This window comes from Mytilus edulis, chromosome 4 (genome assembly GCF_963676685.1).
Source record: "Mytilus edulis chromosome 4, xbMytEdul2.2, whole genome shotgun sequence".
In the NCBI taxonomy this organism is placed as follows: Eukaryota; Metazoa; Mollusca; class Bivalvia; order Mytilida; family Mytilidae; genus Mytilus; species Mytilus edulis.
The window spans coordinates 5,203,975-5,324,929 of record NC_092347.1 but is presented as its reverse complement, the minus strand read 5'-3'; the positions used below and the strand labels follow the sequence as shown (position 1 = coordinate 5,324,929).

Genomic DNA, 120,955 nt, shown 5'->3' with positions numbered 1-120,955 from the left:
TTACTTTTATAAGAAGTACCCGGCCACGTCCATTTGTATTTTTGTCTATCTGATGAGTTAAGCCTTTTTCAACTGATTTTTATAGTTCGTTCTTATGTTGTACTGTTATACCACTGTCACAGGTTATGGGGAGGATTGGGATCCCGCTAACATGTTGAACCCCGCCACATTATTTATGTATGTGCCTTTCCCAAGCCAGGAGCCTGTAAATTCAGTGGTTGTCGTTTGTTTATGTGTTACATATTTGTTTATCGTTCTTTTTTTTTTTTTTTTTTTTTTTTTTTTTACATAGATAAGGCCGTTAGTTTTCTCGTTTGAATTGTTTTACATTGTCTTATCGGGGCCTTTTATAGCTGACTATGCGGTATGGGCTTTGCTCATTATTGAAGGCCGTACGGTGACCTATAGTTGTTAATGTCTGTGTCATTTTGGTCTTTTCTGGATAGTTGTCTCATTGGCAATCATACCACATCTTCTTTTTTATATAACCTCTTATGATGTAAGTGGGAGCTTTGATGATAATTACAAAAGTGGTTTATGATTCAGAAAAAAAGTGAGAAACAATGTTCATTGAAGGCTCAAACTTGTGTGTATTACAAGACGTATAACTTTTCTGACGTTTCTTTTGATATAACTCGACTAATATAACTCCAAGATCTTATATTATACATTTATAACACGTAATATAGAAGCTATTTTTCAAAGCATAATCGCCAGCTTAGTTAGTAAGATGTTGCTGCCAATATGAAACTAATAATAAAAAGCTAATAAAAAGAAGATGGAAGCGCGCTGCATCGGTAAAGAGTAATTAGTCAAAACATAAAACAGTACAATTTTCATAGTTTTTATATCTCGAAATAGTTCTTTCATGCAAACCGTTTTGTTTTTAATATATTGAACAAAATATTCAATGTTAATTCCCTGTGGAATTATTGTACATGCATATCATTCACTAATTTTTTTTCTTTTTTCTTAAAATAATTGATTTAAGATTTTCTTGTAATCAACATTATGAAGCTGAAGTATATCGGCTTTAATAAAATCATGATTTGAACAGTGAGATTTCTGACAGCTTAAGACAAGGAAAGAATGCAAAAGATGACTTAAGTAAATGATAATAAAGTCTTAATTTCAATTAAATATTAGACGCTTTTTCACTAATTTTTTTTATGGATAAAGAGATTGCACAAGCAAACAATGCTTTATAGATTACAGGAAATTGAATACCGTCATAATCAAATGCTTACATCCATTATCACATATAGATAAATGGAATGCCTTTCACAGGGTTTGGTTATACAATTGGAACGGCAATGGGGAATGTGTCAAAGAGACAACAACCCGACCAAGGAACAGAAAACAGTCGAAGGCCAACAATGGGTCTTAAACACAGTAAGAAAATCTCCTTACAAATGACATTATCTACGACCGATCTATTCATTGCATTACCAATGATGGCGATACAGGTTGAACACGCATATTACATTCATTATTGAGGGTCTGGATGGGGGAGTCTGTTATTCTGTAAACATTTAATTTTCACCCCTTTTTTCTCTAATCTTCAAAAAATTAACCCCTTTTTTCTCTAATCTTTAAAAAATTTACCCCTTTTTTCTCTAATCTTCATTTTTTTTGCCCATTATTCTCTAATCTTCATTTTTTAAGGGCATTATTCTTTAATCATTTAACCCCATCCAAACCCTCATTATTACTTTAAATAGGCTCTAGACCACTAGGACACCTAAACTGAATTAAAAATTCAGCTTTTGGCGGCCTTGTGTCACCTTTCCACGTCAGTAGAATTTTTCGAAATTAGTTAAATTGTTATGTATTATACACGTTGAATGAATTCCCCTGCATTATAAGGATTGTGACGAAATAATATGTTTGAAATGGGAGATTTGGGTCAAAATTAGGGGGGGGGGACATTAATGATAATACAACAGATTTTGTCAATTGGGCAACTTTAAAATTCATGTGAATCAATGAATGCTTTACATCAAGCCAATTTCATATTACTCATAAAAGATAAATATGTAAACCCTTCAATGATTGTATCTTTTATATGTAGTAAATGCAGGCGACAGTAGTATACCGCGCTTCAAAAGTCATCAATCGATTGATAAAGAACAGTTCCAGGTTACTAAAACTGAGGAAAACACATCAAATATAAGAGGAAAACAACGGAACAACAGAAACTCTGAAGTGCGACAAAATCAAAAGCCAACATTTATAGAAAAGAAATATTTGATAACAACTGCCATATTCTTGGTACTTGGTACAGGACATTTAAGGAAACAATGTTTTGTTTTAAATTTTGACTTTTCTACTTAATAACATATAACCATCAAACAACCCCAAAATAGATCAAGTGCAGGTAACCCGTGTAATTATGATATATGCTCTTGTAATTTAAGTATTAGTTGATTTTTCATTCGTAATTATTGAGAAATTAATCTACTCATGAAAATTACGATAATTATGTAAATTAACGAAACAAAAATCGTGGTCAATTCTTAATGTTCATAAACACAAAGAGTTGACAGGGGTAGACAATTAGAGTCACACGAATTTGGCTCCTGTGTCAATGCATTCCTAATAAAAAGAAATGTCCGTTTGACTAAGTTTTTGTACACAGCCAAGTCCACTTAGTACGCGACCGTGAAGGACTAGCGCCACGATCTATGCACATTTAAGAACTAACCAAACACTTTTTTAATGGGTGCCTCTATCCAACATTACCTTTGTTTCAAGTGGCTGTTAATTTTTCCTACCTTCATCCGAATCGATGCATTGACCAGATTACTTGAAGAACAGAACCTACGTTAAAGATTACCTGTTGAACAGAACCTACCTTTGAGATTACTTGTTGAACAGAACCTACCTTTAAGATTACTTGTTGAATAGAAACTACCTTTAAGATTACTTGTTGAACAGAACCTACCTTTAAGATTACTTGTTGATTTGTTAGTTGCTGTCCTTAATAAGCATGCAATATTTTCACATTGACGTTAAGCAAACATGATTCTATTCATAAAAAAAATATTTTTAACGAACCATAAAAACTAGGGTAATATTTGTTTACCGTTACACAGATTTTCTGAATCAATATTGGACATTGATTTCTAGCCTAGATTTAACAATTCATTGAGAAATGTTTAGTTTATTGATATAGTATATGTCATAATTATAAAAGCTAACCAAAGATACTAGGATTCTAATTTTGTACGCCAGAATCGCATGTCGTATACGTAAGACCCATGTTGAGTGAAGTGTAAAAACCTCAAACTTATCACGGTACTTGTCTATCCCAAGTTCATGTATTTGGTTTTGATGTTGTGTTTGTTGTTCTCGTGGGATTTTGTCTTGTGCTTGGTCCGTTTCTGTGTGTGTTACATTGTAGTGTTGTGTTGTTGTTCTCCTCTTATATTTAATGCGTTTCCCTCGGTTTTAGTTTGTTACCCCGATTTCGTTTTTTGTCCATGGATTTATGAGTTTGAACAGCGGTATACTACTGTTGCCTTTATTTATGTACAACATAAATAGCGTTTAGTACAGACTACATCACATTCGTTGCAATTTCAAAAAGGAAGAAATACTTTTTAGAGGGAATCATGCATAAATTGAAAAAAAACCAAACAAATTGACACTTTTGGGTATGGTTTGTGGTATCTGATAAAAGAACAGAGTTCAGCGATGAATTGCATTATAAGTTGGTTTCCAGTTGCTTATTGCAATTGAAACGATATTAGTTTTAGAAGCGTCGATCCTATATGGGGAATTAAGATAATGACCTAAACAGAATAAAACAGATGTGAATAGACTGATATAACACATCTTGTGCAGACTTAACATTGCTGTCATAAATTGTAAATATAGCAATACATTTGGCGAGACAATTCAAAGTGAGTGGTTGTCTGATATAATATCTTACATAGAATGTACGACTTTCTTTTTAACAAAATATAAGAAAAGGTTGGGCAATAATGTATTATTCACCCGATTAAATACAATCAAAATCAAAACACAATTTAACCGTAATATATCAGAAAAAATGTATTCTTATAGGTAATTTTTATTTAAACTATTTCTGAATGACTTCAATTATACTATATTCTTGTCGTTACGAAATATCCTTATAAACAAATATTTACATCTTTAAGAGAAAATTTAAACATCTGACATGTTATGCCAACTGGTGAAGAATTCAATATTGAATTTTATTGTTACGTACACTAGAATTAATTAGAAGGCATTCAAATTAAATTGATTGTGTATTTATGGCTAGTTGGGGGACTATTGCGTCATATCATTTTACAATAATTAGTGTAACCTGATCTTAGGTGTGAGAGATAAACATCAGAATATAACCACTGAAATAACGTCATTTAAATCACATACGATTATATGCCATATATATTCACAATCAAAATTGTACCATCTTTAGCTAAATTATCGCTAATACTATGGTACATGCAGTACTATCAACCATAAGTCACCTTAATATACTAATAGAATAAATCATTAGGAGCATTCAACATACGAGAATAAAGATTAAATACCTAATCACTGTAAATTAATCAATTTTGCATTGTGTTAATCAAATTGTCGTAAATTGAATGTCTTAAACTTGTTTCAAATATAAATATCAGAGTAAAAGGAGTTAGCACAATTATAAAGTGAAAGGGAACTGAAAATCGTTATAATAAGGAACGAGAGGTTCATATAGCCGGATTATTTATTCTTGCAAAATTGATCTTATTTTTTAATTTTTTCGCATTTTCTTTTAGAGACAACCATCACATATGTTTTTAATTTGCAATTTGAGCTTATTAAATTATTATTACTGTGTATGGATCAAGTTATTGATTCACATTCAGGATACAAAAATATTTTGTCTTCAAAATATCCCCTCCCTAAATCCAATGTCCTTTATAATTTTTTGACCACTGAATTAATGAAATTGCTTGTTTTTCGAATTTTGATTGTGACATTTGCCCTCTCATAATAATTGTTTTTAAATATTGATAGTATACGTTATGGATTTGTAATACATATATTAGTGCATATCAGCCTTAGTTAAGTACAAATGCATGCTTTGATTAAATAATTTTCTTGACGCAATAATCATTGCTGTAACCATGTTCTTACTTTTTATAGCAGATTATGTGATAATAGACTGCACAATAACGTGACCAAATTGTGATTTAGTACAGCAAAACAGAAAAAAAGGAATCGTTTGAATTTTTTTAAGGTAATCATATGTAAATAGAAATTAACATTTTCAATTTTTAAGGTTTTCTTTATTTATGTTGTTTCCTTATGTTCCAATTTTTGCTTCGTTGTCCATGTTGTTTGGTTGTCAGAAAAAAACTTTCGCTTTTACTGGACACATAAATAATTATTCAGAATAAGTTCGATTATAATTTTTGTTACCATCTGCTTCTTTTTGCGTTGAAATTTGTAAGGGGGTTTCAGATATTAATTTGTTTTAAAAGTCTACGACAGTGTAATACGATGGACGCCGAGTTATGGTAAAGGTAAATCCAATTTTGTTCTCACTTTCTACGTTTAAAGAAAATCATACAATTAGAAATTTGGGGTGTTCAAGACGTTTACATGCTGATCCACTGATGTATGTCAAACGCGCGATTCCACATCAAAGTTAATGTTAACCTACACACATGCTTAATAAAAAAAGCAATTAAATTGGTTGTAAAATTTTTTATATGCCTTTTTGTGCTTCTTTGTTACATGTTTGTTTGTTTTGATAGTGGTTAACAAAATGTTGACTGCTGTAATCCTATTTTTGACATTTTTACCTATGATGTCTTATTTGTTTGTTCACGCATCGTTGCCAATATAATGGAATTTGATGCGACTGTCATACAGGTGAGAGGTCTAGCAATTCATGAAAACAGATATCACATTAAAAAACCCAGCAAAACTGGTAAGATTGCAGCTCTCTAATTGTGAAATTTCGCTTTCTTTGTATAATCATTCCAGTAGCGCCTGCATATGGGGGTATATATCTACCAGTTTATACAATATTCCTTAGCTTCGATTTCTTATTCATTGAAAGACAGTTGCCGCATAACAGCCGCTACTGAACCAAGGCTTTCAAGTTGTTAAGTTAAAGTCATCTTTTTGAATGTTTTACTAAATAATATTGAGTGTGTGCAAGTTCCCCTGACAACCAAACAAATATTATTATGTTTAATGACATTAGCGGTACTTATTTTAATGCATCAAAAGATCCAAAAGTAATTAGATGATACTCTATTGCTAGTAGATATATTTGTCTTTTAAATTACAATGATCAAGGGGATAAATTTATCGGCTTTCTAGAGCTAATCGACAGCGCGTCATCCATGCAGCGACTTCCATTTTCAAGATTTTGAAACAAACAGGTAGAGTTATGGGGATATAATTTTGACGAAGTATAATCCTGACTGGAAACATCAGTAAACTTTTGTAGCCTCAGGGTTTTCATAATGATGGGTAATCACATTGATAACAAAATTGAATTAAAAAGTGGGTCGGCTTAAACGACAGCTAGTAAAAAGTAAAATCACAAAAATACTGAACTCCGAGGAAAATTCAGTACGCAAAGCCCCTAATCAAAAGACAAAATCTAATGATAAAACACATCAAACGAATGGACAACAACTGTCATAATCCTGACTTGGTACAGGTATTTTCAAATGTAGAAATTGTTGAATTGCACCTGGTTTTATAGCGCTAAACCTGTCAACCTTGCTTATTATTGTATTTAATCAAACCATTAGTAATCGTTGTAATGTTACATATTGTTGTTTTTTTTTTGTAATTCCGGAAATGTTGTCTTTTCCCGTAATCGGACTCATACTTACTGTTATCATAACACATGTTTACGTTTGGCAAGGAGCTTAGTGCTATATTATTTCGTATTTGGAAATTTTGGAACACAATGGAGTAAGTTAATTTCATCATTGCATGTTAGAAAGTAAGGGAATAATCTTTTGAATTGTTTTCTTGATGATTATTATGCGTATTTTTGATACTACACATATTCTTGTCGTCCGATAACGGAACCATGTTTTTTTTTTGTGTCGGCAAACTTATTTTTGACATTTTGATGTATGAATATTTACTAAACAATTATTGCCTCATTGCATAAAGTCCTAGAGTCGCGATAAACCCTCTTTGTTTATTTTTGGTATTTTGGTAGACTACACACGCTTGTTAATTTTGAAACTACAGTCCTGCATTAATACAACATGTCAAAATAAGTGAGCACTCGCTGGTTCATAAACTACAGTACAACTAACGTGTAACTTCTTGTTTGAACTTTGTTCGTGTAACTATTAGAAACTTTTATTATACTGAATTGCTATACTGGTACAATACTATATTATGGTTGTTTTTCATACTACAGTGCTGAACAGTGAAACATGTACTTGCACACACTATGACTTCATGCATTGGTATTGTTTTTTTGGTATTGTAAACACATTATACAACACACTTTTAAGGTGATAATTTCAATAGGAACATTATTGTTATACTAAATTTTGTAGTTTTCATTCCTATACTCTTTTTGAAAATGAACACGTAAGATAATCTTAATAGTTATCAAAGGTACCAGGATTATAATTTAGTACGCCAGACGCGCGTTTCGTCTACATAAGACTTATCAGTGACGCTCATATCAAAATATTTATAAAGCCAAACAAGTACAAAGTTGAAGAGCATTGAGGATCCAAAATTACAAAAAGTTGTGCAAATGCGGTTAAGGTAATCTATGCCTGGGATAAGATCATAAGAATACCCTTAGTTTTTCGAAAATTCAAAGTGTTGTAAACAGGAAATTTATAAAAATTACCACAATATTGATATTCATGTCAACACCTAAATTTTGACTACTGGGCTGGTGATACCCTCGGGGACGAAACGTCCACCAGCAGTATGGTTTTGATTGCTATTATTGTAAAACTTATGATTGTCATTTGTACTTTCACATCTAACCACATTCACACACATTTTACTTCATGAATAAACGGTTATACTGCTGCATCGCTTTTTCCTTATAAAGCTAGGGCAATACAATTGTCAAGGTCACATACCTTTTCCTTTATCCCTTATCAAAATGTATTGAATGACAAAATATCATATTCTGAATCGTAGATGCTTAGGTCTATACTTGACTCTGAAAAAAGATATCAATAAGTAATATAAAGAACAAAGAGACACACTACCAACTTGATGCAATAGTTATAACTAAACGAATTTTAGGACAAACTATACACAAAGGAGAGAAAAGATATGTCTCCCCTTAAACCTATTTATTATATATGTATTTTAAAGCCAATAGCAAATTAAAAAAAAAGACTTCTGATTGCTATTACTGACAATTTAGTTTCTGTTAGGATGCAGAAACCACCAATGATTAACATACAAATTATGACCAGTACATGACGGCTTTGTTACATCAAGTAGAATTATATGAAAACAAAGGTCAGCATAGTATAATATCCCCTTACTACATGTAGTAGTGGATCGGTGAGACACATATAGTTAAGTATAAACATTCTAGATGTACATTAATTAAGGTGCATTATAAACACTCTAAATTTAAACAAATATTTGTAATCTGTAATCGGCAAAGCTGTATGTATAGCCTATATATCCGTTAAGATGCATTTTGGGACACTTTATATCCTGATGCTCGGTGAGAGCCAATGCTCCATGTTAAAGGCCGTATTTTGACCTATATATATATATATATATATAAGTATTGACTTATTACACATTATGACTTGAATTGAGAGTTTTCTCATTGGTACTCATACAAGATCTTCTTATTTCTATAAACATAATGTGCACCTCTGAAAATTTTTACCTACAGTAAATATTTTTATAAACAGTTTTAATATGTAATACTTTAAATGTACAGTTTTTCATTATTAGTTACATGGTGTGTTATTGACCTAATACGATATATATGAGGTCAGTAAAATCTATATGAGGTGAGAGCGAAGGCCGTATCCCAATATGGAATTTACTGACCCATATATATCCTATTAGGTCACTAGCACACCGTGTAACGAATTTATCTTTCCGACTGTCTTCACATGTGGTATTTAGACTATCGGCCTATGAAAGTTATTTTAAGTCTTCAATACTTTGTTTTGACATGTTAAAGAACATATTTCCATTTGTCTCTACAAATACAACAGTGTCCAAAGTACACGGATGCTCCACTCTCACTATCATTTTCCATGTTCAGTGGACCGTGAATTTGGGTAAAAAATCTAATTTGGCATTAAAATTAGAAATATCATATCATAGGGAACATGTGTACTAAGTTTCAAGTTGATTGGACTTCAACTTCATCAAAAACTACCTTGACCAAAAACTTTAACCTGAAACTCCTACTTTCATTTTTATGTTCAGTGAACCGTGTAATTGGGGTCAGAAGTCTAATTTGGCTTTAAAATTAGAAAGATCATATCATAAGCAACAAGTGTACTAAGTTTCAAGTTCATTGGACTCCAGCTTCATCAAATACTACCTTGACCAAAAACTTTAACTAGAAGCGGGACAGACGGACGCACGGAAGGACGCACGGACGGACGCACAGACGAACGGAAGGACTCACAGACCAGACAACATAATGTTCCTCTACTATCAAAGATGAGGCATAAACAATGCCATCAATAACAACGTGTTAGCTTTAAATTTGTTTTATGAATGCATTTTTACGTCTGTTTAAACCTTTCAGATTTCAATTTTGTTTTGAAAGGGCAGTAACTCCGTATACTAACCCCGTATGGTTGCTAATCCTTTACGATAACTTACCATGTATTGTTTAGGGCACCCTATACCAAATATATATAGTCACTACGTGAAGTTAACCTACCATATCCCCATAAATCTATAAGAGAAGATAATAATCCTTACATTTGTACTGTTTATAGTCATCTTTACATATGTATAGTTAATATTAATCTTTTCATATGTACATTTTATATTAATCTTTACTTATGTACAGTTTACTTATGCAGATGTTATTTACATCTTAGCATATGCACAGTCAGATTATGTATCTCAACAGATTATTCAGTTTTTATGTCTTTCACCTAATAATCAGAATTATTTAGACCACATGCAAAAATCCTAGAGGAGATCTTTTATTCATGCACTTTTGTTCATTTCATCTCCTTTCAAAAATCTCTCTATATTTTATATGTCGTACTATCCAGCACCCATCAACTGTATATGATTTTAATTGTATTTAATTCTGATTTTATCTTTATCCTGGAAATCCTTATTGTCTGTTTACTGACAACTACCACGTAACCTGCTTTGTTAAAGTACATATATCTCTCGAAACTATTTTACGTCGCATTCTCTATAAAATGTAATTGAATCTGACTTTATCTCTAACTTGAAAGCAAAAAAGATTCTAATTTTTCCCTCTGCTTTCATCACACTTTGTTTTACCCATGTCAAGATAGTTTCTTTAATTTAAGATACTCTATTCGGAGTCATTTCGCTCTATTGTAGCGGTCTGCAAATTTATGCAAATCGTCTTAGTAGGTGGATGACATTTTGATTGGGAAATATCTATAAATCTTGATTTTGATGGTCTTCATCACTCTATCAACGTAATTGACATTGACTTCGGTATTATGTGCAAAGAGATGGTCAATTCATGATTATTAAACGGATCAAACACAAATATAGATCCGTTATTATCCTATTCGGCCATGGTATTCTAACAAACCGTTTTGAAGTGTCGATGTAACAGAATCACCTTTCTGTTCTCTGTAATGTCGATAGGAATTATAAGATGTGTTTGTCACAACCAAAGATCTATACAGATTATCAAATCAACAATAATATTTAGCAGACGTAGTAACAACAATTAAATCTGCGTTTTAAGATCGTCCATACTATGAAATACCATTTTAGTTAATCGTCTATTAAAAGCCATTATTAACTGTATGGATCTGGTTTAACAGTTGTCATATTTTGTATTTTGTATTTACTGACAATAATCCTCCATTTTTTTTTTAAATCATTATAAATTATCGGATCTCAAAAAACAAGCTGAATTCGACAGATTGCAATGAATTGTGTTTAGATATTGCTGTAAAATCCGCATCTGCACTATATGGATAATCGCTGAACATTTAATGACACATCGATATGCAGTTTTGTCCGGTTTACAAATACGTCTCTTTCTTCGTGATATTCATTTTCACTGTTTGTATCACTGTCCTGTTCTGTGTTTATATACTATCATATAAAATAAGTAGAATGATTGACAATGATACAACTATCAATAAAGGTACTAACGACATATTTCAAGCGATCAAAGATCACTGTATGGTAACGTTAACAATCAATAAGAATCCAAATTTCTTGATAAAAATAGAAAACGATCGTGATAAAATGTTAAATGATTTAGACGATTAATCAAAACAGTCTTATTTTAATGATCAAACAAATATGATAGAAAGCAACCAACTACAACTACTGAATTACATACCTATTATTTAAGACAGATAAATGTAGAAAGTGGAAGTATTAAGCATGTATGTAGACACTCAAGGCACGCCTTACTTGAGACAATAATGTCACAGTTAAAAAAAACCCTCTTAAAGTCGATTTGAACTTATACGGCCTCACTCATTTGTTTGGCAGGAAGAATTAAAAACATCATTAAAACAAAAGACACAAAGTGCCGATCTAAGAGCTCTTTCTGTTACTCAATGAATTTGACCAGATAGATTTTCCAATAAGTGCTCGTCTTTTCTTATAGCCAGTTTGATGAATGTTTACAACCAGTTCAATTATCGACCAGTTAACTACTCAGTTTTAATACATAAAAGTGAAATTTACTACGTATGAATGTAGTATATATGTAACCAAGCTACCATATTTAGATTTCGATTGAAGCATTTCTACTTTTACATTTTAGATAACATATAGCCTTGTGCTTCTCCTATTTCTGTCTGAGTAGTTTATCTTTGTGTTTAAGATTCCCGTTATTCTTAATTGACATATCTTGCCAGTTGGTCTATTTTTGTGAAGGCTATTTCTTATCCTTCTTATCTATTATTTTGTTCTCGGAAACATGATTGTTATGGTATATCATCATTTGTGGCATTTGTCTTGATAAGTTAAATCGTTTTCTTGCACAATCTATAGTAACTTATCTTTCCATATGTCTAGCCTAGTCGATCTAGTAGATCAAGTGAATAAGTACCAAGTATCGCCCATTTAAGGACGAAATTATAGATTTTTTCAAAACTATTCCCTGGTAATTTTTTGTTAAAAGCAAACGCTTACGTTTGCGTCTGGCGTATAAAATTATAATCCTGGTACTTTTGATAACTATTTACACCACTGGGTCAATGCCACTGCTGGTGGACGTTTCGTCCCCGAGGGTATCACCAGCCCAGTAGTCAGCATTTCGGTGTTGACATGAATATCAATTATATGGTAATTTTTATAAATTTTCTGTTTACAAAACTTTGAATTTTTCGAAAAACTAATGATTTTCTTACCCCAGGAGTAGATTACCTTAGCCATATTTGGCACAACTTTTAGGAATTTTTGAGCCTCAATGCTCTTCAACTTTGTATTTATTTGGCTTTTTAACTATTTTGGTCTGAGCGTCACTGATGAGTCTTATGTAGACGAAATGCGCGTCTGGCGTATAAAGTTATAATCTTGGTACTTTTGATAACTATTTACACCACTGGGTCAATGCCACTGCTGGTGGACGTTTCGTCCCCGAGGGTATCACCAGCCCAGTAGTCAGCATTTGAGTGTTGACATGAATATCAATTATATGGTAATTTTTATAAATTTTCTGTTTACAAAACTTTGAATTTTTCGAAAAACTAAGGATTTTCTTACCCCAGGAGTAGATTACCTTAGCCATATTTGGCACAACTTTTAGGAATTTTTGATCCTCAATGCTCTTCAACTTTGTATTTATTTGGCTTTTTAACTATTTTGGTCTGAGCGTCACTGATGAGTCTTATGTAGACGAAACGCGCGTCTGGCGTATAAACTTATAATCCTGGTACTTTTAATAACTATTTACGTGTCTATTTTTTTAAAAACTGATTTAGTTGTGGCTTCTTTCCACTGATATACTATTTCATTTCATTTCATCGATTCCATGCTCTTGAAATGATTTATTTCACGCAATAGTATGCTGGACATTTATCTTCAGCTAACATAGAAGGTAACAGGTTTTGTAAAATGATGTCTGGCATCGAAAGTGGTGGTGGTAAAAATGTTAATGGTAAATACACATGACTGTTATGTGAATATGTCTTTTGGTTCCATTTCTTTTCACATATATGTATGTATATGTTTGACAAATGCATCAATTCTAAAAATTATCTCGACCATATTATTCAAACATCGCCAACAATTTAAATGGATTATAGACAGTATTAAAGGGAGTTCGCTTCTCAGTTTCAAAATAATTAACCTTTCAAAACACTAGTTTATATTGATGAGGGATAAATAAAGGAATCAAAAGAGAAAAAAAAAAATTATATAGGCCAATGTGCTTGTTTTCGAGATATTAGCCATTGAAATTTTGGCGGGAAAACATTCTCTCTTGACTTTTCAAAAACTATAAAAAAAAAAATTTAAAAAATAGCTAAAATTTTACAGGACTTTTACAGATGGCTTATCATTTTACATATAAAAGATTTATAAAAAGAATGGGGTCAATGGGCAATTATTTTAGATTCATTCAAATTGGATAAAACCAGAGGAGTCCAAAAATCTGACAAAAATCACAAAACATGACAAGCGAACGTCCTTAATGCATGATATTAACCATCTCATGTAGATGGATCAATAGTGTTGTGTCATAAACACCGTTTGTAATTAACCTGTTTGGTATGTTTTATGATGATTATCCTGATATTGTTCGCTTTTTTTCTTACAAATTTGTTCGAATTCTTGAAAAATGTTTTAGGTGTTTTTTTAAATTTTTAACTGAGATTCTTAAGGCATTTGTCCTTCATCTCTCTAATACCTTCTCGCTTTTTAAACTCCGAAACTTGATGTGTTTCCAAATTTTTCGATATGAAACATTTAGGGTCTCCAATTGGAAGACTGGAAATCTAGATTCTGCTTAAAGTTTGGTAAATGACTTTTAAAAAGTTATTGAAGTTTTATATGAAAAGAAACATGGTTGCTATGGGACAAAGTATTTTACCCTGTATCGTAGAAATAAAAACATCTGACAAAAATTCCAAAAACCTTACCCGAGTACATTCTTAATTACGCTTCTCTGTAAAACCGAATTAATGTTCAGGAGAAGTTTTAATGTTACAAGAGTCTTTCAAATGGGATTGCAGGTAAACCTAGTAAGGTCAATAAATGAGGGACACACAGGTCATGCTATTGAACAAGGTTTATAAAGCAAACTCTTGCTTTACTTTCTTGCAAGCACTTTATCATCTGCTGTTAACTCATTATAATTGCAGACTAAGACATTTTATATATTTGAATATGTACTCATATAAATACACACAGTCGTATCTTATTCTAATATGACGTGCTTCTTTTGCTTTGTGAATAAATCCATGCTCTAAATCCAATAAAATTTATTTGCAAATGCGTATATTGACCACTGCAGAATAATGGTTTTTTTTTCAAATTAATATGCATTCAATATATTTCATTAACTCACAACACTTCCAAACTCTTAAATGATGCACATAATGTTACTAATTCATTTATTTTGACTGTAATGTGTTGCATTTCGAAAATGACATATTTGACTTAGATTCGACAACAGTTCATACAGGCTGTTCAAAACTCCCCCCTCTGAAAAATCGCAGTGCCAGCCGTTTGCTTCTTTACAAACAAAAAAATGGAAGTTCATGGAAGAGTCTACACAAATGCTCTACACTTATACAGATCAGACATAGAAAAAAACCTTAATTGTTCTTATCAGAATCGAAATAATTGATGCAAGCTATTTTTTATTGTAGTTTTAACTTGGCTAGGCATTATATTCGTGTTATTTTAGCCCTCACTTCAGTCGGGCAAAAATAATCACGAATATAATGCCTATTCATGTAAAACCTACAATAAAGTATGTTCTTCGAAGTATTGATACAGTGATGATTTACTAGATCTACTAGATTCCTCTTACAACTGATTTTTCGTCGTTTGCACAATCGGAATAGCAAGAATTGGGACTGAAGTTTTATTCCTCATTTTAACTTAGGTGAAGTGAGCTTTTGTCATCACGTTATCTTAAACAAAAAACTTCTCTAAAACTAATCAGACAATTAAATCCAAAGTTAGCAATAATATCATTTAGATTTTTAGTTTAAAAATTAGTTCAGTTATTCCGTCAGCAAACTAATATGCTCAACATGGCTTGAAATCGAATATAAGCTTTTATCATTATCTAGAAAACATTCATCGTGGAGATAGAGAAAATCTGATAGCAGCTGTATTGTTTAAAAGGTTGATATCTACTTCATGACCAATTACCCAGTAGTCAGCACTTCTGTGTTAACACATATTATCAATGATATGTTCATATTTATAAATTGACTGTTTACAAAAATTAGATTTTTTTTGAATTACTAAAGTTTTTTTCCGCAAGAATAGATAACCTTATTTGTATTTGGCAAACCTTTACAGAACCTTTGGTCCTAAATGCTGTTCAACTTCGTACTCTGACCTTTTTAACTTTTGTTTTATTCGAGCTTCACTTTGTGTGTTTTGTAAACAAAACGCGCGTATGGTGCAAGTACAAAATTTCAGTCCTGGTATCTATGAGTTTATCTACACCAAAACTGTTTTAAAGGATTCCCTTAAACAATTATTGTCTTTTTGGGGTGTTTTGCTTATTTTCGTTGATACAATATAAAGATAAACTTTAAAACAAAAATAACCAGCTGTAGAAGATCTACTTGTCAATCTGTACACTTTTATATTATATTAAAGACGGTTCCAGCCCTAGAGTCTGAATAATGTGTCGTTCTATGAGGCACTTCTTTCTACAAACTGTTAACCTGGAACTTGCACTCCAAAATATGTCTTACACTGTCGGTCTAGTTTAAAGCAGGGTTCATAATTTATATTGCATTAACATGTTCTTGCCTGGATATGCATTTAATTTGTCTCCGTGCGTTATAAAGCCGTTCATCAAAATCATCATCATCTTTTACTAATCGTCTACAATGATTTAGCTGACAAAAGCCCTTCGAAAATTGAGAATGCTATTACAAGATGTCTTTTTACCTTTAAAGATTGTATTGGAATTTATTGCAAAAAGCAATATAATATGCCTAAAACATCATGTTTAAGTGATTAAAATTGTTATTATTGATTTCGGTTCAATCGACAGCGGTAGTAATTTCTTTCATGGTACATTTTACAAGATAAATCAATTAAAGCTGAGACATTAAAAGAACTATAGAAGACGTAATACCTCAATAATAAATCTCAATAAAGACGGATTAATTCTTGTACAAATATCGTAAATGATTTCCAAAAGTGTTTAGAGTGTCTTCTTCTGTTTATCATTGATGTTGTAAACTGTACTATAGTATGATATTCCGGTTTTTGCCTGATAACACTATATTAACATTAAAAAAGACGAAATTGACTTCAAATGCTCTACAGATGGACAAAAAATAGTCCATTTAATCGAAAGCAATATTGGAATTTTGAAAAGTGGTCATAGAGTTTAATCAGGATTTCAATTTAAGAATAGGATCCACTGAAAGTTTAAAGTACAATCGAATATATGGTATCCGTACAAAATATGATATCAGTCGATCAGTTGTGAAACGTTGATCATCAGAATAAATGTTTGAAGAAATGTACTGTCAAAAGTTTTTGCAACAACCTTGCATGATTGTATGTCATTTTAATAGTAAGTACAACACTGCATTTCTACAAACATACAAAAACGCACATGTGTAAAGATAGCTTCATTGACAACTCTTAATTCCTGTACTCCATTAAAATAGAGAGATAATTTCAAACCCATCAATAAACAGTATGATTATATAAAAAAACAATAATAAAAAAAAGATTGTCCCGGAATCACTATCACATTAAATGATAATATATTTGATATTTTGATGTATTATCAACCCTATGAAATATGCTTTGGTTAATCAATTCAGATTTTTGATTTTGAAGCTTAAAACATAAATGTAGGAACAGCACCAAGGCCATCTGTCTATGACTTAGTTTAGTTGTAATTATTCTGTAGTTTTTGCCGTCAAGTCTTGTAATCTTTCTTTACTCAATTTTGCACAATGCCTCGTCAAAAAGGTAGCTTCAATCCTCCTTAATTTCAAAGTCACGACAAAAAGATTTTTTAATATTAATTCAAATAACAAAGGTATATCTCAAACAATATTTTGAAGTTTTTCAGTTTATATCTTATTATTACAAGGTTTTCAATGGTTCACTCTGCTTTCCAGTTAAAATGACTATGTAACAGTTGAAAAGTGGAAACCATCAAAATAAAATTATGACATGTTTCAGATCCAATGAAGTTTTTTAAGTTCTGTGGATTCTTTGGCATAAACAAAATAAAATATGTTTTGCATCATGCATTATTAAAAAAAGGTTCTTTTGACGTGATTAGATCAACGTGGGAAAACTAAGGTTAAATTAGATAAATTAAATGGTTTGTATTCATTCTAAATCGTATGCGTCAAAGGATATTCCAGAAACTTGGATCGTCCGAATGGAGATCGGTACCATTGGTTTTCCTTTTAGAAACTAATAAGTACTTTCCAAGCATTTGCTTTATATTTTCAAATTGCTTTGCATATGATGTCTCGTTGTATGTTTTGTATTTCCTTTGCATTTTATATCAACTATGGCGGGGGACATATAATGTTAAGAAAAGTTAAGAAATAATGTACATACATTAATATAATTACGCTATTTGTCCTTCTTAAAAAGATAAAATCACGCTAAAGTCGGCATTTGCGTTGCGTGTTAAAATAAATTTAATTAAAAAACTGTGTGTAAAGTTTAGAAAATATCCGCTTTCAACGATAAAGTAATAGCTGAAAAGGTCTATAGAGCCAGTGACTTAAAAAGGTTGACCGATATTCTGTGTTTTAATTGATGCCTAACACAAAACCGGTTCACAGAGACTACTGAACATAAAAGCATTTTACGTATACGTCCGGATAAATTATTTTCGCTTCGAGCCAACACTTTCTACTTTACATATTAGATGGAGAACGGTCGCTCAAAAAGAAAAGAGATAAAAAAAAAAGAAATGAGAAGAAAACCCACACAATACGCTATTATCAATATAGTTTAATTGATTGACTTTGAACAGTATCCAACCATCTTAATTTTGATTGATAGAAACGAATTTCAATAATTATTGTATCTGACAATTTCTGATTTTTGTCTGACCCGTCCCTAACAAAATCATAAACTTTGACCTATTATGATCAGTCTTTGTCAAAAAAAGTTCAAAATACAATATCTATAACAAGGTAGGATTTTTGGGTACTTTTAACGTCATTTCAGCTGAAGCCCGCCTCTGAGTGCGGATTTTTTTCACCGAAAAGACCCCAGTGGTAGCAAAAAGATGTAACGAGAGTACCAGAACACGCAAAACGGTGGCACTCTCACATGGGGAGGAACGTCCCAATGCAGAACGCATATACTTATTCTCTAAACGTCTCACTCAGCGAAACTAGCAACTCATCTGCATAAGTCTGATCGCCCGAAAAGAATGGCCCAGGAGACCACATATATATCCCCCTGAAAAATTTGGTGGTTAGGTAAGAAATGATTGATAAAAAAAATGAAACATTTTGAAGTTTAATACAAAATTTTCATTATGTCTGTGTAAAATCAAGTACAAAATTTTCAAAAAATTGACAGATTAAGACTCTTCTGGTTGAAGTGTAATCTGCAATTACATTAACAGTACCAGTTTTACTGCACCAACAGCGTTTTAGCACACTTTTTCTACATCAGACGATCATTTCAGACAATAACGTGAAATGTTTTACTGCAAACGATTGATAAAAAAGCTTTTATGATTGACCTCATCAAAGTTTCTTATTTTATTATCAAAATTCAGCAGCAAATAAAATTGATTGATTTTCAATATTACTTCATAATCTGAAGTTAATATGCACCCTTTTTCATGAGTTTTGACATTAACGCAGAAAAGTACGCGTGTACTTAGTTATCGAAATAGACGTAAGTGGAACGTTTGTTAGTTAATATTTTGTGATATGAGAGGCTCCTATTGCTTTTGAGAATCAATCAGATTTTTAAATTATATTTATTCTAAATATCACAATATTTGTTTTTGTTTCATTTGCACTAAATTCTGTTATGTTCATTTACAGCTACATATGAATACGAACAACTCATTTGGCTGATACATCAAATCTAGTTCTAAACCATGTTATTAATAAACTAAAAAATAATCTCAATTATCGCAAAAAACTATAGAAATGTTAAAATCATTCTACAGCAGAGCGTTACGTCACTTTTTGTAATCTTCTTAATGGCAAAGTAAAGACATCATACCATCACAAATGTTAATATATGTCTTCAAAGCATTTACAACAATAAATCATCTTCTTAAACATGAAATACTTAGTTGTGTTAAGAGCAGAGATCACACATGTATTCTCCACTTTTAATGATAATGCTCATCGTCTTGCTGAAAACACATTTCCCTGGATGATATATAGTAAGACGAGCAGGTGAAGGCGGAGGAGGAGGTTCTATATATACAAAAAGAAACTATCACAAATGACTTTTTATTTAACGTAAATAATTTGCACAATCAGGAAACATTGATAATTCAACGGTCTCAATGAAAACAAGAAAAAACCATGCCACGTAAAGTTAAGGAAAGGCTTACATTATCCCATACGGATACACAGATGCCAGTTGACATTATTCTGTCTTTGATCATTGTTCAATCGATCTAAAATAGAAGCAGCAGTAGTTTGCCGAGGTTTAGATCTTATTAATTCATGCAGAAATACAATTAAGGTAATAAAAAAGAAGAGAGAATTGACTTGACTCAAAGAAAGTGAGACCGTTTGCGTGGACAGGATGAGCGTCACACTAAATACCGTCCCAATCAGGAATAGGATATGCATGGATCAATACTTAATCAAAATGGCATATATAGATATAGGAAGATGTGGTGTGAGTGCCAGTGAGACAACGCTCCATCCAAATAACAATTTAAAAAAAGTAAACCATTATAGGTCAATGTACGGCCTTCAACACGGAGTCTTGGCTCACACCGAACAACAAGTTATAAAGGGTCTCAAAATTACTAGTGTAAAACCATTCAAACGGGAAATCCAACGGTCTAATCTATATAAAATAAAAAAATTCGTAAGGGTTCCACGGAACCCAGTGGCTCGCCTACTTTTGCTGTTAATCGCAGACTCAACAAAAATGAGGAAAAACATCAATAAAAATTTCCCTCTCGATACTGTTTTTTGATTGAAAGAAGCTTCCAAGTTTGGTAAAAAAAATCCAGGATAGTTTATGAATCTAATAAATGTTTTATAAACTTTAACTGCAGACTGTATGTAATGTTAACTGGAAGAAAAGTCCATTTATAAGTAAAATATGGAAAAAGCGATTTTTTTTTTACAATATTTACTTCTGAATAATATCTTATGATCAGAAACAAGCTTTTGTTTAAGTTTGGTAGAAATCCAGGATAGTTTAAGAACATTATAAAAATTTTAAAAACTTAAACAAGAGTGAATGTTTTGTTTCTGGCAAAAAAACTAAGTCCATTTATAAGTAAAATACGTAAAAGTGGAAATTCATTTTTACAAAATTTTCTTCTTGTTACTATCTTATGATCATAAACAAGCTTCTGGCCAAGTTTGGTACAAATCAAGGATAGTTTATGAAAGTTATTAAAATTTTAAAAACTTTAACCACAGAGTGAATGTAATGTTTCCTCGCAGAAAAACTAAGTCCATTTATAAGTAAAATACGGAAAAAATGCAATTTTATTTTTACAAAATTTACTGCTGGATACTTTCTTATGATCATAAACAAGCTTCTGTCCAAGTTTGGTAGAAATTCAGTATAGTTTAAGAAAGTTATTAAAATTTCAAAAACTTTAACCACAGAGTGAATATTTGTGGACGCCGCCGATGACGACGGAATGTAGGATCGCTTAGTTTCGCTTTTTCGACTAAAAAAACGAGACAAAAAACGAGAAACGAGAAACACGTATAAATTACATAAACAAACGACAACTACTGTACATCAGATTCCTGACTTAGGACAGGTGCAAAAATTTGCAGCGGGATTAAACTTTTTAATCGGGAAAATGACACAATCGTTTAAATTACAGATTAAACGACCAACCTGGTATATAAAGACCAAATACGGTAAAAAGGATCCATAGTGAGTTAAGAAACAGACACATCGTATCGTTGCCACCACATCTTAAGTTGGCAGTAAAAAACGTTCGATGTTTGGATTGTTTTGTACCTTCAAGTTAAGGGTTGTTCATCTGTGTAAATATCGAGAAACAAATCAAGATATGAACCAGACCTAACAGTATCGGAATTATAATTAATTTAAGGTTCACTAAAATATGTGATACGCAAAAATTAGAAAATAACGTGCTCCATTGTAAATTCAAAAAGGGGGTGGGGGTTAACAAACACGGACAAGATCAAGAACTCTTGGAAACACGTGTTATTGAGTGGTCAGAGATCATCAATCTTTCTACAAATGCAGAAAAAGCACATGGGAACATGTTTGATTTTTGTCATGAATTTCATTTCATTTCAGTACAACACAATTCGGTAAATAGAGCTGCAGAATTATAACCTATTTAAATATCGATGGTTTTTTAAAAGGGACTGATTATGCTAACTATGGCTGTTAAACAGAATGTTCATTAAGGAAACAAAATTACCCATTTTATTGTGTAAGTAACATGCATTTTTCAAAAGATTATAAATTAACTCGCCCATGAATAGAGCTTGAGTTAATTTTCTACGAAACATATAATCCTAAAAATATACCAATATGTAACAACATATTTCAATGGTCAAAAACCTGTCCTCTACCATCTCATTTCGCTATTGCAAACTGTATTTAAATTCTCTGGAACACGGAACTTCGATTATATGAACATTGAACTTCCATTCTCTGAAACGATGCTGATTATCACTTCTCTGAGATCATTTATGTCTCAATTGTGAATTTTTTCCATTCACTACATTTCCTCTAACTCATGTAAGATATGGAGGTTAACTGCATCAACATCATCATCCACTTCTTGCTTTAAATCTGCGTCATCTTCATCTGGGAGTTGGTCTAGTTCATTTACCTGAAAAATTCGTTTTGTTCAATCTTAAAAGTTTTTTTTAATGTTTTTTAGATTGTTATTGATAACATAATCATGTCACATAAATCTCCAATGCCACGATGTCATAAGCTTACAGGTCTGTTTGACGTTTTGGAGTTTAAAATGTCGGTGCAAGCAAGATTTATACCCACCCCATCTTTTTATTCTGTTAAATTCATATATCTAGCATTTAAAATGAATGTCCCTCCGCAACACAAAACTTGGCAGTCTCTAGAGGTACATGTAACATTTTTATCTTACCTTTAAAAGATTGCTGTCATCCAACTGTTTTTCGGTTAGAATTACAGGATCTGCTTGAGTGGTATCAACTTCCACTGTAACTTTACCGTTAGGCAATACAATAAGAATTACTTTCGAAAATGCATTTTCTAGTGATCTCTGATATGCTAGCTTCTTACTTTTACAAATAGCCTTGGCTTTGCTTGTGGGGTCTGAAATTATGCGTATTACAACTGTAGATAACATAAGTCATATTAATAATATATAATTATTCGTTCATCTCAAATCTAAATACTTGGCTAAGTAAAAAAAAATATAGACGTATGGAAGTACTTGATCAAATACTTAATCATTAATCTATCGAACAATGCATGCTATCAAGAATTTGATTATTACAAAGTACACTACTCGAATGAATATCTTTTAAGTAAATCGTTGTACTAATTGTTACTATTTCACCAGCAGGTGCGGGTAATCTGCAAGCTTATGTATAAAAGAAAGAAAACACCATGAATCAGTCAGAAAAACCTAGAAATGTTAGATAACACTATGGCAACAATAATAATAAAACACAAGAAACTGTCCACAAAACACTACTAGTAAGAACAAACACGTGAAAAACTTTAGGTTATTTTAAACATAGGCTCTTAAAGTGTTCGCAGTTTTGCTCCATCATTGAAGTGACGCCAATCAAACTTCAATATTTGTAGTCGATGATATGGCTTCACATAATAGCAAATTGGTAAATGATTCCAATATTATAACTATAAATAATTATAAAATTCATAAACCATCGCTACATGTTAATTATCTAACCTTAAAAAGGCTTCATGTGAAATTTAGAAGAGGAAGTACGAATTGTTTCATGACAATGAAAAATAAAGGCCATCACCGATATAAACAACCGGTACATTGAACAAGAGTGCACACGCTGAAATTTCTCGCCTTTTTTACTAACCATTGATTTTATGTTGATAGTCCTGTATATAAAGCTTTACCACAACTATCACATTAACATAAAATGATCCAAGAAAATATTTTTAAGGTCAGATAACCCAAATGAAAAATACATGTACACCTTATAATCCTTCAATACAATAAATAAAGTTATCCTATTGCTTATAGTTTCTAACACACTTAACCAAGAAAACATTGACCAATGACCCATGAAAATGAGGTCAAGGTCAGGTGAATCATGCCAGGTAGATATTCACAATTAACAATCATTCTATATATTAAATAAAGTTGACCTTTTGCTTATAGTATCTCAGAAACAATTGTAACAATGAAAACTTAACATTGACCAACGAACCACCAAAATGGGGTCAAGGTGAGATTATATCTGTCAGACAGACATAAAGAGCTAAAAATCCTTCCTTACAACATATACAGTTGACCTAATGCTTATAGTTTAAGAAAAACAGATCAAATCACAAAAATTTAACACTGAGTAAGGAACCGTGGAGTGTCAAGGGCAAATAAAACCTGGAAGACTGACATGTACTTGATAAAATATTTCCATACACCAAATATAGTTGGCCTATTGCATATATAGTATTAAAAAAAAGACCAAAACTCAAAATCTTAGCTTTGACCTACACTGAACCATTAAGTGAGATCAAAGTCAGAAGATACCTGCCAGTTGGACATGTATACCTTACAATCATTCCATACACCAAATATAGTAGACCTATTGCATACAGTAAAAGAAAAACAGATCAAAACACGAAAAATAACTATAACCACTGAACCACAATAAAGAGGTCAATGTCAGAAGACACCTGTCAGTTTAACATGTATACCTTACAATGATCCCTTATACCAAATATGCTAGACCTATTGCTTATAGTAATTGAGATATGTACTTGACAACTAACGTAACCCTTGTTCACTGATTCGTGTAATGAGGTTAAGGTCAACAGAAAAATGTCTGACAGGCATGAGGACCTTGCAAGGTACGCACATACCAAATATAGTTAACCTTTTACTCATAATTAGAGAGAATTCAACATTACAAAAAATCTCAACTTTTTTTACAAGTTATCACTGAATCATTAAAATGAGGTCTAGGACAATGGACATGTGACAGATGAAACCTTCGTAGCATAAGGCATCTATATACAAAGTATGAAGCATCCAGGTCGCCCACCTTCTTGAATATAAAGCTTTTAAGAAGTTAGTGAACGCCACCGCCGCCGAATCACTATCCCCATGTCGTGCTTTCTTCGACAAACGTCGCAAGCTCGACACAAATCAATTATTCCCTCCCCCCTCTTCCCACACACACACAATAAAAAATTCACAAAGAAAAAATATCTTGTTCCAATAACTTCATTGTTATCAGAAAACCCTATAAAAGAAATTGCGATAAATATTGTGCACGTTTAATAATTTCATGCGTTCGACGCGCTTTTCTTGATTTACCTTCATCAGGAACGTTCAAAGCCAAACATTTGAAATCCGAAGTATAATATTCATAGATAATTAATTTTGTTGACGTACTGGTTTCCAGTTATGATCTCTATGTTTCATCTCGTAGAGACATAACTTGGGAATTGTTACAAGTAAATATCCATATGCATATCAGTCATATGTGGAACTCTTACAGTTGGGGTATTATTGAATTTTGGTGTAGGTTTAAACTCTTAGAGGTTCGTGGCATATAAACGTGGAAAATATGCCGCCCAACCCTATATTTTGACCTTTGAAAAAAATAGTAGTGCCTATAAACTTTACATTCTAGGATATAATTTTTTCAAAACTTCATAGTAAAAGTGGTACAGTTTTAGCCGTAAAAGGAGTTCCTATGGGAAATTGCATTTAGATATTTACAGAAATGCAACCCTATAAGAAATGATTGGTTCTAAAAACAAAACATGATTTGACTCTTTTTCGTCGTAAAATATTATATTTTAACTGCCTTCTTTTACCCTTTGTCAAGGGGTTTCTCATAAGCAAAACAACATTATGATTTGTGCATGCACATTTTAAAATATTATTATGCATAACATACTGGAATATTAAAACAAATAATCACAAGGCTAGTATTGTGAACATGCTATTAGATCATAGCTTAACAAGAAGGTCAGTGAACATAGTTGTTTGGATTTATCATGTTTATCAATCAAACTTGCATAGTGATGAGCATTAACGTTTATGTATCCATATTTCGACAGAAGACTAATTAACCATTATTTTAAAAATGTTTCAGTCGGTTAAGCAATGCCCCGGATAAGACTTTATAGTTATTGTATACCTTGTACTATATATGTTTCTTCCCATGCTCCCATTCCTTCAGAATTAAGTTGGTGACCAGTGATGTCAATTCTTGTCACACACACATATCGAACTTTACGAAGATCACTACCGCTACTGTCTTCCTCGTTGTCTTCTGTTAACTGTATTATATATAAGTTAATATAAAATTCTATATTATTAGCCAAGAGTACGTTTACAATTTTTACATTATAAGTCTGAAAGAGGCACTGAATGTGTTAACATAATACTTATTTGGAAAGGCTTCTACTTTGGGCTTATTAATGTAAAACTTGACGAGACCACCAAGTATCAAATGTAGATATAATAAGTAGGATGAATGGGTTAGATAATTGGGGACCAACTCAAGTAGAAAGAATTCCAAATGACGTCTAGAGATCAACATACACACTTTACAAAATAATACATGTGTATACAATATGCCAGCCTCTTAATCTCCCTCATTCTAGAAAAGCTTTAACTACATTTAACAGACTATTACTTTTCTGCATTGACCATTAAGTTTCCTTAATGACAAAACACTTTAACTAAAAACAGTCATATATAGAAATATAAGCAGGTGGTCAAGGGGAGGGAATGTTATGGTTCCCACTTTCGATGTCTATAATATGTCAATAATATGAAGACAAATGTGAAATAGATTTAAAATTAGCAAAAACACAAATATTAGACAGAAAGAGACTTGAATGTTGTTGACATATTTGTTTGATTTCATAGTGATAAAGATTATAACCCAACGTTGAATGCTGTGCCACTATTTTTTACATTTTTACCTATTATATCTGTTTGGTTTGTTCATACATCGTTGTCAATATAATAAAATTTTATGAGACCGTCATACAAATGAGAGGTTTAGCTAGCTATAATACCAGTAAAAACCACCCTTTTCTACATGAGAAAATGCATGTACCAATTCAGGAATGTGATAGTTGTTATCCCTTCGTTTGATGTTTTTGATCTTTTGATTTTGCCATTTGATTCCGTTTTCGTGTTGAATTTTCTACGGAGTTCGGTGTTTTGTTATCTAACTTTTTTTTCAACATTCGTTCAACAAAGATTTGCGAAAGTGGACTAAAATGATGAACAAAATAGTAATTTGTTGTACTACTAATATGTAAAACCATGTGTGAAAACTCAAAAACATCTTATCAGTTTAAATGTTGCCGTCCTAGACTCCTATAATATAGTAGAATCTTTCGTTTGAATATCACGTATTAATGGTAAAGTTTTCACAAGTACCAAATTAGCCAAATATGGCTTATTCAATTTACAATGCTTTGATTTATAATCCTTAGCTTCCAATAATAGGTTTAAATCAAGGAAAAACTGAGGTAAAATTTACTAGAAATGCTATTCATCATTAATGACATTTGACAAACACATCAATAAACGAATAATCTCTCAATAGTCTGCCGTAGATATGACCTACAAGCATTCTAAGAAGCATTATTACAGGGAAACCAATAAAAAGCTATAAGCAAACCAATAATAAGCTATAAGCAAACCAATAATAAGCTATAAGCAAACTAATAATAAGCTATAAGCAAACTAATAATAAGCTACAAGTATACTAAGAATAAGATATAATCATAATTAGGATGAGCATACAACCATCAAAAGAATAATCTTCAAGCGTACTAAGAATGAGCTACAATGATGCTATAAATTATCTACAATGATACTATAAAATAGCTACAGTCCTACTAAAAATAAGCTACAATTATACTAATGATAAACTACAACCAAACTAAGAATGAGTTACAATTGTACCAAGAATAAGATTCAATCGCTCTTGGAATAAGCTACAACGGTGGTACTAATGATCTTAGATCAAACTAAAATTGAGCTATAATGATACCAAGGGTACTGAATATAAGCTTCAAACATACTAAGAATGAACTTCAATCATTCTAAGAAAGATATACAGTCATAAAACAACTAAGAATTAGCTATAATCATACTAAAAATGATCAGCAATCGTATTTAGCAATAGCTATATTTATCTACAATTACACTAAGAACAGTTCTACTAAGAATGAATTCTATCCTAAGAATGAAATGAGGTACAATCATACTGAGCATGAGCTACAGTCATACTTATAACTATCTACAGTCATTACAAGAATAAGCTACACACATACTAAGAAAGGGCTATAGTCATACTAAGAAAGGGCTATACTCATACTAAGAAAGGACAATAGTCGTACCAAGAAAGGGCTATAGTCATACTAAGAAAGGGCTATAGTCATACTAAGGATCATCTACAGTCATACTAAGAACAATCAAAAATCATACCAAGAATGAGCTAGTCAAACTAAGAATGAGTGACAGTCCTACTAAGAATAATCTACAAGGATAATAAGAATGAGCTTCAATAATAATCATAATCGCAGTAAGCTACCATTATATTATAATGGAATCCAAAGCGACTGTTATACAAGAGAGAGAGGTTAAGCTACCTATAAAATCGGGTTAAATTCACCATTTTCTACACAGGGAAATACCAGTGTCAAGTCAAGACTAAGACATTTGTTTTACATTTGTTAGCGCTTTTTGCTTTGCCATTGATGAAGGCCTTTGTTTTGAATTTTGGTATTATACTATTTTACCTCATACTAAGAACGAACTGCTTTTATACTAAGAATGAGCTCAGATCACGGATTCATATCGTTTTAACTTAAATGTTTATTTACGTTATCATGTATCATAGTTATCATCAGTGTTATTTTTATCATAAGAATTATTTTTTATCTTTGCTGTCGTGTTCTTCTTAATTTAAAAAAATAAAAATCTAAGAAAGATGAGATTAACTTTGTTTTTGAAATCACTATCTGATTGAAATGTTATATAATGTAAATTAAGTTCTATATTTACACGACTACTTTATCATATATAAATTCACACAGTGGACATGTGGTGATGAAGAATACGATTTCATAAGATGTTTGGATATATTTATATGCAAGATTATGAATCAAGAAAATGCCCTATGCATCGATCATGATCCATTTATTGCCCATGCTTACGATGTTTGAATCCTTCAGTCTAAATATATTCTTAAATTCAAAATAGTTTGAACTGAACAGTTAATTCTATACTTAAAGTTAAAATATCAATTCATTTCAGGAATAATGTTAAAATCATGCTGTAAATGAAGCTATGTACTATGAATGCGAAGACTTTTTTTACATCTACAGACAAAGAGTGTCTGTTTAATGTGGTTTGATCGTTTCATACCTCTATGTTGAAGTTGTTAATATAGACAAGTTAATAATGCAATTCTCTATAGGATTTCCTTTTACGTTTAAAACTATGCCACTTTTACTATATGAAGTTTCGCAAAAAGAGGCGTTGTTTATGAATCCGCTGTTATATCACATTGTTACCTCTAGCATATCTTCTTTATATTTTCTTATGTGCGTTTTTTTCTTCTTTCTTTGATACAATTTTAATCCAAAAACAAATTCGCATACGCTTTATAAAAAGGAGTGTGGAGGTCACAGGCGATTGTTTTTTAAAAGTTATCAGTTTTACTGCCATTTTCTACGAGAGAGAACATTATGGTCTGTTATTCTCCTATCTAAGTGACTCGTAAATGATCTAGTTAGAGTGTTACATTTCTTAATCTAGAAGGACAAGTCTTACACAGTATCATTGAGACGTTGTATTTGACTTCAGCTAGATTATTGGATCGTTCAGTACAACATAAATAATCACTCGTGAAACTAATAAATATGATTCTTATCAGCGGGAGGGTCTGTGTATATTAAAACCGAACCCTAAAAAGTAAAAAAAAGGAAAATGCAGCAAAATGTGCACATATACGGAAAAATTACCGCATTGAGAACTACATATTTACAAATGCTGTAATTTCGTACTTTATTCGGCCTTTTTAACTTTTTGGATTCGAGCATCACTGATGAGCGTATATACAAAATTTAGTCCTGGTATCTATGATGCGTTTATTTATACAGAGGAATTAAGGATATTAAGTAAATAACTGACTAATTTAACGCGGCTATAAGTGTTTTTATAATTGTATCTTTTACTTTCAAATTGATGACTCGGATATGAATGATGCAAATTGAAGAAATACAAGCGCCCCGAACACAGCAGATTCATATTCGCACTAGAAGTTGGATTTTTTTGTTAAAAAAATGTTAAATATTGGTATTCGGATATTATATCTGTGTTTTTTGTTTTTCTTGTAAACGAAATTTATTTCCTTTATATAAAAAGAAAAATTTCAATTGTTTTCAAATAACTGACCACTCAACCAAAAGACGATTAAAAAATAAGTAACTGCTATAGATCTACAAAACATGTACCTATACACTAATGGCAGACAAAAAATTGAAATTTAAAACCTAACGGCTTACATTCAAGTCATTAAAATTACAAAATGTATTCGAGCTTATAAATCAATTAGTTGTTTTCAGATGTTTCAAAACAACAAATTAATAGGACTGATATGCTATTTCATCTTCACTGAAATCTAAAATGGTGTAGTTCTCAATTAATTTTCTGCTTATCATCCTTCAAAATTGCATTAATAGCGCATAAAACATAGATAATTTAATAATCTATAAACCAATGTTTATAAAATTCAATTATCAGCAAAACTGTATCAGTTCCAACAAATTTGTAATATGTTTTTAGTCTTATCTTATATATGCGTAAGCTAATGATAAATTCAATACAGTCAACCAAATGTACTTGTACAAAGCATCGACTTTCGTCTTAAAATGAAATTAAACGCGGCTATAAGTGTTTTTATAATTGTAACTTTTACTTTCAAATTGATGACTCGGAGTATGTTTGATGCAAATTAACGAAAGGCAAGCATTCCGAACACAGCAGATTCATTTTGTCATAAGATATTGGAGTATGCTTGTGTACAAGTAATGTTAAATATTGGTATTCAGATATTATATCTGTTCTTTTATTGTAAATATATGTTTTTTCTTTTGTCAGATGCTTAACGTATCAGTAGTTTAAATTTGGATGAAGAACTCTTTTATCATAATGACAAAGATTATGTCCGAAAACGTTTGGTATTGATAATTAATTATTCTGTTTCATTACCCCGGTATATTTTTGATGCAGTATTAGTGTAATACCAAACGTGGTGTAATGGTTAGTGCATCAGACTACTAACACAAAGGTTCCTGGTTTGATTCCCGTTCCGGGATGAAAATTTCAGGAACTGCATTTTCGGCTCTCCCTTGACACCATTTGCGAGTATGGTCTTGGGGAACCGATGATAGTCCGTCGGAAGGGGACGATAAATGGCTGACCTGTGTTAAGAGAGAGCCATATCTCTTGCACGTTAAAGACACCCTTGTAGATTTCAATAAAGAGCAGGCTAATGCCGCTGCAAGGCAGCACTCGCACCTACAAAGTGGGAAGGGATTAATATAAGTTGCAAAACTTATTTCCCAATCCACTATAAATAAATATGTTTAAACTAATACCAAACTAGTATATTGGTACGATATTCAGTTTCCACGCAGTGTCATCGCACATGTTTCAGTGTTCCTTTATTTTTGTTCAAGCAATCGCATTTATAACTGTCTGATTGTTCCGGTTTTCTTATCGATGCAATCATTATTGTATACGTCAGATAAATCAGTTCTTACCGTCAATGTTAAAAATCATAACAAAAATAATTAACTAAAATGCAAATTTAAAAAAAGGGAAGTGCATAAAAACTGAATATTTGAAACGTTATCAACCAATAGAACGAAGAAAACAAAAGTGATATTCATGAACTGGTACAGGCTTGTAGAAATGTATTGTTTGAGTTGCTCCTGTATCTCAGGTCCATTTAGTATAACTTATATTTATGCCCGCGTTACACTGCCCCGATTTTTACGCCGATGGCAACACGATAATGGAAATTTTCAAAATCGGGACTGATCGTATCTAGATCGGGCTATTCGTAGTGCCATCTTTAACCATCGTAGAACCATCGAGCACTTTTTCTAGCCTTCGGGGACAACTTCGGGAAGGGTTCTAAATTTTTTAACATGTTAAAAAATCCCCGAAGGTGCGTCCGATGTTGAGGGTTCGTATTGAGTTCGTATCACCATCCTCACCATCGTAATGTCACCGGGAATGCATCTTTGCACATCGTATTGCATTCGTGTTTCCATCGTTTCCATCGGGCAGTTTTGACATTACGATGTCTACACGAATGAATCACGAAGATACCCGAAGGTCTTACGATGGCAGCACGACTTCGTGAAGACCTCGTAATCCCGTCGTGTTGCCATCGAATAAAAGTACGAAGGCGACAAGATGGAACTACGACGGCAATAAATCCAGCTTAATGTAAGTTAATTTTCGCGCTAAAATACATTTAAAGTGCCATGCGCGATATGCACTGGTCAGTCTAATACGACAGTTAAGAAAGACGTTCACAAAACATTGAGCTCATATCATAGGATTCTATGAGAACAAGAAAGGCGACAGCGTTGTTTCTATCAAGTCAAATGGAACAAGAAGAGCAGCTATTACAGGCTCAGGATTTACTTTTACAAGTAAAATATTATTTTTTGTCAATCTTTCATATCAAGTAACATAATGAAAATCATAAACGCGCCTCGTACACCAACACTGCAGGTCCACGTATATAGGGAAACCAACTTTTTCTTCATTATTCTGATTTTTTATGTATCGTCTGAGTTGTTGTCACAAGAATGTTTATACTCCATAACCATTTTGTTTTCTATATGTCATATTTTGCCGCATTTGTTGCTTTCCCCACATCCTTCCTTTTGTTTATGTTATTATGATATTCTTTTGGAAAGGGCTCTTTTTGAATAAAAGGGATCAACGAACCCCTTACCTTACCTTTAAGATAGATCAGTAAACATGGGCGTAATTATGGGTGATTATTCAGACTAGTGCACACATTTTACAGTTCAAACAAGGCAATGCCGAGCGTGGCATCCCCTCGTATGTAACATATTGGGGACAAATATGGACACTATATTTGTATATGACACATGCAGAAAATGATAAATTGAATATGCATATTTGTTACATAAACTATTTTTTTTAGAAATCAACCAAAACATTCAGTAACTGGAAATACCTTTAATATTGTCTTTAGAACCAGCAGGTAAAAAAATGAGCAACCAATTTCCTGTGTATTATGCTAATTCAAGGAGAAAAAACACGTCCACCTGCATGACCTTGACCTTTGGCCTTGAACGTAAAAAATGTCAGTTCATTACAAGGAAGAACAATATACCAAATGTGGTTAAAATCTTTTGAAGCATATTGGTTTTAGAGTGTCCACAAGGGTGATGTTGCCTTGTATTACAACTGCCACTGTGACCTTGACCTTTGAACTTTAAAGTCAATAGCGCTTAAGATATTCTTAACGAGTAACGCCATACCAAGTTTTGAGCATTTTGGTTCTAGAGTGTCCATAACAATTTTATCTACACGCAACTTACATGTAGTAGGCGATGGGATAATAAACTAAGTTTTATAAGAATTAGATAAAAAGATCGATTTCCCGCCATGCATGGCAGACTTGTACAGAAACGATATGTTGTCGAAATTCTGTTCGTATCTTTTAGACATCGTATGGCCATCGCGCCATCATCGTAATCCATCGCGCCATCATCGTAATCCATCGTGTAACCTTCGTGATCCATCGTGTAGGCTTCGGTTGAGATATGAAGCTTAAATACCCGTCTTCGGTTAACCTTCGTATGTCCATCTTTTGCTATCGTATATAATTTCGGCACCATCTTATAGACTTCGTTATTCATCGTACTTGCTTCGGTCACTTTTTTGGTATTTTAACGAGATCGGGACCAACTTCGTACGAACTTACAATTTTCGCATTCGGGTGTCCATCGTATATAAAAATCGGGACAGTGTGACGTGCATTAAAGATTGTTTAATATATAGTTTCGTAATCATTTGTCCATGTTGTGTTACAATTAAAATTAATGCTGTAATTTAATCCTCTATCCATGCCGTCCCACGATCAACTATAACATTGATTAGTATCATTGACTATTCAAATTCACTCTTCGATGCTCCTATTGTTCATGATCTCTCCGTCTATGCCTTGACATCTATACCCATTCAGTGGCATCTATACCGATTCAGTGCCATCATTTTAACTGATATTTTAGTCGTCATTTCGTTTACAAACATTAGTTTTAATAAAATAAAGGACAAGTATGTCCTAATTTAAAACCCGAACATTTCTTGTCAAAATGTTTTGAATAATCTTCGGAAAGGTGTGCCCCTTTTCGTTCAGGCAGAATAAGCGAAAATGGTATTTCCTTTATGCATACAATATCATACATAATTTCAACGGTGCTCTTGAATCCCCACTTAAAAAGTGCCATTACTAACTTAAATAATTTTCAACATTATTTGGTGTTTTCACAGACCATCGTATCAGATATTTCGTCATTGGTTTGCTTATGAAGAGCTTTCAATTTGAATTTTAGTCAGTTGATATTTTAGTGGCATTAACCTTTTATTTCTGTTGTGGTCCTTATGTAGATTCATATTCGGGGTTAGCTGAATTGCCCTTCGGATTCGAAGGCGAGATAATTATCCTCGAGGGATTCTCAATATTAGTTTAAACATATTTATTTTTAAACATATTTATTTATAGTGGATTTGGAAACCAGTTGTTGCAACTTATATTAATTCCTTTTCACTTTTCAGGTGCGAATGCCGACTTGTAGCAGCATTAGCATGCTCTTTTCAATATCTACAGGGGTGTCTTGTAGGTGCAAAAGATATGGCTCTCTCTTAACACGGGTCTGCTAATTACCGTCCCCTTCCTATGGACTATCATCGTTTCTCAATACCGTTTTCGTAAATGGCGTCAAGGGAGAGCCGAAAATTCAGTCCATGAAATGTTTACCCAAGAACGGGGATCGAACCAGGAACCTTTGTGTTAGTAGTCCGGTGCGCTAACCTCTACACCACGGCTCTTCTTATCAATATTGCAATCAATACCATCGTTCCAAGGACAGTATATTTGCCACGACTATACCTTCTTCAAAAGTTAAAACTGAGCAATTTCTTTGTCCATTCTGAGATAAAATGTTGAAAATAAGTTTGATAGAAAAAAAGTGGGAAGAAATAGGTATCACATATTGATTAATATATCTACGACAGACGACAGCAAATTATGATAAATATTTTCAAGGAAGACATCAATGGATGCACCCAGTGATTTACCGTTGTGCTTGTAGTATATGATGATATGACACAGTAATTGTTTGATGAGGTATGATATATAATGGAATTCAGCGTAATTTGGATAGTTGCATTGTCTCTATTTATTCTTCAATTTTACATTTTATATTATTTTTAATTGTTAGATACGTTCCTTATCAACTGTCAGTGAAGTTTCATTGTGAACAGTATCAGTATAGTTCCTGTATTCCGCGTCCATGCTACATGGATATTAAGATATGTACGATATCTACTTTCAGCAAGATTCGTTGTGGACAGTTCCATTGATCTTGTCTTCCCCGTCCCTGGCTTCTGTAATGATACCATCACTAATGCTCTACTATAGCATAGATCATCTGACCTTTACCTTATTCGTATTTATCCCAATGAGACATCAGCATATATCTACTATCAGTAGAACTTCATTGTGAACAGTCGCATTGCTTCTGTATTCCATGTACATGATATGCCTTTACTAATTGTTAGATATGTATGATAACAGCTGGCAGTAAAGTTGCATGGTGACCAGTCAGATTTACCATTATTTTTACTCGTCCATATTATGCCTTTATTGAATATATACTACATTTACTGTCATTGTTGAAAGTCGTATTGCTTCATTATCCCAGCTTTCAGACTGTGTCTTCCTAATCGTTGTTATCCGCTATCCGTTAACTGCTATTAACATTGATCCAGTATTCCAGCGTTCAGACTGTGTCTTCCTAATCGTTGTAATCCGCTATCCGTTAACTGCTCTTAACACTGATCCAGTATTCCAGCGTTCAGACTGTGTCTTCCTAATCGTTGTAATCCGCTATCCCATAACTGCTATTAACATTGATCCAGTATTCCAGCGTTCAGACTGTGTCTTCCTAATCGTTGTAATCCGCTATCTGTTAACTGCTATTAACATTGATCTAGTATTCCAGCGTTCAGACTGTGTCTTCCTAATCGTTGTAATCCGCTATCCGTTAACTGCTATTAACATTGATCCAGTATTCCAGCGTTCAGACTGTGTCTTCCTAATCGTTGTAATCCGCTATCCGTTAACTGCTCTTAACACTGATCCAGTATTCCAGCGTTCAGACTGTGTCTTCCTAATCGTTGTAATCCGCTATCCCATAACTGCTATTAACATTGATCCAGTATTCCAGCGTTCAGACTGTGTCTTCCTAATCGTTGTAATCCGCTATCCGTTAACTGCTATTAACATTGATCTAGTTTTCCAGCGTTCAGACTGTGTCTTCCTAATCGTTGTAATCCGCTATCCGTTAACTGCTATTAACATTGATCCAGTATTCCAGCGTTCAGACTGTGTCTTCCTAATCGTTGTAATCCGCTATCCGTTAACTGCTCTTAACACTGATCCAGTATTCCAGCGTTCAGACTGTGTCTTCCTAATCGTTGTAATCCGCTATCCGTTAACTGCTCTTAACACTGATCCAGTATTCCAGCGTTCAGACTGTGTCTTCCTAATCGTTGTAATCCGCTATCCGTTAACTGCTATTAACATTGATTCAGTATTCCAGCGTTCAGACTGTGTCTTCCTAATCGTTGTAATCCGCTATCCGTTAACTGCTATTAACATTGATCCAGTATTCCAGCGTTCAGACTGTGTCTTCCTAATCGTTGTAATCCGCTATCCGTTAACTGCTATTAACATTGATCCAGTATTCCAGCGTTCAGACTGTGTCATACTAATCGTTGTAATCAGCTATCCCATAACTGCTTTTAACATTGATCCAGTATTCCAGCGTTCAGACTGTGTCTTCCTAATCGTTGTAATCCGCTATCCCATAACTGCTCTTAACACTGATCCAGTATTCCAGCGTTCAGACTGTGTCTTCCTAATCGTTGTAATCCGCTATCCCATAACTGCTTTTAACATTGATCTAGTATTCCAGCGTTCAGACTGTGTCTTCCTAATCGTTGTAATCCGCTATCCGTTAACTACTATTAACATTGATCCAGTATTTTCAGAACTACCACGAGATTACGATACAAGTTTATTACTAGTATTCAAAGGTACATTCTACGTCACTGAGACGACCCACGTTCTGTCTACAAAAGACGCATAGGTGACGCTTAAATAAAACAAATTGAAATGACCAAATAAAGCATGAAGTAGCAGAACATTCAGGAACAAACAAAAAGTATAAAGCCATCGCCGAAGCCGGATAAGAATATCTAAACAGGCTAAATTTGCAATCTGCGACACGACAAAATAATCGATTCATCTGTCCACAAATATTAATTGTATTTTACGTTATAATTTGTTATGAAACATCTCACTCTACCCAGTTTTTTTTTTCATTTGTATCCTTTATGTTGTCGACACTGCATCTTTTCTTTGCACAAGGTTATATGTTTTTCTCTGCTGTTAATGATGTTGTTTGCCATAATGTTTTTAAAAGTTGCTGATTGGTATTATAGTTTTTAAGCTAAACATGGACACTAAAATAGTTTTCAATAAATGTGAGTGCTTTTGTGTTGATACTTTTTGTATCTTGTTATTTCTGAAGATGTTGTTGTCTTGCGTGAGGATTCCATATCAATTATTGTTTAGTCATTGTATTAGTTGAACTGTTTTGCTGTTACACCATACTCCCGAGTCTTGTAGATTGGTTCAGCTCTTATCAAAATGGCTGTTACACCATACTCCCCGAGTCTTGTAGATTGGTTCAGCTCTTATCAAAATGGCTGTTACACCATACTCCCGAGTCTTGTAGATTGGTTCAGCTCTTATCAAAATGGCTGTTACACCATACTCCCCCCGAGTCTTGTAGATTGGTTCAGCTCTTATCAAAATGTTTTCAGCACGACATTTATAACACATGACAAACGAAAAACCTTATCTTACATGCATTCGTAGATTTCGCTGAGAAATGATATATGCCTTAATTCAATACTCAACGATATAGAAACTAATATGGTCGATCATATGTTTTTAATTGTTAACTTTACCATTCATCTTAATTTTGATATGTTTTGCATCCCACTTTCTTGGATAGATCTTATATTAATATTCAATAAGCGAAAACCGAAAAGTTGAAAAACTATGTTTTAAAAGTTTCAATGACTGCAATACACGCATACAATCAGATATGGAATACAAATTATTTGTCTGCAAAATTCAGAAGGGTAGATATTTGGCAATTAAACAACATGTTACGTGTGGGCAAAATTAAACGAACAGATTTTGCCTGAAGTGGTTAAGAGTAGAAGATATTATGTTATCAGCTAACAATGCATTGTACACATTGTTTGTACTTTAACTATTATAGAGTGTCTAACACAATTGTAAATTATCATTCTGTCGTTTCCTGTTCAGACTATTTCCTTAAGTCTATAACGAAGCCGTTTGCTACAAAAGTTTCTGTACATGCAAGTGATGTAACTTAAGGCTTCAATGGATTACTCTGGCAGCATTTTTTTTCTTTGTGAACAAACCATCATGGTAGTTGAGTTTTGGAAAAAAGATTAATTATCAATATTAATTCGCTGACCAACACACAAACAGCAATCCACAATTCGCTACGTGAAAAACTTATGATTGAGCTACAATAATGAATGATTATTTGCTGTCTCTTAACGGACAACGGATGAGCACCATGAAAACCGCGATTGAGCTTGAAAAAGTAAGCCGATGATATGTTTTTTACATATTTTTTTTCAAATCATCGAGAAACTTGTTGTGTGTGGACTTTAAGGGGCATTAACTGTCAAATTTCTCTTAAAGATTGGACTAAAATTCTCAAATTTGGTTTATTACATCCGTACATGTATATCCAAATTGTAAAAGTCATAAAGAACCAATTAACAATATGAACTCGTCATAGTGAATCAACAGTTCTATAAACTCAAAAGTTCAACAGATGAAGTGATAAAGCAAAGCTTATATATTTTTGGTTCACTTGTATCTGTATGTATAAAACGAATATCATATGTTGATAGCTACCACATTGATTTAAGTAAAATTTCACTTTTGCAGAAATTGTTAGTATATCGGACTTTCCTGTTCCAACGAGTTGCACTTAAATGTCACTTATTGAACATTCAAGAACTTATGTGCTTTACATGTAAATGTATGATCACTACTCTGAAAGAATTTAGTCAGCAGTATTTCAGAAAATAAAAGAAATAAATGCATTAACTTGTCTATTTCAAGTTAAAGTTTAAGGATCCAAAGTCTGTCTCTTTGACACATTCCCCATTTCCATTCTCAATTTTGAAGTTGAATGCCAAAATCTGTGATCTAACCCATTTACTGTAATTTGACCTTACAACAGTTGTGAATGCATTATAAATTATATCAATAAGTTTAGGGTTGTCTATATATGTTTCTTAACATTCTATGAATTTTCAATATTTGATTTCTTAGAAAGTAAAACAGTCGTTATGCTACCCTTATGGAATACAAAAACTATATGATATTTTTTATTTTTTTTATTTACGTGACTGTTCTAATACAAGTTGAAGAGGAATAACTCTGTATATTATACTTGCCAGTTTTATAGTCGTGGACCAGCCATTGAAGCCTAAGTAGTAATTTGCCAACTCTTGGCACTTAGCAAAGTGCAGTGTAGTTACAGTTTGTGTGTCTTTCTTCCTTTTGGCATAAGCTATCTACAATATATATAAAGCAGCTTAATTTCTTTATATTTTGTGTTTTTATTAGATAATCTTCTATGTTTATTTCCGTCTATAACATTCATTTATTACCTGAGACTATTTTGATGTAATTCTAAACCGCTGATTATCATGAGATTTGAAACTCAGTGAGAAATTAATATTGATAAATATATCTAAATCTGTTAATGAATATGTTTTATAAATAAATCGTCTTTTAATATTGATTCCTCTAACACGGTGGGGATGAGAACCTTGCCGAATGTTATTTTGTGTCGTACATTTAGTGCGGTGACTGAAGGTAGATTTTTTGGAATTTAATCTCCCCACCGAACACACACCTACATAATATATCATTGGAAAGAGGAAATCGTGTACTATAATAATATGCCTGTCGTCAGGACTTGATATGGTCACATTTTTTTAAAATTGAGGTCAAAGGTCATATGTAAAAATTTGTGAAAATTTGGGTGGGTATCAATTTTGACATTTTTTTCTATTTCTAAACTCTACCTAAATACAAATGATCCTGTTTTGGCTTTAGTAATGTTTGTTATTATACATAAACCTTAATCATTGAGATTTTTTTTATCAAAAAAAATCCTAAAACGACGTTATATAAACAAAACTTCAAAAATCAAGTTTTCAACCTATAAAATATTAAGAGCACCTAAACCTTAGAAAAATATCAATTTCAGGTAAAAATCAAGTGTCATGCAGGACAATACTTTAAAATTATTTTTTAAACTATCATATTGGGTGAGGTATCAAACCAAAGCCATAGAACACTACAGTCAAATATGAACTCAAATTGAATTTGCGGATACTTCAGGTTTTTTATAGACTACTCGTTGCTTTTGGTTTTTTTTTCACAATCATTACTGCTACCATAGTATTATCTTTTGTTGTGTATTTAACTCTGGTTTAAAATATCTATTACATTATAGGTTTTGTAACTATATCCCCCCTTTTTTCCCTTGCAACGTACCACAGACTTCAAAAGTATTCCATATAAAAAAAGAAGATGCGATATGATTGCAACTGAGACAACTCTCCAAATGAGACATAAAACAATTATAGGTCACGGGTTTCAACAATGAGTAAAAGTCATACTGCAAAGTCTTCAATTCCCGAAACGAATAATGTAAAACAAACAAAAAATCTAACGGCCTGATTAATGTACAAAATAAATAATAAAGAAACCAATATAGTATATAGAAACAAACGACAAACACTGCATTACCGTCTCGTAACTTAATACTGACACATACAGATAGTGGCGGGATTGAACTTTTTTAAGGGCACGCCAACAATCCCCTAACCTCGGGACTGGATTCGTGTGTACCAATGCAACAAGTTTAATACCAAATCAACCCTTATCTCCATCATGTTCATTTTCATCAACTGTCACAATAACAATAACGGTACCATTTTTTCTGCACCAGATGCGCATTCCGACAATACATGTCTCTTCAGTGATGCTCGTGGCCAAAATATGTGAAATCCAAAGCTTATATTAAAGATGAAAAGCTATAATCCAAAAGTTCCAAAAAGTATAGCCAAATCCGTGAAATGAATCAGCTTTCTTTGCACGAGGGAGATACATTCCTTAATTTATAATAATTTCTAACATTTTGACATGTTTTAATATTTCTACACATTTCATTCATGGCCACAGGTCTGCACATGAAAGGTTCTGCTCAAAGCAAACACGTTATTTTGAGTTTTTCTTAACAAGTACAGACAAGGTATTGTAGGAAGTCCGAAGACATTTGTTCCTAAAAATTACCAGCTTCAAACCATCCCTATCAATTCATCCAAGATTTAACAGAGATCTATAAGGGGGTTTAGGAAGGTGTGATGCCATCCATATGCTTGTCTGCAAAGATGCGGGGGAAACATCATACGAGAAGTACACACTATCTTGAATTCACTCAATTTCATGGTTGGCAACACATTAGATAGCGTCGCACTTTATTTTAAGAAGCATAAAATCCATTGGCATTCAATGTTTCAACAAGGTGTTTTGAACCAAACTCACGGTACATTTGTAAAGCCAATCCTAAATGAAAAGGAGTAAAATAAAAAAAGATTGCCTCAACAATTGCTTAGCATTTTCACAATTTCTCTGGTGCCATTTCCTGAGAATAGTCTTGGCTGTATGCAGTTACATTGAGTAACCATAGAATGAATTGCAATAAATACGAAGGCATTGACTGAATTAAGAAGGAAGAAACAATTCATCCAAAGTTGGGTAGTCTTCTTTAGAGTTTCGATGTCTTTTCTAAGTAAACTTGCAGCGGAATTAAATATCTGTCCGTTATTTGTGTCTATTACAGTTGACATTGAGATTTTGAGGTCAGTTTTCAATTGACTAGAAGCTTATATGGCATCTAAAATAGTTAGTTTGCTACTAAATAATATGTTATATTTGCCTTGAACTTGTTGAAGTTGTTTGACAACTGAATTTCTATAGAAATCAATGAGTTTAGACTGCATTTTTCATGTAGAATATTTTAAATTAGAATCAGCCTGAAGAAATGATCTATATTTATCAAGTAACGGTGCCATGAGGAATGACCATTAAATCGTTGTCAATAGCCAAAATAGAATTAGTAAAAGCAGTATCGTGTTCTGAAATATCTGCATCCAAGGGTTTGGATTTTATTTTTTTTCGTTTTTAGCAAATATTTTGTAATGCAACCAAAATGACAGAGTGCTTGAAGTTTAAAAGATGGACGGGAAACTATTTCAACTTTAACTTTATCTGACACGGATAAAACATTTTTAATGCGCTCATCTGATTCAAACTTGAGTAATTTTTTATCTTTCTAAAATGTTTTGTTGCAACAAAATATACAAGCGCTCCAGATGAACGACTGCATTCTAGAACGTGTACACTGAATACCCAAAACTGAGGGACAACAGTCAGATAATTGCATGTCGTCAAACATCCTGCATGGAGTTCTTCAAATTAACAGCTATCGCATGAAACATCTTGATGTTCCCCTCATCCAATCTTTTATGCAATGCAGATACAAACGTCGACTTCCCTAAATTGGTAAATTGACTTAAAATTTCAATCAAGTTTTTTTTATCATATTTTTTATTCACTGCATAAAATTTAACGACTTATGTCTGTTCTTTAGACTAAATCGAGCAAGTTGCAAAGGACTTGACATATCATGGAATATTTACTGAAAGAGGGACGAAAGATACCAAAGGGACAGTCAAACTCATAAATCTAAAACAAACTGACAACGCCATGGCTAAAAATGAAAAAGACAAACAGAAAAACAATAGTACACATGACATAACATAGAAAACTAAAGAATAAACAACACGAACCCCACCAAAAACTAGGGGTGATCTCAGGTGCTCCGGAAGGGTAAGCAGATCCTGCTCCACATGTGGCACCCGTCGTGTTGCTTATGTGATTACAAATCCGGTAAATAGTCTAATTCGGTAACTATCCGTCATTGTTTTGATTTTACAATAAGACTTTTCTGACAAAGTATATTTGATGTTTTATGGCATATATCAGAGCACTTTAATTGAAAATATGTGCATATAATAGCGAAAAAGGTAGTAATTTCATATATCATTTGAGAGCAAATTATTGACTAATTCACAAAATGGGACGGAAGGCAAGTGATTGAGTTCCGTGTTGAAATTGAAGATTTTTACTCCATTCTTTTTCCATTGATTTCTTAAGTTTTTTTTTCATATTTTGGTTCCGAAATTTTTATCACTTATTAGTTTTATTAAATACTATATGCTTAAAATATTATGGGATAATTTTTATTACTACTATGAAGAAGAAACTAAAGTTTGAGTTTGAATTTGTAATTAAAATTACCTCAATTTTAAATAGTCTGAACTTCACAAATTTTATAGATTAGAAGAAAATAAAATACTGAATAGCATATTTTGACATGTAAAAATAGCTTCAGGAAAAACTATTTCAATTAAATACAAGCAAACATACCCATTTTTTTCATTTTGAAAAAGGGGGGTTGAAACTCTCCAAAATACTACCAGCCATTAAAACGACTTTTTAGAAAAAAGTGACCGTACGAAATTCTGACGACAGGGCAAAACTAAAGAAGACATATATGTCTTTAAATTAAGACCATTTTTAGCCGTGTGTTATTTGGGGAGATTAAGCTCGCGATCTAGACGACTTTTTACACTTCTGTCACCCCACTAATTGTTTCCTCTTTTTCGAACAGCGGTATACCACTGTTGCCTTTATTTTTCGACTACGTTCCATATAAAATCTTTCTAAGTGAATGATTCGAATACATGAAAAATCGCCCCACACCTAATCGCCCCACTTTTTCACAAACTCGCCCCACTTTCTAAAAAAATCGCCCCACTCTTGTTAACCAACTCGACCCACTTATGAAAAAGGATAAAAAGGTTTCCTTTTAAGTGTCATACAAATAACTAAGCTTACAAGTATAAAGTTATTCTCCAATAATGATACGAACACATTTTTGCAATTATATTATAAGAATGTGAAACATCCTTTAATTTAAAAAATAATGGTTAAATAAATTTCATTTTTTTTGGTGTTCTGTGTAGATAAGTTTCCATTTAAGTGGGGCTAATTGATCCTAGTTGATAGACCTGAAAATTATACATTGAAGTAGATTTTACCTTTTTTCAATAAGTGGGGCGAGTTTACAGGGGGTGGGGGGATTAACGGGATTTAACCCTTTTCACAAATTTGTTTAAAAAGTGGGGCGAGTTGGTAAACCTGTTTGGGGCGATTTTTTTTTTAAAGTGGGGCGACTTGGTGAAAAAGTGGGGCGATTTGTCCTGCTTCCAATGATTCAATCATCCTCTCATTAAAGCCAATGTTTTCTTGGTACTGTGATGATTAAAATACAACCTTATGTGTGTAGAACTCAGTTCGCCAAATTAACATATTGTGCTAGTTCTAAGTTCGCAGTACCATTGACTGTTCACTGTAGGTCTTTTCGAACGTTTCATATTGTTGGCTTTTTCAAAATAATGGTCAAGAGCTTTCCTTGTGAAAGAACAAATGATACAACATCCGTGTGCATATGTCATAAACCACTTGTTTCTGGAATAAGCTTGCTAACTTCTATGTCATGTGGTTTCTGGTAGAGATTTGTCGCATTGGCAGTCAAACAACTTCTTATTTTTATATTCAAATACAAGTCGTGCAAGTGATAAATATACGTAAGAGCAAACGGGATAAAAAAGTATGACTGTCGTAGAACGTGGCTTTCCTGTAACATATGAGCAGTCGACATGTTAAATGACTTTCGGTGTTATAGTGTTAATAAACAGCAACTAGTACGAAAACTCCCGTCTCGATACTAGCGTGGAAAACTATTTTTTATTCATTGATTTTCTAAAATCAGATTTATTTTCCTTTCGTTACACATGTTACAGCAAGAGTTAATAAAACGGTTTCGTCTCAAAATTTTGAAGACAATTCCGAACAAAGGGTAAAAATAAATTCCTGCTGACCATTTAATCCGTCAAAGCTAGAAGGTCCGGTAAAATAACATATATATGTGACTGTTTATAAAAATAAGAATCTGTAGCATGATTGTATATGAGCGAACTCTCCACCAGAGACCAACTACAAAGTAAAAACACAAAAATACTGAACTCGGAGGAAAATTCATAAAGGAAAGTCCCAAATCAAATGGCAAAAGCAAAAGTTCAAACATATCAAACGAATGGATAACAACTGTCATATTCCTGACTTGGTACAGGCATGGATAACAACTGTCGTATTCCTGGCTTGGTACAGGATGGATAACAACTGTCGTATTCCTGACTTGGTACAGGATGGATAACAACTGTCGTATTCCTGACTTGGTACAGGATGGATAACAACTGTCGTATTCCTGACTTGGTACAGGATGGATAACAACTGTCGTATTCCTGAATTGGTACAGGATGGTTAACAACTGTCGCATTCCTGACTTGGCACAGGCTGGCTAACAACTGTCGTATTCCTGACTTGGTACAGGATGGATAACAACTGTCATATTCCTGACTTGGTACAGGTAACAACTGTCATATTCCTGACTTGGTACAGGATGGATAACAACTGTCGTATTCCTGACTTGGTACAGGATGGATAACAACTGTCGTATTCCTGACTTGGTACAGGCACTTTCTTATGTAGACGTTAACAACTATAGGTCACCATACGGCCTTCAACTATGAGTAAACTCCATACCGCATAATCAGCTATAAAAGGCTGCGAAATGACAAATGTAAACAATACATACGAGAACTAACGATCGAAATAATGAACAAAACAATGAACGAAAAACAAATAGTAAATGCAGCAACAACGACAACCACTAAATTACAGGCTCCTGGCTTGGGACATGTATATGTAAACATACAGAAAGTGTATTAAAGTTCAAACTAGTTTGTTGGAGCCAAACCCTGAGGATCTTCCCCTGGCCTATACTAATAATCGTGCTGTGACAGTACAACATAAGAACAAACTATCAAAATCAGTTAAAAAGGGTTAACCTCGTCGGATCGATACAAAGCAGAAAGACATCTAACAACAACACAGACCTGACGTGGCAGAGTATCAACACATCCCCACAAAAAAAAAGACACAATGTACAGATCTGATAATGTTGATGATGGTGGCTGCCAGCGATAAACTGATAAGCATATTTAGGACGAGACAAGTTAATGTAATTATGAAAATTAACCCTGCTTATTACTAAACCGAAACGCTGAGCCAGATTTTAACGTGCTACGTTGTATTTCACCAAGCAACAGTCCGTAAGAAATATAGATTCCTACACTGCAACAAGTGTATTACGATATTGCTCCACTCGAGACAGTTAAATTTTATCATTTAAAGCGCGAGGCTTGTCGAGCTTTTTAAATAATTAAAATTTGACTGTCGAGAGTGAAGAAATATCGTAATACACGAGTTATAGTGTTGGAATCTGTTTCTCTGATGATTTTTATACTTCGTTTTCAAAGATTTTCAGAAACTTGTATTCTTTATATGCGACGTCATCAGGCATGGTCGCCTTTTTTCATGACGTCACAATAGGAAAATTCAGAAGAAAACAAAACATATTGACGACGTCATAATCATATTTCGACTAATAATTTGCCGAGAACAGATTTTTCACTAGAAGGGAGAAATATTTTTCTCACACCGGTCAGGAAATGTGAAAATAGCACAAAAATTAAAGAAGACAAGTTACCTTACTCGGCCAAATTATTCTGAGTACGAGTCGACCAGTCTTTGCTCTTATATACTTCTTTAAGCCGCGTGTTAAGCAGAAAAGCAGAAAATACCAATTTTAAAGTCTTTGGTTTTACCCGGCTGGAGTTTGAACCCACGACCTCCCGCATTCGAGGCGAACACGCTACAAAGAAACCTCCGAGGCGGTAGCACAGATCTGAGAGCACTCGCAGTTACTGGTTCAAAGCCAATAACTTATTAAAAAAAAACATGCATCTAAGACGAAAATATAAAATAGTACACATCCAACTTCCAATGGATTTAGTTAAAAGTTAACATTAACAGTCAGCGAAAATCACATTCTTGTACAAGAGCAATGAATGTACAAAGGCGTGTAAAAGCTAGCATGTATATTAAAATAATATTAAGTTTGATATTGTTGTAGTTGATAACAAAATCAATATTTAAACCAATAAATAATCATGATAGTTGTTTAAACAAGATATCAGAAATACTTCCAACATAATATACCTACATTCTAAATATAACGCAATTTACTACATCATTTACATGGTCGGCATATGTATAAATCATGCACTTATATATATATATATATATCTAGCAGTTAAGGAATTGTACCGTGTACCGAATGGTATGTTTTGTAAATACCCCCTCCTAAACTGTGATGTATCTGTTCATACATGTCTCTGGTCTACATTAATCCAGCATTAGGAATACGGGAAAATACCTTGCATTCTGTGCCTGCAATCGTTATCTTGTTGGATAGACTTTCCTTAGCAGAATGTGCTGCTATAACAGAATAAAATGTCACAAAACCATAGTACCCCGCTACTTTTTCAGACTGGTTGGACGTAGAGTACGGATATATTTGTATTCCATGAATCAGTCCGTACAAAGAAAACACTGAGTACAGATATTCCTGAAAAAAAAATAATCAATGTTTCTATTTTTTTTTGTGAGTTGATTTCTATAGTTACCGTTGTTGAAAATGGGTTCCTACACTTGACTTTTAGAAATTTAATAACACTTCTGCAGTTATACTGAAAAAACGAAATTGAAGGAGTGTTGAATTGATTTGTTTATTGTTTAAGTTTGGTAGAATCCCCGCAAAACAACAGAATGGCATGGTTTTTTTTTTAATCATAATGCCGGCCTTGTCGGTTAATTGTATTGAAATTCTGATAAGTTCTAAAAGACGGTCATTCTTTTGTGTGATTTGGTGAACAATCTGAACAGCATTAAATAAGGCCGTTAGTTTTCTCGTTTGAATTGTCTTATCAGGGCCTATTATAGCTGACTATGCGGTATGGGCTTTGCTCATTGTTGAAGGCCGTACGGTGTGCTGTGTCATTTTGGTCTTTTGTGGATAGTTGTCTCATTGGCAATTATACCACATCTTCTTTTTTATACTACATGTTATTGAAAAAAAACTCATTGTTCGCTGGATTTTTTTTAAAGATCAGCACAAGTATACAAGTCCTTTCTATCCGATTGCTTAAAAGCCCTCGGACACATTAATTTTTGTTTGCCTAAAAAAAATTATGTCTACCTACCTACAATGACCTACCCACTTGCCTCTACCTTTGGGTAGGGTTTGGGCAAACCAAAACAATTTGTGTGACCTTATGCATAATAGTGTGACCTTAAGCATAATGGTTTTTTTAAGATAAAAGGAAAAGTATTAACAAAAGTAGTATCAATTGTCATTCAAAGACAATAAACTCATAAGACAAATGTAAGCTGTTGAAATCAGACATGAGGTTGTAGAACTTGCCTTGCTGATCTGTTTGGCTGTAAAAAAAACATCTATCTGTATATATCTATTATGATTTTCAAGTTGTCATGAAAAAACGGACATATATAAACAATGATAAACGAAACATACATTGACATATATTCAGTATGTAAGAAGGGATTGAGTTATCTCTCTTACAGTGTAATGTATAGGGCATCAGTGCAGTCACGTAAATGATAAAAACAAAATATGAGTAATATGCAAATATTTGTTTAAATTTACGATAACTCTTACTCTAAAAATCATACAGATTATACAAAAATGTGAAATAGAAAAAGAATAAAAAGAAAATAAATTATATCAGATTCTGGTTATGACCGAGCTTTATAGGAAAGTAGACAGTATTCTTACACTCTGATTTTATATTTATACTCATTGTGTTGAAGTGCTCAGCTATATGCCGACATTCAATACTGGGACAATATTAACTCACAACAAGGAATTGTATATTTAAATATACAATTCCTTGCCCACAAACACAAATCGAAAATTTACTAACTTTTACCTCTATCATGTCTGACTATCTCTAATTAATAAATGGTTGTATATTTAATATTAAAACATTTCAATTTATACATGTCAACAAAATGCATGTTAAATATATTATAATAATTATAATATATTTAACATGCATTTTGTTAAATATATTATAATAATTATAATATATTTAACATGCATTTTGTTAACATGTATAAATTGTAATGTTTTTACATGATTAACATGATTATAAATGGTCTTGATTATAGTGATAATTTTAGAATTAAATAACATAAACATTTGGCAAATTGACATGAATTACACAGTCAATAAATAATAATAATTCGATATTAAAACAGTTAATAACTTAAATAACATTAGAATTTAAAAAAAAAATAAACAGTAATTTCAATTGCTCTAGAAAGTAATACTCATGACTCGTGATTTTACATACAATTGTCTATTCAAGAAGGTTAGTCTAGCATGTTTAATGTTCTTCTCGTGAAAATAGTAAGTAGGGTAATAGTTTAAGTATTACACATGCATGTGACACTACGGCAGCAGAGGATACAAATTTCAACTTACAAGTGTATATGATAGATCAATTGTAACATTGATATATAGATTCATATTCGGTAAAATGCTCTGAAGAGCTTATGTTTGTATTGTTATATGTGAACCGAATCAAAATAAAACTTTCGTATTCGTATTCGAATCAGGTCATGTACAAGTCGTTGTCTCACACTGCATAATAATTTTAGCTGGTATTAATTACCTGAACATCTTCTGCTGAACTGCCAGGTATGCTGTTTACATAAAGATTCTTTCTGTTGCCTTCTGGTCTCTTGAAATCAATTATCTCAACACTACATGACATAGTAAACAAAGTTCTGTCTATTTTTAAATCTCCCACTTTTACGGCGATAGTAAAATTAAGGTCGATTAGGGAATAGGAACAGTAATTTTCTGTTCATGTCATTCTAACTCAAAATATTTGGTGAAACTTGTTTATGTTGTATATTTTTTTTATCAGTTAGATAATTTTATTTTTATCATCTTATGTATCGAAATTTATTGTATTTTTGTTTTGTTTTTGAAAATAAAATATGCCTTTGTCCTTTTTAAATGCACGTATTTTGATTCTCCGTACCCGATTTGTAGTTTAATGTGAAAACAAAGATGTCAGCGCCCATTGCAGACACTTTTGTAAGGGAAATTGAGAAAAATAACGAGGAAGTAATTAAAATTCATCAACTTGAGATTGGAGATGTTGGTTGTGTCGTGTGGGATGCTGCACTAGTACTATCTAAATACTTTGAAACTGAAGATTTTCTCAAAGGACAACTTCTCAAAGAAAAGAATATTGTAGAACTGGGAGCCGGTACCGGTGTAGTCGGGATAATAGCTTCTACATTCGGGTAACTTTATCCTTTAACTTTCTATTTGCATTACACATGATTTGGTAACAATAATGTGATTGATTTTTTTTTATCTTACTAACTATTTGAAGATATACTGACTCTTTTAATCTGAGACTACTGTTTATAAAAATGTAGATTCGATTGACTAGACCATTTAGTAGACTGATCGGAAAATTCGGTGATTTGGAGGGGATATAGTTAAGTGGGGCATATATCGCATTTGTTATGACTGTTTTGACTCGCACAGCATTTGTTATGACTGTTTTGACTCTCACAGTGTTTTTTTATCAGTGGCGGATCCAGAACTTTTCCTAAGGGGGGTCCCGCTGACTGACCTAAGAGGGGGCCCGCTCCAGTCATGATTCCCTATATAATCAACCAAATTTTTCCCACAAAAGGGGGGGGGGGGCGGGCCGCCCAGGCCCCCCTGGATCCGCCCATGTTTATGATTGCATCATGTATTAATATTTTTTATTTTACTCTTACTTGACTGACCGAGATTAAACTGGACCACTGCTGTTGGGCGCTGTGATTAGCACGAAAAACTATTCTTATTCTCATTCTTGGTTGTACATAAATCTTTCAACATTCCATTTAAAATTTTTTTTTATTTAGCATTGGACTTATTTACTTGGAAATTTGTTATCATTCACAGACTTATGATTTTTATTCCTTATAGTTTTTGTTTCTTTATTTTACTATTTTTAAGTGAAAATTAAGCAATAATTTTGAAATTTGAATTAATATTAAGAAATGTAATAAGAATTGAAATTTTAAGACTTTTTTTTCGAGAAAAAATTACAACACCAGCCAGCATGGCCAGAGAAGTATTATTTTAACAGCTGTGGTCTTATTGTCCGAAGAAATTTATTCCCGGACTTATTTTTCAAGTAAAATTTTGGACATGGACCTCATTACCTACATGTAGGAAACAAAGTCTGGGGTCAAATTTATTACCAGACCGAATATAGATCAATATATTGTTGCACATGTTACCATGGTTACAGGGAGTCGAGATTGATTGCTTGATTGTTGTTGGTGTTTAATCCACTTTCAGTACTTTTGGCTAAATCGTGACGGTCAGTATTTATAGGCTGAATATACATGAGAGCCCAGACAGAATCACCCACCTTCGGAAAGAAAACTGGCAATCCTCACGATCCTACTCAATTAAGACGGGAGTCGAACACACTTTCTAAGAGCTGGGTTCGAACTTACAACTCGGTGTCGACAGGCTAGTGACTGCTGTGAGATGAGCTACTTCTAGTACTTGTAAATCGAATACGAAAGTCTTACATGTATGCTCATTCAGTTCACATATAACATATTATTTTTGTTTTTAATGAAGCAAAGATTTAAAAAGGATCTTAAAGGAGAATATTTATTATAACTGCGTTGCATTTTGTATAACTGATTTCACAATATAGGTTTTGATGTGTCAGAATTATTTTATAACAAGACATCAAATCATGCTTTAGATCATGCACGGAAATTGACAGTTTCTTTTTAAAATTAAAATGAATTAACATTGGTTACCGATCGACTTTGAAAACTTACTGTAAACTATGAGCACCCTTATAGCCTCAGTGTTTATTTTCTGTTTGACTGTAACGAAGCAAAGATTCAAATTGGCTCTTAACAGTTAACAGAGAATAGGTAAATTAGATTTCCATATTTTATAATTACATTTAAACTAGACGCTTGAAATTTTACAAATATCAGAAATTACTCACTTGATTTGTCAGATATGTTTGTAATTATAGGAATATTTAAAATCTTATTTTAGGGCAAATGTGACTATAACAGACTTGCCAGAGTTTATTCCGTTGATTAACATGAACATTGCAGCAAACAAACATCTTATAACGGGAAATGCTACAGCAAAAACATTAGTCTGGGGAACAGATACAATCACAAATCAAACTTTTGATTATGTTTGTCTCGCTGATTGTATTTATTATGAACAGGTAATTTACATGTTTTATGTTTTCTTGCCTTATCGTTCTAATGATACACTATAACATCCAAGTATAACATTGAAGAATAATGTTTACAAGCTGTAGTTCCACCTTCATGCAAGCACGACAACCAAACATTTAAACTATAAGCATTATGAAAATAGCTCTAACATGTCGTATATATATGTATATATAATATTGATTTAAATTCGCCAATTTCCCAATAATATATTTGACACGGAGACCCTGATTAAAAGTTCATAGTCACGTATGTGTGTGTATTTCTTGGTTCTAAAAAATATTTGCACATTTTTGAACATGTGTTTATATTACTAATGCGTAAATGGTTTAAACTGCGATGTTGATACATTTCAGCAGAGACATATAATACAATTAATTGTATTATATGTCTCTGATTTCAGTAAATTTATAAAGCTTTTAAAAACTAAATAAAAATTTGACACAGCTTACGAAAAATAAAATTCTTTCGAGCTACATGTATAGTTATATTAACTTGCGTTTCAAATAATAATTAATTAGGTTTGATAACGGAGGTAAGTCTTGATATAGACATCCTTGATGATTCAAACAAGACCAGCTGAAGACGCAGGTGAAACACGAACATTTATTGAATAATCACTTTTGATGTCTGTTGGTTGTCATATATAAACATAGCCACATATGTATGTTACAGTATATATCATCTAAATATTATGTCAGCTTGTTTTTTTATATTGTAACTCGGAAGCAGAAATGATTAATAAATCATTCGAAAGCGTTATAAATATTACGTAACGAGCAGAGATATATAAGAAGACCTAGAATAAGTGATATATTGGACAATCAGCAGCTGAACATGCACAGCAATGTAATATATCTGTTTTTGAACTTGATAACGCATCCATCAAAGCAACTTATAATAAAATATTTAATGTTGTGCGACTTTTAAGCTTACCTGGCCCAAAGCGTCAAAATAAGCTTTCCTCTCCTCTTGGAGTCCGTCGTCGTCAACTTCTCAACATTATGGAAACTATGCCTAATTAGCTGTAGGTTGGTCCCCTCCGTAAAACATTCAGTATGCCTTCGGAATATACAAATTGTCAAGAATTTCAATAACGGCCGGGAAACAGACTAAATTAGCTGTGACCAAGATGGCGGACTCTTAACTCGTTGATATTTATTTCATACTTTCATAATCTTGCTTTAAATGGACAACAAATTATAGAAAGTACATGTGAAAAAGTTCTAGGTGTTTTTATTGATGCATCTCTATCTTGGTCTTCTCATATCGATTATATAATCAAAAAAGTTAACTCTTCTTTAGCTTTACTAAAACGGATAAAGAAATATTTAAATCATAAAGCTAGACAAATGTACTATAACGCTTACGTTTTACCTCACTTAGATTATTGTTGTTCAATATGGGGAAACTGTAATAACTTTCTATTAGATAGTTTACTAAAACTGCAAAAAAGGGCAGCAAGAATAATTTTAGACGAACATGATTACACCAAACCTTCAAGAGAATTATTTCACGAATGTAACATTGTGCCAATCACACAAAGAATACTTTATCACAAATCATTACTAATGTATAAGGCAAAACATGGCTTAGCTCCAGAATATATGTCCAGTCTTATTGTATCAGCCTCTGCAAACCAAAAATATAATACGAGATTTTCATCCTCAGATAATTTTATTATTCCAAAACCAAATACAGAGTTGTATAAGTCTAGTTTCTCGTACAATGGACCAAAAGTGTGGAATGCTCTTCCTAATTCAATAAAAAAATCAAATACAGTATCCGAATTTAAACATAGATACAAATCTATGTACTTTTAACATTACCATCATATTTTTACTGTAATGCCATATCATAATTGTTTATTGTATTTTAAATTGTACATAATCTTTATTTACCATTATTATTGATGCATTGTTTATTTGTTATGTAATTATTTTTGTATTAAGAGAGCCTTATTGAAAATTGGTGTAATCCAAATGAGTTACTCTCTCTAAATAAAGATATTATTATTATTATTATTATTATTATTATTATTATTATTATTATACAAAATCTACCTTTTGCGACGTTTTTCGTGCAGAATGTAAATATTTATAGGATTCTTTAATAAAGAAATAATAACACTTGCGTCACACTGTCCCGACTTTTACGCCGATGGCAACACGATTATGGAAATTTTCAAAATCGGGACTGATCGTATCCAGATCGGGCTATTCCTAGTGCCATCTTTAACCATCGTAGAACCATCGGCCACTTTTTCTAGCCTTCGGGGACAACTTCGGGAAGGGTTCTAAATTTTTTAACATGTTAAAAAATCCCCGAAGGTGCGTCCGATGTCGAGGGTTAGTATTGAGTTCGTATCACCATCCTCACCATCGTAATGTCACCGGGAATGCAACTTTGAACATTGTATTGCATTCGTACGTGTTTCCATCGTTTTCATCGGGTAGTTTTGACATTACGATGTCTACACGAATGAATCACGAAGCTACCCGAAGGCCTTACGATGGCAACACGACTTCATGAAGACCTCGTAATTCCGTCGTGTTGCCATCGAATAAAAGTACGAAGGCGACAAGATGGAACTTCGACGGCAATAAATCCAGCTAAATGTAAGTTAATTTTCGCGCTAAAATAAATTTAAAGTGTCATGCGCGATATGCACTGGTCAGTCTAATACGACAGCTAAGAAAGACGTTCACAAAACATGGAGCTCATATAATTCAAATGGAACAAGAAGAGCAGCTATTACAGGCTCAGGATTTACTTTTACAAGTAAAATATTATTTTTTGTCATTTTTTCATATCGAGTAACATAATGAAAATCATAAACGCGCCTCGTACACCAACACTGCAGGTACACGTATATAGGGAAACCAACTTTTTCTTCATTATTCTGATTTTTTATGTATCGTCTGAGTTGTTGTCAGAGGCATCGTAAGCTGTACACGACGTCTTTTAGACATCGTATGACCATCGTGCCATCATCGTAATCCATCGTGTAGCCTTCGTGCCATCATCGTAATCCATCGTGTAGCCTTCGTAATCCATCGTGTACCCTTCGTGATCCATCGTGTAGGCTTCGGGTGTAGGCTTCGGCTGAGATATGAGGCGTAAATACCGTTAACCTTCGTATGTCCATCTTTTGCTATCGTATATAATTTCGGCACCATCGTATAGACTTCGTTATTCATCGTACTTGCTTCGGTCACTTTTTGGTATTTTAACGAGATCGGGACCAACTTCGTAGGAACTTACAATTTTCGCATTCGGGTGTCCATCGTATATAAAAATCGGGACAGTGTGACGCGGGCACTAGCAATTACCATAAGTTTGTTAATTTAGAGTTCACTAAAGCGCAAGGCCAACTTTAAAAAAAAGCATAAGACGTCCGCAACTTTTTTATCGAAACTAAGCAGACTGTCCGTAACTTTATTTTTGGATGTGGGTAATTTTTTATTTAAAATTTTAAGAGTTTTAATTTCAACAATTAAAGGACATCATAAAACCCCTTATTTGTAACCTACACAGCCGTTTATATTGCTCATTCACCACCAAATGGGATTTCTGGTACTCGATCCTGGTTATGGTTTGAACTTTTATAAACTAATGTGTCTTATCGACGTTTTTCGCTTCGGACCATGGCTTTGTCGTACTCTTTGAATCTTTTAGTTAAATTATCTGTTTGCGGTTTACTTTCACCTCTGTTTCTTTTGTATGTGTATTTTGATGAATACTCTTTGACGTTATTCGGTATTTATACATCCCACCAGTTAGTTATATAGTTATAATTTAATTTTGGATGTAACGTTACGCGTCTTCTGATTGGCTGACCTTATTTTGTTATGAGCCCATAGACATAATTTAGTCATGTGACCGTGACGTCATCAGCGTTTTTTTCATGGTTTTCTACGGTTAAAATGGAATTTAGAATTTAATTATAAGAAATGACTGTAATAATTTTTCTGTCTATTCGAAATAACATAAAAAATGTGGTGCACATTGTTAAAAAAAACCCGCTACGCGCGTTATTCAGTGTGCACCCAATTTTTTATGTTATTTCTTCATAGTCAGAAAAAATATTACAGTCATTCCTTAAATGTTTTTTTCAATATGTTTCCTAGTATGTTTTATTTTTAATGTCTTTGTATGTTATCAGGCATTCGTTGTTATACTATTAAAACCCTGTTGTCTTAGTTATTTATATTTCCATATTACTATTTCTAATTGTTACACTGTGTTGACTGCTCTATTCCTTTTATTGTCACTGACTTTTACCTATTGTGTCTTTTAGTTTTGTTCAATTTAATGAAATTTAATGCAGCTTGCATACTAGTGAAATATACAGCTAGCTGTAAGACTAGATTTATCAATTTTTACAAAATGTCCTTTCTTCAAGTTTTCTCATTTACTGCAAATCTTTAAAGTTCGAGCATCGAATGCAACAGGCCACTAATTTCTAATCAAATCGTTATGACTTTGTCATTGGAATTTTAAAAAAATAAGTGATTTTTTTTTTAATTAATGGCAGTGCATGTCTTTTGAATATACTGGTTTTTTTTTGGCTGAACCTTTGATAATTGTCATGTGATTTTTTATACAATGGAACAATATGCGTCAAAATAACCAAGGGAAAAGAGACTCAGAACATATACAGCAGCTTACGTTTGGTACCCAAATCACCGAGATGTAGCAGCGTGTGGCAATATCGTGCGCAACTTCCCAGTTTGCCCAGATTGCCTAACTACAACTTGTTCCCCTGATCTGATTGGTCAAATTCATCTGGTTACCTGTTTATTTATACTAGTTACCAGAAACCAGAAAAATGAGACCAATGGGATTGCACAGTTTTATTAACTTCCTAAGTTAACCGGAAGTTTTGGAACTCCAAATTCAATGGTCTGGAAAAAGGTTAATAATTCTCATCTTAAGTGTGTCATTCTGTTTGAGGGGTATTCTCAAGATACGTGAAAGTTGTTTTAGTGTAAAGATAAATCAATTACCGACAGACTTGTGTATGTTATTCGTGAAAAACGGAAAGTAATAAAATATTGGTTGAAGCGAACACATTGAAAATTTCCGTTAGCTACCTTGTGATTTTTTTTACGGGTATGGATAGTAAACCCCATATTTACAGAAACAAGTGCCTGTGACCAATTGGTTTAATGAAAAAAGTTACGGACAAGTTGTTTTGAAGTTACGGACAGACATTAGTGTTTTTTTCAAATCGTGCTGTGACCCAAACAGAAATTAGATTCAAAGCAAAAAAAATCTAAAATAAAAATTTCTGTCGGACAGTTTTTAGGTCGGACAGATTTTGCGATACATTGCTATATTAAATAAATGCAATATTGTAGAGAGTCTATTGTTGAAAATAGTCAAAGAGTGAGACCTAGTTTTTTTTAACTTTAAGTCGAATTCGAGAAACAAAGAGTGTTGTCCCAACTGTATTGTTATCTTTAATACAATAAACAAACAAGTTGCTTTCTTTAAAAAAAGAAATGCAATCGTAAACCCAAATGCTTGTTTGGCATTATATATATATTAGATAATTGTTTAATAAAGATGTATTGTTTTATATTACTTTTGTTGTGCATAAGAATTAGAAACTGACATTGCCTGTTTACCTAATGTAATACCGGCTTCACACATCAACGTATAGATCCGACGTACGTCGGCCGTGGTAAAAAAAATCATGCACGCTACCAATACGCTAGTAAATTTGATGCATTCAACCTGTCAATCATATCTGTATCGTGTGCACAACGACCTAAAACGTGTATTGGGTGTGCGTAAAGCGTACCTATGCGTTTCTCCTAGTCTTTCTACATTCCCGACTGCAGGTCTGTCTATATGTGAATGTTTGTCAATAAGTCTGTCACATTCGCCCGTCTGTTTACATGTTTACCAGTCCGTCTATGCCCACTGGTTCGTCTACATGTTCTTATTTAGCTTGATTCTGACCAATGCTTATATTCCAAATATATATGTATATGCCTCTATTGTTGTTGTTACCAATTATGTAAATCAATTGTATCTGATTTTATGCCCTTTATGGGCCCTGTAATTTGGGAAATAAAAATATTCTATTCTATTCTATTCTGTTCACTAGCTTTGAAATAGCTTTCGGTAAGTGCGATTATTTCAGTGATTTGTGTCTATTGTTTTTATGTAAGTGATTATTGTGCACCTTACCCATATTTTTAGGGACGCGAATTGCAACTGATATTTTACAGTTTTTTTCTTGCGATGTGTTGTCCTTATGGTTTGGTTCATTAGGGAGGGTTGGGTTTATGGCCACCACATTGTTTATGTACCAATGTCCATTCTAAAGCCAGGAACATGTAGTACAGTGGTTGTTGTTCATAATTCATGTCGGTCAAGTTTTTTTCGTAAATTATTTTGTTATCAATAAAGCTATTTAGTTTTGTTTGATTTTTGTTTTTAAATCTTAATGGTCGGGGCATTTAATAGCCGACTAAATAGAGGTTTTTTTTCATTTTTGGAGGCCGCTCGGTGGCCTTTAAAGACTTACTACCACGTCATTGTAACTCTGGTTGATACTTGTATCATTAGTGCTGGACCATGGTCAATCCTATGCACCTTTGAGGCAGGCGGGATATTTTTGTAGATCTTGTACAGCTCAAACTAATGGGAGTAGTTCCTGTACTTCTATGTCTTGTCCCATGTTGCATGGTTGAAGAGGGTGTAATATCTTCTGTAGGTTTGATGAAGTTTCACCCGTATCGGACTTCTTCTCCTAAATGAAAGCTTTAAGGCGACGAGTATTTTTGTATGCAATGTGCCCTTCACGTGTCTCAAACTTATCTGTAGTGTTTTCAACGCTCGTGCAGAGTGTATATTATGTACGTGCAGTTTACAGGTATACCCTTGACAAACGCTTGAGCTGAATGAAATTTTTTATGTTCCATTAAAATTTTCCTGAAGAAAAAGCGTTCACCAAGCGTATACCTTTGCTTTTCGACGTACTTCAGACTTATGGAACGCGGGTTTAAATGCTTGCGTAGCGTTCCTTTGGTGAGCAACTAAGTTACGCATACGATGATACGGACTTTGTTAATTTTCTTTTTTGACTGATTATTTTACATTATCTTTTCGGGGCCTTTTATAGCCGACTATGCGGTACGTGCTTTGTCTGTTGTTGAAGGCCGTACGGCGACCCATAGTTTGTACTTCTGTGTTATTTTGGTTTCTTGTAGATAGTTGTCTCATTGACACCAAACCATATCTTCTTTTTTATATTCGATATCTTATCGCCGACCTGGTTAAGTCTGCTAAAAATGCATGCATGATTCATTTTTAGGTTATCAGTCGTAATGAAAGTGGCACATTTAATTCGTAGTTTCATTGCTTGAAGTATCATTTCTTACATCTGCATGGTCAAATGTTTATTTTTTTAAAACAAATTTTAGATTTAGATTTCAGTCACGGTTATTTCCCCCCTTTTCATATTGAATATCTATACTTATCATATACTTAGCATTGATATGATAGCTTTTGCATATGTGTAATGAGCGGAAGTGCACAAGCCATATCTTCCCACCCGGGCTGATAACCCATATCAGGTGCATCTCGTGCACAAAACCCATATCAGTGCCTCTCGTGCAAGTTACTTCCGGTGTTTCCGGTATCGGTTGTTTACTTTTCCATTGTGACGTCAGATATTTTTTATGACGACGTCAAAATTTACGGGAACTTTTGTGGGTAGTTTAGTACTTGCTAAAAAATGCCAATGACAATTATGAATCATTTTATAGTACAACAAACATGGAGACTCCGAGTAGTAATGATCATAAAACTCTTCCAAAATTTCAATGTTTCAAAATGCCTCTATAGGAAATGTTACTATTACTATATAAGGAGGTAGTGCTGCTGTTGTTGAACAATTATAGTATATTTCATTCATAATTTAACTTCTTTATAAAGTTTTTGACTGTTTTAGTTATTGCATTTATTCATTTGCCTTACATAAAACTATTGTCGGAAGTATATGATAAAGCGATTAATACATGGCCTTTTCCATATCAGCCTGGGTATCATCCCTCGACCCATATCAGCACCTCGACTCCGTCTCGGGCTGATATGGGGGTCTCGGGATGATACCCAGGCTGATATGGAAAAGACCATGTATTAATCTCTATTTATCAGTCGCATTTTAATGACGAAAAGGATTCAGAGGTTATTATGTGACCTCCTTGTTTAAAAAAAAAAAGTAAATAATGTTGCAATATTTAAACAAAGAAAATAACTTTAAATTTGCAATATTAATGAAATAGATACGGACATAACTTTCATAATTAATTTTAACGTTATTTTCAATAAACGAATTTTTTTTTGAAAAATCCTCGTTTTTACACCTATTTGAGGCACGTATTTATGATTCCCATGTCTTTGGTCTATCCTAGACGTAAAATTTCAAAAAGTGCTAATACTTTTTTTAAAGATTTTATTTTTAATTGTTCTCGTTCAAAATATTTTATTTTTTCATTTTTAATATCTATTTAATTTTATTTTTAATAACCATTTTTTTTTTATAAAATTTGCAACATTTAACAACAAAAAAACAAACTGTAATTTAATCATATGCAAGAAAGACTTCCCTTTAATTTCAGTATAAACAACATGTACATCTTCACTTAACGTAAAGAAAATGCTACTAAAACTCTTTCTAAAGATTTTATTTTTAATTATTCTCGTTCAGAATATAAAGCGCATTGTTTACATGAAATCTTATCTCATATCTAGCACAGCTTGTTACATCGTTTGACTAATTAAAATACTACGCATGTAGGTTAATATTAGCAGCTTGTAATCGTGTGCAAGAAAGTATTATATAAATTTCAGATCATACGTAAAATATCTCTATAGCAACTTAAGATGCTAATGCATATTCAACAGATTAGTAAGCTATTGCGCATGCATTTGAAAAGTGGTCATAGCTATTGCGCATGTATTTGAAAGGTGGTCATTGAAAGAACAGAAGTGTTCCGAATAACATCCGGTGTTCCGAAAGACTACATCACTCGTCCAATATATACTGCGTAAACCCCTGAGGCAATAACGCAACTCAAAAGTTAGACTGAAGAGTTAGTTTGGAGTCAAGCTTGAAGTAATTCTAAAAATTTCTTAACTATTATAACTTGAAAAATTAGCCAGAGTTCATTGTGTAAATAATTAAGTGTTTTTTTTTTAGTCTTTGCAGCCATTAGTTAAAACAATTGCAGATCACTGTAATGGGAACACGACGGTATTATGCTGTTACGAAAATAGAATAACGGAACACAAACTTGAACTGAAAAGTAAATTTTTTGAGGTCAGTGAAATATTAACGATACTAGTATCACAACTTATTTCAAATATTAGCTTTTTTGGCTTCCTTTGAACATTTGGCAAAGTTCTGCTTCATTTAATAGTATTCACGACAGTTAAATGTATATTCAGTTGAAAGAATAAGGACATCGGGTACATATTCAGGGAAAATACCAGATAAAGTATCGACAAAAACTTTTTTTTTTTAAAGAGTCCATAGGAGCAAAAACTGTGCCACCTCATACATTCACACAGAAGAAAGAACATGTAGTTTATAAATATGCATCAGGGTATGAAATTATGATATGACGTATTCTAGCATACGTAGACGCTCAGGTTCATCTCAACATGCTCAAGATAAACCTAAATAAACTTCGGCATTGTGCTGCTTAAAATCTGTCGCTTTTACAAAGGAAAAAAAACCTTAAAATTTAAAGGTTTTAAATTTTATTAGCTTTCACAGTCAAATGTAGTTTTTAGTGAAGCTGACCTATTTCTGACGATGAGTTAAACCTGTGATTTATACGTTAATTAGCTATTGTTTGATTTATATAGGTTATCACTGCATTGTAATTAAATGTTGGCGAACATGTCTCTGATTTTTCATTTCTAACTGGATTGGACTTTAAGCAAGCAACTGTTACAATCTACCAATTGATAAATTCTGCTGTATAAGAAGTTGTCGAGACGAGAGGCATATACGTTTTGAGTTACATAAACATCCAGTTATAGATTTGTCTTGTCCTCAAGCACAGGCACCGCCACGTGTCTCAGAAAAAAAATCATTAAGGTATATTTAGGAATTTTTTTCTGAAACAAGTGTCTGTGTCCTTAAGGGAGAACAAGAACCGCATATTTTTAAAAATAGTATTATAATGAATGGAAAATATGATGCATTATAATATAACATCCATATTTTGTACTTTTTAATTCATTTCTCCAAAATTTAATTTTCAGTTAATAGATGAAAAGTTCAACGTTGAAGAAATTCCTTTACACAGACAGGATCCTCAGTTTAGGAGTGAAGATATACACATAATGAAGTTTAAATTAAAGAATCCTTGAAATGTGTATTCAGTAAATGTTGAAATAGTCAAAAGCAATATGATGAGGGTAGTTTTAACGACCTTGACTGGCTATTCAGCCCTCGCACAGTCGGGATACATCATTTACCATCTAATTTATACGGAATTTAAACATGGAAAAAAATGCTGTTAATTAACCGATTTGTTGTGCATTTTCTCTGTTAAATTCATTTTTCAATTTCCCTATAAATTATATTACTGTGTCAACTGATAAACATCAAGAGACGCTGGGTGTCCTATTCCTTTTGAACAATCTTGAATCTAATAGGCGTATATCCCCTGTCAAAGTAGAAATACTGTTGTTAATTAATGCTTAAAAGAACAGCAGATTATTAGTGCAATGTAATGTACTGTTTATCCAAGTGCTGCATCATCCTGTCAGCAAATAATAAAGATGCTTCTGTATTGTTGGTGCATCTAGGACATTAATCAACTTGATGAAAACTTGGTAGAAATTGTATCATTGTTATGAGTAGTGAAGTAGATGAAAATTACATTTCTTACAAATAAAACAGGCTGTGTTGTTTAGGGAATAGTTCAATCTACTCAGTGATTATATAAAAAACATTCGTAAGTCTAATTCTCTAGAAGAAAGTCTGTGTTCTCTTTAATTTTTATAAATTTTCATTTTTATTTTCCGCTTTTACTACCACTCTTCCGCCAGTGGTTTCTTTGTGTACTGTATTACATACACAATTTGTCATTTATATATATAAACACTTTTAAAATAACTTGATATGTTTTCGATTTATGTTTGTGACAATTATATATATGTTTGTTATTAATTCATTGTTGACTGTGTTCTCAGGTCTAGTAGAAAGAACGTCTACTATACACCGAGACCATTAACAATGAACGGATGGTGTATTAACCGAAAGTCAGCTCATTCGCCGTAAATAAGCTCTTTTGTATGGCCCGTCGCCGAATAAAGGACAAATTCGTAAGTCTTTCGATTTACTGACTTTGTAATAAATATTTTATGTTGTTTGAATGAAATCAATCATTGTGTCATCGAACAGTAAATATATTGAACGTAAGATTTGAATGTGAACATATAGATTAGTTTATTTTATTAAACATGTTTAAAACATTTTTTGAGGAACAGTAACTGTTATCAACTGAGATAAATAGAATGCATCGAATGATTTAATGTTTTGTGGTATTCTTATGATCTCTTATGTGTTATTACTTATACATCTATTATCTATGAATAAATATATGTAAAACAATTGGACTTCGTTTAATTTATGTGCTGGGTTTATGATTTCACAGGGATAAGAAAGGTTTGCATTATGTATAATCTATATATACATGTACTAACAAAAAAATCTCACTTGTTTAACGAAAAATCAGTAAAAAAACTATTCTGTTTTCAATATTCTATGGATCGTTCAAACTTTAGATGATATATTAATATGGTCAACACGGCTGGGTTAAATCTAATAAATTCATTACTTCACAATTAAACACTTAAATATGCGGCATTAAAAATATTAGTAGATCAATACAAAATCAAAATCAAATTTTCATCACAACCTCAAACAAAACAAAAAACAAATATCGAGTACGAGTTGATGAAGGTACGAGTTGCCGTGTACCCGTATTGAATGAACTTGGAATTAAAAGTGAGGTCGCATGCCCGGGAACCTGGATGGGACACAATGGGAACGATTTCGATTACTTTATACACTTTAACTTCAGGTAGAAATATAAGAAGGTACTGAGACTACTTTAAGGTGTTATGGTCTCGGGTTTGAATGTTTATCGTTATTTTATTTTTGAACACATTCTTAGAATTTGTTTAAGTATCTAATCGCAATTTTTTAACAATATTTATTTTTGAAAAATAACCTCGAAGAAAACACTGACATCAAGCTAAGATATACTGAGAAAAGCCAGGCTAAATAACGTTTTCCTAACTTAATATTTGTTTGTTATTTTGAAAACACTACATATATATGTAACACTCAGAAACGTGTCCTCCCCCCCCCCCCCCCCCCCCCCCCAAACGTGTCCGATACTCCCAAACGTGTCCACATCGACGTCACTGAACTGCAAAACATGTCTAGTTGTAAAAAGGGCGTCAAAGCGTGTCATTTGTATTATGCAAACGCCTAAACGTGTCCATTTTTTAATAACCACCCAAACGTGCCCAATCCTTCAAACGTGCTCAATTCCCCCAAACTTGTCCTATAATATAAAGGGAAATAAAAGATTGTTATACTGATATTCCGTAAAAATAAAACTGTCCTTTTCCGCTCCAAAAAATATAATTTAATTCCGAGTTACGATTAGTGTAAATTCCTAATAAACGTAAAGTGTAAATTCTAATAACTGTACACATTTAGGCCTAATCTCAAATTCCCGGAATAATTAAGGTACAATCCAAGAGTTCCGGCAAATATTCTTCCGCATCTCATTATATAACTTATCCAAAGCATGTTGTCATCCTGTCCATGCATGAAATATTTGCCACTGGACGTAATGTCTCATGTTTGTGTGTATTTAATAGATGCTCGAAACCAAAAGTTCATAATATAAAACCTTACTACCAGTTTATAATTTTAAGAGGTTTTTTTCTATTTTTTGAGAGAATCAAATAGTTTCTTAGTGAAGTTATAAAAAAATCGGTCTTTACTGGCTTTTAAGATTTTTAAGTTTAACTAATGTTAATCCCGAATAATCGTTAACAAATTTAGGCCCAATCCTAAATCCCCGGTATGATAATAAAACTTGTGTATTAATAGTATTTATTGTTAAAATGATATCGTTCAAATAATGCATGAAATATTTGGCACTGGACTTGTGACTCTTGTTTGCATGTCTTCACTTTAGTGGTGATGCTGGAAACCTAAAATTTATTAAAATAACTGATAACCAGTTTATGATTTGAATATCTTTTAAAATATCAGAACTGTTGAAAAAAAAGGAAGTCAATCCTTTTAAAAGCCCGCCGTGCAGTATTCGCGGATTACAGCTGATTTCCTAATGCTTTTTCGTATTGTTATGCGTTTACTTTTCTACATTGGCTAGAGGTATAGGGGGAGGGTTGAGATCTCACAAACATGTTTAACCCCGTCGCATTTTTGCGCCTGTCCCAAGTCAGAAGCCTCTGGCCTTTGTTAGTCTTGTATTATTTTAATTTTAGTTTCTTGTGTACAATTTGGAAATTAGTATGGCGTTCATTATCACTGAACTAGTATATATTTGTTTAGGGGCCAGCTGAAGGACGCCTCCGGATTCGGGAATTTCTCGTTACATTGAAGACCTGTTGGTGACCTTCTGCTGTTGTTTTTTTCTATGGTCGGGTTGTTGTCTCTTTGGCACATTCCCCATTTCCATTCTCAATTTGTATTGAATAATTACATAGTAAACGATTAATTCAACTGAACTAGAATTGTTTGTATATGTATGTGCGCTCTAAACGAGCATAATACTTGCAACTGGAATATGAACAATTTCAGTCAAAAGTTGATTTATATGTTACAGGTTAAATTTGCAATAACAACCGGCATTGAACCAACTAATACTAATAAATGACCACTTTATCAACTGTGTCCCCCATTATAGAATTGCCGTAAACGTTATTGATTTTATTCATGTATTAGCGCTAAAAGGCGTTTAATAGTGGACATGTTTAAAATTGCGAATAACAATTATCGGACACGTTTGGGGGGGGTTATAAAATCAGACACGTTTGGGGAATATTGGATATTATGGACACGTTTTGGGGAATCGGACACGTTTGGGGGACAGGACACGTTTGGGAGTGTTACACATTAAAAGGTTTTAAATACCGAATTTCAAGGAAAACTCAACGAAAGTCTTTTATTTATCAAATGGCAAAAGCAAAAGGCAAACACATCAAACGAATTGAGAACAACTGTCACTTGTAATTTATCCTATAAGGTCCTGCGTCGTTGTCACATGGGTTATATCAAAATGTGGTCTTTGGTAATTTTAAATAAATTTACCAGTTGGCAATTCATAAATTAACCGTTTAGTTTGTTAATAAATTTACCATTTGGTAATTGATAAATAAATCATTTTGTAATTGATAAATAAATCATTTTGTAATTGATAAATAAATCATTTTGTAATTGATAAATTTCCCATTTGGTAATTCATAAATTTACCATTTGGCAATTCATAAATTTACCATTTGGTAAGTACTAGATTTATCATTTGGTAATTAATAAATTAACCAATCTTAATATTAAAGTATAGATCTCTGATTTCGTCATGCTGATATGATCATATGTGTATCGATTGATCTGAGCTTTAATCCGGTTGTAAAACCCTATTTATGAATCACAAAAGATACCCCATCTAAAATAAAGCATATGTAATGTATTTTAAAATCGGATGAGGCTGGTATACACCCGGAGATCAAAGACATAGAACAGAATAAAATGGAATTATCAAATTTTAAAAGGATTGGATATATAGTGCTCTGCTGTAATGTGTACATTGTAAAAAATATCAACAAACACGATTTAAACAGAAACAAATCTATAAAACTTCTTTTATCGTGTCAGACATATTTAGCATTCAATTGTGATGCTATAGAAATGAAAGTACGACAAGGTTAACTCAAGTTTAACGATTCTTTATATTTTAGTTCTGACAACATCAGAAAACTTATTAATAAATGGTATATATTATATATTTCAAAAATCAGAACTCAGTTACTTTCTCATTGTGATATTTAAATAATCTTGTTATAAAATGTTCTTGAAGTATTAATTTCATATTCTCTATATTAGCTCAAATTATAGATATTAATTGACAGTGCTTCGTAAGCCTTTGAAGGCTGGCTGATTGACTTTGTATCAATGTATATAAAATAAATGTTATATCAGGTTGCACTATAAATAAAATTATATATATATATAGAGAGGTCAATATAAGGTTAAAACAGCTATGGATAATATCAAGGTCTTATAATCGCCTCGAGTTAAGGAGAGATGTGGATAGATTTAACAAAGATAATCAAACATGGTCCAAGCTTAGTCTGTCCTGTCATGTATATTTAATTCCAAATAACTAGCATAACTTCTGCATCAACATTGCAAGCAAGCTCAAAGCAGTTAACCTGCTAGTTTGAAATAATGTCGTTTCTACACTCCATTATGGATGGCTGTATTTGACTAATGATTTCAGTCAGTAATGCAACAATAGTAACCCAGGAATATACTTGTGCAAGTGCACAACATTTCAATGCACAAATCAAAAGAAATATAATTTTATTCTTTTGAAATTAATAATCATCACCAAATACTACCAGACATAATGATAGAACGGTATTATATATTATAATTAAAACCGTTCACGATAAGTCTATTGAGTAAAAAAAGTGGTGAGCTCCTTCTTCACGATCAGCTCTATTTATGTAATATCCCTCTTGTAAAAGTAATGAAAATATTGGGGTCATTGAAATCTGAGACGTCCCTGGAAACATGCGCATAATGAATAAAATAAGAAATTACACTCCATAAGGAGAAAACAGAACAGTAAGAAATGTACAGATCATAATTAAGGAGCCAACGCAACAAAGCACACTAAAAATTGTACACCTCATTAGGAGCCAACGGAACATAACACAATTAGAAATATACACTGCAGTAGGAGCTATCGGAACATAACTCAATATAAATGTACACACCATAAGGAGTAAACGGAACAGAACACAATAGGAAATATACACCCAATAAGGAGCCAATGAAACATACACAAAAGGAATGTACACATCATAAGGAGGATTCTTTATATTTTAGTTCTGACAACATCAGAAAACTTATTAATAAATGGTATATATTATATATTTCAAAAATCAGAACTCAGTTACTTTCTCATTGTGATATTTAAATAATCTTGTTATAAAATGTTCTTGAAGTATTAATTTCATATTCTCTATATTAGCTCAAATTATAGATATTAATTGACAGTGCTTCGTAAGCCTTTGAAGGCTGGCTGATTGACTTTGTATCAATGTATATAAAATAAATGTTATATCAGGTTGCACTATAAATAAAAATATATATATAGAGAGAGAGGTCAATATAAGGTTAAAACAGCTATGGATAATATCAAGGTCTTATAATCGCCTCGAGTTAAGGAGAGATGTGGATAGATTTAACAAAGATAATCAAACATGGTCCAAGCTTAGTCTGTCCTGTCATGTATATTTAATTCCAAATAACTAGCATAACTTCTGCTGCATCAACATTGCAAGCAAGCTCAAAGCAGTTAACCTGCTAGTTTGAAATAATGTCGTTTCTACACTCCATTATGGATGGCTGTATTTGACTAATGATTTCAGTCAGTAATGCAACAATAGTAACCCAGGAATATACTTGTGCAAGTGCACAACATTTCAATGCACAAATCAAAAGAAATATAATTTTATTCTTTTGAAATTAATAATCATCACCAAATACTACCAGACATAATGATAGAACGGTATTATATATTATAATTAAAACCGTTCACGATAAGTCTATTGAGTAAAAAAAGTGGTGAGCTCCTTCTTCACGATCAGCTCTATTTATGTAATATCCCTCTTGTAAAAGTAATGAAAATATTGGGGTCATTGAAATCTGAGATGTCCCTGGAAACATGCGCATAATGAATAAAATAAGAAATTACACTCCATAAGGAGAAAACAGAACAGTAAGAAATGTACAGATCATAATTAAGGAGCCAACGCAACAAAGCACACTAAAAATTGTACACCTCATTAGGAGCCAACGGAACATAACACAATTAGAAATATACACTGCAGTAGGAGCTATCGGAACATAACTCAATATAAATGTACACACCATAAGAGGTAAACGGAACAGAACACAATAGGAAATATACACCCAATAAGGAGCCAATGAAACATACACAAAAGGAATGTACACATCATAAGGAGTCAACGGTTCAGAACACAAAAAGAATTGTTTACATCATAAGGAGCCAACGGTTCAGAACACAAAAAGAAATTTACACATCATTATAAGTTAACGGAACAGAACACAAAAAGAAATGTACTCATCGTAATTTACATATCATATGGAGCCAACGGAATATAACCAAAACAAATTAAAAAAATTTACACAGCATAAGTAGCCAACGAAACAGAACATACTAAGAAATGTCACACCATAAAATGCTACATCATTTTTAAAGAACGAAAAAAGAACAATCAGGAAGAAAAAGTGGTTATGAGAATTTTCATTAGATATTTATAAACCAATAAAAAGACATGGTTGTGTTTTATGTGTTTGAATCCTCACAATACTTATTTTATATCGACTTATATATACTTCTGTTTACTGTCAACCAAAGTTAATAGTAAGTGTTGTCTTAATATGAGATTTATTATTGATATGATAATAACTCATCATATGGTGTGTTTCTTTGTTGACTAAACATTGTTACTATAATTGAATCTTGGAATCTGGATATATTTATATCACAAAAACATAACCGTTAGTTTTGGTGCAAATCAGACAAGGAATCCCACTTTCGAGGGACAGAAGGAAATCCACTTTCGAGGGACAGAAGGAATCCCACTTTCGAGAGACAGAAGGAATCCCACTTTTGAGGGACAAAAGGAATCCCACTTTCAAGGGACAGAAGGAATCCCACTTTCGAGGGACAAAAGGAATCCCACTTTCGAGGGACAAAAGGAATCCCAACTTTCGAGGGACAATTAAAAGGAATCACACTTTCAAGGGACAGAAGGAATCCCACTTTCAAGGGACAAAAGGAATCCCACTTTCGAGGGACAAAAGGAATCCCACTTTCGAGGGACAGAAGGAATCCCACTTTCGAGGGACAAAAGGAATCCAACTTTCGAGGGACAAAAGGAATCCCACTTTCGAGGGACAAAAGGAATCCCACTTTCAAGGGACAGAAGGAATCCCACTTTCAAGGGACAAAAGGAATCCCACTTTCGAGGGACACAAGGAATCCCACTTTCGAGGGACAAAAGGAATCTCACTTTCAAGGGACAGAAGGAATACCACTCTCGAGGAACAAAAGGAATCCCACTTTCAAGGGACAGAAGGAATCCCACTTTCAAGGTACAAAAGGAATCCCACTTTCGAGGGACAAAATGAATCCCACTTTCGAGGGACAAAAGGAATCCCACTTTCGAGGGACAAAAGGAATCCCACTTCCGAGGGACAGAAGGAGTCCCACATTCGAGGGATTACAGTTGATTCTAGTCAGCCATTCAAGATGGCAAAGAAAAATATTTTATAAATATCAGATATATATTTAATTTGCAAAATGTTTAAAGATAACAAAATCTTGTTTATCTAAACCTAAGAAATTAAAAAAAAAAAGTGATGATCAAACTCTTATTCCTTTTATTTATCTGTGATGACAAAAAATAAATAAAAATAGATGTCACAATTGAACACAAAGTAACATAATTCTTTCTAAAACACACGAAAATAGACAAAACATTTAGCTCATTATTTTTTTTTTATTGAGAATATGTCAATAAGATAGGACCCCAACGCAGCAAACATAGGTAAACAACATCTAGTGGTCGATATGAGATCTTCATCAACCGAAAAGCGCCAATACAATATATTATGTATGCCTTTATTAGTTACAATTATAGAAAGCTGTGAATATACTATCAAATTAAAGATATGCCACCAAGACCAAACTACCTAATACACATTATTCTTGTTACATATATAATAACGTGAGCTTTTTTTTTTTTTTTAACTTTTAAGTGAATAACATCCAGCTCACAATGGTCAATTTTGTTGATTCTCGATTTGATTTGTACGGTCAATTTTGAAACTATCTTTAGCTCGTTCAGATCATTGGTGACATCATCTTGAATATAACATTATGTACTAGTAATAGAAAAATCCAACCTTTAATCATTGTGTTCTAGTAAATACATTTTTGTTGTTGCTTTCTGTGATATTATTCTACGTGTTTTATGGTTGGTTTTAAATTTTGCCGGGTAACCTCTCTAATCCTCTCTGTCCAATTAAATCAATAAACCCGGTTCATTTGATAAAAGGACAAGAGTCATGAAAATCCTAAAAAATGTGGAGGGAAAAATGTGTCAGAAAGGGGTTTACGAAATAGAAAATACTAAGCAAAAAAAAAAAAGAATAGAGAAAAATGGGCGAACATTATAAAGGATAGATAAATATTACATGAAGGAAAGCCTGAGGCGAAAACAAACGTACAACGCTATGGCAAAACATAGAAAAAGATTAAAGGTAAAATAATAGTATACCAAACACAACATGGAAAAGTATACGCTGAGCAACACACCGCAAAATAAACCTGGAGTGATTTCAGGTGCTCCGGAAGGGTAAACCGATGATATTCCCCTCCACATACGATACCGTTGTTTTGCTTATGTAAGAACAAAACTGCCGACAAATCTAATTTGGTAGGTCTTATTAAAGGAAAAGAGGATTGTGGTTACAACAATCGGGACATATCCTTTTAACACAGATATTCCATAACGGTCAATCAACTCGTAATGGCGTCAGTAAAACTTTAAAGTTAGAATAGAGACCATGATAGACATTGTATTATACCATTTATCGATAATTTAGTGCAAAGCTTTTAACCAAAAACCGAAGAGCTGTTTAGCCTAATTGTAAACCTTTCCTCCGTGCTTTGCTTTCCGATCCTGCTTACTGAAACAATTACATAACTTCCAATTTCAGTAGCGGTGAATGATGTAGAATCTTGAGGCAACACAGTAACAAGACCAAAAACTTCCGCTATGAAATGGAAAATTGCCCACGATCTCACATGACCACTTGTATCTGGGGTCCAAAAAACGTTATATCCATGTGTTTTAACATTTGACGGTTTCGGTGGGTTAGGGCAGGACAGCCATGGCATTTCGGGTGTAAGAGCGGGTGAGGTATATACATTTGCATGAAAAACGTCACTCATTCCGTGCATATTCCCCACGAAAATTTTTGCACTAAAATGGATATTTCCAAAACTTTTCCGACTATCTCTTGAACGAGATATTTGGACCTGCCTTACCAGCTCATTGGGAGACCAGTGTTTGACAAGCACAGCGGAGGCATAATTTGAGGTGTAAACATGATGTTGATGAGTGTTTTGGTCTAACCACCAATCCAAAAGTGCAGGATAACTTTGAGCAGGAGGGTCTATTTGCCAATACAGTTGTGGTGCAACATAGTCAAGCCAGCCTTCTTTGAACCATTTTCGCGAATCCGCATACAATGATGTGAAGGAGTTAAATCCATGTATGCCATGAGGGTAACCGGGTTGCCATATACCAAAAGGGCTAATGCCAAACTTGACATACGGCTTGATAGTTTTGATACGCGTCGACAAATGTTGTATTAACGTATTGATATTGTTACGCCGCCAGTCAGTCAGTCCCAAATTACCACCACTTTGTTTGTATGATGAGTAAGTATGAGAGTCTGGAAAGTCTGTGCCTGAAACTGGATAAGGATAAAAATAATCATCTATGTGAACTCCGTCAATGTCATATCTGGTTACCACATCAAGAAATACTTTAATAGCGTGATCCTGAATTACACTGGCCCCTGGGTCCATCCATAAATCATGACCATACTTGTACACGTACTGTGGATAGATATGAGCAATGTGATTTTGAGCTAAACCGACACTCGAATTACTTCCTGACCGCGCCCTGTACGGATTAAACCAAGCATGCACTTCAAAGTTTCTTTTATAAGCTTCAGTAATGGCAAATTCAAGTGGATCGTAGAACGGAGACGGTGCTTTCCCTTGTTCTCCCGTTAAGTAGTAACTCCATGGTTCTAGTTTTGAGCTGTATAATGCATCACCGGCCGGGCGAACTTGTAATACAATTGCATTGAAATTAAGTTTCTGTAATTTGTCTAGTAGGTTTATCAGTTCGTTTTTCTGTTGGTTTGTTGTTAAATGTCGAGAAGAAGGCCAATCAATATTCGCTACTGTTGCTACAAAGGCACCTCTAAACTCCCTGACAGGCCAATACGAATCATCTGTAAGGATATAAAAGAATTATAGTTTTACTTTCACCTTCATAGAACACAATGAACACACTTTGTGATGGTCAACCCCGACTGGGGATACAAACATTTATTGAATTCTTAGATTATTTGAATTAAATTTTGATTGATTTGTGCATGCTTTTTTTTAAATCAATCTTTTTATTTTGTATTTCTTGAAAAACAAATTTTCTTTCGAAAGGTAAAAAAAGTTAGATTCATCACAAAAAAATATATAAAGAATACGACTCTGTTTGATTGAGGCTTAAAAAGTTTGTCTTTTTAAGATTTATGTGTTTGACTTGGCTAAAGTGGTGGGTTTTGTTATAGTCAACACATCTCTGGTCAAATAGCATAAACCAACCAAACTTGAAGTTTCCCTGAAAGTGAAATTGTATCTCATTGTGGCTCGTAGAAAAGGGTATTATACATATATTTATTTCAGTGTTCCTATAAAAAAACATTTGTGCGAAATTTCCATATGTACATTTTCTATATCATACTGGAACCTACCCGAGTAAACCAGCACTGGTAACAAAATCAATAGTCCAAACATCTGAAAAACAAAATAAGTTTATATTATAGTGTTATTTACTGGCTGTTTCTGTATTGGCACTGGTATAGATTCAAGGTTTGCTGTATTGGCCTCGAGACCCGTAGGGTCGAGGGCCAATACAGCTGACCGAGAATCTATACCAGTGCCAATACAGAAACAGCCAGTTCATAACACTTTTATTAAATGATAATAAGAGAATTAAAAACCGGAAGTGAACGTCCCGTATTAGCCCATGGGCCAATACAGCTTTTTTCCCGCTTTTTTCCGTATTGGCCCTCGTTTTTTCCGTTTCAAAACTTTAAGACATTACAAAACATTGCACATCATTTAACCTGTTTATTTTATGACTTTAATTCAAAAAATATTATACAAATGTTTTTATGCATAACGATACTTTCAGAGTTAAGTAATGGCGTAATAAAATTGAAAACCGGAAGTGAACGTCCTGTAGGGCTAATACGGTTTTTTTCCGTATTGGCCCTGTTCGAAGAGCAATATTAAATCTTGATTTATATCGACAGTGAAACGTTTTTAGTATTGCACATGCTGATTTATCCGTATTAGGGCTTATTTGCTCATATCATTTAATAATATAGTGTTATTAACTGGCTGTTTCTGTATTGGCACTGGTATAGATTCAAGGTTTGCTGTATTGGCCCTCGACCCTACGGGTCTCGAGGCCAATACAGCAAACCTTGAATCTACGGGTCTCGAGGCCAATACAGCAAACCTTGAATCTATACCAGTGCCAATACAGAAACAGCCAGTTAATAACACTATAATACACATCGTTTTATATTGAAAAACACGTTATTTTATATTTGTCATTTTGGGGGCTTTTATAGCTGCTTGTTTTGGTATAGGTGTTACTTATTGTTGAAGGTCGTACGATGACCTATTGAATACATATGTTACTTTCTGTGTCATTTGATCTCTTGTGAAGAATTCACTCATTAACAATCATACTACATCTTCTTTTTTCATATTAAGCAGTTGCTTAATTGTATAATCTATGAATCTTTATAATTGCTGACAAATTTTAAATGTACTCTCAACCGGTCAACAACAGCCCCTATCGAATCTTCACAATTCTAAGGATACACTTTTGACCAGAGCTTCTGCTCAGTGCCTTTTCTCATGTAACCATACCCCGGTTAGATAGCTGAATAATAAAGTAACTATTTGTGTGATGCAGGTAAAAGAATCAACAGTTTGTTTACTGCGATAACCATACCGAGTAAATATTATATACAGATATGTCATTTTAAGGAGGGGTATTTGGCAAAATAACCGGTTAAGAAATGTCCAGAGACGTTAGGCGAGGGAAATTTGTGTACCTTGAAACCGGTAGTTTTGGTAAATACCCCTGGTAAGCATAATTTAAATTTTTAATTCCACCGAATGTGTAAAAGAAAATCTCAATATATAGACTTTTTGTGAAAAATACCATTTCTCTAATCTTATCAAAATACAACATTATTTCATAAGGTGGAATTATATCGAAAATCACAACGAAATGGGATTTTAATTAGTTTACCTTCAAATAAATATACATTCAGTTGTATTTCATTACTTATTTAGTACATCTGAAGCGTGTTACTTATGTGGTTGTTGTACTATGGAAACATGAAAATGCTATGCATGCTTCTCTAATACAGGTTGCTATATAGATAAGTAATATAGTCTTTCCTTGTGACATATTTAGCCAGTACAAAAATAAGCTTCAGAATCCCCGGCAAAAACAATTAAAAAACAAAACAAGACAAAAGCAAAAGCAAACAAACTAGTATATCCTGCTATTTATTTTTATAGTTACTCCACGAGGACGCGGTGTGTCAGTGTAAGATCTAAAACTGACACAACAAGTCCGAATGGGATAACTATTTTACATCCCAGCTGTTTTAGATTATACGAAAAACCATTTACAATTCATAAAATCTAGTAAAGAACGCCACACAACCATTATAATATAATTTATATATTACTATGTGATGTATACCCTTTATAACCCCGAACACGATGAGTAGATATCAAATAATGTCAACTCGCCCAGTGGCCAATCGGCCCACATTATATCGCCACTTTATAAAACAAATCGCCCCAATCTTGTTAACCGACTCACCCCACTTTTGAAAAAAATGTAAAATCAAATTCAACAATCAATCTGACAACTCACTTATTAACGAAAAGTGTTTAAACCCCACTGAATAAAGTTCTACCAACTCGCCCCATTTATAAAAATATCTTGCTTCCTTTAAGTATGTTAATTTTCTGATAATCTAGTCGTCCTGGTGTAGTGGTATGTGTCGTGGCTTGATATGCTATAGATCTTGAGTTCGAATCCCAGCATGTACACTGGATTTTTTCTACGTGAATTTTGATAGATAAAATTGAGAAAGGAAATGGTGAATATGTCAAAGCGACAACCATCCGACCATAGAGCAAACAACAGCCGAAGGCAACCAATGGGTCTTCAATGTAGCGAGAATTCCCGCACCCGTAGGTGTCCTTCAGCTGGCCCCTAAAATATGCATAATAGTACAGTGATAATGGACGTCATACTAAACTCCGAATTATACACAAGAAACTAAAATTTAAAATCATACAAGACTAACAAAGGCCAGAGGCTCCTGACTTGGGACAGGCGCAAAATTGCGGCGGGGTTAAACATGTTTATGAGATCTCAACCCTCCCCCTATACCTCTAGCCAATGTAGAAAAGTAAAAGAATAACAATACGTACATTAAAATTCAGTTCAAGAGAAGTCCGAGTCTGATGTCAAAAGATGTAACAAAAGAAAATAAATAAAATGACAATAATACATAAATAACAACAGACTACTAGCAGTTAACTGACATGCCAGCTCCAGACCTCAATTAAACTGATTGAAAGATTATGTCTTCATCATATGAATATCAGGTACAATCCCTCCCGTTAGGGGTTTAGTATCATACTATCATAAAATATATGAGAAGAACATAACCCGTGTCATGCCAACAACTAGTCTTTTCTGTATAATTAATTATAAGTTTTATAGTGGATTTGACATTCCCGCCAAAATGTTACAGAACAAAGGAAAGCATGCATAACAAAGAAACTCAAACTAGGGTGATCTGGTAGGGGTGATCCGGCTCAGATCATCCCTGTTAAAACAAAGGAGAGCCGGATCACATAATTAATAATTTAAAGGGTCCAGGTAAAAGCAAAAAGAACAATAGTGTATTTAACCCCATGTTTAAAATTGCTAAACAACTGGGCCAAGAACGTTTTAGTTTGACCTTAAAATCAATAGCGTTCATTCGGAGAACGTGCTTACATTGATTAAAGCGAGTTATATTTGGAAGGAATATGATTGTCCAACAGATGAAAATTGAGCTAGCTAGCCTATCCAGTGGCAAATCGGTAATTAGATATCATAAATCATATTTGTCATATAATATAATAACGAGATCTCTGACAAAAACATGAACAATGATGATAGATCACGATATGGTATCTGTAAACTGTAGTAAAAGTCATCTTACCTGTACCAGTGACTGACCCTCAGTCTGTATGTCTTATCTACTATACCTGGGAACAGTATATATATATAGATATATGTTCCTGACTATACTTATCATTTTAACGACTAACTTGCTTGAACTTAATTGTAAGCTAATTAATTTTGTCATATAGACGATACTTAGTATTTCTGTTATAGATAATGTATATTTTTTAGGTTTTTCTTGTCGTAGAAAAGAAAAACCTTAAAATATACATTATCATAGCCAGAAATTAGTAGTGGTTTTGCTAATTAATATTCATAATATGTAAATGAGAATTGTACCACGTGATAGTACTTTGAACTGGACTGGCTTGATAGGCTTGATATCATTAAAATCTTTAAAACACGAATATTATAAGTTGCCCGTCACAGAGTCCTTATTTACAATCACTTTGATATTTCCGTAAAGTTGTCAGGCGGTCAAAATCAAAACAATGAACGCGAATTTAGTGAATTTTTCGTGCTTTCGTGAGTTTATTCTTCTTGAAATAGTGACATTTTAATTTTTCGTGGGAACCTAGAGTTCAACGACTACACATACAAGGTTTGGACTTGCTTATTCTTTGGAAATTCAAGTTTCATATTTCACCCCGGCAACCTGTTTTTGTAATGACCTTGTAAGCCAATTTTCAACACGAAGTTTGCAAATTTGACGTTTCAGCCATTTTCTCCTGTATTTTACACTGCAATGTTAAAAGCCTCTCGCTTCGATTTATAAAATAGCTCAGGAACCTGTATTTTTGCAACAACTGTCATTATGTTTCGTTTAAATGGTGTATATTGTTGTGTATATTCATTTTCTGCCCCGGCAACCTGTCTATCACTTAAATTAAAAATAAAACAGACATTTTTTTCAAAATTCCCTATCATTTTAATGTAATTTCCGTGACCCGTATCCGATTTCTTTAGTATAATATTCAAATAAGCAAAGTGGCGTTGATTTCTGGATATGATCTGACTTATATACAGTCAACAAAATATTATTTTTTATCAAGATTTGCAAAATATATTATCCTATTTTACCGACGTAAAAATTTTAATTATTATCCATACACAATAAAAATATTACTGTAACTGCACGAAGAAAGACCCAACTTCATTGTTACCATCCGATAACGGTGTATGACAAATGTAAGTAATTTATTGTACCAACTTAGTTTATAGAAAAGGGAAGGGGTATGTTTTTTTATAATCACACACGAGTATGTTAAATCTGGCTTTAGTTTATGAAATTCGACATTACAATTCATTTCACATACAAAAATATATATGACAATGTTTCTGTATTCACTGTATTGTAGTGATAAATTAACAAAATTTCACGTTATTTGCTTCTAAAACCAAAATGCTGGCAAATTGCAATGACGATTTCTTTTACACCTATCATCGATTGAACTTTAAAAAATAAATTCCCTGATCGGCAAAAAAAAACAAACTATCAGACGAATATAATTTTGAAGTAAATTATAGATTGCATTTTTTTATCAAGGAAAATAATGACCTCGCACAGGTCATTATTTTGTGCCTTGGAGCACATTTAATTGAAACATGGAATCGTCAAGGTTGATTCTGAAAAATAGTTACCTATCGTTCTGTGTACCTGTATCAAGGGGGAAATCTAAGTCATCACGCAGGGTGTCGGCGATTGAAATTGGACCACCATCTTGTCGCTTCAAGGTAAGAATTTTACTTATTATGCCAGTTATATGAGGGTTATGATTATACAAAATAGTCCCACAAAGACTATATACAGTAGGAAAATAAATGAACCATCGCTCAATATTATTGGTTATCTCAATTTTGCAAACACTTCGATACCAGTTTTAGGAATTAGGTCAAACATGCAGGATGATATCGGCAAAATTTTTCATAACAACATCTTGATTATCAAGAACCGCCTACTTTATCAACAAATGAAAACGTCCGATTCTTTATTGTACTCTGGAAAATACTTGTTACTCACAAATATCCGTCATTATGGTCGAAAAACGTCTTATTTAAAAAAAAAATGGAAAAAGGATGTCGGCAACACATCGAATATCGAAGGATGTCGGGGACACATCATAAACTATTTTTAACATATATATGTTATTCAACATGTGACTAGATCTAATTTCTTATTTTTTCAGATGAAAATGGTCATGACAAGACGCAAATCAAACTTAAACTTGTGCAGGCGGAAACGATCGCGAATACAACCTGATGTTGACCAGCCGACCAGATCGCCATCCGTAAAAAAATCAAAACCATGCAAATCCTCATTTGTCATCAAAATAAAAACGCATGCCAAAAATATTAAGTTTCACCTAATGTTAATTACTGAAGAAATTTCAACAAAACCGTCAGTAAACTTGAGCAAAGGTCACGATAGAGGACTAACAGGGCCATGCATATTGTTTGCAGATCAACTTCAAAACGACATGTTACATGAAATGGAACATGAAATAAAGGATCCCCGAAAAAAATGACAGACTGCAAGAATTGATAGCACTTACTCCTGCAGTTATTACAGTTCTTAATCAAAACAATTGTGCTGATTCCATCGTTAATTTCTTCAAGGTTGTATCAGACGAAAAATTTCCCCTCGACAATATTGCGTTTCTCTTATGGATTGAATTAGTTAACTTTTTCGGCACTTCAAATACTTGCGAAATGCGTTACATGGACAGTACAGAAAAGTTTTGGAAACTTGGATGGATATAATTTGGCAGCAAGTTTGTTCGATTCATGATGGGGTTCAAAAATACTTCGCAAATTACGTTTGGTGAAACTGTGAAAGGTTCCTTCAATACAACTGAAGCAGATATAAACTTTGCAGTTCCAGATATCAAAATTCTCAGAAACTTTTAACCATATAACTCTACGAAAAACATAAATACGTGAACCTGTAATCTTCACTGGCATTATGCATGATATCGCCAATTCCCCACAGGATACTTCAGCATGCTTATCATTCGATGGAAAGAAACTAAAACAAGGTTTAAGTGGAACACTTGGTGATATCAATCTTCTTTGATTTAATAAAGTAGTGTGTCCCCGACATCCTTCGATATTCGATGTGTTGCCGACATCCTTTTTCCATTTTTGTTTTTTAAATAAGACGTTTTTCGACCATAATGACGGATATTTGTGAGTAACAAGTATTTTTCAGAGTACAATAAAGAATTCGGACATGTTCATTTGTTGATAAAGTAGGCGGTTCTTAATAATCAAGATGTTGTTATTGAAAATTTTGCCGATATCCTGCATGTTTGACCTTATTCCTAAAACTGGAATCGAAGTGGTTGCAAAATTGAGATAACCAATAATATTAAGCGATGGCTTATTTATTTTCCTACTTTATATAGTCTTTGTGGAACTATTTTGTATAATCATAACCCTGGCATAATAAGTAATTTACATTCGCTTTTTATTGATTTTGCTATTTTCTATTTAAAAAATCAATAAATTAAGGGACAGAAGAATTCGGTTTATAATAAATGAAGCAATATTCAATACAGGTACACATCTGTTCATGCCATAAAAGCAGTCTTGTAATCCTTTCATTTTGATTTCGTTTGATAAGTTACACAATGATATTATGATATATGCTGTGATCGAATTTTTTTCTAAGCAGCCTTCAATATAGAATACAATCTCCCTCTTGAAGATAACCTTCATTAACAGAACTGGTATAATATTTGTACACTGTTTATTTTCAATTTTATTTACTTTGTGCTATATATAGAATGCCAATTGCACGGTTGTATTTGTCAACTATTGATTTATCATAGTCATTTCAATTAAAACTACATTCTTATCTTCGGAAAAATTGAAGAAAAATACAGAATCTGATACAAGTACCAGAAAATAAAGTTAGTGAACAGGTAGAGTGAAATAACCTTTTAAAGGGTCATAACAATTGGGTTGATATATAATTTGAGTAACAGAGCTAAAAAGGTTCCCGGTATACTACAAACGTTCAAACTTGAGATGTATTGGTTACTTGTGTTTTTTATAGTTTCATTTAAACATTTTTCAATTAAAATTTTGGCACAATAATTATTTTATATATTTTTTAGTATTCGAATTAAACGTAAACTGCAAATTAAGTGCTAGAAATATTTATGCCAATGTAAAAAACGTTAATAATGTAATACAAATAGACAGCAAAAACGAAATAAGATTTTAAAACATTGATAAAGAATTTTAATCTGCCTACCGAATCCCTGTGATGCTTAATAGCTAGTCTATACAAAATAAGATATTTTTGAAGGCAAAAAGAATCGTAATGATTGATACCAAATGGATAAATTTGTCGGTTTTCAAGAGCTAAATTGACAGCTCTTCATCCCTAAAATATAATTAATAACTGACCATCAGAGCCCAAATGATAAACACATTGATAACCATGGCAATAATTTTCACGAATGAAAACATTAGGTGGCGTGTTGGGGAAATGAGTGTTGAAGTAAAATCCAAAAAATGCACAAACACGTCTTTTACTTGTTTATTGTCTATCTTTTTTTTCTTTCTCTAGTTCTTTGAATTTTTAATTTCCCTAAATAAATGCCATAATATTAAATCTTTTGAACTTGGTTATTAGCAATTGTTTGCATGATCTATCATTTATTTTGTTTTATACTGTATACAAGGAGTAGACATTCTTAAATCTAATCCTTTTTTGCTTTTTATGTGATGATTCCAGAGAAGCTGTTTTGTTAAGCTTTTTTCTTGTAAAGCCAAGGACAAAAATAAAAAAAATTATCTACAATTTAAAGACACGAATGGCCTCAACCTTGACCAATATCATAAGTTATCTATACTATTAAACGAGAAGACCTCATTTTTGGTGTCGCTTCTCTTCTTTCCACAATAAATTAATCAACACGACTCTGTGTCCTATATGTACAGTGCATAGTCGCATTTGTCATTCATTCATATGATTATTCAGATTGAGTTATTTTGGGAGAAAAACGAGAAAAAGGCATCCGGATATTGTCCCGTCATTGGACGGAATTTTAAGTCAGATTATACTTCCGGTTTGCGTTTTTCTGTATACTTTGAACAAACAAATAGTACGAATAAAGTGTATTTTAATTCTGTTCAGAGTTTATTAAATGGAGAGGGTCTGCATACTATGTCAATTGACCACCATGGATCGATTACTAAACTAAGAATTGAAAGTAAATACACTTTATTTATATAGTAAGATACAGATAAGCGCTAAAATTATTCATGTGAACTTTTGATACCTTTTCTGAAATTCTCCATTCATTAAATATTTTACAAAATTCATTGATTACAAAAAAAAAAGATGTGGTATGATTGCCATGTTGAGACAACTCTCCACAAGAGACCAAAATTAACGACTATGGTCACCGGACGGCCTTCAACAACGACCAAAGCCCATACCGCATACTCAGCTTTAAAAGGCCCCGAAATGACGATGTAAAAAAATTCAAACGAGAAAACTAGCGGCCTTATTTATGTACAAAAAAGGAACGAAAAACAAATATGTAAAACACAAACAAACGACAACCACTGAACTACAGGCTCCTTACTTAAATGTATGTTCATATTGAAATTGATAGAAAACCAAAAATTGGGAATTTTGGAAATGAAGGAGGAGGTATAAAACTTCTAACAACACTTTACATACTTTTAACTCCGCTCTGAATGCCCGCGATTTCGCGGGTGTGTTCTAGTCAATAATGGATAGACAACGACTTCATGCATGGATATGACCAGAACATGTTGGTGATCTCGAATGGTCTAGCTTCTGCCTTACCTACATGGTAAATGATTTAATAGCAAACATGTTGTTAACTTTGAAGTATCATATGACTTTTATTTCCTTATTCTTATTTGGTATTCTCTTGTTTTATTATGAAGATAGACTATATAGAGTTCCTAAATATTTTACATGGTTTACCTGATACATTTGTAATGTAATCGACAATATGACTTCTAAAGTCCATATATATATATTTTTATTCTATAACTCATACATATTAATATCTTACCAAGCCATATGAGGAGCCAATCCAATGAATCCAGTCTTAGGTTAGGGGATGGTTGGAATCCCGCTAACATGTTTAACCCCGCCACATTATGTATGTATGTGCCTGTTCCAAGTAAAGCAGTTAATAAATCAAGAAGAAAGTGTCCTTGTAAATACAAAATGTAGATGTGTCCATCACAACAAATAACAATACTTATGGAAATGAAAGAATGTGTCTGAACTCACGAATTCCACAGCTCCAGCATCCCGTACGTAGGGTCACTGCATACGGAAAAATATCAGCGAACTGTTAAGACATTTTATCTTTCTCTCTTAAAAAGGAAAACTAATAAGATCCTTGTTAAGGATCAGATAGTCAAATCAGATAAATATAGTTTACCTGTAATAATGTAGTCAGCACTTCAGTGTTGACCTGAATATCAATTATATATGGTAATTTTTATAAACTTTGAAGTTTGATAAAACTTAGAATTTTTCGAAATACTAAGGATTTTTTTCATCCCAGGCATAGATTACCTTAGCCGTATTTGGCAAATTTTTTTGGAATTTTGCATTCTCAATGTTCTTCAATTTTGTACTTGTTTGGCTTTATAAATATTTTGATCTAAGCGTCACTGATGAGTCTTATGTGGACGAAACGCGCATCTGGCGTATTAAATTATAATCCTGGTAACTATATATATAAAACATATAAAACTTTGTTTTTAATTTCAAGTATCATAAGACTTTTATGCATCATACTTCCATGTTCTCGTGTTTTGTTATTGGGATAAAGTTCTTAGACATTTTGCATTGTTTTCCTTATGCATTTATAATCTATTCGACAAGATTATATACTTCCAATAGAATCATAATCACAAGAGCGTTTAAGTTGTAACTTAATTTTAACGGCATCAGCGGACATCATAGTTCTGTTGAAAATCACGAAAAGTTCAAATGTTGAGTTTTTTCCCAGAAAAAAAAATATTAGATCATCATTTATATTTTCTACATAAGTCATACTTATTTTGTTCTCATCACTCAAGCCATATTAGAAGCCCATACTATGAATCCAGTCTTAATCATTGAATTTACGGTCCATAAATCTAGAATATGTTTTTGTCATATACCCATATATAACAAACTTTTTGTCGGTACGCTCGTACTTAGAACATGTTGTAATAACCAATTGATAAATATTGAACCTACAGTAAAACATGTCATGACGGAAACTTTGAACTGTATTAAAATTCACCAAAATAAATAAATGTTATCAGAAAAGAATATATAATTCAAGGATTCTACACAATTTATATTAATCAAGAAGAAAGGTGAATAAAAGGTAACTTGAATAACCATAAAAGCAGCCCCACTAACCCAGCCTGCTTTGTTCCATTATCGTAATGACAAATTTTGTCTTCAAACAAGAATGTGTCATAAGTACATGGATTTCCCATCCTTACAATCATTTTCTATGTTCAGTGGACCGTGAAAATTAGGTAAAATCTTTAATTTGGCAGTAAAATTAGAAAGATTATATCATAAGGAACACATGTGTACTAAGTTTCAAGTTGATTGGATTTCAACTTCATCAAAAACTACCTCGACCATAAACTTTAACCTGAAGCAGGACGGACTGACAGATCAGAAAACATAATGCCCATAAATAGGGCATAAAAATAGTAAGACTTGTTACATACCTGCCAACGTTTGAAAGTTCCCATGATTTGTTTTAGTGCGCGACAACAATTTTTAGCAAAGTATTTTGCACGATCTGAATTGTCTAGAAAAAGTGTCATATTTGTATGGTGAGCTTACATGCCTAGGGTAACCCTCATTGGAAGAATATAACAACCCACTGTAAAAAATGAGCACCTTTATATTCATATTATTTTTTTAGGGAAAGTCCTTCATTTAAGGTCACCACTCATAATTGGGGGGGGGGGGGGGGGGGGGGACCTGTTTGTTGGTCTTTGCGGAAAAAAAAAGAATAGTACATTGTGCTATAAATGATAGTACATTGTGCTATAAATGATTTAATTGAATACAAAAATAACGTATTATGTCAAAAAATTAGTGAAAAAACTACTATTCAGTATTATCTTTATGGTGGTACTGCATCATTGGATTTTGTCAATCAGCCATGCTTTTGTCCTTAAGCTGTGTAAGAACACTCTTTGCAGATAAAAATTCACCTGCGGCAGTGCCATGTTCACGATTTTATGTGTTCTAGATGAAAACAACAAAGCTCAAAATTTAGCATGCTAGAATAATCTTCAGAGAAAACGTTTTTGATTGGCTTATTAATTTGATCATGAGAAACACAGAATTTGATTGGCTGAACACGATTGTTTTACCTTGTGAACAAAATAACGACCCAGGTAGCACACAAACATTTTATTGATATTTTCAAAATATATTGCAAAATATCAACAAAATATCATTCAAAAACATGTTTTTGACGTGATATGTCTGGCTGTACTCATGTGAAGAGCATATTTTCTGGAAATATTTGTTCTGAATGTTTAAAGAGCATTATTTTTAAATATCTTGATTTTATATTGAAATAACATAATTTTTATATAATTCAGTTTCAATTGAAAATATCCAGACAACATCTTTCAAACATCTGGACAAAATATTCTTCTAATGTCTAGGGTATGTTTTATTGATGTCTACCTAATGTTTTTTTTTAAATACAGTCTGTCAACCATTTTTTCATTTTAATAATAAATTGAGGTATTGAATTGAATGATTATAAGTCAATTCATAAATTCTACTGATTGATATTATAATATATGTATTCTGTAGATTAACAACTATCAATTGGAGAGTAAAAAAATTCACTCGTGTCAATGATGTGATGATATACAAGAAAATGAAAAAAATTAAAGTATATTCAAATTGTATTTGTTGTTTTGGGCTGGTTTTAGATCATTTTTGTTTGTGCATAACATTATTCAATCATTTAGGTAAAAACATTTAAATGACTACACAGATTTGAAAATGTTAGATAAAGAGAAGGAAGAGCACATTTTTTGTTAGAACGTTGGAATAATATAATTTTCAAGTATGTGGTATAAAGGGGGGAGATAAGTACCTAATACGTTGGCATATTGTTGGCACAATGTTGGCTTATATTTCTTTATTGGCATGAAATATCAATGATATTTTTTTTATAAACACTGAACAGTCTCCGGGACAAGTTTGCAATTCCGCTGAGTGCAAAAGTTGTCACCTTAATTTTTGGAGTTAAGTCAAAACAAAGTTGATAACTTGGTTGGTATTGGTTCCCTGATATTTGTCCTAAAACTTTTTGGATCTAGCACCACTGTTGAAAAAGTTATGCCCCTTTTTTCAACAATTTCCTCAGAGGAAAAGTACTTTTCCTCAAGGGAAATCAAATTTCCCTGAAGGAAAAAGATTTTTCCTCAAGGGAAATTGTTTTTTCCTCAAGGGAAAAAGATTTCCCTTAGGGAATTTGCTGCATAATTATTTCCTTTGAGGAAATTCTATTTCCTTAGAGGAAATTCTTTTTCCTTAGAGGAAATTCTTTTTCCTTTGAGGAAATTTGCAGCTTCAAATTTTCCTTGGAGGAAATACTTTTTCCTGTGAGGAAATTTGTAGCTTCAAATTTTCCTTGGAGGAAATACTTTTTCCTGTGAGGAAATTTTTGACAAACACTTTTCCTTGGAGGAAAATTCAAGACAACAAATTTCCTCTAGGGAAATCATTGTTCTTCAAATTTCCTCTAAGGAAATTTCTGAAGATCAAATTTCCCTTAAGGAAATGTTTTCCCTTATTTTTACTTGTTGAACATTTCTTCACTACACCATGTATACAAACAGTATGAATATAATAATAACAAGACTGTATAATTGATGCAAATGATATTTAAAACTTTAATAAATGTTTGACTCAACATTTTAATGACATTGAAAATAATACAGTCTGACTGTTTAGATCTAGGTATTGTTTAGACTTTTTTTTATAAATTTAACTTTGATTTATAATTTTTTTTGGAGCAAATGCTTCTATTTTCTTTGTAATTGTTTCAATGCGATACATTAATAAGCAACCAATTTGAATGTCATACCATTTGTGGTGTTCTAAAGAATTTGTTTATATATTTGCAGATTAAATAATAAAATAAACACTTTTCGTGTTATTTTAAATTAGAATTTCTTCTGTTTCAGCTTGTGTACAGTTATTCAATCCACTACGTAAGAATTCAGTGAATACATTATTCCATTCACTAAACAATTCCCTTCAATTCTAAGAGAAATCATTTTTGCAAATTGTTCTTCAATGATCTTCTTCTGTATATTTGATATGAGGGAGCGATGTAAATGAGTGGATAAAACTGGTGTTCCTTTTTTCAACAACAAAATAGTATTTGTTCAGCATTCTCCTTTCTTTTGATTAAGATATGTTGTTGCTTTTATGCAATAGTGTTTTTGTGTATCTATGATAGAACTCCATTTTGTTTATGGTCATTATCATGTGATAATGTTGAAATTTCCTATTTCTTTTTTGCAGGAAAGCACACATTCCATTTCAAATTAATCCAATTATGCACTATGTAAATAAATTTCAACTATAAGTTTCCTCTTCAGTAATGACCTATTGATCATGAAAACCAAGATGTCTGATCACCTATAAATACACAAAATAAACAAATAAAATGTTATAAATGGAGAGAGAAACAGCAATAAATGTTTTTCATGTGTATCTTTCCTTATTAAAATACATTAAGTAAACTTGAACTCGAGAAAAATAAATAACTGCGATGTAGACTAGAAAGTATAAAATGCCAAATAAAGTATTCACGAAAAATTAGTTGATTTACAGAAGTCAAGTCCCTGTTTGCAGGAAATTTACATCATTGGTTGTCTGGTGGAGAGTTGTCTTATTGGCAATCATACCACATCTTATTTTTATATAACCTTGCCATATTCCTATTGTGCCTGTCCAAAGTTCAGAGCCTGTAGCTTTTGTCAGTTTAGTCTGACACTAAAATTTAGTGGTTGTTGTTGTTGTTGTTTCATACCGGTCATATTTATTTTTTGTAATTTATTTTGTTATAAACCAGGCAATTAGCATGATTAGTTTTACAGTTTGGATTGTTTCAATGTTTCATCTTTAGGTCTTTTATAGCTGCCTACTTTGACTATAGTATAGGGTATGGATTTTCTCATTATTGAAGGTCGTAACAGGCCTACAATTGCTTTCTCAAAGCCATGATAGTTTTCATATTTAATATACCACATCTTTTAATTTTTATAGTAATCATGATACTAGTAATCATCTTTCAAGTTCAATAACTTTTTTAAAATTAAAAGGTGCCTTACCATTTAGGTTTAGTTGGCTTCTGCAAATTTTACATTGCCTATCATTTCTGCTGTATATAATTTCTCTGTATCTTCTATAGTTCTTGTCCTATACATAAAAGAGTAAAAGTTGAATGACATCTTGCATCACTATTTTTTTCTGTTTAATGTACATTATGTATATTAATGTGTGTTTAATAAAAATCTAAACCATGAGTGCTTGATAAGCTTCTTGACCTTATAGCTGGTCTTTAAGCTTTAAATGAATTTTAATGATCGACTAAAAAACTATGAGCACTGTGCAAATAAGACCCCTGCCCTCCAAAAAAAAACAAAACATGCACAAACAGTGGTAAACAGGCTATTATTTGAACTTGGAATTATTTTCAATTATGGAATTTGCATAATTTCTTGTGTTTAAAATTTTTAATAAATTCCATGTGTATTTGGTATTATAATCTTTTGAGCGGTTAATAACACTTTCCATACAATGTATTTTGGTTAGATAGTGTTGTGCGCGGCACAGTACATTCTATTGAAAATATACTATCTTCATTGTAATAGAAAGTGTTGTGCGCAGCACAGAACATTTCAGTACAGAATAAATATGGAATTTATTAAAAATTTCAATAACAAGAAATCAGGCAAATTCCATAATTAAAAATAATTCCAAGTTCAAATAATAGCCTGTTGGTATTTATTGACATACAACATGTATATAATTTGGCTCCATTTATAGATATATAACTCAAGTGACTATAAGTTTAAGGCTGTGATTTTTTTTAACAAATCCATAAATTTCTAAAACCTTTCAAAGTTTTTGAAAATGGACAATTTTAAAATAACTTTGCAACAACTAAAGTTCCTTAACTCTGCATCTTATAAAAAAATATACATGATAAATAGGGAATGATACTCCAGCTTGCATATTATTCAAAGTTTTAAAGGAACATAACTGAAGAACGGTAAAAGTTTTACTACCAAAATTTGAAATTGATCTGATTAAAATTGTGATAAAAAGTATTTTTTTAAAGTTTAATAAAATTTGGTTGAGGGAAACTTAAGTTAGAAGGCCGAAACATTTTTTTCCATTTTTAAAGAACATAACTATAGAATTTAGTAAAAGAGACACTACCAAAATTCAAACTTAATCTGTATTTTGTGATGATAAGCATTGTGTATTGATTTCATAACATTTGGTTGAGACAAACTAAATTTTAGAGAACAGGAAACCAAAAATTCAGCATATTTTCCCCATTTCTAAAGGGGCATAACTCTGATACTCTAGTACAGTAACACTGACATCACCAAAATTCAAACTTGATATGAGAATTGTGATAACAAGCTTTTGTAAAAGTTTAATTGAATTTGGTTGAGGCAAACTAAAGTACTGTAAGAGAACAAAAAACAACTTTGGGACAGACGGACAAAAGATCTGACAAGTGTTAAACATTATGCCCCCTCCACTTTGGGTCATAACAATAAAAAGGGAGTTTGTCAAGATATAAAAACAATTCACCAAAGTTTCATAAAAATTTGTGAAAGCATTCTTGAGACTATCCTAATTCCAAGTCATGATAGTACAATGACATAAATCAGATTTTTTTTTAAATTAAAAGGAAAATTATCATGTTTATGTTATACAAAAATAATTCACCAAGTTTCATGAAAATTGCTCAAAGCATTATTAATAGTATACTTACTGGAAAAATCCCTAACTTTAAATTAAAAATTTAAAATCCCTAAAAATTAAAAAGGAGCTTAATTATCATGATTATATCAATAGATAATTCACCAAAGTATTATGAAAATTTTATGATTAACAATGATTAATGTATTCTAATTCCAAGACTATCTAAGACATGGTTTGTTTGAATTAAAAAAGTTGGAATAAAGTACCTGCTAGAATTCAGGAGAATTAGACCAAATCAGGCTATCTTCTAGATTATCAGACAATTGACTGTACATAGAAAAGGAATTTTCTTTTTTCTTTTTTCTTATTTAGCTATTTGTTATCTCTGTCCTTAATATATACTGAACTAAGCCATTTTTTCACATATTTTTTTTGTTTTTTCTCTCTTGTGACTTGTTATTTAACATAACAAAAAAAACCAAAGGCAATGAAAGAGAAACTGACAATGCCAAGGCAAAACATAAGATGCAGAAAAGAAAAACAAAACAAAACAACACCAACACCAACATCACCAAAAAACTAGTGTTGAATTCATGTGCTCAGTCAGTCAGTGAGAGTTCGCAGATCCTGACCTACTATATCTATGCTTAAAAACCTAAAAATCATATAGTTCTAAACATATTTTGTAAATTTATACTTGATTAAAATGTTGTCATAAATAGCATAGACACCTCTGAGTTTTGAGAACCACATGTGTTAATTGTGCGAGTATAATCATTGATAATCATGCACAAGATTGACTTTTAAAAGCCTATATATTGAAATTTTCTGAAAATATTGCATGCATTTATTAATATGACCAATTTCAAGAAATGCACAAAGATGTGAGATGATTTATATAATTGTAATTTCAGGAATTTACAGTAAAGGCTTTTATCCTCACTGCATTTTGCACTTTTCCTAATTCAGGAGCCAGAAGTTATGGCCTTTGTGACCTTTGTATGATTTTTATTTTAGTTTCTTTTTTTTATATTGAAGAGTTAAGTATGACGTCCATTATCACTCAACTAGTATACATTTTTGTTAATGGCAAGCTAAAGCATGCCTCACAGGCACGGATCCAGGGGGGGGGGGGGCTGAAGGTTGGACATGTTGGAAGTTGGAACCCCCTTTCTTTATTGGACGATCAATGCATTTGAATGGGGACATGTAGTTGGACACCCCCCCCCCCCCCCCCCACAAAAAAAATTGTCCTGGGTTGGGAACCCCTCCTTTATATGACTAGATCCACCCCAGTCTCAGGTTGCGGGATTTTCTCATTGCAATGAAGACCCATCGGTGACCTATGGCTGTTATCTGCTCTTTGGTCATGTTGTTATCTCTTTGATACATTCCCCATTTCCATTTCCATTTTCTTTTCGGTTCTATTATAAATATTAGAAACGAGTTTGGCGCCTTTACAAAAATATAATTGTCTGTGCTGATAGGGGAGTATGTGTGCATACCAATATTTAAATTTTCTAGGCCTTCTTTTTGAATATTTTGTGCATTTCTTGGTAAAATACTGTCAGACCTCGAGTGCTGTTGTTTTACAAAAACGGTCAAGTAATGTAGGGGAAGGAAACTAACTAAAAAGACCAAAATAAGCCACAACTAATGGGGGTCTCATTGGGGGTTCTGTTCACGGATCCCGCTTAGTTACTACTTATTTTTTTAGATTCTCACATGATGCCATCCCGCGTACACTATGTAAGTGAACAATTCTGCTATTTTTGTAATTTCCCATGTCCCGCTAAACTTCATTTCGCGTTTTCACGGCACAATAATTTGAGGGAGGATAGGACCTTTATCGGGACTGCGGGATCGGGTGTTTTTAAGCTCTGGATTTCGGGATTGACCCTTTCGGGATACGATAATTCTTTTTTCGAATTTCGGGACCTCTGGATTTCGTGTTTTTTAAGCCCGGGATTTCGGGATTTCGGGATTTCGTGTTTTTAAGCTCGGGATTTCGGGATCAGTACCCCTCCTACCCTCCCTCATAATTTGACTTTCATGTGTCACGTTTACAAAAAATACGCCTCGACAGTCCCGAGTCCCGCTCAGACCCCCCTTATAGGTACATAATGAATAGTTACTATGTAGTCAGTAGTCGGGTCAAATACACATGTATACACTTTTAGACGACCTTAGATTCATTTCACAGCGAAAATACTCATTTATATTGAACATTTTAGATCACTTTACATTTAGATTTTATAACTTTTAAAATAAAGACCATATAGATTTAAGATCATTTAATCGAAAGATTATAATTTGTCAATGCGCAACTGTAACCAGGTACTGAATTTTTTTTTGCATGGGTTAAGTTAAAAGTGCCGGGAATAGAAAAGCAAGTTAAACTTCTCATCTGGACTTTTTAATAAGTCTGTATACCGGACCTCTTCTCTATTTTGGGATTGAAAAAAAATCTAAAGTTAAAAATGCGGTTTTGAGCCTATTTCTTCTTTTTAATTTGGTAACACGTTAAGCCATTAGTGACACTAATATGGTATATTACCAATAATAAGGCCATATATTTCGGTGTGTAGAAATACCGCAAAAGACTTCTTAGTGCACTAAGAAGAAAGTTTTTGCATTAAGGACACTAAAACGATGTTTTAAGATCACAGCGAACATGAATATAAGAGGATATGATTAAATACCTCAAATCTATAAAGTTAGGTATCAATAGATTTTGTAATTTTGAAGTTAATGACTTTTTAATCAACGCCTGCCACTCGCCACGTGACCAACGGTTTATTGCAGATTCCCGAATCATCATGTTCAATCAACCTAATCCAATAAACAATTGTCTTTTGATCGTTACTTATTGATTAATCAATGGTTGTTAACCTAACGTTTTAGCGTGGTATAAATTCAAGTTTATGAAAGAAAAATAAAAAATAAATTTTGTGTTTTAAAACTTTGCCTTTGTTATATATATTTAGTTTTTAAGGAAATTGCTATGCAAGCTTTTTTTTATTTAAAGAACCCTATTTTGAGATAAAAATTGAGAAACAAATGCTTTTGATATTTCATTTCCTTACTAACAACACAAGAGTTTACATACTATCATTATTCATTGAAAGACATTTGAGAGTATGTGGTGTCCATGGGGTTCTTCAAAATCTGATTACAGAAGTAACATATAGAAAAACTCCAAGAGGTAAAATTATATTACGTTTTAAAAAGAGAATTATAGAATAAATCATAACTGTCTTCTATGAACGATAACTTTAAACTGGTGTCAATGCTTTTTTTTTTTAACAATTCATCTTTATTTCAACAATTGAAGATGAATACCATTTTATTTTATAATGTAATAAGCACTATGGGCAGGCGCGGATCCAGAGCTTGAAGTGGGGGTTTGGGGGAGGGGTTATGTGAGAAATGTTTAGAACACTAGAGAAGTTTTCATGTTATACCAAACCATATGTTTTTCAATAAATGGCACACTTTTTGTTCATCCGGCATATGGTTACTCTAAATAAAATTTTAAGTATTAATTTTATAAGGTTAATTATTTGATTACAGATCGTATCTACCCGTTTTGCAATTGTTGTATCACTCTAAGGGAGGCTAATAAAGATATATATAATAAAATATAGAGATAGCAGCCTTGGATTGTCTTAATTAAATCCTTTGGTCCTCTAATTATCAAGTCACCCTCTGGCCAATGTTATTATGACTTGTGTATATTTAAAGAAGTGTAGCGACAACGTGTCACCCTATTCAATGCTAGATATTCAAATTATAGTAAAGATAACATTAAAACAAGAAATGGTTAATACAAAAAATATTTTAAGATTTTCAACCGGGGGTGGGGGGGGGGGGGGCTCGCTTTAACCCCCTAAATCCGCTAATGATGTGGGAAAACTAAATTATTTAGTTAACTTAATCATATGACTCTTAAGCCCGTTCTGCCATTATTAAGAAACGCTAAAGAACGGAAATGTATGATTTTAAGATTTGGAAATAAATGAAATTGGTGTCACAAATGGTATGTCTGCTTGTATTTAAAATATTTTATAAATAGATATAATGCTCATATACATAATTATTAACGGTTGTTTTACTTCGCTTATTTATAGCATTTAAGGTTTATGTACCCTTCTGTAGCCATTTTTGTACGAACTTTTCAAACTTCAATTGTATCAAAACTACAGATATAATGAATAATAGAGATAGGCCATTTTGTACATATTCCAAGGGGAAACTTGATGCAAAGCATTATTTTTTACTGTTCCATTGCATTTAATAGAAAAAGAGGACTTTGTGGCAAATAAATCAAGATTTTTATAGAAAATCCACAGCCTTTATCCTTGTACTCTCATATTTGGCAATTTGATGACTGATAGATATAGGATTATTGCATGCAGTGCTAGCATTGATTTCCTTAAAACAAGTTTATAAATGTAGTTATTGGTTAAGACAAGTATAAATATGGCCAAAATCAAGTACACCTGTTAGGGTGCGCTCGACTTTAGTGACTCCGCACGAGGTGTTTTGGAATTTACAGGTTACTTAGAACTTTTTGTAAAAAATAAACACTAGCACATCATAGAAAATCAAATGAGTAATTTATGTTTCAAATTTTATAACAAAAATCTCTGTATTAAAGGCTGTGGATTTTCTATAAAAATCTTGATTTATTTGCCACAAAGTCCTCTTTTTCTATCAAATGCAATGAAACAGTAAAAAATAATGCTTTACATCAAGTTTCCCCTTGGAACGTGTACTAAATGGCCTATCTCTATTATTTATTATATCTTTAGTTTTGATACAATTGAGGTTTGAAAACTTCGTACAAAAATGGCTACAGAAGGGTACATAAACCTTAACTTCGTATTCTTATTTTCGGCATCAAATAAAAATAATGGAATAAATATATAGGAAGTTCCAATCAATAGACAACGTACAGAACAGAGCAATTCGATATTACTTAGGCGTTCACAGATTTGCACCAATTCTAGCACTGTATGGGGATACTGGATGGATACCAAGTCAGTTTCGGCATTGGGTGAACATTATTCGATACTGGAATAGGCTTTTATCGTTTGAAGACGACCGATTAACGAAAGTGGTGTTCAATATGGATTATGATCGTTGCACAAACAATTGGTGTAGTGACACTAAAGATATTTTCACTAAACTTAATATGTTACATTATTACGAAAGTAGAACAATGGTGGATTTAAAATCTTTTGAACAAATTGTACGAACTTATTACAGTGATATATGGAGAGAGTCCTTGATAAATAAACCAAAGCTACGATCTTACTTAAACTTTAAAACAAACTTCGAACTAGAGCACTATGTAAAACTAAATCTTACGAAACACGAGCGATCTGTGCTAGCCCAGTTTAGATGCGGATTATTACCGATCAGAATTGAGACTGGTAGATATATTGGGGAACCAGTAGAAAACAGACTATGCCGATTTTGTAATTCTCAAAATGTTGAAAGTGAGCTACATTTTCTTATAAACTGCACATTTTATAATGATATCAGACAAACTGTTTTTAGCGAGATATTAATGGTGCCTGACTTTACGCAACTAGATGAGCAGGGAAAATTAACATTTCTAATGGTGAACCATCCAAGGAAAATAGCTAAATACTTAGCAGCGTCACTTTTCCGTAGAAAACAAACAGTTTACTCTAGTTAACATTCTTAAACTTTTTCACAAACATTAGTTGAATAATATATGAACTTTTACAATCGTTAATTCTTAATCTATAATTATCTGTATTTAAATTTAAATTGGCAATTGACACGTGATATTAGAACATTTATATTGAACTAACAGTAAAAGGTGACTTATTGGTCCATTGGGCCGGGTGTATTATATATGTAATTATATTTTGTACAAATTTATGCTGATTTACACATGTCACTATAATAAACAATTTACTTACTTACTTACTTACTTTATATTTTGAAAGACAAGGAAAGTGAATTAAAAAATATATACAACAAAAATAAGCGAAAGGAGATGTGGTACGGCTGTCAATGAAACACCTATCCACAAAAGTTAAAAATGAAGAAGATGTCAGAAATAAATTGGTCATAATTTATTTACAGTCTAAAACATCGAAGGGACTAAACATCAACCTATACATATTTATACTTGTAATGCATTTGTATATAAACATCGAATCAGAAATATGTTCCTTTCCTAAACATGTTTAAAAACATTGCTGTGATAGTTATCAAAAGTACCAGGATTATAATTTAGTACGCCAGACGCGCGTTTCGTCTACACAAGACTCATCAGTAACGCTCAAATCGAAATATTGATAAATGGCATAGTTCTTAACATTAGAAAAATGAATGAAGTATTGGCAACTGGACGTTAAGCAACCAAATATCAATCCTCACTTTTCCGTGAAGTGTTCACAATTATTTGTCTTTTTAAAATTAAAAGGATGAAAAATCCCAAACTGAAAAGAGTTGAAAATACGCTATTAATTTAGAAGTAAAAAATATAGCAGACAGAATAAATACGGCAAAAACAAACAAATGAAAAAAAAATAGAGAACAATGTGAAATACCATATACATGTTTAATCAGTATACTAGTTGATTATTCACGGGCCAAGGTTGAGCGAACATGAATTGCTATCGATTATACTAAAGGTGACAATCAACTTTTTGAGGCACGTGTCGAGAAAACATTAGAAAAAATATAATTTAAAATTATGAAAGGAGTAGGTCCTTAGTGCACATTTTTGTTCTTAGTGCACTAAGGAGGTCCTTTGCGGTGTTTCTACGGACCCCATATATTTGAAGCTGTTCAAAATTCTGTACATTATAGGTACGTGTATCAGATCGGACAATAATTTTCATATATATAAACAGAATTACTGTATAAGTTATCTAGTATGAAATATGTCCACTGGACCGACCGTGTAAGTGCATGCTATATATATTATATCATGTATATAGCCAGTCAAAAAGATGTGGTATGATTGCCAATGAGACAACTATCCACAAAAGACCAAAATGACACAAACATTAACAACTATAGGTCACACAAGGTCGTTAAAAACTTCCATTTGTTGTTGTCCACTGAAAATAAGCTCATAAAAACACGAATCCCCGTTTACTCAATTCCACCTTTATTTGTTAATATTTCTTTATCTTTTTCTTTTGATTTTATCATATCTTTTTTGTGAAATATTTTGTGTGGTCGAACATGAAATTGCCTCCGATGCTACAAAGAAAATTTGTTTAATGTCATCTGTTGCAATATATGCTAAGTACTACACGTGGACAGGATGTTCCCCAGAAAATAAGTTATACACACCCCGATATAACCCCGAGGGTACACGCTACTGTCATATGGAAAAATACTGGGTCACCTGTAAGATGGTAATCAGCCATGCAACTAATTAGGTTACTGACCATGTCACTTCAATTTAAAAAGTTTATCGTTAGATATCAAAATGATAAATTCATTTTAATTAAAAATTTAAGAACTAAAGGATTTATCATTAAAATGAAGTGAAATAATTCAACCAAATCGTATATATAGATTATATACATATTTTTTTTTATCTATGCCGGAAAGAATTGAAAAACTGTATTTATAATTTTTTGATTTGTTTTATAGAAATCTGTGTAGGTCTCATGAAATGGAACTCACGCAACGCATGCCTAATTAAGATTTATAAATTTATTGAAAAATATAACAAAAATTTAGTTTTGATATTAAATTAAAGTTACCTTTCCGCGCTGTAATTTATTTGATATGACATGAATCAAGCAATTTTTGTTGAGGGATTTGGGTTTGTCCATGCAACGTATAAAAAAAGAAGTGTATGTTATTAGTATTTCACATGCCTTGTTTTCGCCTTGAAGCTCATTATTCAGAGTGTTTCAGACAAGATGATGAAAATAACGTGCAAGATACTTTTTTCGATCATCGTGAAGAGACAATTTTAATTCCCATTCCTCGATGCACTCTACCCCTGTTGAATTGTATATTTATAATTCCTCGTGTTTTAATTAGCCCCCCCCCCCCCCCCCCCTTTCGTGGTTACCGTTATGCCAACAAATACCCGGGGCTTGATTTACATGTAAAATCATGGGCGGATCTACATGTCTCCATTAAATAAGGGGTGTCGTTGCCGCTGGTTTTCTACGGTTACCCCACCCTTTTCATATAATTTAGATTTCAAAAGTGTATACCTTATTCATATATTGTGTAGGTAAAAAAGTTATCTTTTCCCATATTGTTTGCGTTTTGATTGGTGTGTAATGCAACAGTGCAATACCTAAGTGTCAAAAGAGAGTTTTTCCCGACCTATTCACATATTTTTAAGGTTCCTATATACAAGGTGATAGGACGTTCGGTTCCGTTGGAATAGGTTACCTTTTCACGCTATGCCTTAAAACTTTTCCTGATGCACAGGTAACCTATTCCAACGGAACGTCCTATCACCTTGTATATAGGAACTTGAGAGGATTCCCGAGATTATCATTTATGCAATGATTGCTCACAAAATGCTAGGGGAGGCCAACCCCGGATTCCATCCCATTCGACCCGCCACAGAATACAGATATAATTGATAATTGTTATTTAAAAGTCATATACTATAGCCACTATAGTACTAGAACCAAACACCTGTTTTCGGATATATCTGAGACTACTATAACACATGTGTTATAGTAGTCTCAGGATATATATATATACATACACCACATCTTCCTATGTCTATATAGCTGATTTACCGTAAATAACTGCGAGAAAATGAATAATACACAAGTTGATAATTGTCTCTTCTCTGCTAATTTTAATGTGCATGCAATATTCACTCTGATTTACTTGTGAGACCACCGACACTAATAATAATTACCTACAAAATAATAGGTGCTCCTCTTTACTGGGAAGAACATTTCGGATCCGATCAATTTATTGGTTCCATTCCCCCATTCTACACTTCTCCTTAGAAAAAATGCCTTGCAATGCGTCATAATTATCTGGACTACTAACTTACTTCCATATAACTTCGAAAACAGACTATAATCTATTTCACTGGATGAGATTGGGCTCACGGATTTTTTAATGGATTGGTAATTTTTATTTATAGCACAAGTTTACAAAGCAAGATTAATCACATTTTTCACCCGGCCTACAAATCAAATGGTTGCCTCCTTACTGACTTACACCTACACAAGCTAAAAAAACATATTCATGGGGGGGGGGGGGGGGGGGTTCAGATGGGGGATGCTTGCCTCAGTCATGTTTCTGTGATTCCCTATATAATCAACAAAATTTTTCACACAAAAAGGGGGGCAGGGATTTCTCCTTAATAAGAAATCTCTATTTTCAGCATAAGCTCATATAAATTTGCCTTTTGAAGAACTGAAATAAATATGAGACGGCTAATGATTTTTCAGATGCTTTACATTAAAATACATCCATGTGACATTCACAATTATATATAGATCCAAATTTAAAAAGCAATTTTTTTCAATATTTAAATAATGTAGGATCAAATCTTGATACATGTATGTAGTTGAAATTGTTAGCTTTAAACATGTTAAACATAAATTAAAATCATACTCCTCCCAAATTTATTTCTTTAAATATTATGGATGAAATACATGTAGCAAGTAAGGGATGAAATTAAATTGGATGAAATGTGGCATTTTTTTTTTGATAAAGTAGTATGTCGTCTGATGTTGTCAAACTTAATTATAGACCCTTAAGGGGCGGATCCAGTCATTTTAAAAAGGGGTGGGGGTGGGATTCTAACCCAGGACAAAAGGGGAAAAGGGGGGGGGGGGGGTCCAATTACATGTCCCTATTCAAATGCATTGATTATCCAAAAAAAGGGGGGTTCCAATCCCTTGAACCCCCCTCTGGATCTGTGCCTGCCCTTTAAAAATAAAATGATCCTTATTTTGAGTTAAAGCTTATAGATTTTTCTATAATGCTTCTCAGGGGCGGATCCAGCCATTTTAAAAGGGGGGTCCCAACCAAGAGCAAAGAGGGGTTCCAACTATATCTCCCATTCAAATGCATTGCTCGGTAAAAGAAAAGGATTCCAACCCTCAAATCTATGGTCAGGTTGTTGTCTCTTTGACACATTCCCTTTTTCCATTCTCAATTTTATCATGTAGTCGTCGTTGTCCCAGGACATTTAGTTTTCGCTTAGGCCACACCAAATTAATTTCTTGTTCTACGGATTTTTGGACTCCAAAATTTGGGGCGAGCGAGCGATTTGAAAATTTTAATAAAAAAATATTTCATTTGCAAATTTTTGAGGCGAAGCTTGAAAAGTAAAGGCGAGCGATTATATTTTTTTTTTTTGTAAACATAAAATAGTAGGTTTTGACAATAATAAAACTTGATTTATAACTTGTACTTTGACATTTCTTTAATTTCTGAAGTATTTTTTCCCTGTTCACCAAGAAATAATTTAATCTGGTTTATGTATGTGTGACTGACAATGAGACAATTCTCAATCCAAGTCATAATCAGTTTGGGGGCAACCCCTTAATGTTATAAATATCCCTTTTACATGTTTTATGAGGGATCAATATAAGTTATAATATATTTGTTTGTACAAAAGGGCTCATATTTTCTAAAAGAACTATATATCTATCTAGTATTAAATGGTCAAAACATGTCAAAGAATTTTGTAATATTCCTGGACTATAACCATGTTAAATTAACACATTTACTTTAACAGTTTAATATTATTCAAAATAAGTGGACCCCTCTTTTAGAAAAAGTTGTTTAAAATATGATGTAACTCTCCTCTTTTTTTGCCAAATTTAAAGTTTTCAAAGGTTTTGTATAGAAGAACTATACAAATCCTTGGTATTTCTGTTTTCTTTTCTACATCAGTAAAATGACCCCTTGTCTGAGGGAGGGTTGTTCTCAATCTGACAATCACTGTGCTTAAACGGCTGTGGGTAACTTAAGTTACCCACAGCCCAAGATGGCGGACTTTAAACTCGTTGATATTTAATTCATACAAAATGTACCTTTTGCGACGTTTTTCATGCAGAATGTAAATATTTATAGGATTATTGAATAAATAAATGACTAACAATTACCATAAATTTGTTAATATAGAGTTCACTAAAGCGCAAGGTCAACTTTAAAAAATGCATAAGATGTCCGTAACTTTTTTATCGAAACTAAGCAGGCTGTCCGTAACTTTATTTTTAGATGTGGGTAACTTTTGATTTAAAATTTTAAGAATTATAATTTCAACAATTAGAAGACAATTAACATCATATTTGTAACCTTCGCGGCCGTTTATACTACTCATTCCCCACCAAATGTGATTTTATTAACGCATCATACTTACACCACAGAAGTTTTATGTGGGGTTTGTGGTACTCCATCCTGGTTATGGTTTGAACTTTTATTTACTGATGTGCGTCTTATCGACGTTTTTCGCTTGTCAGACCAAGGCTTTTCCATACCGTGGCTCTTTAATGTTTTGAGTTTAATTATATGTTTGCGGTTTACCTTCACCTCTGTTTCTTTCTATGTGTATTTTGATGAATACTCTTTGATGCGGCTCGGTATTTATACACCCCACCAGTTAGTTATAGTGTTATTTTGATGAATACTCTTTGGCGCGGCTCGGTATTTATACATCCCACCAGTTAGTTATAGTGTTATGATTTTTTGAATATGTTTCCTAGTATGTTTTTTTTTTCTCTCTTTGTATGTTATCAGGGGTTGTTAGACTATTAAATTATCCTGTTGTCCTACGTAGTTATTTATATTTTTATAAACTATGTCGAATTGTTACACTATGTTGACTGCTCTTTTCCTTTTATTGTCACTGACTTTTACCTATTGTATCTTTTAGTTTTATTCAGTTTAATGAGATTTAATGCAACTTGCATACAAATGAAATATGCAGCTAGCTTTAAAACTAGGTTTATTCATTTATACAAAATGTCCTTTTTTAAAGTTTTCCCGTTTACTGTAAATCTTGGCCAGGGTGCCGCAATATCACCGTGCTCAACGTCCCAGTGTGTCCAGATTGACACCCCTTTTATTTTACTGTCAATGCTGATGGGATTTGTTTTTGTGGGGATGAGAGAAAAGTGTTTTTGGCTTTTTCAAAAAGACGGAAAAAGTTTGTGCACTTAAGTCTCGTATAGTCTATCCACTGCATGCCTGGGCAATTTGGGTTCCCCTCCAAAATCCCGGATTCACGCTACCCTTGTCGTTGCTGGCAGAAAATCAGTAAGTGTATACATGCTACATGTATGTGTAAAAAATACTTGTGTAGTCTACTTGTTCAAAAATAAAAACGAACAATGATGTTTCAACAGTTTATCTGCTATGATCGGAAACAACCCTCCGAACTAGGCGATTTGGGTACCCCGACGTTTTACAAAATGAAACCCGAGTTTTGCGGATGTATCGTGATTTTTTTCATATTTTTCCCAATTTTGTCTTCCATCGATACAATGAATTATATTATACTAGACATCTACTTCGTTTTGTGAATATGTATTCGATGCAATCTCTATCATCGGTTTAAACATTACATCCGCGTATGTCGATTCTTTGAAAGTTACGGACATCTCTATTGGTATGATGAAAAAAGTTACGGACAAGTTGTTTTGAAGTTACGGACAGCCTAAGTGTTTTTTAAAATCGTGCTGTGATCGTTTATTTTGTAGAATTTAATCACCTTTCCAGTTTAGGGGTTTCCCTAAACGATTAATACAACTTTTAAATTCAGTTGTTTAATTGATGCATTCGTGGTATTGTTATTCTATAGGAGAAAAGTATCTAACCGACGCAAGGCGGCTCCATCTTGGGCTGTGGGTAACTTAAGTTACCCACAGCCGTTTAAGCACAGTGACAATAACAAACACATGTCAAAGTACGGCCTTTTACACAGGGCTTTGATACAGACCAAACAGCAAGCTATAAAGGATCCCAAAATTATTAGCGTACACAATTCGAACAGGAAAACCAACGATCTAATTTATATATCCAAACGGGGAAATACCAATGAACAACATCAACAAACGATAACTGCTGAACGACAGGCCCCTGAATCAATCAGGACAGGTGCATAAACATGCAGCGGCTATAGATAGTTTTGTTTTGCCAGCATACAATATAATTGCAGTTGAAGGCAAATCCTTCAGAAGTTCTTTGTACTTTATTCTAACAACGAACATGGCCCGAGACCACAATTAAATTCTCTATCATTTCTTTATAACGTTTTGTCGCATTAAAAAAAAATTGACTATCTTTTTGTCTAATTTTTTGTGTGTGTAATGTACAGTACAAGTCCAAAAATATATGCAATTTTCAGAAAAATTGCATGTTTACATCATACAAATTTGGCCAATACACATCCATACCCCTATAGGCAAGTCAAGAGATGTTCCGAAAGTGTAAATATTACCTTTTTGCACCTGGCCTAATCACTCTTTCCTTATTAAAATCAGTTAAAATAAAACATCCAAAAGTTTATTTCAGCTCTCTTCTTTCATTTCCACCCCAGAAAAGCTAAGAAATAAATAAGAAAGGGAAAGAAAAAAAATAAAGAAAAAATACACTATAATTAAAGGGAACTATATTCGTGCGGGAAATAGACATGATTACATTTCCGGATGCGGGAAGCGGGAATATAAAAAAAATTAAAAAATTCTGTTTTGAAAAAAATAGGTGCGGGCGGGTCCGTCGAACAAGGAATCAAATTGGTGTGGCCTTAATAACTTTAGTACAAGTAATAGAAATCTATGAAATTCAAACACAAGGTTTGTGACCAGAGTTTAGGAATTACATGAATTAGGGGCCAATAGGGGCCAATATTAAACTTTGTTTGATTTTATAGAAAATTGAATTATTGGAGTTCTTTGATATGCCAAATCTAACTGTGTATTTAGATTCCTAGTTTTTTGGTCCTGTTTAAATTGGTCTACCTTAAGGTCCAAAGGGTCCAAAATTAAACTTATTTTGATTTTAACAATATTTAAATCCTTGGTGTTCAGATTAATATGCTGAATCTGAATATTTACTTAGATTTTTTTATTATGAGCCCAAATTCAAGTTGATCCAAATCGGGGTCCAAAATTTTACTTTGTTTGATTTCAACAAAAATTGATTATATGGGGCTCTTTGATATGCTGAATCTAACCATTCATCAAGATTTTTGATATTTTGACCCATTATCAAATTGGTCCACATTGAGTTCTAAAAGGTCCAAAATTTAACTTTAATTGATTTCACCAAAAAATGAATTATTGGGGTTCTTTGATCATGTTGATATGCTGCATCTAACCATGTATTGAGATTTTAAATATTGGACCATTTTAGAGGTTAATTGTCAATTTAAAATATTTAAGTACTTGGACCGCATTCATTCTGTGTCAGAAACCTATGCTGCATCAACTATTGAATCACAATCCAAATTTAAAATTCAGAGTTGTATTGAGCTTGAATGTTGTGTCCATACTTGCCCCAACTGTTCTGGGTTCAACCTGTACGTTTGTATCAAGCTGAGCCATGCATAGCTTTTTTATCTGATTTATATATTAATTTGAAATTTTGACAAGTGAGACACATACAGATTATACTGTTAACAATATTTCAGAGTTTAACGTAGTCAAGCGAAACAAATTTTAGAAGAATAGTTGAATCATGTCTTTGTTGTCAAATGAAAAATTAGTACGAACACAAAGAAAAAGTATGGGAATGTTTGTTTTTTAAACTATTGATCAGGGTGAAAGTCTTTGAAAGTCATGACTGGCAAAAAGTTTGTGAAATGAAATAGCACAAATATTCCATTCTTTTTAAATATAACTGAATATAAAGAAAAACACAAACTGATGTTTTATAATAGTTTTTACCCTTTTTATGTTTTATAGGACAAGAAATATAGAAAAATGATGAAAAATATAAACAGTTACAATAGAAATGAGCGCAAAACAAGATAAACAGAATACAACAAGGCCTAAATGGTAAGACCACTTCTATATACTGTAAATTCAGATTTTTCAGGGAAGGGACAACTTATTGTGATTACAAAAAAAATCTGCATAAAGATCTATATAGTTACATGATATATATATATATATATGTTTCTGTTATCAAAATATGATTTCTTATTTTTGCGATACTCACCCAGTCACATTATTCGCATTACTAAAAAGTTTCGATAATTTCTGAATTACAGTAATAAAAGAAATTGCCTTTGAATGATGACTCATATAAAAATAAGAAAATGTGGTATGGTAAATGAGTGACTTATCCACCAGAGTTCAACGAAGCGGATGCAAGAAATTAAAGGCCAATCATGGGCCTGCCTTCAATAATGAGAAAACACTTCCTTTATAGGTCATCCATTAAAGATCTCAACATATAAAGATTTAAACAATCCAATGTAGTTCAACATGTTCAAAGTCAATAACAATTAATAAAAAAAAATCATGCCTAATATAAAATATTGTTTGTTTCTTCAATCCTGACCGACCCTGCAAAAATGGCCCTACTCATAAAATTTTATTGTCAAAATTAAGCCAAATATTATTTTATTCATTTCTGATTTTCGGGCTTGCCGGATCATCCGATAATATTCAGGCTTTTGGGAAAAATAAAATTATTTACCTACCTACCTACCCACACCTGGCTTGTCAGAATAGGGATTAGGGAAACAAACAATATATTAATTTAGGCCTCATGTCTGTGAGCACTCAACCTGACCATAATATAGGACAGTGGTTCAAATATTAACACAACATATGAACATTCTATAACAACTATTGCAAGTGGCTCAACTTTAAATATCACTGCAAGGCACTAAACAACGAATATTAAATCTTGGACACAAAGCACTGAAATAAGAGAACTCATAAGCATGACAAGTAAGAATATCAAATGAAAGTTTCTCAAAATGTTCATTAAAACATGATAAAATAAGCTTATTTATATTGCTGTTTTTTTCTCCATTTATAACATTTTTTTTTTATTTTGTGTATTTATAGGTCAGATATCTTGGTTTTTATGATCATCAACAGGTCCTGCAGGTCTATACTGAAGAGGAAACTTAATTGTTAATACTTTTCTACATAATGTGCTAATTGGATTATTAATGTGAAATGAACTCAACTGTGTGTTTTTCTGGAAAAAGAAATAGAAAAAATCCTACAAAATTGCTATAAACAAAATGGAGTACTATCAAAGAACACAATTGTGTAAAATGTAACAACCTACATTCATATTAACTGATGGATTATGGAGAAATTAAGAAAAAAAATAGTATCTTTGTCATGTTTGTTGTCGAAATAAACACCTGCTTTATCAATTCATGTACATGGCTCCATCATATCAAATATACAAAGAAGATGTTTGAAGAACATACGTTGCCAAAATTTATTCAACCAATTGAAGGAAGATGTCTTGTGGATTGAATTATTTATGCACTGAACTGTTATGTAGGGGGTCGAATACACAGCAGCTGAAACAGAAGACAAGTTAATTTGACATGAAAAGTGTTTATTTTATTTAATATGCAAATATGAGCACAATATTAATAACATCACAAATGGTATGATATTCATAGCATTTTGCTTATTATTGTATTGTCTGAAACATGCTAAACAGTCAGCCTTTTGTTTTTGTATGTTTAATACTCACCATGAAAATTTGTATTACAGTATTAAAGTTTTAATTATCTTTTGTATCAATAATTTAGTCTAGGAGAAAATATATTAATACTGTTTGTACTGTTATGAAATTTCCATAGAGGAAAAACATTTCCTTAAGGGAAATTTGATGTTCAGAAATTTCCCTAGAGGAAATTTGAAGATCAATGATTTCCTTAGAGGAAATTTGTTGTCTTGAATTTTCCTCCAAGGAAAAGTGTTCGTCAAAAATTTCCTCACAGGAAAAAGTATTTCCTCCAAGGAAAATTTGAAGCTACAAATTTCCTCACAGGAAAAAGTATTTTCTCCAAGGAAAATTTGAAGCTGCAAATTTCCTCAAAGGAAAAAGAATTTCCTCTAAGGAAATAGAATTTCCTCAAAGGAAATAGAATTTCCTCAAAGGAAATAATTATGCAGCAAATTCCCTAAGGGAAATCTTTTTCCCTTGAGGAAAAAACAATTTCCCTTGAGGAAAAATCTTTTTCCTTCAGGGAAATTTGATTTCCCTTGAGGAAAAGTACTTTTCCTCTGAGGAAATTGTTGAAAAAAGGGGCATAACTTTTTCAACAGTGGTGCTAGATCCAAAAATTTTTAGGACAAATATCAGGGAACCAATACCAACCAAGTTATCAACTTTGTTTTGACTTAACTCCAAAAATTAAGGTGACAACTTTTGCACTCAGCGGAATTGCAAACTTGTCCCGGAGACTGTTGTAGGAGTAAAATGAATGAACACCAATCTGAATATAAAAGTCCACACACCTTGGACAGTGAATCAGAACCTGAATCATTTCGACCAAGATTCCGACCAACCAGAAACAATGCCACACAAGAACCAAATGATTACGTCATTCCGATATATTCTGATGCAACAGGTAATAATGCTTAAAAAACCACGATTGTTGTAATTTATTTTATGTCAAGAGTTGAACAAATACATAACTAAACCTATATTGATATTCTGTTATCAACACTTATTGTCAGGCATTCATTCGATACGTTTTAAGGCTTTTGGTGGGATTTTATAGCTTTCTATACAAAAATTATTTTGCTTTTTTATCGCCATTTGGTGACCAGTATAATTTCTTTATTATATTTCTTTATTCTATGATAGATAATCTTTTATAAGCCTGGTACCTTTTGAAAAGGTATTATTTGTGTGTGTCTCTGCCCTGTATGTTCTCTCATTTATTTATATTGTAGTCCTGTCATGTAATGTTGTCATTTTAATGTAAAATTTAACATTGCCTTAAAAGCGAAAGGTTTGGCTAGCCACAAAACCAGGTTCAACCCACCATTTGTTTTTTAAATGTCCTGTAACAAATCAGGTAAATGATCATTGTTATATCATAGTTCGCATCTGTGTGTGTTGCATTTAAGTTCTCACTGATACTTTCAAATACCAAGAAGAAAGCAATGTCAGAGCTTTCAAAAACCAAGGAAAACAATTACACATGAATTAACAGACAGTGAAGTGAAAACTGTCAGAATAACTTAGCTTCAAAAGAATGATATAATTATTTATGCCGAAAGATGAAGCATGTTGCTGTAAAAAGTAAATTCACAAAAATATCGAACTCCGAGGAAAATTCTAAATAGAAAGTTCCAAATCAAATGACAAAATCAAATACTCAAACACATCAAACAAAAGGGTAACAGATGTTATATTCCTAACTTGGTACAAGCATTTGTATGTATGTAGAAAATGGTAAATTAAACCTGGTTTTATAGCTAGATAAACCTCTCACTTGTAGGACAGTCGCATATAATTCGATTATATTGACAACGATGTGTGAACAAAACAAACAGACATAATAGGTAAAAATGTCAATAACTAGCACATTTGTGATTCATTGATATATAAAATACTTGAAACGAAAAAATTATATCTTAATAAATTTGTTTTACGTACCAAATAAGCATTTCGAAAATTGATGTCCCCTCCATGTTGTTAAAAGCTCGTCTGAATAATGTTACTTGTGTTATTCCGGTTATCTCTTACTAATCTCCGATTGTTACAGTACGCTATAGGCCGCTTGAGCGCGTAGACTCAAGTCAGTTCGAAGCCAAAAAATTAGAAAGTACCAAAATCTGATAATCGATCAAAAACAAAAAAAAATAAACACAATAAAGCATACATCAGGACAAGGAATTATAGATATGCTTGAGAGGGATAAAGTCCTTTATTTAAAGTATTATCGAAATATATTCTGTAACAACACAAATGTAATCGAATTATATTCTATAACAACAATCGAACAATATATGTACTTTCGTATCAGCACCGATGCACTGGATACAGAGATGGGGATATTTTCTGGAAGAAGCAGTACATATACCATTGGATGTATCGACCTAATGCTAGCAGTATATATTCGTATTTGATACATTTATAATCCTGGTACATTTGATTACTAAATATATACGTTCAAGTCTTAGTTCATATTTAAATTGATATTATATTTGTAGAGTGTACATAACGATTATTGAATTCTACTGAGAATTTTGATTGGAAAACACTAATTAAAGAAACCAGGCTTGAATCTATAAAATAAATATTGTGTTCAAATCTTAAGACCATCATTTTGTAATCAAATAAGAAAAAAACAAAATCTTATTTATTGATCTTCAGATCTTTTGCAGAATGGCATTGTATACGTTTGTTCTCGCTATAAAACACGTTATCCATGCAATGTTAACTCCAAACATGCAAACATGCCAATATATCTAACTACAGTTACATTAAGCATCGTTTGAGAGCATCAGGGACGTAATAGTATTTAATATTTATGCTTGGCTCTTATTTCTGTACAATTTGTATATAAATACACAACTCAATATAGAAATTGCCCTTTTCATATAAACTAAGACGAATCCCACTGAAAACCGGAGGGTTAATACAAAGGCTAATCTAAATATGTTTATAAGCAACGGAAATTTACAGTTTTAAATTGACCATATAAAGAACTCTTATTTACATTGCAGATACCAAATACATTTTCAAAGAATGATTCAAGAGAATCCAAGTAATAAGACAGAAAAGTCCATCCGCAGGAAAGGTTGGTAAATAATTGTTCGATATTGTCAAATTACAAAGTGGTGCATAAGTTTCATTCATTTTAAACTTGTTATTTAAAAACAAGTCACCAAAGGTACCAAGCATAATGCGTGTTTCGTCTGTACAAGTCAATTTGAATGTTAAATCAATTGAGGAGAAGATGAACATTGAATACAAATTATGTTATAAACTATGTAAAAACTGGTGGAATTTGTTTTATACACAGAATATTGAAAGGGAGTTTAAAATATTTTCTATTGAATAAACATAATGTTGTTAATAATAAAACGACAGGAAAGCAGTTTTGATACAGGATATGTACATGCACTAGTCTGCCATCGTTTTTGACAAACGAACTTTTTAAAAATAATTATGTTATAATTTCCGAGAACATAACATTGACATAAAAAAAAATGTTAAAAAGCGTCAAATGTTGTGTAATTAACATTATACTTCGTGCAAATGAGGTTTGACATTTCTTAGAACTTTAAACTAGAGCAACAGTTTATCGATATTCATAACTGCAATATCGATTACAATATACAACTCATGGTAACAAATTTGCATTACTGTTCCATCTTTTCCAATGAAACCCACCTGTTTCTATGTTGCGTTTTGTATAATGTGGTAGGTCCGTTTGTTCATTTTCAAGGCATATTTTTAATTCTTCGGTCGACTTACGAGTTTGAATGTTCCTTTTGAATCTTTCGCCTTTAGACTTTCACTAAAATTTCTACATAACGATCATAAACAAATATAATGTTTAAATATTTGTTTGCTAAAAGAAATTAAATGAAACATATTAGATTAGATAGTTTGCAATGAGTAAAAGATAAAAGTACTTAAAAAAAAACGTTCATTATATTTTAGATTAAGCTGGAGGATGATAAAAAGAACATGTCTGCAGAAAACTGAAAGACTGAAAGTTAATTCATAAAAAGTGTATACTTCATAATTGTATCTCTTGTATAATGTTGTGAATTTTGTCTAATTCATATAAATGATGTAGTAAATAATGGAAATGAAAAAGGCGTTTGATTAACCTCTCTCTCTGTTTTGTTATCAGTAAATTATTTAGGCTAAACTAAATATAATCTTTATATACATGTTACCATTCATAGCTGTCGGGTCGCAGATCAGTACTCATAGTATCGGGGTTTTTTTGTTGTTATTGTGGGGACGTTCCTGCGTTTGTTAGATGTATTTCTGGTTTGTATCGGTCTGATGAGTTAATCCTTAGGTAGGGGAGGGTTGGCACCTCTAAACTGATTTAACCCCGCCACATTCTGTTTGGATCTGTTCAAAGTCAGGGTCTGGTGAATCAGTTGTTGTCGTTTGTTGCTGTATATCATACATTTCTCATTTTCTTCAATAATTAGTCCGTTATTTTTCCCGTATGAATTGTTTTACATTTGTTATTTCGGGGCCTTTAAAAAGTTTCTATATTCAATACTGATTTTGCCACTTGGTACAATACTTTATACGGTGACCTATAGTTGCCTATATCATTTGGTTTTTGATGAAGATTTGTCTTATTGACAATCATTCCTCATGTTTATATCATCGTAAATACAAGGAGTAAATAGTGTACACCAGTCACAAAATATTCTTATCGTAATGGTATAATCAATGTAGGGTGTCAATATTGCTACCACGTTTATGACTCATTTTTATACTTTACAAAATTAACAAGGTGTAGTATCTTGATCCTATGAGGTTAAAATGTGTAAATTTCTATTTCGATATCACTATTAAACGTTTAAAAAAGAAGTATCATAACTAAATTAAGAATATTGCAATTTTAACCCGACACAAGAGATATCATCAATAGTGGTGAGATAAAATATTGAGATAGGAAATCGAAATCGAAATAGATCAAAACCATTAACCACAAGAGAAATGAAAATAGGGAATCAAAACCCAAAATGTCATGAACTCTTACAATGGGCATCGGTCTGATTAAGCAATAAATTATGCACATGCATCAATCTTTATGTAAGGACAATCTTTTGACCAGTATCAATATAAGGCTACATAGCAAGGCAAATTGTTTAAAACAAAAAATCGAATATAATCGGTAGTTTGAAGACGTTAGTGGTGGCATTTATAACAGTAACAAATGATAATGTCGGTTGATCTTCGTCGTTGTTTTTGTTTTAGTTTAAGTAAAGAATAAAGGCAACAGTAGTATACCGCTGTTCAAAACTCATAAATCCATGGACAAAAAACAAAATCGGGGTAACAAACCAAAACCGAGCGAAACGCATTAAATATAAGAGGAGAACAACGACACAACATCGAAACGCAACACACACAGAAACAGACCAATCATCAGACAAAACACCACGAGAATAACAAATGTAACATGAAAACCAAATACATGAATTTGGGATAGACAAGTACCGTGCCACGTCTTATCTCAATATCTCAAAAATAAGAGAAAACACAAACGACTCAACGTTAAAATGCAACACAAAGAGAAACGAACAATATATAACAATGACCATCTTCCTGACTTGGTACAGGACACTTTTAAAGGGGAATAAAAGTGGTGGGTTGAACCTGGTTTTAAGGCATGCCAAACCTCGCACTTTAATGGCAAAGTTAAATATAACATTGAAATGACAACATAATATTACAGGACTACAATACAAATAAATAGGAGAACATATTAGACACAGAAAAACATGATTAATAGATAACAAAAAGCATCAGGTTTAAAATTCAATACGCCAAAAACGCGCCTTGCCCACACAAGACTCACCAGTGACGCCCAGATATAAAAGATCGAAAGTGAAAAAAGTACAAAGTTGTACAGCACTGAAGATCAAAAGTTGAAAAGGTTTCGCAAAATACGGCATTGTTTTTATGCCCGGGATAAGAACATTCTTATTATATAGAACAATTCATGCTATTGCAAACAGTAAATTTTATCAAATGAATATGAAAGAGATATACACAAAGAAACTAAAGTATTAACTAATTACAGAAAACTAAACCTGAATACATAACGCCTAGATATAAAAGATCGAACGTGAAAAAGGTATGTGACACTGTGAATTTAAATTCCTTGATACATTGCATCAATTCATACACTTAAACCTTTCTGTTTTAGGTATAAAACATCTTCTTTTTGTAGCTCTTGGAATCGATACTTTAAAAAAAAATAACTGAAAGATAAAAATCCGTTTTTATTGATAATCCAGAATGAGCGTGCAAACATTAAAATGAATTACCTTTAATGTATATTATAAATACCCAAATAGAAATATACTAAGATTTTTACCAACGAGACTATATCAGTCAATAAATAGATAAAGTAATCAATATATAAACCGATGTGTAGCTACTATATCAAATGTAAGTCACTCAGGATAAGCGGTGGATTTCATTTTAGATTTTTGTCACTTGATGTGTTACACATGTTCTCAATCACTGCTCTTTTTATGCTGTTCATTATAAAACAAAAAGAAGAAGATGTGATATGATATGATAGCCAATGAGACAACTCTTTAAACGATACTAAATGAAACAAAAATTAACAACTATAGGTCACCGTAAAGCCTTCAACAATCAGGAAAGACCATACCTTATAGATAGCTATAAAAGTGTCCGAAATGATAAATGTAAAACTATTCTAACGGGAAATATAACGGCCAAATGTTTGTACCAAAAAATGTGACCGGATTAAACATGTAAGCGGGATCATTACCCTCATCATAACCTGGGATAATAGTGTGACAGTATAAAATAAGAACAAATTTTAACAAGAGTGCACACGCTTACATGTCTCGGGTTCTTTACTAGCCATTGATTGTATGTTAATAGTTCTAAATATTAAGCTGTACTACATTTATCACATACACTTTGCATGATCCAAGAAAAGAAGACCAAGGTCAGATAAACCAAAAACAATTACATGTAAGCCTTATAATAATTCAATACAACAAATACATTTGACTTATTGCTTATAATTTCTAAGAAATAGATTTAACCAAGGAAACTAAAAAATATACCAATAAACCACAAAAATGAGATCAAGGTGAGATAAACCATGACATACCGTTGATAGTTGACCTATTGCTTATAGTTTTAGAAAAACAGACCAAATCACAAAACTATGTTACTGACCAATCAACAGCTAAAATGAGGCCAAGGTCAATTAAAACCTGCGAGACTGACACGAGTCTCATAAAATCATTCCATATCCCAAGTATAGTTAATCTATTGCATACAGTATTGGAAAAAAAGACCAACACTCAAAATCTCAACTTTGACCACTGAATAATTAAATTAGATCAAGGTCAGATGACACCTGCCAGTTGACATGTACAGCTAACATTCATGCCATACACCAAATATAGAGGACTTATTGCTTATTGTATCTGATTTATGGACTTGACCACCAAAACTTAACTTCACTGATCCATGAAATAAGGTTCAGATCAAGTGAAAACGGTCTGGTACGCACATACTAAATATAATTACCCTATTACTCATTTTAAGATAGAAATTAACATTACAAAATATCTTAACTTTTTTCAAGTGGACACTGAACCACGAAAAAGAGGTCAAGGATTATTGACATATGCAAAACGGAAACTTCGTAACATAAAAAGTAAAATCACAAAAATACTGAACTCAGAGGAAAATCAATTCGGAAAGTCCATAATCACATGGCAAAATCAAATAACAAAACGCATCAAAAATGAATGGACAAGAACTGTCATATTCCTGACTTGGTACAGGCATTTTCAAATGTAGAAAATGGTGGATTGAACCTAGTTTTATAGCTAGCTAAACCTCTCACTTGTATTACAGTCGTATCAAATTCCATTATATTGTAACCGATGCGTGAACAAAACAAACAGACACAATAGGTAAAAATGTCAAAAATAGGGGTACAGCATCTATATACAAAGTATGAAGCATCCAGGTATCCCATCTTCAAAAATATAAAGCTTTTACGAAGTGAACGAACGCTGCCACTGCCGCTGGATCACTATCCCTATGTCGAGTTTTCTGCGTCAAAAGATACAGGCTCGAAAAAAATCAGTTGAAACAGTTGAACTCGTCAGATTGATACTTGTTATAAATAAAATGTTTGATTTTTCTTTTTGATGGTGCACCGGGACAGAGGAAATTATAAAAGATTATAAATATGATCAGAAAATACCTGGAATGTTCGTCAAGGTTTTAGGTAGCAATACACATCATTACTGCATCATCTGATTGGAGAAAACAAAGGATGAAAAAGAAAATATATATAATCAATTTTACCGATTATTCTTTTTTTCGCATATTTTGCATTGACCAATAATATGCTAGGTAAATCTTGTTTTTATAAAACAGGGACGATTTTGATTGAATCTATCTTATTTTCTTGTGATCTAATGACTCCTAAATGATTTATTATAACTGAGTTAATTATTGTGGCATTTGATTTATTGTTTTGGTGCTTAATTGTGTAGAGGTGTGTAACACACCAATAAAGTATATAAGTGTGTTTTGTCTCCTGATAGATATATGAACTTATGTCGAGAAAAACTGAAAATTTTAATCCTTTTTAAAGTTTATAGAAAAACAGAATCTAAATGTTGATTAGTAATGACTATCATGTCTCATAAAGCAAAGGTATGTGCAAATAATGTATTCATTGAGTCATTACAGGCTACATAGAAATAAAAACGAAAATTGATACAGGTGAAACAAGAGGATATGCAAAAGGATACATTATCAACATTGAGAATAGTGTAATCTACATTTAAATTCTGAGTACACATTAAGATGTTATTTCAAGGAAGTTTATAAAGTATTCATAGAAACACTGTAATATGGGAAAACCACACGTAAAATTATTGTTTAAACAACAGATTATCTTATTTGAATTATGATAATTAAACAAAGTCGTCATAGTGTAGCAAAATGAATCAGTTTTACGCGTATTTGATTCATTTTAGCATATTTAGTGCAGTTCTTTATACGTTTTATATTTTAAACTATGAAAACATAAATATATTCAATTATCTTTGAAATCTACACAATACAGGAAACAATATATAAAGGTGTTGAAACTATGGGATAGTATTTAGTTATTCAGGTATGTTATATTATATTTTAATTTATGTATAAGGATGTGATTCGAATAAGTACCATATCAAGACATTTTAAAATACATTAAATAAATGTTTCATACATAAGGAAATTGTGAGTATGGGAATATATTAGTTATATATTTTATAAGCAATGAACAAATACCAAAAACTAATAAAATAAACGGGTAAATTGCATTATCATTTAACATTAAAAAAAAGACATAACAAAACAAACAAATAAAAAAAAACAAAAAAAAACACATTAGAAATTTAAGCGTTGTACGATTTGTAGTAAAGTTGTAATTCAACAATGCAAGCAAAACCAATGTATGGAACTTATACATAAGTAGTATTTGCACAATTACGCAATTTGTGATGTTTAATATAAACATTTAAAACTATTGGTTTGTGATGGCTTTTCTTTGTTTTGGTTTTGTAGGTTAATGTAGTCTTTTCATTTCATCATTAATACACCATATATGTTCTTTTTCATTAGATATTTGACCCGTGTTGTTGTTACATTGTGTATGTATTATATATCGCTTCAAGTTTGGAGGTACTAGCCAATTGATACAATACATAGCATGGACTGACAATAGCGATATTTCTAACATATATGTTTTTAAAGTAAAGGCAACAGTAGTATTTCATCAATCGATAGAGAAAAAACGTTACAAACTTATACTGAGAAACAAGCATCAAATAAAAGAGGAGAGCAACGACACAACAGAAACACAACATGAATATGTAACACACACAAAAACGAACTATAATATAACAATGGCCATTTTCCTGACTTGCCAAACCTCCCGCTTTTATGGCAATGCTAAATATAACATTAAAATGACAACATTACATGACAGAACTACAATACAAATAAATGGGAGAACATATAGGACAGATATATATATAAATAATGTTTCGTCATCCTATTTACTTTTCCTTGTTGTACATGTTTTATTGAGTTTTACGTTATGCTTCCTAATGTTTCATTTCAGATGGATTCAATTATTGATGCAGTACAGGAAATGAAAAGACAACAGACAGCTGTATGGGAACGTATCAATTCAATTACGTAGGTAACATTATATATCGTAAAGAAATGAGACAGTTTTGCTAAAAACCTAAATGATAAGATTACTGAAAAGTAAAATCACAAAAATACTGAACTTAGAGGAAAATCCAATCGTAAAGTCCAAGTTTAAGGTAAACATGCTGCAATTTAAAAAGTCGATTCACTTTGACTTATTACATAATGCGTCCGTCAAATTACCAATACGACAGGCAGGAACTTCTTAGCTTTCAGATACATGTTTTCGTCAAAATATTTGGTGATATTCGTGCTTAGTACTTTTTAAGTTATCTGTGATGTTTGTGTTTGTTTGTGGACAGTTGTATTTCTTTCATTTGTTTATTTGAGATGTTTCTATTTCTTCGTATACTTTGTCAAATGCATCTTTTGTATATTCTTCTTTTTTTTAGAAATGAAAACGCTGCTCTGTTGATTATCAAAGCTTAATGTATTTTAGTATATCAGAAAGGCTGCTATAACAAAATGTTCAATATCTTCAGTAAAATCATAAATTCTAGCTTTTCAATACAGGATTTATGACTGATGAGCTGTGACAGATTCGCAGAAAACATCAATCTTGATCAGAGTTTTATGGTTATGGTTATTTCTTTATGTAATGCAAAAAATGTTTTAAACTCATTTTATTTTATAAAGAAGTCATAAAAGTAACAAGACGTATTATGTACAATTGGCTAAACGATTATGCTTATTCATCCGGAGTACCTGAGACCACTACCCATTTTATCGGTGTTCAAATTTCATATCCTTAAATTGTTATATAGTTGTTTTTTTTTGGTTTTTTTGTTGTTTTTTTTGCTTATTTCTTTGTCTTTTGTTCATCTTACTTTTCTGTAGCGTTTTTGTGGTTTATCTAGTGTTTTAAATGTCTTCTTGTTATATTCCGCTTATCTTGTATGCACAAAATATGCACGAGTCGTCTACTTAAATAATATCAATTAAACTTCAATCAAAACTGTTTAACGGTTTTTGTCAATTCTTTAAGCCCGTGATTTAAAAATTCACCAAATACTAGTATGGCTCAGACAATTTAAGACCGAAATCGATAGGCTTTAATAAATATTTTACAATCATGTTGGAAATAATTCGGATCTTTTTTTGTTTTGTTTCAGCTTAGTTAAAAATTCAAAGCAAACCATCAAACGACTGGAAAGTAAGTAGTTAATGTTATTTTTGTTTTGTATCATATAATCATTTACGTGCTGAATCGAATTATTTTCCCAATATTTCGCTATATTTTAACTTTTTTCAATTATCCTGCGATATGAAATGTAACGTCACTCGTCATCAACTGACACCAATTCCGAGAGAGTGAATTTTCAATCACAGTCGACGTTTGAGGAATATTTGAACTTTAATTTTGAAAATTTATCGATATTGCATTAGAATAGGAATACCAGTAATATGTGTTAAGAGTCGATAGCATGTTGTAGTTATATTGAATATCGCATTTTGGGTTTGAAATAATGAATATTTTATGTTTCCCCAGTAATGTAGTGGTCTTCAACTGTTTGATTTTTATACACCCCTGGCAACTGTTTGATTCTTATACACCCCTGGCTATCACATATTCGCCTGTGAGAGTTCCTGATGAAGGTAAATCCAGAAATAATCCTTGATGCACGCAATTTTTAGAATGTTGTTTTGTTTTGTTTCTGTTGGCAATTATCCTTTTAAAAGAAACTATAAACTTTTTATGAAATAGAGTTGACGGTTAAAAAGATTGTAATCATTTTATATTTAATGATGTTTTAGCTACATTACGGTGCTGGGGACGAGAAAACCTCAACTTCCTTATAATATTGAATTTAAATGGAATCGCTACCCCGACGCATATTAATAAATACATATATATATGATAATTTTATTTATAACATCATAGTATTATATTTATATCAAAACTTTACAGTGACTTGACTGTTAGCTATTCAGAAATTGCAACTCATTCAAAATTTTGACCAAATTGCAATTTGTTTTATTAAACCAAATTGTACAACTGGTCAACATATTGAACAAATTGTTCAGCCAAAATGTGAAAGTGCAAGGTGGTAAAATAAAACATACTTTCAATCCTATTAGACTTGAACTCCACTTTAATTATGTTGTGACAAAATGAGTCTATCAGTATGTATAGGTATATTATAGTCATTTCCATGGTGAAGGAACTGTCATTATTTTGAATTGCTATAAAAATGTCCAAAACTAAGCTTTTCATATAGATTTTCTTTCTAAAAGTATTCTATATTCATAAGAATCAGATATCATTTTAAATAAAACACCATATATTCAGTAAAATATGTGTGAAATAACAATATGCTCTTGATAAGTTTCCATGGGGAAAATATTATTCTTTTGAAGAAAGACTTTTTGAAAGAAAAAATGATTATCTCCCCATGGACACTTCCTACAAACATATTGCAATTTTACACATATTTTACTGAACATGAAATGTTTTAATTCACATAATGTCTGATTCTAATGAATATAGAATTCTTTTAGAAAGAAAAAACTACATGAAAGCTTAGTTTGGCCATTTTTATAGCAATTCAAAATAATAACAGTTCCTTCAGCATGGAAACAACTATAATATACCTATACAAACTGATAAACTGATTTTGTCATAACATCAATAAAGTGGAGTTAAAGTCTTATAGGATTGTAAGTATGTTTTATTTTATCACCTTCCACTATCACTACTTGGCTGTGGTTTTCTACAGCAGTTAGGTCAAATTTCTAACCAGTTGAACAATTTGATTTTATAAAACAAATTGCAATTTGGTCAGAATTTTTGCAATTGGTGGATAGCAACACTTACAATCAAGTCACTGTAAGAAAATTGGTAAAAAAATGTCAAAAACCA

General features: G+C 32.5%; 4 protein-coding genes and 2 long non-coding RNA genes across 10 annotated transcripts in view; 3 read left to right on the top strand and 3 right to left on the bottom strand.

Moving 5' to 3' along the window:
* Positions 1-21,946: 21,946 nt before the first annotated feature.
* Positions 21,947-50,213, bottom strand: LOC139521678 (RAD52 motif-containing protein 1-like). Its single transcript, XM_071315190.1, has 6 exons — positions 50,054-50,213; positions 47,734-47,925; positions 39,647-39,766; positions 25,896-26,037; positions 22,661-22,851; positions 21,947-22,381 (listed from the first exon to the last, which is right to left on the bottom strand). Exons 1-6 carry the CDS (start codon positions 50,153-50,155, stop codon positions 22,268-22,270), a joined length of 861 nt encoding a protein of 286 aa, XP_071171291.1. The 5' UTR covers positions 50,156-50,213; the 3' UTR covers positions 21,947-22,267.
* Positions 50,214-50,441: 228 nt separating this feature from the next.
* LOC139521679 (protein N-lysine methyltransferase METTL21D-like) lies at positions 50,442-64,326 on the top strand. The gene is made up of 4 exons (XM_071315191.1): positions 50,442-50,696; positions 52,486-52,666; positions 61,897-62,016; positions 62,970-64,326. Exons 1-4 carry the CDS (start codon positions 50,458-50,460, stop codon positions 63,075-63,077), a joined length of 648 nt encoding a protein of 215 aa, XP_071171292.1. The 5' UTR covers positions 50,442-50,457; the 3' UTR covers positions 63,078-64,326.
* Positions 64,327-72,654: 8,328 nt separating this feature from the next.
* On the bottom strand, positions 72,655-84,313 carry LOC139521674 (glycosyl hydrolase YngK-like). Of its 2 annotated transcripts, none has more exons than XM_071315187.1 (3): positions 84,224-84,313; positions 74,632-74,674; positions 72,655-74,112 (listed from the first exon to the last, which is right to left on the bottom strand). In XM_071315187.1, exons 2-3 carry the CDS (start codon positions 74,672-74,674, stop codon positions 72,698-72,700), a joined length of 1,458 nt encoding a protein of 485 aa, XP_071171288.1. In that variant the 5' UTR covers positions 84,224-84,313; the 3' UTR covers positions 72,655-72,697. The 2 variants fall into 2 exon arrangements, with proteins under 2 accessions (XP_071171288.1, XP_071171287.1); XM_071315186.1 differs by lacking the exon at positions 84,224-84,313 and adding an exon at positions 78,199-78,264.
* Positions 84,314-88,719: 4,406 nt separating this feature from the next.
* Positions 88,720-92,775, bottom strand: LOC139521680 (uncharacterized). Its single transcript, XR_011664046.1, has 3 exons — positions 92,670-92,775; positions 89,553-89,640; positions 88,720-88,857 (listed from the first exon to the last, which is right to left on the bottom strand). It is a non-coding gene; the product is annotated as an uncharacterized lncRNA (long non-coding RNA).
* A 7,329-nt stretch (positions 92,776-100,104) lies between these two features.
* On the top strand, positions 100,105-107,810 carry LOC139518796 (uncharacterized). The gene is made up of 3 exons (XR_011663457.1): positions 100,105-100,280; positions 106,077-106,169; positions 107,193-107,810. It is a non-coding gene; the product is annotated as an uncharacterized lncRNA (long non-coding RNA).
* An 8,592-nt stretch (positions 107,811-116,402) lies between these two features.
* LOC139518784 (uncharacterized) overlaps positions 116,403-120,955 on the top strand; it is a 310,064-nt gene continuing 305,511 nt past the window's right edge. For 2 of the 4 annotated variants that reach the window (XM_071310340.1, XM_071310341.1), the window contains exons 1-3: positions 116,528-117,010; positions 118,004-118,080; positions 119,208-119,248. In XM_071310340.1, coding sequence (XP_071166441.1) covers positions 118,004-118,080; positions 119,208-119,248 — 118 coding nt within the window. In that variant the 5' untranslated portion in view covers positions 116,528-117,010. Of the gene's footprint in view, positions 117,011-118,003; positions 118,081-119,207; positions 119,249-120,955 lie in introns of all 4 variants that reach the window. The other 2 variants (XM_071310339.1, XM_071310338.1) reach the window with 2 other exon arrangements.

What these genes read in the sequence shown, in the direction of transcription:
- LOC139521674 (XM_071315187.1), bottom strand. Translation starts at nt 74,674, where the DNA reads ATGTTTGGACTATTGATTTTGTTACCAGTGCTGGTTTACTCGG. An exon ending in ACCAGTGCTGGTTTACTCGG is followed by an intron (nt 74,113 to 74,631) that starts GTAGGTTCCAGT and finishes ATATCCTTACAG; the next exon opens with ATGATTCGTATTGGCCTGTC.
- LOC139521678 (XM_071315190.1), bottom strand. Translation starts at nt 50,155, where the DNA reads ATGTCATGTAGTGTTGAGATAATTGATTTCAAGAGACCAGAAGGCAAC. An exon ending in AGAAACATATATAGTACAAG is followed by an intron (nt 22,852 to 25,895) that starts GTATACAATAAC and finishes GCATAATTTCAG; the next exon opens with ACCCCACAAGCAAAGCCAAG. An exon ending in ATGACAGCAATCTTTTAAAG is followed by an intron (nt 22,382 to 22,660) that starts GTAAGATAAAAA and finishes CGAATTTTTCAG; the next exon opens with GTAAATGAACTAGACCAACT.
- LOC139521679 (XM_071315191.1), top strand. Translation starts at nt 50,458, where the DNA reads ATGTCAGCGCCCATTGCAGACACTTTTGTAAGGGAAATTGAGAAAAAT. An exon ending in ATAATAGCTTCTACATTCGG is followed by an intron (nt 50,697 to 52,485) that starts GTAACTTTATCC and finishes ATCTTATTTTAG; the next exon opens with GGCAAATGTGACTATAACAG. An exon ending in TGAAAAGTAAATTTTTTGAG is followed by an intron (nt 62,017 to 62,969) that starts GTCAGTGAAATA and finishes TTTAATTTTCAG; the next exon opens with TTAATAGATGAAAAGTTCAA.